Here is a 103144-nt window from a genome sequence, read left to right as displayed (position 1 = left end):
TGTCAGTGGTCTACGCAGCGCCGAGCGCCATCTGTCAGGGGACTGCACAGCGCCGAGCGCTATCTGTCAGGGGGTCTGCACAGCGCCAAGCGCTATCTGTCAGGGGTCTGCACAGCGCCGAGCGCTGTCAGGGATCTGCACAGCGCCGAGCGCTATCTGTCAGGGGGTCTGCACAGCGCCGAGCGCTATCTGTCAGAGGTCTGCACAGCGCCGAGTGCTATCTGTCAGGGGGTCTGCACAGCGCCGAGCGCTACTTATTTTTGCTGTTCCACATACTGCAACTATCATGGTCCATTGAGCATTGGATAAACCAACTTCTCCCTCAGGACAGTCACTTTTCCAGTGCAAATTTATAAATATATATTAAAATATTCAGGATTGAGAGTCCTCAGTAGTTGATACCTTTTAATGGCTAACTGAAAAGATGGTAACACATTGCAAGCTTTCGAGACTACTCAGGTCTCTTCATCAGGCTAGACTAATACAAAATCTGAAGAGTCACATATTTATGCACAATACAGCCTAGAAAAAATGCAATAGATAAGACAAGTGACGTGAAGCAGAACTATCAATATGGGAGAGGGAGAAACATAAATATAAACATTGGACCAGTTCATAGATAAGGAGTCCGGATGTTTTATGGTCCTCTGATTGGGGTCTAGTTCTGTGTTGTGATGCCCCCACACGGTTTTAAAAGGAAATTCCTTAATTGATGTAAAAAGACATAAATCCATGCGACACATTCATTCCAGCACTGAGAGTGTCAAAGTTCGTCATAAATTTGTACTCCCAAACTCGTCTCTCTCTCTGAGAATTGAAGTTACCTTTCAATACCAGTAATTTCATATCCACGCTGCTGTGATCAGGGATACAGAAATGTTTTGCCACAGGTAGATCCATTCTTTTTTCTCTTATTGTGTGACGAATGAAGAATGGATCTACCTGTGGCAAAACATTTCTGTATCCCTGATCACAGCAGCGTGGATATGAAATTACTGGTATTGAAAGGTAACTTCAATTCTCAGAGAGAGAGACGAGTTTGGGAGTACAAATTTATGACGAACTTTGACACTCTCAGTGCTGGAATGAATGTGTCGCATGGATTTATGTCTTTTTACATCAATTAAGGAATTTCCTTTTAAAACCGTGTGGGGGCATCACAACACAGAACTAGACCCCAATCAGAGGACCATAAAACATCCGGACTCCTTATCTATGATCTGGTCCAATGTTTATATTTATGTTTCTCCCTCTCCCATATTGATAGTTCTGCTTCACGTCACTTGTCTTATCTATTGCATTTTTTCTAGGCTGTATTGTGCATAAATATGTGACTCTTCAGATTTTGTATTAGACTAGCCTGATGAAGAGACCTGAGTAGTCTCGAAAGCTTGCAATGTGTTACCATCTTTTCAGTTAGCCATTAAAAGGTATCAACTACTGAGGACTCTCAATCCTGAATATTTTTCTATCTACTGGCTAACACGGTACAAAGATATACATCTTCCCTGTATCTAAATATATATTTTAATTTTTCTTCACTGCTCAATGGTATAAAAGTCTGTGACACACCTGTGGTGTCAATGTAATCACTGCACCCCTAGATGAATTCATTGAGAGGTGTAGTCTGTAAAATGGGGTCACTTAGGGGGGTTGCTCTGCTGTTTTGGCACCTCAGGGGCTCTGCCAGTGAAACCTGGCACCCTCAAACAAGAGCAGCAAAATCTGCAATGTAATCTGGCGCTACTTCCCTTCTGAGCTTTGCACTGTGCCTCAAAAATAGTTTTTGACCACATATGGGGTATAAGTGAACTCGGTAGAAATTGAACAACAAATTTTGGGGTCCTTTTTCTCCTGTTACTCTCCTCCCTGCCTTCATTAACACATGGCCTAGCTCTAATTCTCTGGCCAAATGGTAAAAGTCCTGCTCTGGTGGGAATCCATATGCTTTTCCCAAGGGATGGGGCCACATTTCCAGAGTGGAGGAGAGCTCCTGAATCTATGAGGCCTGAACTGATAAATCGAAAATGGAGTCTCCCTCGTCCCTCACAACTACAATAATGATCATGACTAAAAAACACAATACTAATAACACAAATATTACCACAGGTGACATTATACATAGGAGCTCCGTATATAGTGTGTATAGTGTACAGGTAAATCAGTGATCACCAGTGACATTATACACAGGAGCTCTGTATATAGTGTATAGTGTAATGGTAATACACTGATCACCAGTGACATCATACACAGGAGCTCTGTATATAGTGTCAGTATACAGGTAATACAGGGATCACCGGTGACATTATACACAGGAGATCTGTATATAGTGTCAGTGCACAGGTAATACAGTGATCACCGGTGACATTATACACAGGAGATCTGTATATAGTGTCAGTGCACAGGTAATACAGTGATCACCAGTGACATTATACACAGGAGATCTGTATATAGTGTATAGTGTACAGGTAATACAGGGATCATCGGTGACATTATACACAGGAGATCTGTATATAGTGTACAGGTAATACAGGGATCACCGGTGACATTATACACAGGAGATCTGTATATAGTGTCAGTGTACAGGTAATACAGTGATCACCAGTGACATTATACACAGGAGATCTGTATATAGTGTCAGTGTACAGGTAATACAGTGATCACCAGTGACATTACACTATGTACAAAGCTCCTGTGTATGCGGAAGGTGTTGATCTCTGTATTACCTGTACGCGATAAATCATATACAGAGCTGGTGTCATTGGTGATCATTGGTGATCACCTGTTCACTGACACTATGCACAGAGCTACCGTGTATATAGTACACAGGTAATACAGGGATCACCAGTTACATTATACACAGGATCTCTGTATCTAGTTTATGGTGTACAGGTAATACAGTGATGACCAGTGACATTATACACAAGAGCTCTGTATATAATATAGAGTGTATAGTGTAAGTGTACAGGTAACACACTGACTCACCGTTGACGCCTCTAGTTGAAGTCCTTCATCTTCACTTTTCTTCTTCATCTGGCACAGACCGCCATCACTTTTTCCATCCAGGACTTGTCCCTGGAGAAAATAAGACAGTTATCTATAGCTGATCACTTCTAGAGCATATTCCACACTTTTTCCGCAATTTTTACACTACGTCAGATATGCCAGATGAAGAAAAAAAGCAACACAGTGCCGCCCTACACTGTAAAAGATCCTCCATTTTGTTCCACCATGGAAGACAGTATCCTCAAAAGTAAATTATATTACCACAGTAATAATTTCCCCTAATTGGCCCCCACAGTAATTATGTCCCCACTTGCCACCATAAACTAATAATGTATGTACCTCATTTTGGTCCTCATACTGTAATGGTCACCCCTCCGAGCCCCCTTTATTTAATAATATCCCACATGCTGGGCCCCTATATATCCTCCTATATCCTAGGCCCCTATGTATCCCCTCCATATTCTGGGTCCCTATATACCCCCCATATCCTGGGCCCCTATTTATCCCCCCTTATCCTGGGCCCCTATTTCCATCCCCATCCTAGGCCTCTATGTACCCACAGCCATCCTGGGCCTCTATGCTCCCCACCTCATTATGGGCCCCTATGTCCACTCACTGCCCTGCCCATTCACAAAGGAAAAAAATTCTCACCATCCTGCGCTCCCCAGCAGTGTCATCTTGCAGCTTCATATCAGTGTGGTCTTTAACATGGCCGCCGACCCATCAGAGGCTGCACGCTCACGTCGGTGTGCGGCACATAGCAGTCAGGGCCGGCGTTAGGGGTAGGCAGACCAGGCAGCTGCCTAGGGCCCCCGTTCCCCCAGGGGCCCCCAGTTAGTGGCACATCATGCCGCCGGCCGCTAAGGGGCCCCTGTGAGGCAGGGAGGCCCGCCTGCCCCCAGCGCCGACTCCCCCCTCCGCCGCCTGCCCCCCCAGCGCCGCTTTCCACCGCTGCAATGATGGAGGAGGGAGCGTCAGTCCCTCTCCCATCATTCCCCGCTCTGCCTGTGATACAGCAGGTGCACGAAGACGTCATCGCGCTCTCACTGTGTGCCAGCCAGGCAGAGGAGCAGGAGACAGAAGGTGGGAGCAGCGCGGCCAGGAGGTGAGGATAATGTTTGTTTTTTTTTAATATATCGTTGTGTGTGCTGGACTGTGGGGCCATTCTCGGCAGGGGGGGCTATATACCATGTGGTGCTGGGCACTATTATATATATACCATGTGGTGCTGGGCGCTATATACCATGTGGTGCTGGGCGCTATATATACCATGTGGTGCTGGGCGCTATATACCATGTGGTGCTGGGCGCTATATACCATGTGGTGCTGGGCTATATATACCATGTGGTGCTGTGCTATATATACCATGTGTGGCTGGGCGCTATATACCATGTGGTGCTGTGCTGTATACCATGTGCGGCTGGGCTATATACTATGCGGCTGTTATATACCATGGGGGTACATTTTACATTATATTCTATGGGGGAGGCTGTGTTATATAATATGGGGGGATACATTATATTCTATGGGGAGGTGGGCTGTATTATATTCTATTTGGGCCTACGTTATATTCTATGGGGGACTATTATATTATATTCTATGGGGGTGATTGTATCATACTTTATGAGGGGGCTACATTATACTATATGAGGAGGCTACATTTTATTCTATTGGGGGTTGCATTATATTCTATGGGAGCTAGATTATATTGTATGGGGGCTTCATTATACTTTATGAAGGGGCTACATTGTATTCTATGAAGGGGCTACATTATACTATATAAGGGGCTGCATTATATTCTTTGGGGGGCTGCAATATACTCTGAGGGGGCAGTCATATATTCTATGGAGGGGCTGCATTATACTATATGAGGGGGGCTGCATTATATTCTATAGCGGGGTTACATTACATTCTGCGGAGTGGCTGCATTATACTCTGGGGTAGCTACATTATGCTCTAAGGGGTGGCTGCATTATCCTATAAGAGGGGGGCTGTATTATATTCTATGGGGGTTAAATTATATTGTATGGCGGGGCTGCATTACACTCTATGGGGTGGCTGCATTATACTATATGTGGGCTGCATTATACTGTATTGAGGACTATGGGGAATACATTATATGAAGAACTATGGGGTGCATTATACTATGGGAAGTGAATTGTACTACATGGATGACTATGGCGGTGCATTATACTATATGGAGCACTATGAGGAGTGTATTATACTATATGGAGGACTGGGCAGTGTATTTTAATAAATGGAGGGCTATGAGGATTGTATTATACTATATGGAGGACTATGGGGCACATTATATTATATGGAGGACTATGGGAAGTGTATAATACTACATGGAGGACTGAGGAGTGTATTATACTATATGGAGGACTATGGGGCACATTATATTATATGGAGGACTATGGGGTGTAAACTGTAGATGTGCTGCTGATAACATGGTACTGTATGGGGACAGATTGATCTACTAGTGATTGTTCTGTCCCCATCATTCTTTCTCAGACGGTGGAAAGAGGCCGGGAAACAAGTGTTGAACGACTTCAATATTGTCGATCACACTCATTTAGTGGCCTGAACGCAGTGCATGTAACAACAATCAAAATGCTTCTGTGTGATGTACAGTATGATAGCATTTGGGGCCCCATTTTAAACTTTGCCTAGGGCCCCACTTTGCCTAAAACCGGCTCTGGTTGTACAGCAGGTAAGGCCCCTGCATAGCGCTCAGGCCGAGTGGGCTTCTTACCACACCGGCAGGGCACTGAGGCGCAGAGAACACTGGCTGGGTGGACCTCAAGGACCATCCACAATCAGCAGGGGTCCCCGGACCCGGCTCCTGAAAGAGCACAGTCCTGCATTGTGAGTAGACCAGGCCTCAACCTCCCTCGGCCATCACCCAATGCCCCCACCACGCTACCCAGCATCCTCTGCCAGGACGACGCTCACTCCCGGGGTCCTGCCCTCACCTCACAGGCCGCTTCCTCCCTGTCCGACTCACTTGAGTCCTTGGTGGGCACCATCTTGCAGACATGGCGGCCTTTGATTCACCAGCGGGCTTTAAATGTCACTGCTAAGCTCCACACGATGATGTCAGCGTGCGGTACATAGCAGTGACATTCCCGGTGGCCATCATACAATGACTGCATGGTAAAGCGAGCGGTTTCTGAAAAAATTGTGGTCATTGTAAAAATCATGTTTACCAGCAGGCCCCCACGATATCCAGCATGGGGCCCACCAAGGACCGGGGGCCCACTGGAGGATTGTCCAGTGTCCTGTCAGGCCAGTCTGACTGGCTGTACGTGAGAAGCGGTTGCATACAGAATAAAAATATAAATTCAGTGAACAAACTAACAATGACCGACTGATACAGAGGGGAGAGGGTCCTGCCCTTGTGGGTTTACGTTCAACAGGATAATTGGGAGAGAGTCAGTAGGTTGGGGGGTTTGCGGCACCTTCGGAGCGGGCAATGTGGCAGTGGGAGTGTGGGGAAGGTGACTTGACAGACAGACGTGACTGGCAGTAGGAGGGGACGATTTGTACACCAGAGACGGAGATTGACAGGATAGAAGGGTGACAGCTAGGAAAGGCAGGATAGGAGGGTGTAGTACGGAGAAGTGACCACAAGATGGCAGCGGAGAGTAGTGTAGGACTATACATCAGCTTATGGCTCAGGATATGCTTAGTCATGGGGGGCGGGAAGATAGGAGCCCAGGAGGGGAATTCCCCTGTGAGAGAGGGGATAAATAGAAGTAGGCGGGGCTCGAGTGTTTAGTCCCGGGAGGAGCTCAGAAGAAGACAGGGAAGAGAGAAGAGCTCGGCCAGGGGACGGACAGAGAAGAGACAGTTAGGGGGGTGCCTGACTCGACGGACCGGAGGACAGGCGAGGTGATGTACCGCAGGTCAAGTGAGGCCCCGGGGGTACCGACTGGATGACGACCTCGGACAGGTGAAGCACTGGGGGTAGATTGGTCTAGGACAGCCCCCAGTGAAAGATCCGCGAGGTGCGTTACTGTGACTGGAATGAAGGCGCAGGTACCTGGGCCTGAAGACTGTGAAGAAGCTGCGGTGCGTGTTTGGTGGTCATCAGGACGACGAATAAATCCGGAACTGTTACACGTGAGATCTGTCTCCGCCTCGTCCTTTGAGTCGCCTGGTGTCTGCGGCATCCGAACAGGGTAAGCAGTGGTCCACCCCCCCAATCCCGGCCCCTACCACATTTGGCGCAGTCGGCAGGATGCAGTCTCCGAGTGCAGACGGCGGTGCGCCTGATCAGAGTGGGATTGCGGGCGCTGCTGATGACGGGGGTCCCCGCTCCAGCATCTCCCTGGGGGCTATGCTAAGTAACTTGCCCCGGTTTTCTGGCTCCGATACGCTGTTGTAGAGCTGGACAGAATGGATGCAGGGCCTTTTCCGTATGCACCCCATGACCCCCGATTTAGAGGCTGAGGTAGCCCTTATGGCGCTAGATGGAGAAGCTCGGAAGTCGGTAATGTTGAGACCCCCGGGGCGCCGTAACACCTTTGCCAGGGTCTTGCAGATCCTGGAAGAGACCCACGGGGATCCAACAGACGTGGGGGAGCTAAGAACCCGGTTGTTTAGTCGGATGCAGGGGGAGGGGGAGACCATCACCCAGTATACAGTATGAATGCCCTCCAGCAGTTACACACAGCCATAGTGAGGAAGGACGGAATGGGGGACGGAATGGGGGTAGGGCCCATCGACATTACTCTACGTGACCTGCTAGTGACTGGACTCCGGGACCCGTTAATCAAGCAGGCATTGCGGGAGCAGATCCGAGTGAACCCACGTTTAGCCTTCTCCGAAGTGGGGAGTCAGGCCCGGGTGCAAGAGCAGGAGCAGGGGATGACGGCTCCTGTGGGGAAGGCCCAGAGCATGGAGTCTTCCGTAAGTGTTGTCGAAGAACCTCAATGGATTGCGGAGATGAGACAAGAACTGAAAAGTATCCGGGGCGAGCTGGCCGAAGTAAAGAAGAGAACGGAGCCCGCGCCTGGCCGGCCTGGCTACAATTCCGGGCCCTGGGGGCCTCGCAATGCCCGGGGTGGCCAAGCCTCGCCGCCCCGGTGTTATGAGTGTGGAGAACTGGGCCACTTTGCCCGGGAGTGTCTGCGGAGTGGGAAGCGCCCACCCCAGCGGACATTAAACTAGAGGGCTCCGGGCATGGGGGACGCCGCTCGGAGCCAGAAGCCACAACGAGGGGTGGTGGAAGTCTCAAAGAACTGGTCGCTGAGTGCCCAATAGTATGGGCTGAAGTCGAGGGTCGTGCAGTATGGTGCCTCGTAGATACAGGGTCGCAGGTGACGACCATGTCGGCAACATTTCCCGGAAGCGGCATGGCCCCAGTGGGGGCCGATGATACGACTAGTGGCCGCAAACCAACTGCCGGTACCTGTCGGAGTGGTGTGGCTTCAGATGACATTGTGTGGAAAAGCCCTCGGCCGCCGGGGAGTGGTCCTGACCCAAGGAGAGACTAACGACCGCCACCCGGTCATTTTGGACATGAATATATTTGCGGGAATTCGGAAATCTACTCCTTAACGATTCCACACAGGAGACCCTAAGTCAGTGGGGTTCTCGCACGGCCCAGGGGCAGGTCTTCCAGCGGCTGGTGCGGGAGGCGCGAGTGCTCTAGGAGTGTCAGGAGGGTGAGGCGCTGGGCAAGGTCATTGCGCCGGCGGGCCCCCCGCTTGTGCTTCCTCCAGGGCAGACTGTGGTGGCTCTGCCAGTCTGCGCCCCTATACCACTGGAGGGCATGGAGGTGCAGGTGGAACCTTGTTACTCGGAACGCCTGCACCCTGGCATCCTGGTGGCCCGCCACAGTGCGGGGAGGGACCGTCTTGGTACGGTGCATCAACCTGGAAGATCAAAACATCGCCCTGAAGCCCCGGGCCGAAGTGGCCAAGCTAGTCCGGCCAATGGAGGAGATGTTGCCGGACCCCGCAGTCCAGTTGCAGGTGCAACCCGAAGATCCCTGGGCAGTCACGGTGCGAACCCAACAAGCCGCCGCACCTGTGGCCCAAGAAAAGGGTCGAGTCATCTTGGAGAAAATACGGGCTGAATTCTCCGGTCTAGCGCCAGCCCAGCTTCTCCAAGTGGAGACACTTCTTGGACAATTTTACAGTGTCTTCGCCAGCCACAATGACGACTTCGGATGTACCACGGCCATCACACATGGAATCCCCACGGCTGGAGCAGCCCCCATCCGGGAGCGATATCGGCAAATACCACCGCAGCTATATCAGGAAGTAAAAACTCTATTAGCCCAAATGCTCCGAAAGGGGGTCATACGAGAAAGTCAAAGCCCTTGGACGGCCCCTATCGTCCTGGTTCGGAAGAAAGATGGCAATCTGCGTTTTTGCATGGATTATCGGAAGTTGAACGCCTGCACCATCAAGGATTCGTATCCGCTGCCCCGTATAGAAGAGTCTCTGTCTGCCCTGGGGAACACAACGTACTTTTCCACTCTTGACCTGGCCAGTGGGTACTGGCAGGTGCCGATGTCGGAGGAGGACAGAGCCAAGACGGCATTCATCCTTCCCATGGGACTGTTCGAGTTCAATCGGATGCCGTTTGGGCTGGCCAACGCCCCTGGAACTTTTCAGCGGTTGATGGAGCGGTGTCTGGGGGACCTCAACTTCGAAGTCACGTTGATATACCTGGACGATATTATCATCTATTCCGCCACCTTCGAGGACCACCTGAGGAGGTTGGGGCAGGTGCTTGGCCGGCTGCAGAAGTACGGGTTGAAGGTTAAGCCCCAGAAATGCCAACTATTCCGCACCCAGATCGAGTACCTGGGGCATACCATCTCAGTAGCGGGCTGTTGTGAGTTCATTTTCCCCTTCACCTTTGATGTCTGATGAACTCCCTCTGCTGGTGAAGAGAGGTAGTGAAATTAATTGGGATGGGAAGAACCTGTCATCTGAACAGGCGGAGTGTGATTGGACATCTGGAATTTCTGAGTGGATATAAGGCAGCCGATGCCCTGCAGGGTTTGCTGGTGATCCTTTCTGCTCTGAGCTCTGGCATTCAGTTTTAGTTCCTGTCTACTAAAAGCTAAGTTTTTGCCCTGCTATTATTCCATGAGATTTTGTCTGGTTTCCTTAGTGTTTGTATTCAGCCAGTCCTGGTTGGGACTGGCTGAATTCCATTTTTGTCTCTGATCAGTTGATCTCTTTGCTCTGTTTTCAGAATATACCTGAGTGCTGATATAGTGATTTTGAAGTCTAGCGACTTCAGGACCTTTTTTCCTATCAGACGGTTAGGACATTTTTGTAGGTTTTTTTGCGGATTTCAGCCAGCATCTTTTCTGTCCTGTCCTATCTAGTTAGTTGGGCCCCATCGTTTGCTCAGCCTGTCTTTCTGTCTGTGTTTGTGTTTTCATCTGTTTTTCACCGACAATACATGTTGGGGGCTGTCTATTGCTTTGGGGTCTGCTCTGGGGCAGTTTAGATTTCCCCTTTCTTTCTTTAGGCTTATGTAGTTCTCCGGCTGTGATGAGGGGTCTAGGGCACCGTAGGAACCCCCCACGGCTACTGTTAGTTGTGGTGAATAGGATCAGGGGTCTGCAATCCGATAGCTACCAACCTCTCCGGTTTTCTGGACTTAGCTTGTATTTTTGTTTTCTCCTCCTCCGGTGACTCATTCATAACAGAGGGCATTCGACCATCCCTGGAAAAGGTCGCTGCCATCTAGGGGTGGCCTACCCCCGAGACGGTGAAGGACGTGCGGACCTTCCTGGGGTTGGCCGGCTACTACCGTCGGTTCGTGAAGAATTTTGCACGCTGAGCTCGAGCTCTACAAGACCTGCTGAAGGAGGCTCCCGCCGGGGCGAATTGATGGAAGATCCAGTGGCAGCAACCGCAAGAGGATGCGTTTCAAGACCTCAAAGCTGCTCTCTCGGACGCCCTGGTATTGGCATATGCGGATTTTTCGCAACCGTTCATCCTGCATACCAACGGGAGCCTCCAGGGACTAGGAGCTGTGTTGTCACAGGTGCAGGATGGTCGGGAGAAAGTGATCGCCTATGGTAGCCGGTCGCTGCACGACTCAGAACGCATCCCGGACAATTACAGCTCCTTTAAGCTCGAGCTCCTCACGGTAGTGTCTGCAATGATGGAGCGATTCGCAGAGTATCTGGCGGGCTCCGAAGTAGTAATGCGGACCGATAACAACCCGTTAGCCCATCTGGAGAATGCCAAGCTGGGGGCCCTCGAGCAGCAGTGGGTAGCTCGGATGGCCAAATTCAATTATAAGATCATCTATAAACGGGGAGCTGAAAACGTGCACGCCGACGCGCTCTCCAGAATCCGACACACCACCCCAGGGAGAAACCGAGACGACGAATTAGAAGCAGATGAGACGCTGTTCGCCATCACCTCCGCCGCGCTTGCAGTCAGCACGCAGGAAGTGCCTAGTCCGGGACTCCTAGGGGGGATGCTGAGACAGCCCCGCGACCACTGGATCCAGCAGCAACAAGAAGATGCCGAAATTGGACTCCTGCGCCGATGGGTGGCCATCGGTAAATTGCCCACAGGCTCACAGAGGCAGACTTTGACCCAAGATATGTTACTGATGCTGCGCCAGTGGGAAAAACTGGTCATCAAAAGGGACTCATATCGAAAGACCATGTCACGAGCCACGTCAGCTACGATATGGCAGGTGATCGTGCCCGGAGACCATCTCCACCAACTGGCCCGGGAAGCCCATGAAAAAGGGGCTCACTTTGGTGCTCAAAAGACGTTACAGTGGTTACAGCAGATAGTGTACCACCCACGCTTACGCACTGCTGTAGAAGAAGTTTGTCGGACCTGCCGCCCGTGCGAGCTTGCTAAACCCCTGCGCAACGAGCACCGGTGCAGACTATTGTAACATCAGCCCCCCTGGAGCTTCTTACGGTGGACCACCTGACCATCGGTCCTGCCTATCAGGGGTATGAACATTGTCTCGTAATGGTGGACCATTTCACCAAGTTCGCTGTAGTCACCCCCACCCGAGACCAAACAGCGGAGTCGGCTGCTTACGTGATTTGTAAGAACTTTATTCAAGTGTACGGCTGTCCACAACGAATACATTCAGATCAATGAGCGTGCTTCCTAGGAAAAGTCATGGAAGAGCTTCACCATCTGTACGGAATCGATAAATCGCGGACTACGCCATACCACCCACAGGGAAACGGAGCCTGCAAGCGATTTAATCGTACGTTGATCCAAATGCTGCGCACCCTGGAGAGCGACCGCAAGGCCCGCTGGCCTGAATATGTCCCCGAGCTGATGTGGGTGTATAACGACCGAGTGCATCGAGTAACGGGTTACACCCCCTATTCATTGCTGTTCGGGTGAGAAGGCAAAGGAATTACGGAGGTGGAATTAAACCCGGAAGAGCCTCAACCCTGGACCGGGGTATCCTCATGGGTCCGAAATCATCGGCATCTGCTGCAGACCCTCCACCGGATCGTACATACGAAACTTCGGGAACTAGAACACCAGGGGGGAACACTACCCCCACCAATTGACTTTCAGGCTGGGGATCGGGTACTCGTACTTGATCAACGTCCCCAAAACAAGTTAGAACCACGGTGGGAGGCAAACCCGTACCAAGTGTTGCGTCGGGTAAGCCCCGATGGGCCTGTATACGAAATACAGTCTGATAACACGCCTCTCACTCGGGTTGTGCACCGTAACATGTTACGACCTTGTACGTCTGCTGATCCCCTGCGGCCCGAGCTGACCCTCCAGGTCCCTGACCCTCAGCCCACGGTCTGGGACCTGGATGAAGAGGACTTCCCCGTCACATCTACGGGGTGTCCCAGTAGTAGCAATACAGCAGACCAGGACATCCCATCAGAACCAACTATTCGACCACCCTCCACCACCCCAGAAGATTCCACTACACCCGAGCTTCGACGCTCCGAGCGGTCAACAGCTGGCAAACCTCCTGAACATCAAGAACAGGACCAGTTCGTATGGCAACAAGGACTGTCATCCCAAGGAACTAACACGAGTCTACAGAAACCCTCGCCTGTGGACTGGCGAGCATACAGGGTGGGGGAGTGTGGGAGGAACGGCCCCCGTCGAGTGTCCGGGCCGGAACCAAAGGAGCCGTCATCTGGGTTCCGAGGGAAACTGTTCCCGGGGGACAGGATTCGAGGACGGACTGTTGTGACTGACAGGTGGGCTGGGGGAGGGACTGGTATAAAGGAGGCGGGGAATTCCCCAGACGATGAGTCAGCAGACCAGGACAGACACAGCAGGAGAGCGTGGGAACGACTGCCAGTTAGAGCGACTCACCAGCGCCAGGGAGGACGCCGACTTAGGACTCCAGAGGGACGGTATTCAGAGAGCTGTCCGAGACTTGTTGCCCCTCTCCAGACTGCAGCCACTGCGTCCCCAGCACAGCTCGCGGCCGCTGTCGCCTCCCCTCTGCCCGCGGCTGTGGCCTACCCGCGGTCGCCCGCGGCCGCCTCCCGAGCTCGTGACCGCAGCCTGTTCCCTGCCACCCGCGGCTGCCCTGCTTTCACCAGTGGCCGCGGCCAGCACCGCGCTGTCGGCAGCCACGACTGTCCCGGTCCGCAGCAGGAGCCGGGCCTCTCTTGATCGCGGACTCCCCGTCGCAGCCGTTAGCTGCGCAGGTGGCCAGTCACTCACCACTATACATCGCTGCCGCCGGCCCATGTCCGGCCGCTGCGGCCCATCCGTCCAAGGACTCCGCCGGGGCCTGTGGGTCTCCAGTGTCCTCAGCGCGCCGGAGAGCGCAAAGACTGCGTCAACACCTCAGCAACTGGGCCCAGCAACTATTTCGCCGAAAGATCACCAGCCCGAACGGCGAGGGACATCTGGACGGCTAAGTAGATTCTAGACTTAAGGACCCGTAGTCGGCCAAACCGCGGCCCTATAGTGACCGGCCGTTGCCGGGAGTAGTCGTGTGCTGCGTTACTGTGTTTGCTTGTTTAGAGCCCCTGCGTGGGCAACCTGTGATACTCCTGTTTCGGTGATCAGGCCGTGACTGAGGAAAGTCCCCTCAAGTCCCATAAACGTATTCTTAAAAAGCACCGTAGTTGTCTCGTGACTAGACACTGCATCCTGGGTACCTGCAAGTACCACAGGATCATTGCAGGCAGTAAGCTTTGTTGAACAGATGGGTTTCCAAGTTCAGTCTAAAAGTTCCATGGTGGATAATCAGACGTATTGGGGCCCTAAATTCCACAGTAATGAGGATACTCAGGAGACGTTTTAGAGGCGATTGCATGAGGCGGCGAGGAGAGAGAATGCGGTCTTGAGAGGAACAGAGATTACGTGTTTGAAGATAGCAGATTTGTTTGAAGAAATATGGAGGAGACAGATTACGGACGGTTTTGTAGGTCAATGTTAGTAGTTTGAACAGTATACAGTATACTTTTGGAAACTGGGAGCAAACAAAGGGATTTGCAGAGGGGAGAAACAGAAGAAATGAAGAAATGGACTGGAGAGGTGCGAGAGTGTTTGCAGGGAGGCTACAAAGGACAATATTGAAGTAAAGCCTGAGGAGAATATGGCTGATGGACACTCTGGAAATCTGGACAGCAAAGAGGTGACATCAGGGCCAGAGAGGTAGATCTGCGTGTCATCAGTGTATAGATGGTTCTGGATGCCATGGGACTTGATGAATTGTCCTAGACCAAAGGTATAGATTAAGAGTATGGGTGCCAGGACAGAGCCTTGAGGGACACCATCAGAAAGAGGGTAGGATGAGGTAGAATGGGGTGCCGATGGTTTAACATAACAGCCAGGCATCTGCTGAAGATCCCCGTACCTGTCATGAAGGTACTCCTTATAAAGTTTGACCATGGCTGGCGTTCATAGGAGACCATGATTTTTGCTATATACAGCAATCCTGTAGTACATACGATCGGCTGATAGCTGGTTCATTACCCTGAAAGGACAACAAAATACTGTAAATATTTTTTTTAAAAAAGACATTTGAATTCCCCCTCTTTTCCCCCATTAAAAATAGAAAAAAGAAAAAATTACTCTGATATCTCCACATCCATAAAAGTCTGATTTGTCAAAATATAAAATTGATTAACTTTATCTGTAAATGCCATAATGAGAAAAGAATCAAAACAGCAAAATTTTGATTTTTATTTGGCTCCTGCAACACCGCAACCAAATTGTGACGCTAGTCACTTGTCACGGCCAAGCCGCGAGTCAGAGTGGTCAAGGAGTCCAATGAAGGTACGTCGTAAACACAAGGAAGAGAAAAAAGTGTAGTCAGGTAATGTTCCGAGGTCAGAATACTGGAAGGATAACAGATCAGAGCTGAAGGGGTTAAACAGGTGGATTGTCAGAACGAAGTCCAAGGTCAGGCAATAGATCAAGCATATAGAACTCAAGGCACAGGAAAGCACAAACCTCACAAGATGAATGTACATCTGGCAGTAGTCTGGGTGCAGTCGCTCAGTTAAGTAGGCATGGTAATTACCCGGGATAGTGAACACCTGGAGATGGCCGACGCTTCCCAGTCATGGATTGGCTAGTCGAGCTGTCAATAAACACACTGACAGCTCAGCACGCTCCTGAACCAGACTGGATGGCCATGCTGTCAAAGTACTGACAGCTTCAGCACGCGCCTGTACCGGATTAGATGGCCAAGCTGTCAGTAACTGCATCCCAGACACCCTTAGGGGTGGAACCTTGACACAAATGCCAAGAAGACATCATATTTACTCCAAAATGGTACAATAAAAACATCAACTCAGGGGCAGAAAAACAATCCCCAACACTGCTCCATCAATGTGAAATATGAAACCATTATGGGCCTCAGAAAATGTCAATATCAACCCCACAGCCTCGCACACAAAGTATGATGGTGGCCCACCACAGCAGGAAAGTACCTCCAAAAGCCCCCACACATTGATAACCACACAATTTTTCATTCCAATAATTCCATTTTGCATTTTTTTTATGAAGTACTTAAAGGGTTAACAAACTTCCTGAAATCAGTCTTGTAAACTTTTTGGGGTCTTGTTTTTAAAAAGATATCCCTGCAAGGGAATTTCCAGAACATAGGTGTCATGATCCAAGGTGGATCTGACAGTTTAAATGCACAAATTGAACTTTTTTTCCTTTGGCTTGGTGCCAAAGTGGGTTGATTGCCCCCGGTGGCCATTAGAATTATTACACGTGGTGTCGTTCATTCTAAGTTGCCCCGGTGGTGGTGAGTGGTATCGCACTTTAGTTCTTTGGTTAAATGCACGTGATTAGGTAACAGGTGTGAATGCTCTATAAATGAGTGTCAGGTGTATCATTCACTGTTGGTGATATTGTGTGTTAGTCATTCACAAGGAGGCCTGGGTGAAAGAAGGAGCTGAACATGAGTCCTGCGCAGTCCAGCCAGAGGGGACGAGTGGCAGCTAGGTGGTCTTCAAGAAGGGCTGGCATGGCGTGGTGGAGTCCCAGTATATGGTGTTGGCAGGAAGTGCTTGCATGGCTTGGTGGAGTGACGACTATAGAGAGAGTTGCACTCAGCATGCGGGACTTGGTTGCTGAGAGCTGGACTCAAACATGCTTGACTTTTTGGGCAGGAGCTGAACTCATCTTTGGGACTCTGTTACTGGACTTCTGCAATTGGTGGTGGACTCTGCTCCAAGGCTGCACTATGGTGAAGGATCCAGTTAAGGTGATGGATCCGGGTGGAGGAGGAGATGCACACAGGTGGTGGGCTCTGTTGCTAGGAGCGTACGCAACAGAGCAAAGCTAAGTGGTGTTTCCCCTGTTTTGTCATCTTTCCTCATGTGCGTTTTAGTGCAGTGGTGGGATTAGTTTCCGCACCGACCAATTCCCTAGTGAGGGTTTAGGTCAGGGCAAGCTAGGGTTTTTAGGTTCCTGTTGCGCGCCCGGTGCGGAACCGGCATAGGGAACATTAGGAGTGCAGGGACACTGGCTCAGGGGAGCTCAGGAGGTCTCCACTTCCCTATTCCCTATCGCAGGGCCCACCATTGTTAATGTTTCCCAGGTTTCCCTTATTACTTAAATTCGCCTTACTGGAGGCGGGGTTTCCAGACTACTTTATATATACGTGTAATATCTAAATTTGCCAGTTGGAGGCGGCGTATCCAGCTGCACGTGTTTATTATTTAAATTCGCCCCACTGGAGGCGGTGTATCCAGGGTCACGTGTGTCATATGGGTTCGCCTTGCGGTACTCGCTGCGTCCAGACACACGTGACCGTGACAATAGGACCCTCAAAGTCACTTCAAAACTAAATAGGTCCCTAAGAAAGAGGGAATTAGACTTACTGGTAATTCAGTTTCTAGGAGTCCTTTAGGACAGCAGGAGGCAATCCTTCCTTGACCCAAGACTGGATAGGATCACAAAGAGGTTAAAAGGTTTCTCTCACCTCCACCCTCAGGTGTTTTTTCAACGTACCACCGAATAATGGATGTAAATGGTCTATACGAGCCACTAGAAACTCATATGCAAGATAAACCCGTTAATGGCCCCAGCTCAATCTCAAGCCATGGCGATCCGATGGATGAACGATCTGCAGGAAGATATGGGTGCTGTCCTGAGATACTGCTGGAAATGGAATTACCGGTAGGTCTAATTTCCTCTTTCCAGTAAGTCCTTCAGGGCAGCACACAAGGAGTAGTACCAGAGAAATAGCACCAGGATGGGTACAGAAAGCCTGAAAAACTAGGCTAGATATAGACATGATCTGTAACATCAGAAGAAAATATAGACAGCCATAGAACTCTGCAAAAATAAATCACTGTAGTGTCTGATATATGTCTATAATGCCTAACATTCAGTATAAATGTGGTAACCAAACGGAGACAGTGAGACCCTGCCCTGTTGTATCCCAACACCAATAATGAACCGCAGGGATTGTTGGATAGATTATAAACACTGCAGCCATAGAATAGACCTTAAACACCTCTTATTGCACAGCAATAGTATGGTGATAGCCACTACCACCAACACAATGAGAACTGATGCAGTCCAATAATAAACCTGCATGTGCTTAATAACACAGGAGGCCTGTTCTGTCTCCGTTCCTCCGCGACTCAGACTAAACCTTGGTTACAGACCAGCTTACCATAGCACAAGGAGTCCTGCGGATAAAAACCCTGGATTGACGGAAAATCAAACCAATAACCTTTAGTGTATGGATAAATGGTTGTTAGGGACGGCGGAACGCACTAAATATAAATCATCGGAAGTGCGTTCGACGCCCGGGGTCCACCGTGCAGTAGGTGTAACAACCGCTGCTGAGTAATGGCAGACTCGCTATATGGCGGTATACTGCGCTCGGGTTAAATGTCACCCGAGGGGAGCAGAGCGGACTCTGTTAAACATAGAGGCGCTTTAGTATAAGTAAAGCACAAACGCCGAGCCTGTTAGCTTCACAGGTCTCAGCTGGCTTGCACACACGGTATACGGTCACAGGACACGGCCTAAGGCAGAGGTCGGTGCCCGTCTTGACCTACCGTGCGTGCGGCGTCGCTACCGCGGACGCTTGGTAAATGCTGCTAACTGCAGCGCGGCGGTAACTACTGCCGCTGTATGACAGTGCCGTGAGGCATAACACTATCGGACGCTAGTGTAGCGGTGCGGTATGCACCGTGGCGTATGGCATGCCACTGACTGGTGCTGACTACTAAACTAATTCCCTAACCACATGCGTAATATCAGAGGGAAGGGGTTTCAAATGAGTCAGTCACCACAATCATACATCCGTCACTATTCACACATAGCACATATTGTCTATATTAGTGCATGGCCGAGCGGCCATGCGGGCCTTTTATAGCCATGCGCTTCCGAGACCTTCCAGACCTCTGAGATGGGCCAATCAGATCAAGACAAGGACCTGAGCACGTGACCCCCGATCTCCACTGGGAGATCGTCTCGTGGGCATGCCCAGTAGCGCGGTGAGAGGACTTAGCCTCTGGAGTGGTTTCCTGCAAAGCAGGTTGCGCTACCATTGCTGGTCCAGAGGTGGCAGCAACATAGAGAGCTGGTCTGAGCAGGGCGCCTGGCTCGCTGAGATTGCTGTGCAGGTCCCTGAGCGGTCGGAAAGGAATGGGAGACCGCTGGATGTATGGCTCTGGATTCCTGCTATGCAGCTGCAGGAATCCGACGCCTAACAATGGTCACAGCATTGGGTGATTCTAGATTACACACCCAGGAGCCCATGGACATCTATTCTGAATCTTTAGATCTGATAGAGAATTGTGGATCATCCCTTCTGTGGTGCCAAAGTTAACAACACAGGGTGTCTGGACTGTGGAATTGAGGAAAGGGGTCTAAACAAATGCAGTTACCTTCAGCTGTTCCATATATATATATATATTGTAAGGTAGTGCTGTTATTCAAGTAGGGGATACTTGCTTAGCCGCCACAAAACCAGATCTGGCACAGGTTTTCCATAAAACAATTATAGTCCTTGTGGTTTATTCAGCATCATAAACCCACAGCAGTAACATAAAGTTCATCACATCAGCATAGCGTCCATGACAGAGATCAGCCCTGTAACCCCTGTGGTCACACAGGTAAGGCATATACAGGCTCTTCAGCCTCAGTTATCTCACCCACGTCAGGGTTTCCTCATGACTGCTTAACCTCATCATGCTGCAGATGTCCATTCCCTCCAGGGAATCATCAGGCACATGCAGCCATTCAACACAGCGTTCCTTGCCGTCAGGAAGACAGCCCCCATTTCTCCCAGATGGGGCCTTCCAAAATGGACCAACCAGGTCCCAGCATTCACACGTGACCTACCCTGGCCACCTTATATGGTCTGTAGCCACACCCACCGGGTCACATGGCTATGACCTCATCACAGGTCCTTGAACCATTTTCACACTCTTTACAATATCATTCTTAACCACACCCCTGAGTGGATTTGTAGGTAACTAGTAACAACCGTCTCCCCAGCTACCTGGAGACTTCTCCCGGACACATTGAAACAGCACCTCAGCAGTATCACTGCTGATCAACACACACATAAGTCTCCATCTCAAGGCCACCCACCTTGAGATACACCACGGTCATTCACTCTTCTGCCATTCATCCTCTCTCCTAGGACATCCACGCAGCGCCCCCTAGCGGACACAGTGGTCACTACACCACTATATATATATATATATATATATATATATATATATAAAATCATGAACTGATTTGCTATGTCTGATCTTCTCAGAGATATTTGTACACCCAGGATGAAACTGTGACAGGGAACAGCCTTAAAATCTAGAGGAAGGTTTATTCCAAGCACAGATGGTGATTATCTACTGTGAGGACATTGGTACGTTGGGTTCTTAACTGTAAGTGCCTGGACTCTGGACTCTTTACTGTAAGAGCAGTGGACATGGATTCTCTACTATAAGAGCAGTGGACATGGATTCTTTGCTGTAAAAGTATTGACAGTATGGAACTCTCTGCCACAATGCTGTACTGTTGGTTCACAACAAAAGCATGAGATTCTGATGCTTTCCTTGATAAATATATTACAAATTATGGGACTAGAATCTGTCTTTGATGTGGTTCAAAGAAACGGGTCTGATTGCTTTATGTGGAGTCAGGGAGGATCCTTTCCCATAACATGAGGAAATTAACATCTACCTCGTGGGATTTTTTCTTACTCCCAGTCCGTAGTATGTTATAGGATGAAGTCGATAGATATGTCTTCCTTCAACTATAACTACGAAAGAGTCCTGACTCTAACACCAAGATTAGACAGGACAAAGACAGTAGCTGAATTGAGACTCCTGTTCTGAAAGAGGAGAAATACTAGGCCAATCCAAGCATAGTTGCTTCGTTGGCTAAGCCGAGTTGCAAAACTGAGGCAAAGGAGGCTGGATCGGAGTCCAGAGACATTAGGACTTTCTAACAGGAGTCGAGGCACAAAGCCAAAGGCAGAGTCCCAAAGGTACTGAGCCAGATGCATGAAGACAGAAGCACAAAGCCACAAGGCGCTAAGAGACATGAGGCCAAGAGGTGCTACGAGGCACCATGAAGCACAAAGGCACTATGAGGCGCTTTGAGGCCCATAGGTGCTATGAAGCACAGAGGTGTTAAGAGGCACAGATTAGGGCCGCGCTTACAAAACTAGACTCAAAGTTACATTTAAGAAAGCATCCATCTGAATTCAGGATAAACCTCCGTACTCTGATGCTCCACAGGATAAGATATCTTAACTCTAGGATCAACCTCTCATGTGACAGTCCCCTGTGGAGGCAGAAAAAACACTTGAGGGTGGAGGTGGGAGAGGCCTTTTAACCTCTCTGTGATTCTGTTCTGTCATAGGTCAAGGATGGACTACCTCTTGGTGTGCTGCCCAGAGAGACGTACTGGAAAATAAGTTTTGTAAATTGCCCGAAAATAATGAAAACTTGCTGTTAAACTTTTAACCCTTCTGACAAAATAAAGACATTTGAAAAAATATGGTGACATAATAAAACATAAGAAAATTTTATTTTTTTATGGAGAATAACTATTTGGTTTGCAGCTGTAAACAAAGTTTGAATATTGGAAATCTTTTAATTTTTTTGTCAAATTTCTTAAACTTTAATAAAAGCAAAACATTGAATTAAATTTATTACGAACATAAAATACAATGTGTCAGGAAAAAATGCTTTCTAGGTCACAATAAAGTGACATGTCAGATTTGAAAAATTGGGCTTTGTTACAAAGATTAAAATGGCTTGTTCCCAGTGTGAATTCTCTGATGTCTAACAAGATGCGATTTCGTGGTAAAACATGTTGAACATTCTGAACATGAGAATGGCTTCTCTCCTGTGTGAATTCTCTCATGTGCAACAAGATGAGATTTGTTATTAAAACATTTCCCACATTCTAAACATGAGAATGGCTTTTCACCGGTGTGAATTCTCTTGTGTCTAATAAGATGACATTTATTAGTAAAACATTTCCCACATTCTAAACATGAAAATGGCTTCTCTCCGGTGTGAATTCTCTTGTGTCTAATAAGATAAGATTTATTAGAATAACATTTCCCACATTGTGAGCAAGAAAATGGCTTCTCTCCTGTGTGACATCTGTGATGTGTAACAAGTTTTGACTTTTCTGTGAAACATTTTCCACATTCGAAACATGAAAATGGCTTCTCTCCTGTGTGAAGTCTCTCATGTATAATAAGATAAGATTTCCTATTATAACATTTCCCACATACAGAACATGAATATGGCTTCTCCCCTGTGTGGGATCTCACATGTATAACAAGAAATGATTTATCTTTATAACATTTCCCACATACTAAACATGAAAATGGCTTCTCCCCTGTGTGATTTCTCTGATGTAAAATAAGTTGAGATTTCTTAGTAAAACATTTCCCACATTCTGAGCATGAATACGGCTTCTCTCCTGTGTGATTTTTCTGATGTACAACAAGAGTCGATTTATCTGTAAAACATTTCCCACATTCTGAGCATGAAAATGGCTTCTCTCCTGTGTGATTTCTCTGATGTACAACAAGATTTGATTTATCTGTAAAACATTTTCCACATTCTGGACAGGAAAATGGCTTTTCTCCTGTGTGATTTCTGTTATGTATAACAAGACTTGATTTCTCTGTAAAACATTTCCCACATTCTGAGCATGAATATGGCTTCTCTCCTGTGTGATTTCTCTGATGTACAACAAGATTTGATTTATCTGTAAAACATTTTCCACATTCTGGACAGGAGAATGGCTTCTCTCCTGTGTGAGTTCTCTCATGTACAACAAGACTTGCTTTCTGAGTAAAACATTTCCCACATTCTGAGCAGCAAAATTTCTTCACTGCTGTGTGAGTTCTCCAATGTTTAGTAAATTTTAATTTATCGGTGAAACATTTCCCACATTCTGAGCACGAAATTGGTTTCTTTATGGTGGACGCGCTTTTATTTCCCACAATTCTTTTATTTTTCTTAACACTTTGTGATAAATCAGGAGATGGCTCTTTGCTAGGAAGGGCTGAGGGTATATCTGAGATGTCACCATGCTCTTCATATGTTTCTTGTTTGAAGCTATCATCTTCTGTTTTAAAATACGAAGATATCAGATGTCCTTCGGAGCTGCTATTATACTCATCTGCAGAGAATAAAAGTGATTTGATTATTTTTTTTACAAAACCTTAAAAATCATTTATCTAATTACAAATATTACAGATTTAAAAAGATAAAACTTTCATACTGTAAGGTATGTAGCAACGCATTATTAATAACTGACTAAAGTGTAATTTACATGATGTGATGATTATTCTTAGTGAAAATTGTACTAATGTTCCTTCCGAATCATTGGCCAGTGCAAAGATCAAGCAGTAAACATTTGTGACAATGAATATTATATATATATATATATATATATATATATACATATATATACACACACACACACACACACACATACGTACAGACACACAGATCATCCCTTGTGTACATAGAAAATATTCTGCAATAATAAAAATGCATGAGAGAATGGAAACAAACCATCATTGCTGCATCACAATGAAAGCTAATAAGCCCCAATCGGGAATTCTATTCTTCCTGTAGCCGCTCACTGTCAGTCTTCAGGGGAAGTAGACGGTTGTAGCAGTCATCTCTCTTTCAGCAGTGACTGTTACATCTCCCTTTAGCGCCTCAATGACTAGAAGAAAGCAGCTACATAGAAAATATAACTTCATTTTCTCCCAGTAGCCGATTTTCCAGGAAAACAGCCGAACACGATTTAAATACTATTTAACTCCATATTATTACTATATCTTTACAAAGGCAGATAATGGCCTGTAACAAGCACTGATGGATTGTATGGGAGCATTTTTTTTCTCTCCATAGAGAACATATGAACACTTGGTCGAACGTTCATCTTTACAGAGGATTCTGCGAGACATCGGACAGCAGACTCAGGTTTAATTTTATGTTTATGCTAACATCAATAATTATATGTCTGTGGCCTGGACCGTTCTTGAATAATGAAGAATAATTGGGTTCCATATATTGCATACTCCGATGTGTGTTGTGAATGTTATATCTATTGCTCAGTGACTATCTTAAGTTGACTACTAGCACATCATGTGACAAAGGGCAGGATAAGCTCATATTATTCCATTCCCATTGTGGGAAATGCTCAGGAGTCAGTGCTATCAGGCGGAGTACATCTCACATGCTCCATGACAGCTACGTGCAGAGCGGAGGAGCCGTATGGTCGTGCATTAGGAAGTCATGGCAATGGCGGAAATCTAAGGCTGGAAAAGCCCAGGCATTATTCTGCTTTCTCTTATAATCTACTCCTGGCTGTAACTAGGAGGCAATTATCTGAAAACGAGTATGCTAGAAGCTCTGCTCAGTTCAGTATATCAAATAGCTTACATTTTAATCCCAAAAACGTGATGGATAGCATAAAAAAAGACTAAACGAGGTTTGTTACGAGTCACTGATGATCTATCATCTCAGTCTATTATTAAATCCATATTGTAGATGCACAGCCGGTGTTATCTCACATAGCGCCATCATATTACCAGACATATGTAAACTGTACTTTAGCTGAATGGGGGAATCTATGGCCCAAAACTTCTATTCTCTGATGAATGAGGTGAATGTGACTCTTCTCTTATTTCGTGGTGACTCCTCATCAGGACGGTTACCTGTAAGATCTTCCTCTTTGCACCGCCACTCATCTCCCCGCACATCACTTTCTCTTTTCTCCATTATGGATTGTGGATTATTCATCAGATTTTTGCCTGGTTCCCAAAACTGTGAAAATAATATATAATAAAGTCACAGACAGAAGGAAAACTCACTTGGAATGTTCTAGATGGACGCATCAACTACAAGCTCGTGTGGCCCGAGCTGCCAACCGATGCCAACACCACCCCCTCCTATATCACCAGTGCCGTCCTCAGAGTCAGTGCCTAGTGATAGAAGCCGGGGTCGCTGGAGCAGGGTCCACTGATTTCCTTCATTATTTTGTCTTCACATTTTGGATGCCCTGACATTTTTTATTTTCCATTATATTCGCTTTGCTCTGAAATTTAGTTTTTTTGGGGTACATATTTTTATTTGTGGGGTCGGAAGCAATTTAGCAATTTCTTTTTTAATGGTGTTCACTTGTGATATAAATGTGATGTTAGAGGAATCGTCCTTCCCTTTTTTGAATAATTATATGCAGCTCAGTATGGTCTAAATCAGTGTTTCCCAAACTCCAGTCCTCATGTTCCCCCACGGGTCATGTTTTCAGGATTTCCATAGACTTGCACAGGTGAGAGAATTCCTGATGCCTTGATAATACTTCCACCATCTGTGCAATACTAAGGAAATCCTGAAAACATGACCCACTGGGCCATGAGGACTGGAGTTTGGGAAATACTGGTCAAAACTGAAGAGATAGGTAGATGAAGTTGTGCTATCTGCCCATACTCTTCTCATATGTGCAAGTCCATTGTCATGTCCACACTCGCTGATGTTAGCATAATGTGTGGATGTGACCGAAGGTATGCACTGCAAGACCACTTAGTCTGTCTAATATCATTACAACGCTCTAATGTGTAACTGAAGCTCATGAACAACCACCCAAAACTGCCTCCACTAAGGATTGTGACGGTACCGTTATAGTCACACATATAAAGGTCACATGCAGCAGATCATAAAGACTCCAACATCAAAAACGTGACAAAGACCATACATAAATACAAGCGTGAACAACTTTAGTGAAAAATAGATAAAAACACTATAAAATATAAAGTACAAGGAAGCTATACAAGGTTAAGAACCAGATAAGAGGAAAAATGAGCAGGGCAGTTAGATGTCTTAAAGAATGGCACAATGCAGATGGGCATGTATGAAGGAATGAGGAAATTTATGAAGTACCGTATTTTTCGGTTTAGAACATGAACCGGACCATAAGACACACCCCAAATTTTCAGAAGGAAAAATTAATACGTCAAATGGGGTTCTGTCTTACAGTCCTGAATTCAGCTACCCTGGGAGGATCAGCAGCGCTGGTGGAGCGGAGCCACAGAGGGTGTTTGGTGGTCCGGCAATGATATGACCCAGACTGGTGTGGCAGGTTCGGCGGTGATCCGGTGGTGTGGGGGCTCCACTGACATTTTGTGAAAGCCCGGAGTCCCCGCACATCTATTGCTGCGATGCGGTGGTCTCCGGGAAATCACATTCCAAGACTAGTGCTGCAGGCTCGGTGGTGCGGGGTCTCCGACGACATTTTGTGAAAGCCCGAAGCCCGCGCACTTCCATTGCTTCGATGCTGTGGCCTCAGGGAAAATGGCGGCCAGAGGTGGCACATGCGCAGATTGAGATCTCAGCAACGAGATCTCGTCCCGAGATCTAGGGAGACGAGATGTCGTTGCCAAGATCTCAATCTGCACATGCAACGCCTCCAGAGGCCATTTTCCCGGAGGCCACAGCATTGAGGCAATGGAAGTGCACAGGCTCCGGGCTTTCACAAAATGTCGCCAGAGCCCCCGCACTGCCGAACCAGGATGAGAGGCAGATCATCGCCCTGCAGCGTCGGACAACATGAAGAACCGCTTGACCCCTGCTGCCACCTCACTAATTGTAAGTACGGTATATTCCGACTTTAAGACGCACCCCCGTTTTCCCCAAAAATTTTTGGGGAAAAAACTGCGTCTTAATAGCAGGGCTGTGGAGTCGGAGTCGGAGTCGTGGAGTCGGAGTCGGTGCTCATTTTGGTGGAGTCGGAGTCGGTATAAAATGGACCGACTCCGACTCCTAAAATATATAATAAATTGGGTACAGTAATTCAATGCAGAATGTGCTGAATATTTTTTCATAGGAGTTTGGGAAAGTTATGAAATGTCCTATAAATGGCTGTTATATTCCTGATCTAAGGCTACATTCACACACAGCGTTTTTCCTGTGTTTTTTGAGGATACGTTTTTCAGCTGCAAAAGCTGATCATCTTTTTAAAAAACTGCATCACCTGAAAGGTTTTTGAGCTCATAGATAATGTTTTCAATAGCAAAAGCAGATTAGAAATCTGCTCTGTCTATCCATATCGTATCTGTACCAAAAAGAATGAAAACCGGGTAGTACACCAATATATATTCTGTTCTATATAAATATCTTGATTATTGGATCATAAAAATGATTAAATGTCTGAGGTTCACATTGTACTACAATAAATTTTTCACTTAAATATAAGCAATATGTGTGGGAGTCGGAGTCGTGGAGTCGGAGTCGGTGTAAGGGAAATTGAGGAGTCGGAGTCGGAGTCGCAGGTTTGGCTTACCGACTCCACAGCCCTGCTTAATAGTCCGAAAAATACGGTATATACATAAATAAAACGAGTAACCCACACACTCCCTCCATAGAGTATCACCCTATTATGTGCTGTGTTTCCCTCTTCTAGACTTATTCATGAATCAGACATCGGCTCCTTTATGTTTTACTCTGATGCTGCAGCATTTTAAAGAAAACATACGTTGAAACAAACTGCTCCGGTTGTCTCGTGTTGGAAGGTTGCCTTTTCCAGACGGCATGTTTCAGCTCTTTCCAAAGATGCTCAATAGGATTTAGGTCAGGGCTCATAGAAGGCCACTTCAGAATAGTCCAATGTTTTCCTCTTAGCCATTCTTGGGTGTTTTTAGCTGTGTGTTTTGGGTCATTATCCTGTTGCAAGACCCATGGCCCCAAGCTTTCTGACACTCGGCAGCACATTTCTCTCTAGAATCCCTTGATAGTCTTGAGATTTCATTGTACCCTGCACAGATTCTAGAAAACCCTGTGCCAGATGCAGCCCCAGAACATAACACAGCCTCCTCCATGTTTCACAGTAGGGACAGTGTTCTTTTCTTGATATGCTTATTTTTTCCATTTGTGAACATAGAGCTGATGTGCCTTGCCAAAAAGTTACATTTTTGTCTCATCTGTCCATAGGACATTCTCCCAGAAGCTTTGTGGCTTGTCAATATGTAGCTTGGCAAATTCCAGTCTGGCATTTTTATGATTTTTTTTCAACAATAGTTCCCTTCTTGGTTGTCTCCCATGAAATCCACTTTGGCTCATACAATGACGGATGGTGTGATCTGACACTGATGTTCCTTGAGCTTGAAGTTCACCTTTAATCTGTTTAGAAGTTTTTCTGGGCTCTTTTGTTACCATTCATATTATCCGTCTCTTTGATTTGTCATCAATTTTCCTCCTGCAGCCACGTCCAGAGAGGTTGGCTACAGTCCCATGGCTCTTTTACCTTTAACATGTTTGTTTATAATTTACTTTCTAATCTCCTGAGACAACTCTTTCCTTCGCTTCCTTTGGTCCATGTTGAGTGTGATACCATGTCACCACACAGCACAGTGAGTATCTGTAGCCCTATATACAGGTCCACTCAGTGATTCCAAGATTGTAGACACACCTTGATTTAACATAGTAACATAGTTATTAATTAACATGTCCCTTTTGTCACATTATTTTCAGGGGTACTATCATTTCTGTCCAGTCCTATTTCATGAGTTTTATTTTTTTTTTTTTTAATTACGTGGAAGCATGGTTAAAAAGCAATGTCTGACTTTCATTTGCTTATTTTCGTAGATTTTTTTTAATTATTACTATTGTAAGTGTAACGGGGTCTTCCAATCTCGGGTACCTCTTTCAGTACCACCCTGTGTTTCCGGAGGCCCACTCTGCTTTGGCTGGAGTCTGAATGGGGAATATCGTGTCCCCTCTGCCCAGGGCGCAGCCTGTGGGCTGATGCATTAGGGACATGCATCTCCCATGGAACCTATTATACATACATATAACTGCACAACATATTCTGGGTGCTGAGTGGTTCCGTAACACGGCTCCCCCTTTTCAGCAACGCGATCGGCATACACAGTCTGATCCTTAACGGATCGGTTTGGGGATGACCGAAGTTTATGGGGTTGGTTCAAGTTCCGTTTGTCGACTTAGTCCATCGGCATTACCGTTTTGTTTGCCGGGTCTGTAGTGGATGGTGAAGTCCAGAGGTTGTAGGGCTAAACTCCACCGCAGCAATCTGGTGTTGTCTCTGGAGATCCGATTAAGCCAGACTAGGGGATTATGGTGCGTTAGAAGGGAAAACTGTCGTCCATACAAATATGGTTGCAACTTTTTGAGTGCCCATACTACCGCCAGACACTCCTTCTCGATGGCCGCATAGCTTACTTCACGGGGCAGTAGTTTCCGACTCAGGTAAGCTACCGGGTGTTCTTGGCCGTCCGGCCCGACTTGGCTCAGTACTGCCCCCAATCCAAACATAGAAGCATCTGTGTGAACAAGGAAACGTTTCGTTGGATTGGTGCGGCCAATACAGGGGTATTGGTGAGGGCGTCCTTTAGTTGGCGGAAGGCTTCCTCACACTCTGGGGTCCAGGTTACCTGGCGGGGTTGGTTCTTACGGGTCAAATCAGTGAGGGGCTTGGCTACGCTGCTGTAATTGGGAACGAATTTCCTGTAATACCCCGCTGTCCCTAGAAACGCCATGACCTGGGTTTTAGTGCGTGAGGTGGGACATTTGGCTATGGCTTCAATCTTGGCTGGTTCTGGTCGCTGTTTCCCACTTCCCACCCAATGCCCTAAATACTGAACCTCTGCTTTGCCCACGTGACACTTGTTTGGGTTCAGGGTGATTCCGGCCTGGTGGATCCTGTCCAATACTGTCTCTAGGTGATTTAGATGCTCTTCCCATGTCGCACTGTAGATGGCGATGTCGTCCAGGTAGGCACAAGCATAGTCCTGGAGACCATCCAGAAGCCGGTCAGCCAGCCTTTGGAAGGTCGCCGGAGCATTCTTCATCCCGAATGGCATAACTCGAAACTGGAATAAGCCGAACGGGGTGACAAATGCCGACTTGGGAATAGCGTCAGGACTAAGGGGAATCTGCCAGTAGCCTTTGCATAGATCGATGGTGGTCAAATACTTTGCCCCCGCCAGCCGGTCTAACAACTCATTCACACGCGGCATGGGATATGCATCAGTCACTGTTTTCTCATTGAGCTTACGATAGTCTACACAAAACCGTGTAGTCCCATCCTTCTTGGGCACTAACACTACGGGGGGGATGCCCAGGGACTGACTCTTCAATGACCCCTAAATGCAACATCTCTTGTATCTCGTCGCATCCCCTCTCGTACAGACTCAGGGACGCGGGAGGTGTTTTGTCGCAGGGGGGTCTGATCCTGGGTCTCAACCTTGTGTTGTGCCAGGCGAGTGTACCCTGGTCTCCCCGAAAACATCCTCTGTCGCTGCCTCAACAACTCCTCCACCTGCTGTCTCTCCTGGGGGCCTAGGTCTTCACCCAAGTGTACCTGGTGCCATGTTTTAGTCTGAGTCCTTTCCCCTAAGACATCCGGCAAGGGAAGTCCTGCTAAATCCTCTGCTTCAGGTGCACAGATGGCCACTACCTCTTCAGGGCGCTCCCGATAGGGCTTCAGCATATTCACGTGGAACATGCGGATAACCCTGGGGTCGTCACAATCGGCGACATTATAGGTTGTGGAGGCTATTTTCCCCACTACCTGGTAGGGCCCCTGCCATGCAGCTTGGAACTTGTTCTGCTTAGTGGGCTCTAACACCAGGACCTTCTGTCCTATTTCCAAGGTGCGCTCTCTGGCCCTCTGATCGTACCATACGCGCTGGCGCCGCTGGGTCGCCTGCATGTTCTCACGTACAGCCTGGGTCAGCTCCTGTAGGCGGTCCAGGAATTCCAGCATATAGGGTACAATAGGTACCCCTTCTGAGGCCCTCCCCTTCCCAGTGATCTAGCACTAAGTCTAGGGGTCCCCTTACCCGTCTCCCGTATACCAGCTCGAACGGAGAGAACCCCGTGGATTCTTGGGGCACCTCCCGATAGGCAAACAGGAGGTGTGGCAAGAATTTCTCACAGTCCCTAAAGGTCCTGGTAAAAGTCCCAATGAGCTGTTTTAATGTCCCGTTAAAGCGTTCACACAACCCATTGGTTTGCGGGTGGTACGGGGCGCTTCTAATGGACTTTACGCCGCACAGCTTCCACAGTTGGTTGGTCACCTCTGCTGTAAACTGGGTACCCTGGTCCGAGATAATCTCCCTGGGAAATCCAACTGGATACCGTGTGGCATAATCTACCACTGTCAATATATACCTTTTCCCTGACGGACTGGGTTTGGCTAACGGCCCTATGAGATAGACCGCTAGTCGGCTAAATAGTTCCTCCACAATGGGGAGGGGGCGTAATTTGGCCTTGCATCGATCCCCCCCTCTTGCCAATGCGCTGGCAACTGTCACAGGTCTGGCAGTACTGACGAACATCATAGGTTTCCCCCGGCCAAAAGAAGTTTTGTGTCAGACGATGCCTGGAGCGACTGACGCCGAAGTGCCCGGCCAAGGGTATGTCATGAGAGATTCGCAGTAACTCCTGCCTATACTTCTTGGGAACTACCAGCTGTCATTTTATAGTGGAGCTCGTCCCTGTGTGGTGCTGCTCTGTGATCCGGTAGAGGAGTCCCTGCTTCCATACAAACTGTTCCCCTTCCAGTACCCCTCTCCCCTCCTGTGCCTTCCCACGATATCCTTCCAATGAAGGATCCTCAAGTAACTCCCTCTTAAATTCATCTGGGGTGGCCCAAGAAATGTGTCTGGCTATGGGAATACGTGTAGGGCTGGGATGTCTTACCTGGGCCTCCTCCGAGTGTGATTCCGCCTCCGCAGCTCGAGCTTGTCTCCGGGTGGTCACAGGATATGTCTCAGCCAGAGGGGCAACTGAGAATGCAGACAACATGGACCCCAAGTCATTTCCCACCAAGACGTCTGCTGGCAAATCCTCCATCAAGCCGACCTCAACAAGGCCATCCCCGACTCCCCAGTTCAGGTGAATCCTAGCAGTGGGCAGTCGATGTATAGCTCCCCCTGCTACACGGACTGCCACTGTCTGGTCCGTCTTCTCTTGGTCCCGGACGAGATGAGGCTTCACAAGGGTCAAAGTTGCCCCGGAATCTGAGCCCCTGCATACGTTTCCCCATTAACCCACACGACCTGTCGATGCTGTTGTCGATTATCTGCCCGGGTTGCCTGCACGGGGTCTACTTCATGCAGCACTTCCTCCATCTCTTCCACCCCTTGGTTAGTCGTAGCCCCCAATGCCGAGTCAGCTTCGCCTTGGTAGCAGTGTACAGCAGCCCGGCTGAAGGTAGCTGTTCCCGCCTTTGGCCACTGGGTATGCTGAGTCCGGCTGGGACATTGTCTTTGCAGGTGGCCCAGCTGAAGGCAGGTGTGGCATCGCGCCCCAGGGGGACTGTGGTAGGCCGGGTTTCTAGCTGGTCCCCCCTCCAGGTCCATGGGCGGGACCCTAGTAACCATCTTTGATCCGGACAACTGAGGCCTCCTGGCAACATGATGTTCATCGGCCAGACGAGCGGCTTCCTCAAGAGTCGTTGGCCGCCTGTCCCGAAGCCATTCCTGTGTCTCGGGGGTTAGTCCATTAAAGAATCGTTCTAACAAGAAGAGCTGGAGGAGGTCCTCCTTAGTGGTTGCTTGGCTCCCTTGTACCCACTGTAGCAGTGACCGCCGTAATTTACAGGCCCATTCAGCATGGGTATCGGTTACGCGTTTTATAAGTCCGCGGAACATTTGGCGGTATGCCTCTGGTGTCAGCGCATACCGGGCCAAGATCACTTCTTTGATCCGCTCATAGTCCATACAGTCCTCATCAGGTACCGTGCGATAGGCGTCCGCTGCCCGGCCTGTCAGCTTGCTGGCCAGAATCTGAACCCGTTCCTCCGGCTTTACCTGATGAAGGACACACTGCCGCTCAAAGTCCTGCAGAAAGCTATCAATGTCTTCCTCTGCCTCCCCCAACTGTCGGAAGGCATTATACTGGATCTTTTTGTGGCTTACTGTTGACGGTACCTGGTCGAAGGCCAGAGCTCCCCCTGCTCGCCGACTCTCTTCTCTCCGCTCTGCCATCTCCATCTTGGCCAGCTCCACTTTGGTCCGCTCTGCGATCTCCATCTTGGCTAGCTCTATCCTGGTCCGCTCGGCCATCTTTTCCTTCAGATCAGTACGCACATCAGCCATCACCTCTCGTATGATCTCTACTGCAGGGTTTGGGCCATAGAACGCCAGTCGGTTCTTTACCTCCCTCTAGAATTCAGTCTCGTCCACGTTCACATTGGGGGGCGCTGCACTGTCGTCTTCCATGATGGTTGCTATCAAATCCGCTTTTGTTTTGTTGCTGGCGATCAACCCTCGGGCTTCCACCAGATCTTTTAGTGTAATCCTCTTTAACTTCTGGTAGTTTTTTTCCATTCATTCCTTTCCTCCTGTAGAAGGGGTATCATATCCCGCTGGCTGCCACCAGTGTAACGGGGTCTCCCAATCTTGGGTACCTCTTTCAGTACCACCCCGTGTTTCCGGAGGTCCACACTGCTTTGGCTGGAGTCTGAATGAAGGACGCTGGCTGGAATTCCTTGGTTACATGGGCGCATATAAAAGATCACTGCTTCTCCACGTATTTCCAGTCTGACAACACTTTACTCACAGGACACAGAATATATCACACAGATACAGAGGGCAGGCAAATAGAAAAGCGGCAGGCCAGACATACATTACAATAGCCGCAGGTGGCCGGAGCCTGCCGATATTTACTGTGGCAATTACAAAGGTGGAGGGGAGGACAAAAGGGGAATATCGTGTCCCCTCTGCCCAGGGCGCAGCCTGTGGGCTGATGCATTAGGGACATGCATCTCCCATGGAACCTATTATACATACATATAACTGCACAACATATTCTGGGTGCTGAGTAGTTCCGTAACACGTAACAGTAAGATTCAAGTTATTTCTGTGACCATTGTGGGTTTTTCTGTCATTAAAAGAGGGGTACCAACAATTTTGACCACGTGTGTATCTGGGTCTCTCAATGCAATTCTATTTATAGAAGCCAAGGACGTCTAGTTGGTATGTGACTGCACAGATAACACAGTGATAACTCTCTGAGTACAGATAATGTAGTGGATTTCACCTGCAGTCCCATGTACAAGTTAGTATTGCCAAAGCAAATGGTAAAAATAGGGGGATAAGGTGGTGGGGTAGGGAGGCATATAGAGGTCTAGGATATATCAGGCTCCTTTTAGAGGATAGGGGCATGTTCAGGGTGGGGTATAGGAGTCCATGACATATCAGTCTCTTTAGTCGGGGGATAGGGACGTGTCCAGGGTGGGGTATAGAAGTCCATGACATATCAGTCTCCTCTTAGTCTGTGGCAGGCACTGACATATTCCGCTCCTATGGCCGCTGAACTTTCCTCTTCCCCCGTTTTATCATCAGTTTCTCTTCCTCCTCCATGGAGGTGAAGTCTGGGAAGAGATCAGACAGTCTCTTTAAGTGAGTGTCCCTGACTGCGGAGTGTTTGGAGCACCTCAGCAGGAAGTGGGCCTCATTCTCCACGGCCTCCTGGGGGCACTGCTGACAGAGTCTGGTCTCTCAGGGTTTGTAGTTCTGTCGGTGCCACCTGGATGCAATGAGTAAGCTGTGGACGCTCAGTCTGTACCAGCTCAGGATCTGTCGCTCTTTGGGGTTTTCTAGCTTCACTAGATATGGGGTCAGTTTGTACTTCCTCTTTAGGTTCTGGTATATCGTCAGTTTCTGGGATATGTTTATGTCGTTCCTCCAGATGCTGAGATATTCCTCTTTGAATTTGTGTACCATCTTCTGGATTTCACCTTTTGTCAGGCCATGTAGATTGATGGCTTGGTCAGACTGGCTTTGGGTACTTTGTGTTGGGAGGCTTCCTGGTGTAGGAAGACTTAGTGATGGTAGGAGCTGGGAATACTACTTTGTAGATGAGCCTTAAATGACAGTGCCTTTTTCTGGAATGCGTGGTGTAGTGGGAATCTGCCCAGCTCTGCTCAGAGAAAATGCTTGCAGAACTCTAGGTGGAATATTTCAGTAGGCCGAGCGTCCCACTTTGACAAGTTTGGGTATGAGACTGGGCCCCAGTCCTCACTGTCGTACAGAAGGATTGGGGCAATGATGGAGTCAAAGGTTTTTAGCCAGTTACTGACATCTTCTGATGGCATAGAAGGCTTTGGATGCCTTGTCTTTCAGTAACTCTATGGCTTGCTTGAAGCTCCCTGACTGGCTGAGTTCTAGGCCCAGGTAGGTGTACCTGTTTTGTGTAAGTGGACAGCTATTTTTCTCTTTTACCTCATCTCTCTCTCTTTACTCCTGTTTCTCTTTTTTCCCTCCGGTCTCTCTCTTTTCCTCTTCCCTCTCACCTCCTGTCTCTTTCTTACCTCCTGTGTCTTTCTCTTACCTCCTATCTTACTCTTTCCCCCTGTCTCTCCCTGTCTTACCTCCTGTCTCGCTCAAATTAAAATTCAAATGAGCTTTATTGGCAGGAATAAGTACAGGGGTAGAGAGATAGGAGAGAGACAGGGGTAGGGAGGCATATAGAGGTCCGGGATATATCAGGCTCCTTTCAGAGGATAGGGGCATGTCCAGGGTGGGGTATAGGAGTCCATGAGAGTCCTCTCTCTCCCTTCCCTCCTGTCTCTCAGTCTTACCTCCTCTCCTGTCTCTTTCTTTCCTCCTGCTTCTCACTTTTTCCTCATGTCCCTCTCTATCCACCCTTCTCTCTCTCCCTTCCCTCCTGTCTTTCTCTACCCTCTGTTTCTCTTTTACCTACCGTCTCTCTCTTTCCTCCTATCCCACACCTCCTGTCTCTGTCATGATCCATGCTGGATCAGGACTGATATGAAGCACAGGTAACTTTTTTTTTCCTAAGCTGTGCTTAAGGTGTTTTTGCCCCCGGTGGCCATTAGGATTATTGCACTGTGTGTCGTTTGTTCTAAGTTTTCCCCCAGCTGGTGGTGAGTGTCATTGCACTATAGTCTCTTTTGTTAAGTGCACATGATTATTATGCAGGTGTGACTGCTGGCTCTGCTATAAAAGAGTCACAGTTGGCGATAGTGTTCATTTCAACCATCCTTGATGGAGGAAGGAGCTGGAGAGCAGCTCTGACAGAGCCTGGTGTGAAAGGAGTCATAGGGGATTTCCTTAGCTCTGACAGAGCTTCGTGGCAGCGATTCAGGAATCATAGAATCGTAGAGTTGGAAGGGACCTCCTGGGCCATCTGGTCCAACCCCCTGCTCAAAGCAGGATTCGCTAAATCATCCCAGTCAGATGTCTGTCCAGCCTCTGTTTGAAGACTTCCATTGAAGGAGAACTCACCACTTCTCGTGGCAGCCTGTTCCACTCATTGATCACTCTAACTGTCAAAAAGTTTTTTCTAATATCTAATCTGTGTCTCCTCCCATTCAGTTTCATCCCATTGCTTCTAGTCTTTCCTTGTGCAAATGAGAATAAAGTTGATCCTTCTACAATGTGACAGCCCTTTAGATATTTGTAGACAGCTATTAAGTCTCCTCTCAGTCTTCACTTTTGCAAACTAAACATTCCCAAATCCTGCAACCTTTCCTCATAAGACAGGGTTTCCAGACCGGTCACCATTTTGGTCGCTCTTTTCTGAACTTGCTCCAGTTTGTTGATGTCTTTTTTAAAATGAGGTGCCCAAAACTGGACACAATATTCCAGATGAGGTCTGACCAAAGAGGAGAGGAGGAGAGCTGCATGCTGGTGTTGGTGGACTCTGTTGCCAGGAGCAAGTGCAACAGAGTAAAGCTAAGTTGTGTTTCCCCGTTTGTTTTCTCCTTAGTGTGTATTAGTACAGCGGTGGGACCAGTGCCTGCGCCACCCAGCTCCCTAGCAAGGGATAGGTGTAGGGTGTGCTAGGGCGACAGGTTCCTGATCGGCTCCCGGTGCGGAACCGGCATAGGTAACGTTAGGAGCGTTAGGGACACTGACTCAGGGGAGTGCAGGAGGTCTCCACGTCCCCTTTCCCTATCGCAGGGCCCACCGTTGTAACTGTTTCCCTTCCCTTTGTCTTGTTGTTTTAGTTACCGGCCTGCGAGCCCTGTCACACAGGACAGTATCACGTGCCACTTCCTGTTGATTTAGTTACCAGCCTGCGAGCCGTGTCACACAGGACAGGCAAATGTGACAGTCTCGCTCTCTTTCCTCCTGTCTTTAAGTCTTACTTCCTTGCTCTCTTACCTCCTGTCTCGCTCTCTTTCCTCTCGCTCTCTTCCCTCCTGTCTCTCGCTCTCTTCCCTCCTGTCTCTTGCTCTTTCCTCTCTCTCTCTTCCCTCCTGTCTCTCTCGCTCTCTTCCCTCCTGTCTCTCTCGCTCTCTTCCCTCCTATCTCAATTTCAAATGAGCGTTATTGGCAGGGCTAAGCACATATTAGCATTGCCAAAGCAAATGGTAAAAATAGGGGGACGGGGTAGGGGGCATATAGAGGTCCAGGATACATCAGGCTCCTGTTAGAGGATAGTGGCATGTCCGGGGTGGGGTACAGGAGTCCATGACATATCAGTCTCCTCTTAGTCTGTGGCAGGCACTGACATATTCCGCTGCTATGGCCGCTGCACCTTCCTCTTCCCCAGTATTATCGGCAGGTTCTGTTGCCCCTCCATGGAGGTGAAGTCTGCCTCTCTCTTACCTCCTGTTTCTCTTGCTCCGTCTTCTTTCTTCCCACTTTTCCTTCCTTCTTCCTGGCTGACTCTGGCCCCGCCCCTCCCTGTAGCCCCGCCCCCATCATGTGACCCCGCAGGCTGATAGCTGTGAGGCTGTAGAGGGGAGGGAGCAGCTGTGAGGGTCCTGTCTCCACTGCTGACTGCAGGCTGTGGGGATTCCTGCTACACTACGTCACGACTGCAGCACCGAGCGCTATCTGTCAGGTGTCTGCACGGCGCCGAGCGCTATCTGTCAGGGGTCTGCACGGCGCCGAGCGCTATCTGTCAGGTGTCTGCACGGCGCCGAGCGCTATCTGTCAGGGTTCTGCACAGCGCCGAGCGCTATCTGTCAGGGGTCTGCACAGCGCCGAGCGCTATCTGTCAGGGTTCTGCACAGCACCGAGCGCTATCTGTCAGGGGTCTGCACAGCGCCGAGCGCTATCTGTCAGGGGTCTGCACAGCGCCGAGCGCTATCTGTCAGGGGTCTGCACAGCGCCGAGCGCTATCTGTCAGGGTTCTGCACAGCGCCGAGCGCTATCTGTCAGGGGTCTGCACAGCGCCGAGCGCTATCTGTCAGGGGTCTGCACGGCGCCGAGCGCTATCTGTCAGGTGTCTGCACGGCGCCGAGCGCTATCTGTCAGGGTTCTGCACAGCGCCGAGCGCTATCTGTCAGGGGTCTGCACAGCGCCGAGCGCTATCTGTCAGGGTTCTGCACAGCACCGAGCGCTATCTGTCAGGGGTCTGCACAGCGCCGAGCGCTATCTGTCAGGGGTCTGCACAGCGCCGAGCGCTATCTGTCAGGGGTCTGCACAGCGCCGAGCGCTATCTGTCAGGGTTCTGCACAGCGCCGAGCGCTATCTGTCAGGGGTCTGCACAGCGCCGAGCGCTATCTGTCAGGGGTCTGCACGGCGCCGAGCGCTATCTGTCAGGTGTCTGCACGGCGCCGAGCGCTATCTGTCAGGGTTCTGCACGGCGCCGAGCGCTATCTGTCAGGGGTCTGCACGGCGCCGAGCGCTATCTGTCAGGGTTCTGCACGGCGCCGAGCGCTATCTGTCAGGGGTCTGCACGGCGCCGAGCGCTATCTGTCAGGGGTCTGCATGGCGCCGAGCGCTATCTGTCAGGGGTCTGCATGGCGCCGAGCGCTATCTGTCAGGGGTCTGCATGGCGCCGAGCGCTATCTGTCAGGGGTCTGCACGGCACCGAGCGCTGTCAGGGGTCTGCACGGCGCCGAGCGCTATCTGTCAGGGGTCTGCACGGCGCCGAGCGCTATCTGTCAGGGTTCTGCACGGCGCCGAGCGCTATCTGTCAGGGGTCTGCACGGCGCCGAGCGCTATCTGTCAGGGGTCTGCACGGCGCCGAGCGCTATCTGTCAGGGGTCTGCATGGCGCCGAGCGCTATCTGTCAGGGGTCTGCACGGCACCGAGCGCTGTCTGTCAGGGGTCTGCACGGCGCCGAGCGCTATCTGTCAGGGGTCTGCACGGCGCCGAGCGCTGTCAGGGGTCTGCACGGCGCCGAGCGCTATCTGTCTGGGTTCTGCACGGCGCCGAGCGCTATCTGTCAGGGGTCTGCACGGCGCCGAGCGCTATCTGTCAGGGGTCTGCACGGCGCCGAGCGCTATCTGTCAGGGGTCTGCACGGCGCCGAGCGCTATCTGTCAGGGGTCTGCACGGCGCCGAGCGCTATCTGTCAGGGGTCTGCACGGCGCCGAGCGCTATCTGTCAGGGGTCTGCACGGCGCCGAGCGCTATCTGTCAGGGTTCTGCACGGCGCCGAGCGCTATCTGTCAGGGTTCTGCACGGCGCCGAGCGCTATCTGTCAGGGGGTCTGCACAGCGCCGAGCGCTATCTGTCAGGGGGTCTGCACAGCGCCGAGCGCTATCTGTCAGGGGGTCTGCACAGCGCCGAGCGCTATCTGTCAGGGGGTCTGCACAGCGCCGAGCGCTATCTGTCAGGGGGTCTGCACAGCGCCGAGCGCTATCTGTCAGGGGGTCTGCACAGCGCCGAGCGCTATCTGTCAGGGGGTCTGCACAGCGCCGAGCGCTATCTGTCGGGGGTCTGCACAGCGCCGAGCGCTATCTGTCAGGGGGTCTGCACAGCCCCGAGCGCTATCTGTCGGGGGTCTGCACTCTGCACAGCGCCGAGCGCTATCTGTCGGGGGTCTGCACAGCGCCGAGCGCTATCTGTCGGGGGTCTGCACAGCGCCGAGCGCTATCTGTCGGGGGTCTGCACAGCGCCGAGCGCTATCTGTCAGGGTTCTGCGCAGCACCGAGCGCTATCTGTCAGGGGTGTGCACAGCGCCGAGCGCTGTCAGGGGTCTGCACAGCGCCGAGCGCTATCTGTCAGGGGTGTGCACAGCGCCGAGCGCTGTCAGGGGTCTGCACAGCGCCGAGCGCTGTCAGGGGTCTGCACAGCGCCGAGCGCTATCTGTCAGGATTCTGCACAGCGCCGAGCGCTATCTGTCAGGATTCTGCACTGCGCCGAGCGCTATCTGTCAGGATTCTGCACAGCGCCGAGCGCTATCTGTCAGGGGTCTGCACAGCGCCGAGCACTATCTGTCAGGGGTCTGCACAGCGCCGAGCGCTATCTGTCAGGGGTCTGCACAGCGCCGAGCGCTATCTGTTTTAGGCCTCTTTCACACTTCAGTTTTTTGCATCAGTCAAAATCCGCCAAAAGGACGGATGGCGGATCCGTTTTAGTACTGATGAGAGAGAGAGAATCCGCCACAGAAAAAAACGTTGCAAGCTCCGTTTTGAAATCTTTGAGGATGGTGACGGACAGGAACTTTTGGCGGATCCGCAAAAAAAACGGATGCAACGGACGGCAATCCGTCACAATCCGCCAATAATGGAAGTCAATGGGGAAAAAAAACGGATCCTCAAAAGAAAATTGCGGATCCGTTTTTTTAAAAACCTGGCGGATTGTGACTGATTGTAAAAAACTGAAGTGTGAAAGAGGCCTAACAAATAAAAACATGAGAATTAGTCAGTGTCACAAATAACATTTACATCCAGGTACCTTATAGATGACGTCGTCTCTGCAGTCGTTCTCCTTTTCTTCTAGACCCCATGATGAGTTTTCTCATCCACATCTCGTCTCTGTAGACGTCCATCTTCTCCGGTCTTCTGCAGCAAATCTCCACACGACGCCCTTAAAGATAGAAGTGTCATTATAATGCTCCTAAATAAAAATATCTGCAATATACTGTCGCCTCACACTATTCCCCTCTAGCATCCCACCTGTTCACTATACTGTCTCCTCATATATTTACCCCCTCACTCTCTATACTGTCTGCTCACACATATCCCTGACTCCCCATACTGTGTCCATCCACATACATTAACCCATTCGTTCCCCATACTGTCTGCACCAATCCCCCATACTGTTTCCTCATACATACTCTTTATTTTGTGTCCTCAAATCTCCCCACACATTAAATCCCCCCATCCCCAATCCCCCACATACATTACGTACCCCCATCCCCATTCCAAATCCCCCCCACACATTAAATAACCCCCCATCCCCACTCCAAATCCCCCCACACATTAACCCAATCCCCACTCATTAACCCCCATCAGCACTCCAAATACCCCCACACATTAACCCCAACCCCACTCATTAACGCCCCCATACATTAACCCCCATCCCCATTCATTAACCCCCGCACACATTAACCCAATCCCCACTCATTAACCCCATCACCACTCCAAATCCCCCCACACATTAAATAACCATCTGCACTCCAAATACCCCCACACATTAACCCCCATCCCCATTCATTAACCCCCATCCCCACTCATTAACGCCCCCACACATTAATCCCCATCCCCATTCATTAACCACCGCACACATTAACCCAATCCCCACTCATTAACCCCATCACCACTCCAAATCCCCCCACACATTAAATAACCTTCTGCACTCCAAATACCCCCACACATTAACCCCCATCCCCATTCATTAACCCCCATCCCCACTCATTAACGCCCCCACACATTAATCCCCATCCCCATTCATTAACCCTCGCACACATTAACCCAATCCCCACTCATTAACCCCATCACCACTCCAAATCCCCCCACACATTAAATAACCTTCTGCACTCCAAATACCCCCACACATTAACCCCCATCCCCATTCATTAACCCACACACACATTAACCCCCATCCCCACTCATTAACGCCCCCACACATTAATCCCCATCCCCATTCATTAACCCCCGCACACATTAACCCAATCCCCACTCATTAACCCCATCACATTAAATAACCCCCATCTCCTCTCCAAATCCCCCCACACATTAACCCCATGGCATCCCCACTCATTAACCCCCATCCCCACTCATTAACCTCCATCCCCACTCTAAATACCCCCACACATTAACCGCCATCCCCTCTACAAATCCCCCCCATCTCCACTCATTAACTCCCCCTCATCTCCCATCTTCGGTGGTTCTTCAGCTCCACAGTGGAGCACACTTACCACCAGCGTTTGCTTTGGGCGCCGGGGAGTGACGTCAGCAGCGTGATCACATGACCTGATCACGATGCTGACGTCGCTCTGGCCCGGCGGTCAGAGCTTCAATTGTACAGGCGTCTGTATAGACGCCAGTACAATTGCTCCCTGGGAGCTGGCACAGCCTCCTCCTCTGCGCCGGCTGTCAGCTTGACAGCTGACACAGAGAACCGCCGACTCTCAGGCGGGGGGGGGTGGCAGAACGCAGCCGCCAGGGAGGACACTGCAGACCGCTGCATTAGGCGGCCTGACTGCGCCCCCCTGCTGGCTGCGCCCGGGGCAACTGCCCCGGCTGCCCCCCCCTAGATACGCCACTGGCTTTACTTGTGTCTGCATATATGAGAAGATATGAGCAGGACCAAGTGTCTCTATCTAGCAATTATACATCTCATATTTACCCGCCATGTTTTTGCCTGTATCTATCATCTTTGTGACTGTGGCGCCACCTTGTGGTTTCCCAGTTTTTAAATTTGTCTTTCCTTGAACAGTTTTTTTTGTATTTTTTTTTTTTTTAAATTTTGTGAACAAGAGTAGATGGAGTGAAAGGCTTATGATATTGTCCATATTGCTCAATCAAAGGACTGCAACTCAACTAGTGATGAGCAAAAGTGCTTGGATAACTTGTTATCTCAGTATGCTCAGATGCTATTCGAGGCCCTGCAGCCACAGGGATGCAAACATATTATCAGAGCATGACAAGATACTCAGATAACACCAGAGCATAACACGTTATCCCAGCACGTTCACTCATCACTACTCTCAACAGAAAGAAGAAAAAGATATTGACTACTGTCCAGTATGACCAGGACACATTTCAGGTGGACGGTGATGAACTGGAAGTTGTAAAGGACTTCAACCTACTCGGATCAATAATCACTCAAGATGCATCGACGACATCGGAAATAATAGAAAAATAGCTATGGGAAATCAACAATGAAGTCGCTGGACAAGGTCTTCAAATAAAGGAATATTTCAAAGACGACAAAGACATTACTTGTTCACAGTTTGGTCCTCTCTGTCGTAAAATATGGATGGGACACCTGGAATATAAAGAAACAAGGCAGAAGAATCAACACCTTTTGAAATATGCTGGAGAAAGATGTTATCAATACCAGGGATAGAAGAACAAACAAATCAATTTAGGAACAAATCCAACCAGATATGTCACTCAAAGTAAGGACCACCATGTTGTAGACTTGCCAAGTTTACACACATCTTGAGAGCGATCACTGGAGAAGGACATCATGGTTGGAAGAATAGAAGGAACAAGGTGGAAAGGAAGTCTAACAACATGATGGCTTGATACTGTTGTGAGCAGGTTGTGGGATGCAGTGACGAACAGGAGACAGATTTAAAAGCAATGTACTCCACGCAGGGTGATACAGTTAAGCAGGGATGATAAAGGCAGTGGAGGAACACAGGGTATTTGGATGGGGGGAAACACGGGTAACAGAGGCAGGAGAAGTTCTTAAGGTATAACTTATCCGGTCTGACGAGTTCCAGGCAGTGGGGACCACGAAGCAAGCGATGGCGCCAACAGCAGTCAGCGCAGGGTTGATCCTGTGAAGTCCTGGAGAAAACAACAATCCGGGTCCTTGCAGCAATGGTTAGTCTCTGATACCCTCCGCAGGATCCTTAGTCTAGAAGTTGTGGCGGGAAAGGTACAGGTCACAACAATGTCTGAGCTTAGCATGGCTTGGTAAATATACACCGGGGGGTCAGGGAGAAGTTCACAGTCACACACCCAGTCTTACTTAGGCAGCACACACGCGGTACTCATGAGTCTGAAGCGTTTGGCACCTTGCTTTGCGGGGGCCAATGGGCACACAGCACACCTCTGTTCAGTCTCTGTGGGTGTCAGCGGCAATGCTGGGGCGTGGGCCTGCGCTGCTACGGTGCTCAAGGGACGGAGCACTCACTTCTCCCTGCCGCGCGCTGTCTGTTCCCGCCAAGTCTGACTGCTTTCGCGTGTGCTCAGGCTTCCCAGACTTAGCCACGCCCCCTGCTGCCAAGTGCAAAGGTTGGTCCGGTTCCTTAAGCTTTTCCTCAGACAACAGAGGAGACAGCCTCAACAGTTCTGGACCCGGCGCAAGAAAGATACCCCTAGCCTGGTCCTTCTGCTTACAATCCCCCTCTCATTTTGCTCGCCATTCCACAGGCGAGAGTTCTTGCAGTAACTGCTGACATTTTTCCAGTTCCCGGATGATTTGCTGCCAAATAAATTGGTCTTGATTGTATCTGTTGGGGGGGTGTACCAACTGTTGTCTGTTCGATGCGGCGTAAGTCAGACTGCGTAGAAGTGTCAGGCTGGGTAGTAGAGTCAGATTGCATGGGCGAGGACGGGGACGCTCCCAAGTCTAGCTAGGGGAGCAGCTATTTCAGGAGCTTCAGGAGCCTGTTCCTCTTCTGGGTTGAAACGTGGCGGGTCGAGAAAGTCTTCATAATCAACAGCTGCAGGAGGAAGTGCTTCAGGAACAATTTGCGTCTCTTCCATTCAATCAGGGTCCCTTCACAAGCAAGGATGTAGCATATTCCGATGAATTATTCTGGTGGGAGTGACTTCTTTGCCCTCGTTGGACTTCATAGACGGGACCTTCGGAGCTAATACTCCATTTTACCCGATACAGGGTCTTTTCCCACCGGTACTCCAGCTTGCCTCGGGGATGTTTGTCTCGCACTAAAAACATGGTCTCCGGCCTTGAGAGCTGTCCCTCGCAGGGGAGTCACTTCAGGATGTGCATGTTCCCGAAACATGGTCTGCACGAGCCGGTTTAGCGTTTGCAAACGGTGATGATGCTCTCGGACCCAGGTGGATACTTCCGTCAGCAGGTAGTCCTCCTCTGGATCCAATTCCAGCTCAGTGATTTCTCCTCCCGTTTGGCCAAACAGAAGCGTGTATGGCGTGTATCCAGTGGTGCGATGCAGCATCGGTCTGGCCTGGCGGCTGGCGGGCTACCGAGGATGCCCCCAGTGGGCCCGGGAACATCTACCTGAGTTTAAGAACACTAGATGTTCGAAACGCGTCCAGGTGCTTTGCAGATCAGTTCCAAGTAATCTCTTTGGGGTATACTTTCTATGGACATAGCAGCCTTTTCTTGAAAAATTGTTTTTATTGGATTTTTGCAGTAAAGCTTCATCATTTTTATTCCTTGAGCTGGACTTCTACTTTTTCTTGGATATTTCTGACGTTGGTGGAGACGGGTCTGTGCTCAGATTGAATACATCTCATGGAAAACAGATGGGGGTGAGCTGAAACAATTTTCTTTTCACATATATTACTTGTACACGCACACTATACACTGTGTACAGAGCTCCTGTGTATAATGTCACTGGTGATCACTGTATTACCTGTACACTGACACTATATACAGCGCTCCTGTGTATAATGTCACTAGTGATCACTGTATTACCTGTACACTGACACTATATACAGCGCTCCTGTGTATAATGTCACTAGTGATCACTGTATTAGCTGTACACTGACACCGTATACAGAGATCCTGGGTATAATGTCACTGGTGATCACTGTATTACCTGTGCATTTACACTATATACAGAGCTCCTGTGTATAATGTGACTGGTGGTAATAACAGTGCTGTTAGTATTGTGGTTTGTATTCATAATCAGTATTGTGGTATTCGGTCAGTATGTGGTGGTTTTTTGTGGTCAGGTCATGGTGTGGCAATATTTCTCCTTGTATGTGGTATTATTTGGTCCCTATATGCTGGTAATGTCATATTATTCGGTCACTATGTGGTGGTAGTATGTGGTCTGGTGATGGTGTGGCAGCATTTTTCCTTGTAGGTAGTATTATTCGGTCACTATGTGGTCTGGTCATGGTGTGGCGGGCGGTATTTGTCCCTTGTGTGTAGCATCATTCGGTCACTATGTGGTCTGGTCATGGTGTGGCAGTATTTGTCCCTTGTGTCTAGTATTATTCGGTCACTATGTGGTCTGGTCATGGTGTGGTGGTATTTCTCCCCTGTATATGGTAGTATTGGTCTTGGTATAGGGGATTGTGTTGTGTATGGCAGTCATTTGTTCTATTAATTAGGAGAAGATTTTTTATTTCCATTAGAGATTAAATACTTTGTACACAGCCAGGGGCGCAGCTATAATGAGGCGAGATGAGCCTGTGGCTCAGGCGGCAGACAGCTGCTGTGCACAGGGGGCGGCATTTTGCACTCTGCTACCCGCAGCACCTACAATTTAGCCTCTTCACGCTGGTGCTGCTGGTAGCGTGCAGAGGCTTGTAATTGATGAGGTCACAGGAGGGAAGGAGTCAGGGCCCCCTGATCATGTGACTCCTGACTCCTCCCCTTCTGTGACCTCATCACAGGTCCTGTGCGCATAGCCCCTCGGTATGTCCAGAACTCTGCTGTGCTGGTTGTCATCTTGCTGGATGAGGGAAGTTTATGTGTGGGGTCAGGGGGGGGGTTACAGTGTGGATGTAGCAGAGCCGTGTGTGTAAAAGGTGTACGGAGCAGAGTTACATGTGTACGAGGTGTACGGAGCAGAGCTGCGTGTGTACGAGGTGTACGGAGCGGAGCCGTGTGTGTACGAGGTGTACGGAGCGGAGCCATGTGTACAAGGTGTACAGAGCGTGGCCACATGTGTGAAAGGTGTATGGCAGAGCCGCATGTGTACGAGGTGTACGGAGCGGAGCCGCGTGTGTACGAGGTGTACGGAGCGGAGCCGCGTGTGTACGAGGTGTACGGAGCGGAGCCGCGTGTACGAGGTGTACGGAGTGGAGCCGCGTGTACGAGGTGAGCGGAGCCGAGTGTACGAGGTGTACGGAGCGGAGCCGTGTGTGTACGAGGTGTACGGAGCATGGCCAAATGTGTAAAAGGTGTACGGCGCAGAGCCATGTGTGTACTGAGTGGAGTCATGTGTATGCGAGGTGTACAGAGCGGAGCTGTGTGTGTACAAGGCATTAAAAAAGGGTGGATGTAGCAGAGCCATGTGTATTCAATGTGCACGGAACCGCGTGTGTGCGAGGTGTACGGAGCGGAGCCGCACGTGTGTGAGGTGTACGGAGCGGAGCACGCGTGTACAAGGTGTACGGAGCAGAGCCACGCGTGTACGAAGCAGAGATGTGTGTACGAGGTGTATGGAGAGGAGCCGTGTGTGTGTGTGTACGAGGCGTACGGAGCGGAGTTGCGTGTGTACAAGGTGTACGGAGCGGAGCCATGTGTGTAAAAGGTGTACAGAGCGGAGCTGTGTTTGTGTACAAGGTGTACAGAGCGTGGCCACATGTGTAAAAGGTGTACGGAGCAGAGCCGCATGTGTATGGAGCGGAGCCGTGTGTGTACGAGGTGTACGGAGCGGAGTCGTGTGTACGAGGTGTACGGAGCATGGCCAAATGTGTAAAAACTGTACGGAGCAGAGCCATGTGTGTACTGAGTGGAGTCATGTGTATGCGAGGTGTACAGAGCGGAGCCGTGTGTGTACAAGACATAAAAAATGGTGGATGTAGCAGAGCCATGTGTGTTCAATGTGCACGGAGACGCGCGTGTGCGAGGTGTGCAGAGCCGCACGTGTGCGAGGTGTACGGAGCTGAGCCGGGCATGTGCGAGGTGTACGGAGCGGAGCCGCATGTGTGCGAGATGTACGGAGCGGAGCTGCGCATGTAGAAGGTGTACGGAGCAAAGCCATGCGTGTACGAGGTGTACGGAGCAGAGATGTGTGTGTACGAGGTGTATGGAGAGGAGCCGTTTGTGTGTACAAGGTTTACAGAGTGGAGCCATGTGTGTACAAGGTGTACAGAGCGTGGGCACATGTGTAAAAGGTGTACGGAGCAGAGCCGCATGTGTACGAGGTGTAGGGAGTGAAGCCGTGTGTACGAGATGTGCGGAGCCATGTGTGTAAAAGGTGTACGGAGCAGAGCCACATGTGTACGAGGTGTACGAAGCAGAGCTGCGTGTGTACGAGGTGTACAGAGCGGAGCGTATGTGTACAAGGTGTACAGAGCATGGCCACATGTGTAAAAGGTGTACGGAGCAGAGCCGCATGTGTACGAAGTGTACAGAGCGGAGCCATGTGTGTACGAGGTGTATGGAGCGGAGCCGTGTGTATAAGGTGTACGGAGCAGAGCCGTGTGTATGAGGTGTATGGAGCGGAGCCGTATGTGTACAAGGTGTACGGAGTGGAGCCGCGTGTGTACGAGGTGTATGGAGCAAAGCCGCATGTGTACAAGGTTTACAGAATGGAGCCATGTGTGTACGAGGTGTACGGAGCAGAGTGTACGAGTTGTACGGAGCGGAGCCGTGTGTGTACGAGGTGTATGAAGCGTGGCAACATGTGTAAAAGATGTACGGAGCAAAGCCATGTGTGTACTGAGTGGAGCCTTGTGTAGGCAAGATGTACAGAGCGCAGCCGTGTTTGTACGAGGCATAAAAACCGGTGGGTGTGGCAGAGCCATGTGTGTTCAATGTGCACGGAGTGGAGCAGAGCCGCACATGTACGGAGCGAAGCCGCGCGTGTACGTGGTGTACGGAGCAGAGCCGCGCATGTGCGGGGTGTGCAGAGCGGAGCCGCGCATGTGCGAGGTGTACGGAGTGGCGAGTGGCGGTGGTGTATCGTCCTCCCGGCCCCTCCCATCAGTTCCTGGATCATTTTGCCACTTGGCTTCCACATTTTCTCTCCTGTGACATCCCTACCCTCATCATGGGAGATTTCAACATCCCCATTGCTCTTCCCCTCTCCCCATCTGCTACTCACCTTTTATCTCTAACCTCCTCATTTGGCCTTTCGCAGCTTACTAATTCTCCAACGCATAAAGACGGAAACTCCCTCGACTTGGTCTTCTCTCGGCTTTGTGCAGTGGATGATTTTGCAAACTCCCCTCTCCCGCTGTCTGACCACAATCTTCTTTCATTCTCTATAAAGAACTGCCAGGCTGCTCAGGTCACCCCCACTGTCCAGACTTATAGAAACATACAGGCCATTAACACCCAGAAACTTCTGAAGAACTTGCAGTCTTCATTGGCCCCTATCTCCTCCCTCTCATGTCCTGATTCTGCATTGAAGCATTACAATGAAACACTTCAAAGTGCCCTGGATGAATTTGCACCCCCTATAAATAGAACACCACAACGCAGACGGCGACAACCCTGGCACACGGTGCAAACACGTTTCCTGCAGCGGTGCTCCAGGTGCGCCGAACGTCTGTGGAGAAAATCCAATCTACACGAAGATTTCATCCATTTTAAGTTTATGCTTAGAACATACAACACTGCCCTTCACCTCTCCAAACAAACCTATTTCAACACCCTCATCACCTCACTGTCCAATAACCCGAAACATCTCTTTGACACTTTTCATTCTCTACTCAATCCAAGAGTACAGGCCCCAACCACGGAGCTCCGAGCTGACGATCTGGCCAATTACTTCAAAGAAAAAATTGACCAGATCCGACAGGAAATTATCTCCAAATCCCCTCATACCATGCACTGTCCTCCCTCCCCCACTGCATCTAACTCACTCTTTGATTTTGAACCAGTCACAGAAGAAGAAGTAAGCAGGCTCCTTGCATCTTCTCGCCCAACTACTTGCACCAGTGACCCATTTCCGTCACATCTCCTCCAGTCCCTTTCCCCTGCTGTCACCCCTCATCTAACTAAAATATTTAACCTCTCTCTCTCTTCTGGTATTTTTCCCTCCTCATTTAAGCATGCCATCATACATCCACTACTTAAAAAACCATCCCTCGACCAAAACTGTGCCGCTAACTATAGACCTGTCTCTAATCTTCCCTTCATCTCTAAACTCCTGGAACGCCTGGTCCACTCCCGTCTTATCCGCTATCTCTCAGAAAACTCTGTTCTCGACCCTCTCCAATCCGGTTTCCGCTCTTTACACTCCACTGAAACTGCCCTCACTAAAGTCTCTAATGATCTGCTAACAGCTAAATCAAATGGTCATTACTCCATCCTAATTCTCTTGGATCTCTCTGCAGCATTCGACACTGTGGATCATCAGCTCCTCCTCACTATGCTCCATTCCATTGGCCTCAAGGACACCGTTCTCTCCTGGTTCTCCTCCTATCTCTCCGACCGCTCCTTTACTGTTTCTTTTGCCGGATCCTCCTCCTCTCACCTTCCCCTTACTGTTGGGGTTCCTCAAGGATCGGTTCTAGGCCCCCTCCTCTTCTCCTTGTACACTGCCCCTATTGGTCAAACAATCAGTAGATTTGGTTTCCAGTACCATCTCTATGCTGATGACTCCCAATTATACGCTTCTTCTCCTGACATCACGCCAGCCTTTCTAGAAAACACTGGCGATTGTCTAAACGCTGTGTCTAATATCATGTCCTCACTATATCTGAAACTGAACCTGTCAAAGACTGAACTCCTGGTGTTTCCTCCCACTACTAATGTACCTACACCCGACATTGCCATTTCCGTGTGTGGTTCCACTCTTACTCCCCAGCAACATGCCCGCTGTCTTGGGGTCATACTTGATTCCGAGCTTTCCTTTGCCCCCCACATTCGATCACTGGCTCGCTCTTGTCATCTGCACCTCAAAAACATTTCTAGAATTCGACCTTTTCTTACTTTTGACTCTGCAAAAACTCTTACTGTTTCTCTTATTCATTCTCGTCTCGACTATTGTAACTCTCTTCTAATCGGTCTCCCTCTTACCAAACTCTCCCCTCTCCAATCTGTCTTGAATGCTGCAGCCAGGATCATATTCCTCACCAATCGTTACACCGATGCCTCTACCTTGTGCCAGTCATTACACTGGCTACCCATCCACTCCAGAATTCAGTATAAACTTATTACCCTCACCCACAAAGCCCTCCATGGCTCAGCACCACCCTACATCTCCTCCCTTGTTTCAGTATTCCACCCTACCCGCGCCCTCCGTTCTGCTGATGACCTGAGGTTAGTTTCCTCAATAGTCAGAACCTCCCACTCCCGTCTCCAAGACTTTACACGTGCCGTGCCAATTCTTTGGAATGCACTTCCCAGGTCAATACGATTAGTCCCCAATCCCCACAATTTTAAGCGTGTCCTGAAAACGCATTTATTCAGACTGGCCTATCGCCTCAACACATTAACCTAACCTATCCCTGTGTGGCAGAGCCAAAAGTTTTACCATAACCAGGTTCCCAGCATCATGTTCCCACATGCTTTATGCATCCATTAGCCCTCTGTGTCTGTACTGTTACACACTTAACATTATGGCTGGTCCATACAATCAGAGCAACTGTTACCACCCACCTTTCGTGTCTCCCTCTTTCCTCATAGACTGTAAGCTTGCGAGCAGGGCCCTCACTCCTCTTGGTATTTGTTATAATCTACTGTATGTGATTATTGTTATGCTGTAATGTCTATTGTCTGTACAAATCCCCTCTGAAATGTAAAGTGCTGCGGAATATGTCGGCGCTATAAAAAATAAAATTTATTATTATTACGGAGAGGAGCCGTGTGTGTGTAAATGGTGTAGGGAGCGGAGCCACATGTGTACAAGGCTTACGGAGCAGAGACATGTGTGTACAAGGTGTACAGAGCGTGGCCACATGTGTAAAAGGTGTACGGAGCAGGGCCGCATGTGTACGAGGTTTATGGAGTGGAACCATGTGTGTACTGAGTGGAGCCGTGTGTATGCGAGGTGTACAGAGTGGAGATGTGTGTGTATGAGGTGTGCGGAACCATTCGTGTACAAGGTGTATGGTGGGGAGCATTCATACCTCCTAGTGGGACAGTCCCGATTTTGATAGAGTGCCCCACTGCCTCGGCTGGGAGCTTACTTTTCCCGCGGACACGGGAGTACATGGCGGAGCACCAAAGAGCACTTTAAAATTCACACGTGACATTCCACCGGAAGTGACGTGCTAGAAGTTGACCGGAAATGAGGTAATTTCGGGAGAAGATTGTGACGGAACCATGGAGGCACTTCAGGGAATGTTTCAGAGCCATCACCGTGTTCCCCTCCGACAGCACGGACAGCGGGATCGCCTTGGACTCGGGGATGCCGGCCATGTGAACGGATCTTGATATGTCCTGCATCGGGAGGCTCAGGTGGGCACTACAATGGGAGTCGGGCTGCTATAGTATCTTTATAGAATCTTTCTTTCTCTCTCTGTTTCTTTCTCTCCAAATCTTTTTTTTTTCTTTCTCTCTCTCCCTGTTCTTTCTTTCTTTCCTCTCTTTCTCTCTCTTCTTTCATTCTTTCTCTGTTCTTTCTTTCTTTCTTTCGCTCTCTGTTCTTTTTTTCCCCTCTTTCTTTCGCTCTCTCTGTTCTTTCTTTCTCTCTGTTCTTTCCCATCTTTCTTTCTTTCTCTCTGTTCTTTCTTCCCCTCTTCCTTTCTCTCTCGCTCTGTTCTTTCTTTCGCTCTCTGTTCTCTTTCTTTCCCCTCTTTCTTTCTCGCTCTGTTCTTTTTCTGTCTCTGTTCTTTCTTTCCCATCTTTCTTTCTCTCTCTGTTCTTTCTTTCCCCTCTTTCTTTCTCACTATTTTTTTCTTTCCCCTCTTTCTTTCTTTCTCCCTCTCTGTTCTTTCTTTCTCCTCTTTTTTTTCTTTCTCTCTCTGTTCTTTTTTTCTGTCCACTCTTTCTTTCTCTGTTCTTTTTCTTTCTTTCTCTATGTTCTTTCTTTCCCCTCTTTCATTCTTTCTCTGTTCTTTCTTTCCCCTCGTTCTCCTTTCTCTCTGTTCTTTCTCTTTCTTTCCCCTCTTTCTTTATATCTCTAATCTTTCTTTTTCTCTGTAATCTTTCTTTCTCTCTCTCTCTGTTCTTTCTTTCTTTCTTCCCCTCTTTCCTTCTTTCTATTATTTTTCTTTCTCTCTCTCTGTTCTTTCTTTCTCTTTTCTTTCCCCTTTCTTTCTTGCTTTCTTTCTCTCTGTTGTTTCTTTCTTTCCCCTCTTTCTTTCTCTTTCTCTATGGTCTTTCTTTCCCCTTTCTTTCACTCTGTTCTTTCTTTCCCCTCTTTCTTTCTATCTTTCTTTCTTTCTCTTCTTTCTTTCTCTCTCCCTCTCTGTTCTTTTTTTCTGTCCCCTCTTTCTTTCTCTGCTCTTTCTTTCTCTCTCTGTTTCTTTCCTCTTTCTTTCTCTCTGTTCTTTCTTTCTTTCCCCTCTTTCTTTCTTTCTCTGTTTTCTTTTTTCACTCTCTCTGTTCTTTCTTTTCCTCAGTACCAGTCAGTGCGCCCACAGTACCAGTAGAATAAGAGGGGTAGGAAACTAGGTGGCACTGGTCACATTGAGCCTCTCATACTTTTTACTGGTGTATAATCATATGCCCTGAGCACCCCCATAAAGTGGGCCAGCCCCATACAACAGGGTACAAACAAATCACTTTTACTATCAGTCCAAATGGACAATTATGTACGTAAAGTTATTGATGTCCCTGTGCCAAGCAGTGCGGAGGATCAGAATACACTGAGGAGACCAGAGCAGCGGGGTATGGGGATGTGAGAATCATGTGGGAATAGTGGATGAGGGCAGGTATATCTCGCCCAGATACCTTTCCGATGTGGCCTAGTCTGGTCAGTATCTCACCTGGTTACTAATGAATAATGGGAGGCGGATATAAAAGGATGCCAGGTGGTTGTGTGAGTGTCTCAGCCTGGGAACACAGAGAGCCTGTCTGTGTGAGAGACACATGTGAGTGAAAGCAGTGCCCACTGCAACTGTGGTTTGGCTGGACGGGAGAAGCCCGCCAGTTGGTAGTTAGGTTGTACCTTGTTTAATTAGTGCCGGACAGGCAAGGATTTGTTTTATGTTTTATTTCCTTTATGCATTGCTTTCACCGTTAATAAACCTGACCCAGTGTCAGTTATACCCGAATCCCGGCTGTGCGCCAGTTTCATGCTGAATGCACGTGACCTTTGACCCCAGCAAAGGCGATCCTGGAGTGTTTTATCACAGGGAGAAGAATTATATGGGGCCCATTATGCTGTATGAAGTAATATATGGTGCCCATTATACTGTATGAAGTAATATATGGGGCCCAATATACTGTATGAATATATGGGGCCCATTATACTGTATGAAGTAATATTTGGAGCCCAATATACTGTATGAAGCATTATATGGGGCCCACAATACTGTATGCAGTAATATATGGGGCCCATTATGCTGTATGAAGTAATATATGGTGCCCATTATAATGTGTGAAGTAATATTTGGGGCCCAATATACTGTATGCAGTAATATATGGGGCCCATAATACTGTATGGCGCATTATGTGGGGATAGGGGATGACTTTCTGTTTGTTGTGGATCTGACCGCTGGGACCCGCATGATCTTGGGAAACGTAGCTTTGAAGAGCACTATGTAAATGGAGCTGTAGTCAATCATACGCACTGTGGTGCCATTCAAATGTGGCTCTTCAAATAACTCCTTCAATAGAGTGATGAGGGGACGACAAAGTATAGCAAAAATTCACTGATCGGGGCTGGTGAGTGTTATAGTTTGTGGGCTGGTGAGATGTGAGGCAGGGCTGCTTTTGTTGTCCCAGTCCGACCCTGTGCCAGGCCTACCATTGCCCATTGCCATTAATGACCCTTGTTCTAGATACATCTGTGTTGTTCTTGTATGTGCGTGTGATGGCGCTGACATCCTTGTGTTTGGACACCTTTGTCTTCTATTTATCTAAATCAAAGTGTCCACTATTGTACTCAGTTTTACAGGATAGATATAAAAATTTACTTTGTGTGCGGGGGAGGGGGGCGTCATTTTGCGGTTTGCCTCAGGCAGCAGTGAGGCTAGGTTCACCCCTGTACACAGCTGCAGAGATGCACTTACAGGGATTTCCTGTGGGAAAAAAGTAATCACCTCTCCACAAGATGATAACGTCTTGATTGGTGGGGGTCTGACTGCTGAGACCCATTTGGCAAAATGTGGAACTTTTAATCCCCATTAGACTCGAGTGGCATGTCTGACTTGACCACTGATCCATTCATTCCATCCATGGCTGGACTTGTTTTCTTCTAGAAGCCCCAAAGAGAATGAATGGAGCTGTGGTCAGACATCCCACCTGCCGCTCCATTTTAAAATGGGGATAAGTGTTCTATTAACGATAAAACTCTGCCATTCTTTCAATCGGTGCAGTTTCTAATGGTCGGACCTAAGCGATCACCTATCCTGTGGAGCCCATGGATTGGTGATAACTTGTTTTAACCAAAGAACCCCATTGATGTAAACTACTGTAATTATACATCCCAGTTATGGGGGCGCACAGTATATGTGCAGGAGCTGCCTGTGTTTTACAGCCGAAGCTCCACTATAATGGGGATAACGACTGACAGATATTTGCATATAGCTGTAGGGTTGGCCCCTAGAGTCCATTACCCTGGTGGGCCCCAGTCCGACCCTGGTGCGATGTATTCGGTTATTGTACTCCCAAACTAGTTCAGCCACGAACTCAGGCCAGCAAACTTTTCTGTCTTCCTCTAATGTCCACAGCATCTGGATTCAGGTTCAATTGAACCGTTCACAGGCCCCATTCCCTTGGACATGGTAAGGTGTCGTCTGAGATTTCTCAATCTGATACATGTGATACAGTTCTTCCATCACTCGCCCCTGGAAACAGCCGCCTTGATCAGAGGGAATTCTCTTCGGGCAGCCGTGCACCTGGATGAAGTCTCTGCAAATGGCCTGTGCCGCTGATTCAGCAGTCTGATCCCGGGTAGGAGTCACCACCGCAAATTTGGTGAAGTGGTCAGTCATCACTAGACAGTGTTCGCATCCAAGGTGAGCCATGTCTATAGTCAGATAAACTATTTTCAGCACTTCTAAGGGAGCATGTCACAATGGTTTGCGTAGGAGCTCTTTGTTCGGGAGGCTTACCTAACTCACAGCTTCTACACTGCCAACAGGCTTCCTCTGCTGCAGCTTTTTTGTCGAGGAAGGTAGACTAACTTCTGTAGCCACTGGAACGTCTTTTCTGTGCCAAAGTGGTCCCCTCATTCGTGAGCCTCCGTGGCCACTTTGGAAAGTGTTTCGGGGAGCACCACTTGCCAGATGACTCCCAGTTCTCTCTTTAGCTGGATCTTCCGATGCAACAGACCATCTTTTAGTTGGAGCCTTTCCCACTGTCGAAGGATCTGCAGAGTTCCCGGGACAGGGTGTCTCTCTCTCTGACTTGGAAGTTGTTTTAGAACCACCAAGTGCACACCAAGACTTCGGACCCAGACAGATACTCAGCAAACTTCTCAGTCATGGCCCACACCAATGCCAGCAGCTCTAGCTTGAAAGAACTGTAGTTGTCTGGATTTCACTCAGAATCATGGAGAGACCAACTCGCATAAGCTATCACTTGCTCTTTTTCCGCCCTGTACTTGCGACAGCACAGCCCGTAGTCCATGTAAACTTCCATTGGTGTGAAGAATGAATGGTTGGGAGAAGTCTGCGTAAGCCAGTATGGGTGCCTCACTTAGAGCCAACTTCAAGGCTCGGAACGCTTCTTCCTGGCTGTTTCCCCACTGTATAGTCCTATTCTTTGCACCAAACGGTAACTCCTTTCAACAGCTCCAGCAATGGGTTAATAATGCGAGTAAAGTTCTTCACAAACCGTCGATAGTACCCAGTGAGTCCTAGGAAGGCCCAAACATCTTTCACAGTCTTCGGGGTGGGCTAGTCCTCCACTGCTGCAATTTTTTCACATGATGGTCTCACTCCCTCAGCGGAAACCAGATGTTCCAGGTACTCAATCTGTGTGCGGAAAAGGTGACACTTCCGAGGCTTCACTTTCAGGCCGTGCCTCTGTAAATGACTCAATACTTATTCCAGCCTTTGCAGATGTTCCTCAAAAGTGGCTGCATAAACAATGATGTCGTCCAGGTAGATGAAGGTGGCCTCGAAGTTTAAGTCTCCCAGACAGCTCTCCATCAGTGGCAGGAAGGTCCCAGGGACGTTAGCAAGGCTGAAAGGCATCTGGTTGAATTCGAACAACCCCATAGGCAATATGAATGCTATTTTCGCCTGGTCATGTTCGGACATGGTACTTGCCAATACCCAGTGGCCAAATCCAACGACGAGAAGTATCTCGCGTTTCCCAGAGCAGACAATTCTTCTATCCTTGGCAGTGGATACGAGTCTCGCACAGTGCAGGCGTTCAGTTTCTGACAGAAACGCAGGTTCCTGTCCTTCTTTTGTAGGACTATAATGGGGTCAGTCCATGGGCTTTGACACTCTCAGATAATTCCATTCTGCAGCATATGTGTCAACATCCCCTTCACCTCTGGAACGCTTCCATGGATCCCGGTGATTTTGTTTTCTTGTGACATATTGTACTTCATGTTAGTGGTAAAATTTCATTGATATAACTTGCATTTATTTGTGAAAAAAATGGAAATTTGGCAAAAATTTTGAAAATTTCGCAATTTTCCAACTTTGACTTTTTATGCCCTTAAATCACAGAGATATGGCAAACAAAAAACTTAATAAGTAACATTTCCCACATGTTTACTTTACATCAGCACAATTTTGGAACCAACTTTTTTTATGTTAGGAAGTTATAAGGGTTAAAAGTTGACCACCGATTTCTCATTTTAACAACACCATTTTATTTTTACGGACCACATCACATTTGAAGTCACTTTGAGGGGTCTATATGATAGAAAATACCCAAAAGTGACACCATTCTAAAAACTGCACCCCTCAAGGTGCTCAAAACCACATTCAAGAAGTGTATTAACCCTTCAGATGCTTCACAGGAATTTTTTGAATGTTTAAAAAAAAAATGAATTTTTTTTCACAAAATTGGCTGGAATTCAGATCGGACGCCATGTCACGTTTGGAGAGCCCCTGATGTGCCTAAACAGTGGAAACCCCCCACAAGTGACCCCATTTTGGAAACTAGACCCCCCAAGAAACTTATCTAGATATGTGGTGAGAACTTTGAACCCCCAAGGGCTTAACAGAAGTTTATAACGTACAGCCGTACAATTAAAAAAATAATATTTTTTCCACAAAAATGATCTTTTCACCCCCAATTTTTATTTTCCCAAGGGTAACAGGACCGCAAAGGTTAGGCTAACTCCAACCCTAACTCTAACTCTAACCCTAGCCCTAACCCCAATGGGAAAATGGAAATAAATACTTTTTTAAATTTTATTATTTTTCCCTAACTAAGGTTGTGATAAAGGGGGGTTTACTATTTATGGCGGTTTTTATGTTTGGCAGCTGTCGCACGCTAAAAGACGCATTTTATTGTAAAAATAGTTTTTGCATCACCACATATTGAGAGCTATAATTTTTCCGTATTTTGACCCACCGAGTCATGTGAGGTCTTATTTTTTGCGGGACGAGTTGACGTTTTTATTGGTACCACTTTTGGGCATGTGACATTTTTTGATCGCTTTTTATTCTGATTTTTGGGACGCAGAATGAACAAAAACCAGCATTTCATGAATTTCTTTTGGGGGGGTGCGTTTACACCGCTCCGCGTCCGGTAAAATTGATAAAGCGGTTTTATTCTTCGGGTCAGTACGGTTACAGCGATACCTCATTTATGACTTTTTTTATGTTTTGGTGCTTTTATACAATAACAACAATATTATATTTAAATAATAATTATTTTTGCATCGCTTTATTCTGCGAGCTATAATTTTTTTATTTTTTCGCTGATGATGCTGTATGGCGGCTCATTTTTTGCGGAACAAGATGGCGTTTTCAGCGGTACCATGGATATTTATATTCATCTTTTTGATCACGCGTTGTTGCACTTTTTGTTTGGCGGTATGATGATAAAGCATTGTTTTTTGCGTTGTTTTTTATTTTTTAAGGGGTTCGCTAAAGGGGTTAACTAGTGGGACAGTTTAATAGGGCAGGTCGTTACGGACGCGGTGATACTAAATATGTGTACTTTCATTGTTTTTTTGGTTTTTTTTTATTTCCAAAAAATGAATTTATTAGGGAATACTTTTTTTTTCATTTATTTAGCAATTTTTTTTTTTTTTTATAAATTATTTTTACACTTTTTTTTCACTTTATTACATTGTCCCAGGGGGGACATCACTGTCATCTGTAAGATCGCTGATCTGACACGTCATACAGCGCTGTGTCAGATCAGCGATCTGACAGGCACTGCAGAGGCTTCCTCAATACCTGCTCTCTGCAGGCACTGAGGAAGCCACCTGCCTGCAGGCCCCCGCGGCCATATTGGATCCGGGGACCTGCAGGGAAGGGGGCCCCCAGAGCAGCGCAGCATATTGCGCTGTGCTGGGGGTCTCAGGGAAGCACGGAGGGAGCCCTCTCCCTGCCGATGCTTCCCTAAACCCCGGTACACTGTGATCATGTTTGATCACAGTGTGCCAGGGGTTAACGTGCCAGGGGCGGTCCGTGACCACCCCTGACACATAGTGCCGGGTGTCAACTGTGATAATCAGCTAACACCCGGCTGCGATCAGCGACTCCCCCCCAGGGAGCACCACTGATCGCATAGACGTCCTATCTGTCCCGGGTCATAGGGGCCTGGTTACCGTGGATGGGATAGTACGTCTGATGTCAGAAAGGGGTTAAGGTGCTGCACTGGGCTGTTCTTTCACCGGTCCTCCTGGGCTCAGATTAAACCTTGGTTACAGACCAGCTTACTATAGCACAAGGACACCTGGCAGGACAGAGACCCTGGATTGCCAGATCAAACCAATAACCTTTAATATATGGATAAATGGGCACAGCATTGGATTCTTATACTTTACATACATGGGAGCCTAAGGACGTCTATTCTGAATACTTAGATCTCTAGACCCTCAAATAACGGGCTGGAGGCTATGAAACTAAGGAAATATGCAATCTGTCAGGTAACATCCCCTGCCATTACCAATGCTGGGTTCAGCATCAATCCACCTGATAGAGAAGTGAGGATCATGACTCCTGTGGTGCTAATGTTAATGTTCTGTCCAGCAATATGATTGCTGTCAGAAGATTTAGTCATATTTTTTTATGTCTCCATTATTACAGACATTGCATTTTCGTGTGTATTAATCCCTCCTATATTTTGTATTGTAAGGTAACAGCACCATCTGCTGGCGGTTTAATGTATACATTCTAGTTTAATTTGCAATGTATTATGGGAAGTTCCTAGGGCATTGTGGGATTGTTCCTGTTGCATTGTGATCTTATTATGACACTGTGAAGGGAACAGCAGCCATTGTTCCTCCATACTTCTGAGGAGAAAACACATCGCTCGTTTTCTTCATGCTTCTTAACCCCTTAAGCCCCAAGGGTGGTTTGCACGTTCATGACCGGGCCAATTTTTACAATTCTGACCACTGTCCCTTTATGAGGTCATAACTCTGGAACGCTTCCATGGATCCCAGTGATTCTGACATTGTTTTCTCGTGAGATATTGTACTTCATGTTAGTGGTAAAATTTCATTCAAATAACTTGCGTTTATTTGTGAAAAAAACGGAAATTTGGCGAAAATTTTGCAATTTTCCAACTTTGAATTTTTATGACCTTAAATCACAGAGATACGGCACACAAAAAAACTTGATAAGTAACATTTCCCACATGTTTACTTTACATCAGCACAATTTTGGAACCAAAATTTTTTTTTGTTAGGAAGTTATAAGGGTTAAAAATTGACCAGCGATTTCTCATTTTTGCAACACCATTTTATTTTTATGGACCACATCACATTTGAAGCCACTTTGAGGGGTCTATATGATAGAAAATACCAAAAAGTGACACCATTCTAAAAACTGCACCCCTTAAGGTGCTCAAAACCACATTCAAGAAGTTTATTAACCCTTTAGGCGCGTCACAGGAATTTTTTGAATATTTAAAAAAAATTAACATTTAACTTTTTTCACAAAAAAATACTTCAGGTTCAATTTTTTTTATTTTACCAAGGGTAACAGGAGAAGTTGGACTGCAAAATGTATTGTGCAATTTGTCCTGAGTACGCTGATACCTGATATGTGGGGGGAACCACTGTTTCGGCGCATGGCAGAGCTCAGAAGGGAAGGAGCGCCGCTTGACTTTTTCAATGCAAAATTGGCTGGAATTCAGATCGGACGCCATGTCACGTTTGGAGAGTCCCTGATGTACCTAAACAGTGGAAACCCCCTACAAGTGACCCCATTTTGGAAACTAGACCCCCCAAGGAACTTATCTAGATATGTGTTGAGAACTTTGAACCCACAAGGGCTTCACAGAAGTTTATAACGTACAGCGGTACAATTAAAAAATCATATTTTTTCCACAAAAATGTTCTTTTCACCCTCAATTCTTATTTTTCCACGGGTAACAGGACCCTAAAAGTTATTGTGCAATTTGTCCTGAGTACGCTGATACCCCACATGTGGGGGTAAACCACTATTTGGGCGCATGGCAGAGCTCAGAAGGGAAGCAGCACCATTTGACTTTTTGGCTGGAATTGAGATCGGACACCATGTCGTGTTTGGAGAGCCCCTGATGTACCAAAACAGTGGAAACCCCCAACAAGTGACCCCATTTTGGAAACTAGACCCCCTAGGGAACTTATCTAGTTGTGTGGTGAGCACTTTGAACCCCCCCAGTGCTTCATAGAAGTTTATAACGACCAGGCGTGAAAATAAAAAAAATCGTATTTTTTCCACAAACATGATCTTTTAGTCCCCATTTTTTTTATTGTCCCAAGGGTAACAGGAGAAATTGGACCCCAAAAGTTGTTGTCCAATTTGTCCTGAGTACTCTGATACCCCATATGTGGGAGAAAACTACTGCATGGGCACACGTCGGGTCTCGGAAGGGAAGTAGTGACGTTTTGGAATGCAGACTTTGATGAAATGGTCTGAAGTTGTCATGTGTGTTTGGAGAGCCCCTGATGTACCTAAACTATTGAAACCCCCACAAGTGACCCCATTTTGGAAACTAGACCCCCCACGGAACTTATGTAGATGTGTGGTGATCACTTTGAACCCCCAAGTGCTTCACAGAAGTATATAACGCCCGGGCGTGAGAATAAAAAAATCATTTTTTTCCACAAGAATGATATTTTTGCCCCCAATTTTTTATTTTCCTAAGGGTAACAGGAGAAATTGGACCCCAAAAGTTGTTTCACAATTTGTCCTGAGTAGGCTGATACCCCATATGTGGGGGTAAAACACTGTTTGGGCGCATGGCAGAGCTTGGAAGGGAAGGAGCACCATTTGACTTTTTCAACTCAGAATTGACTGGAATTGAGATCAGACACCATGTTGCATTTGGAGAGCCCCTGATGTGCCCAAACAGTGGAAACCCCCCAATTATAACTCCAACCCTAACCCCAACACACCCCTAACTCTAATCTCAGCCCTAACCCTAGCCCTAATGGGAAAATGGAAATAAATACATTTTTTTAATTTTATTATTTTTCCCTAACTAAGGGGGTGATAACGAGGGGTTTGATTTACTATTTATGGCAGTTTTTATGTTTGGCAGCTGTCGCACGCTAAAAGACGCTTTTTATTGTAAAAATAGTTTTTGCATCACCACATATTGAGAGCTATAATTTTTCCGTATTTTGACCCACCGAGTCATGCGAGGTCTTATTTTTTGCGGGACGAGTTGACGTTTTTATTGGTATCATTTTCGGGCACGTGACATTTTTTGATCGCTTTTTATTCCGATTTTTGGGACGCAGAATAAACAAAAAACAGCGTTTCATGAATTTCTTTTGGGGGGGTGTGTTTACACCATTCCGCGTGCGGTAAAATTGATAAAGCGGCTTTATTCTTCGGGTCAGTACGATTACAGCGATACCTCATTTAGGTCTTTTTTTATGTTTTGTCGGTTTTATGCAATGAAAACTTTTATATAAAAAAATAATTATTTTTGCATCGCTTTATTCTGCGAGCTATAACTTTGCGTTATTGTACTTTTTGTTCGGCGGTATGATAATAAATCATTTTTTTGCTTCGTTTTTTATTTTTATTTTTTAAGGGGTTCACTAAAGGGGTTAACTAATGGGACAGTTTTATAGGGCAGGTCGTTACGGACGCGGCAATACCTAATATGTGTACTTTTATTCTTTTTTTTTTTCCAAAAATATATTTTTTTTTTCTAATTTATTTGGCGATTTTTTTAAATTATTTTAACACTTTTTTTTTTTTTACTTTATTACATTGTCCTAGGTGGGACATCACTGTCCTGTGACAGATCGCTGATCTGTCACATCACAGATCACTGTGACAGATCAGCGATCTGTCACAGGCAGTGCAGCAGGCTTCCTCGTGCCTGCGCTTTGCAGGCACTGAGGAAGCCGGCTCCCTGCAGGCTCCCGAAGGTCCCCGTTGCCATCTTGGATTCGGGGGCCTGCAGGGAAGGAGCCCCCCGCAGCTGCTGTGGGGGGTTCAGGGAAGCACGGAGGGAGCCCCCTCAATGCCAATGCTTCCCTTTAACCCCTGGTACACCGCGATCGTGTTTGATCGTGGTGTGCAAGGGGTTAACTTGTCGGGGGCGGTCTGTGACCGCCCCTGACACATTGTGCCGGGTGTCAGCTGTGATAATCAGCTGACACCCGGCCGCGATCAGCGGCGCTCACCACGTGGGTGCCGCTCATCGCTATGATGTACTATCCCGTCCCTGGGAATTAAGTTCCAGGGCACATGGACGGGATAGTACGTCATATGGGATTAAGGGGTTAAACAGCCTGCTCTAAGCATAGTTGGTAAGCACTATGTGTTACAGAATTGTGTTTATCAATATGTTTGCTGTACTAAGTAGGTAATAATCACCTGTGTATTACTTTCCTATTACTGTGTATTGCAGACTATTTGTGCTTTATGCTCTGTGCAGTTATATATTCTGAAATGCTCCTGTTATTCCATCCTATCGTTTCACCCTTTCCTGTCATATCTACAATCAATAAAAGAAGGTTACAACTTACAGCCTCTTTTTCTTAAAGAAGACAGGGGGTTTAGCTACATGTCTCACTACACACCGTGCTAACATGTATGAGGACAGTATAGTTAATAACACAGTCTGGAATTGCAAAAAGTGGCCTAAACAGTTACCGTAGTTTGTGCCATATACATATACAGTGCCTTGCGAACATATTCGGCCCCCTGGAACTTTTCAACCTTTTCCCACATACAGTTGTGGCCAAAAGTATTGACACACCTGCAATTCTGTCAGATAATACTCAGTTTCTTGCTGAAAATGATTGCAAACACAAATTCTTTGGTATTATTATCTTCATTTAATTTGTCTTAAATGAAAAAACACAAAAGAGAATGAAGCAAAAAGCAAAACATTGATCATTTCACACAAAACTCCAAAAATGGGCCAGACAAAAGTATTGGCACCCTCAGCCTAATACTTGGTTGCACAACCTTTAGCCAAAATAACTGCGACCAACCGCTTCCGGTAACCATCAATGAGTTTCTTACAATGCTCTGCTGGAATTTTAGACCATTCTTCTTTGGCAAACTGCTCCAGGTCCCTGATATTAGAAGGGTGCCTTCTCCAAACTGCCATTTTTAGATCTCTCCACAGGTGTTCTATCGGATTCAGGTCTGGACTCATTGCTGGCCACCTTAGAAGTCTCCAGTGCTTTCTCTCAAACCATTTTCTAGTGAAAATGAAGATAATAATACCAAAGAATTTGTGTTTGCAATCATTTTCAGGAAGAAACTGAGTATTATCTGACAGAATTTCAAGGGTGTCAATACTTTTGGCCACAACTGTATCATGGTTCAAACATAAAGATACCAAATGTAAATTTTTTTTATGTTCAGTATAATTGGCACATTTGGGTTCTGACCCCTGTGCTCATGCATGTGTATTTACTCACTATGTATTGGTTCACCTAGAGATCGACATATGGACCCAGTTGATGGGGGATGGCTCCTGACGAAAGATACAGAGCGAGTGAATATACTGGCTATCTCTCTGAATATTTGTCATAGAAAAATTTTGCTGTTTACCACTATTGGAAAACATATGGCTAATTGCAATATATAAATGTTATCGTGATGATTTTAATATGAATGTCAATATGTCCCTCTATAGTATTTTGAGAGGATGCTTTTATATGTCATTGTACTCCTTATATATGGGAGATCTGATATACTATGGGTGCTGTATACTATGTGCACCACATAGCATCATGGTACATATACATATATGTTTAAGATAATACAATTATTTATATTGATGTGTCTGATATGCACTGATTTACTGATGTATCTGCATATATTTATGGTATATTTCCTCTATGTATATATTTACCACTCTTGAGCCAAATTATTTATTTATCTGCTCAGGTAGCCGTCTCTTATGGTCCTCTTAATTAATGCATTGTGCTAAATATTGAGGGCAGTTAGTCTATATATCATGTATCCTGTTGTCTAATTCCTTACTGGCAGCGATACCTGTGTGTGACAGCTACCCTTTTGTAAGACCACCTATTTTAGGTCTAATTGTGATAGTCTCTGGGATCGCAGGCTTGAGCACACATCACACATGCTCTGTGCTGCGGTGAGGCGGCCGGCGTTCTAGTGGGCGTCGCGTTGCTTGGTTACATGCCTGGTCATGTGACCAGATCATGTGACCCTGTGACGCGCGTCTTGAGCGCCGCCCTCCTCACCGCGTCACAACATGGCGGTGATGCGCCGCACACAGCTACGGGCGTTCAGACACATGCGGGGGCTATTTAAGGGGTCAGATACAACGTTTACATACCTCCTGATGAAGCTGTAGAGGCAGTGAAACGCGCGTCGGGGTGCGTCACGGGTCCAGTACCAGGCGGCAGCATGACTACAGGTACATCTATCATTAATGTATGGTGATTATCTCCATGCTTACATTTCAAGATCTATTTATTTGTCATAGGGTATTTATCCCTTCTCATATGGTGCACAATGAAAACTTATGTTATGTGAGCCATTGCTGCCTATGATCTGGTTGTATTATTTATTTTCATAATGAGCATAATGAGGACTTATGTTATGTGAGCCATTGCTGCCTATGACCTGGCTGGTGTGACCCTATAGAATTCATCTTTTTCACAACTGTTTTTTTGTACATCCAGGTGAGGTATTTACCTCCCTATATGTGCTCTCTATCTCAATATGTACTACTTAGTGTTGCTATGCTATGTTTTTTAATATATTGAAATAAATTTTGTATTTTTTGGATCTTTTGCTCCTTTGTTTTTTCCTTTAGTGTTTAGAATTGATTTTGAAGGGATCATTATTATATCTTCTTCTATGATATGAGGTTATAATCGTTTGGATTGTTGATAGTTAATAACACAGTCTGGAATTGCAAAAAGTGGCTGTATTGTAAGGGTTCCAATGGATTGTGATGAAGAAAATGCTCACACAAGAATTGAATTTACTAAATTGATTTACTATATAAAGTGATAAGATCAAATAATAAACAATATAAAACTATAAATACATATGCATTAATCAGAAACAGGCATTATTCATACATTACATTATTCAGATAGTCTCATCTCCGTGTCCTCTCTGGTCTGTCACATCTCTTTCTCTGTGTCTCTCTCTGCTCATCTACCCTCCTTTTATCCCCCAAATGCATCCAAATGTGTCTTAGTTAAAAAGCGTTGATCTATCCTTGAATGCTAATGAGAAAGTCCCCTGACCAGATAACATCCTTGGGAATGTTTACACACCCAATCTAATTATGGCAATGAAGGTCCTTTGTTGGTAGATAAGTGTAAGCCAGTTATTTGCTCTGCTTGGACAATTTGACCATCTGGTTGAAACAAGTTCCAATGACCTTCTAGGAAGGTTCAAAGAGCTGAATATATATACATATATATATATAGTATAACTGATTGAAACTATATCAATAGTTGGTATTAATTAATTGGAGTGTTGAAACCATTAAAAATAAATCATAGTATACATTCCACCCCTTGGTTTCAATCACTTTAATTAATTAACCTGCCACTAAACTATACCATTTATCATTATTTGCATTGCTCATTTATATATTTATTTATTTGCTACCAATAGAAAACCGCTTGGTAAAAAATAACATCCTGGGCTTAAAACGGAACAAAAACAACATTGGACCAACAGGTACTGAAATATCAAATGTCTGTAGAAATCTTCTTTCTTTGGATCTTCTTGACCGCAATTTTTTAAATGGGTCTCTGTTGCAGGAAAAGCACAGGGATTATTATGCCATCATCACTTTGGGGTGACTTCACTACTTTCCCTGGTTAGCAAAAGAACAGACTCTAAAGAGCAATCTGTCCCTGCCCTTCATGACATTAACCCCTCAGTGCACGTGTCCAATGACTGAGCATGAGTCCTTTCATCTTCTATTGCTGCAGCTGTTCAGGGCCTCACTTTATATGCCATTTGCATCAGCTGGCAGTCATGAGGATTCACCCTGGTGACAGTTCAGCAGCATCTGGACTCAGTCTCAGCGCTCAATTGGACATCTTCAGTCTACACACAAGACACAACCTGCACTGTGGGAAAGTGAAATTCACAACAATCATACTTGAAAGTTCCAAAGTCTTGGCAGAGCTAACTCAGTCCAATGCAACAGTCCAAAATAACGCACTCCATGATATATTCACAGTCCAAGATAGAATAACTTGTTCAATATAACTCAGTCCTGGTGGCTTGTTTTCCACCCCTTGATCAAATGAATCAAACAAAATTACCGTAGGTTTGTTGGTCCAAATTAATTGTGCCCAGAATGACCTTTGAAATTTTCTATGGTAGCAAATATTTCTACTCTAGATAATACTACATAAAATATATATCATATGTGTATGGACTTATACACTGATCAAACACATCAAATTCATGTCAATCACATTTGCATAATAACGATGATCATAATTACCAGTACAGTCATGTTCATGGAGATCACAAAATAATGTTACTACTAATCAGAATCAGTACAATTACATGTTAAGGAAAAACCGAACGCAAACCAATTTGCTATTAACCCAATTCTAGCAAATTATTATTTTTACATAATATAATACACATTACATCAACACACACTCTGGCTAAACCTATTGCGCTCATTCAGTAAGCAGGAGAGATTCTCATTTATATATAGACAAACACACACTTTGGGTACCCACACATTTGCATTGCATGACTCAGGTGTAGGTGAACAAAGCTATATCAAGACATTAACAAACTAGCATTCATTGAAATCATTTAACATATATATTCTTCAAAGCCCAGTTTTGCACGGGAGCTCCCAAAAAAATAAAAAATGTTAAAACTCAAAAATAAGTCATAAAATATAATCTTATATTAGGTAGATGGACTCCTTTTTTACTACTGCAGGAATGAACTTGCACTGTATTTACATGTTAATTAAATGGCCAAGGTTTCACTCCTGCAAACAAACAAAAGGTTAATTACACCCCCCACCCCCCCAATCCAACATGTAGTGGACTGAAAAGAGAAAAAAAAAACAATTCCTTTAAAAACCAAGAATGCTAAACACAGTACAATTACAATTCAGAAAATGAGCTCATAAAAAAAAATGAAAATATACCAAATAAAAAGTAAAAATAAAAATACCACGTGGATTTTTCTTTGGCTGTGAACCAATTTTAATCAAGGGATATCCAGTGACAAAGACAAACACTTAGTACAAATAAGTCATCTATTTATCTTGTCAACCCCCCAGTATATTATCAGTCATCTAACTTTAGGTCAGTCTTAAATTCATTGTCTGTACTGTCACTCCCTCTTTGCCTTGTATGTTTCTCTCACAATGGCTCCCACATACAGAATCATCATATATCTGCTGTGGTCTTTTGCCTTTTAAAACATCAAGGTCTATTACAAACCCTCAGGTGAGGAATGCACATTTATGCATCACCAAGACCAAACCCAATTCATCATATATCAGCCAGCGCATACGTCACAGTATGCTCACAGGAGTATTTCTCTAAGAAACTCTAGAATGAAAACAAACATCACTAGACATCAAAAAATGGCAAAACTGTTCAAACAACAATTTTCAGGGATGTTCCACAACTTTTATCTAAAATCTGCATTTAAAATTAGTCCATGAGGGAATCTTGGCAGGGGGTGTAGTATGCCATGGTATTGGAAGAGTGCAAGGGGCGGTTACAGTGGGGGCTTTGCATGCCTCCATCAGGTGTCCCACCTCTATCTTTCCAACCCCCTATCTCATTTGTCGCCACCCTCTTAAGTCTGGCGAGTTGCAATTTACCTTTTCTCCTCAGATCTTGCCATCTCCTCAACAGGTCACTTGTAGAGATCCCATCTATATCCTGGAAAGGAACTCCACTAGCTATCAGGTCACAAAACAACTCCTTCCTGCTCTAATTTGAGTATCATCCTCTTTTCTCCTTTCTTGATCTATTCTCTTTACTGTACTATTTTTTGATACTTTTGCTCTCTCTAGAGCAGATAGCTAGGAGATTAGATTGCATGCTGTGTAGACAGTAGTGGAATTTCCCTTAAGTGCACTGAACATAGTGAACAATGGGGCTTTGTAAGCAGCTGGGGAACCTTCTATGAACTTATTCATCAATACCGCCAATATTGCAGCATCTGGTCCCTTCCAATCCTCAACAACAGCAAAATGATCATTCAGATCAGGCAAAGGATTGCGAGTTATGCCTCCTATGCATGCGATTTCTCTCAATCTCTGAACTCCATCTGCAAGAGTCTCCCATCATGTCTGTGGTATTAATTCCATGGGAGAGTCACACACTTGTGCCACAGAATCCCTCACCAAATGCAGCAAAGAGAAAGTCTCTGTAGTGTCCCTTGCACGTCTCATTTTTAGACGTACCATAGGATCAGTACAAATACTACAAAGTCCTATTGCCTCAAGACGGTTCAAGATTATAGTATCGGCTCCCTGATCCCATAATCTGAGAATCCATGCTAACAAAGGTTCTCCTGCTTGCTGCCTGTACCTGGTAGCTAATTCTGATAATTCTCCTGCTGTATAATTCCTAGTTTCTTCGGTTATTGAAGCTTCTGCTCCTGTAGCTGCGTTTCCTGCATTCATCCTATCTCCACTACGCTGTGTGACTTCTCTCCTAGTTTTAGTAGTCACAATTGGTCTGGCATGCTTTTCTTCCTCATCTGTCTCACTGTCACAGCCATCCCATTCTAGCAAATCTGACCATTTCTCATGTGCAATCATGGTTCTAATCTGTGCAGTACAAATATCTGACACTGGCCGCTGTCTCCTCCTGCGCCTCTTCTTATTCACATTTTTCATTACATAAGTTTCAAAATTCCTTTGCATATTGTCATGCTGTTTCATTTGGTCTCTCAAGGCTGATTGCAAGCTAATCCTTTGCTCTAAAACTGTATGCAGCTCTAAACGCAAGTTGTCTATCTCCTCCTGTAATCTTTGGGACACTTGCACACAGATCCATCCAATGGCTGCTGCAGCTTTCTGCTCTTTTGCATCATACCTTGAGAGATCAAATTTGCCAGCCACATCCTGAGGATTTGATAACCGCTGTCCCTCTATATATTTGTTACATTCCTGTGCCATTGGGGTCCTCTTTCCTGGTAACACCCATTCTGGCAAGAATCTGACACTACTCTCAACTGCTTTCCTACTCTTAACAAACTTATTCAATTTTGCAAACATTTTTATTCAAAACAATCCCACTTCTGACACCAATTTGTATTGTAAGGGTTCCAATGGATTGTGATGAATAAGAAAATGCTCACACAAGAATTGAATTTACTAAATTGATTTACTATATAAAGTGATAAGATCAAATAATAAACAATATAAAACTATAAATACATATGCATTAATCAGAAACAGGCATTATTCATACATTAAATTATTCAGATAGTCTCACCTCCGTGTCCTCTCTGGTCTGTCACATCTTTCTCTGTGTCTCTCTGCTCATCTACCCTCCTTTTATCCCCCCAAAAGCATCCAAATGTGTCTTAGTTGAAAAGCTTTGATCTATCCTTGAATGCTGAGAAAGTCCCCTGACCAGATAACATCCTTGGGAAATGTTTACACACCCAATCTAATTATGGCAACGAAGGTCCTTTGTTGGTAGATAAGTGTAAGCCAGTTATTTGCTCTGCTTGGACAATTTGACCATCTGGTTGAAACAAGTTTCAATGACCTTCTAGGAAGGTTCAAAGAGCTGAATATATATATATATATATATATATATATTATAACTGATTGAAACTATATCAATAGTTGGTATTAATTAATTGGAGTGTTGAAACCATTAAAAATAAATCATAGTATACAGTGGCCTAAACAGTTACCGTAGTTTGTGCCATATACATATACAGTGCCTTGCGAAAGTATTCGGCCCCCTGGAACTTTTCAACCTTTTCCCACATATCATGGTTCAAACAAAGATACCAAATGTAAATTTTTGGTGAAGAATCATTAACAAGTGGGACACAATTGTGAAGTTGAACAAAATTTATTGGTTATTTTAAATTTTTGTGGAAAGTCAAAAACTGAAAAGTGGGGCGTGCAATATTATTCAGCCCCTTTACTTTCAGTGCATCAAACTCACTCCAGAAGTTCATTGTGGATCTCTGAATGATCCAATGTTGTCCTAAATGACTGATGATAAAATGATAAATATAATCCACCTGTGTGTAATCAAGTCTCCGTATAAATGCACCTGCTCTGTGAGTTTCAGGGTTCTGTTTGGAGCACAGAGAGCATCATGAAGACCAAGGAACACAACAGGCAGGTCCGTGATACTGTTGTGGAGAAGTTTAAAGCCGGATTTGGATACAAAATGATTTCCAAAACTTTAAACATCCCAAGGAGCACTGTGCAAGCGATCATATTGAAATGGAAGGAGTATGATACCACTGCAAATCTACCAAGACCCGGCCGTCCCTCTAAACTTTTATCTGAAACAAGGAGAAGACTGATCAGAGATGCAGCCAAGAGGCCCATGATCACTCTGAATGAACTGCAGAGATCTACAGCTGAGGTGGGACAGTCTGTCCATAGGACAACAATCAGTCGTACACTGCACAAATCTGGCCTTTATGGAAGAGTGGCAAGAAGAAAGCCTTTTCTCAAAGATATCCATAAAAAGTGTCTTTAAAGTTGGCAACAAGCCAGTTGGGAGACACACCAAACATGTTGAAGAAGGTGCTCTGGTCAGATGAAACCAAAATCGAACCTTTTGGCAACAATGCCAAACGATATGTTTGGCGTAAAGGCAACACAGCTCATCACCCTGAACACACCATCCCCACTGTCAAACATGGTGGTGGCAGCATCATGGTTTGGGGCTGCTTTTCTTCAGCAGGGACAGGGAAGATGGTTAAAATTGATGGGAAGATGGACGGAGACAAACACAGGACCATTATTGAAGAAAACCTGTTGGGAGTCTGCAAAAGACCTGAGACTGGGACGGAGATTTGTCTTCCAACAAGACAATGATCCTAAACATAAAGCAAAATCTACAATGGAATGGTTCACAAATAAATGTATCCAGGTGTTAGAATGGCCAAGTCAAAGTCCAGACCTGGATCCAATCGAGAATCTGTGGAAAGAGCTGAAAACTGCTGTTCACAAACTATCTCCATCAAACCTCACTGAGCTCGAGCTGTTTGCCAAGGAAGAATGGGCAAGAATTTCAGTCTCTCAATGTACAAAACCAATAGAGACATACCCCAAGCGACTTGCAGCTGTAATCACAGCAAAAGGTGGCGCATCAAAGTATTAAGTTAAAGGGGCCGAATAATATTGCACACCCCACTTTTCAGTTTTTGAATTTCCACAAAAATTAAAATTAACCAATAAATTTCGTTCAACTTCACAATTGTGTCCCACATGTTGATTCTTCACAAAAATTTACATTTGGTATCTTTATATTTGAAGCATGATATGTGGGAAAAGGTTGAAAAGTTCCAGGGGGCCTAATACTTTCACAAGGCACTGTATATAGGAAGAAAATCAATTACTGATGTGTTATATCCGCGGCTGGCTACTAACACACAACCTTGGTAAAGACTGGTAAGAACCCTTCCCCACAAGAGATAGAATCCTGGTCTGTAGTATGTCGTGTTACAGGATGAATTTGATAGATAGGTCTTCCTTCAGCTGTAACTACGAAAGAGTCCTGATTCTAGCACTTAAGGGCCAAGTCCGAAAACTTACGACTAGATAGATCATGGACAGTAGCTGAATTGAGTTCTGAGTACTGTTCTGAAACAGAAGAAATACTAGACCAACTCGAGCATAGCTGCTCCTCTGGCTAAGCCAAGTTGCAAATGAAGCTGGAACTGAGTCTCGAGACACAAGGACTCTGTAACCGGAGTCGAGGCTAGAAGCACAAAGCGTGAAGGTCAAGGCCGGTAACACGAGGTACGATGCCCGAAGTAAAAGGCATTAAGCCAGAGGCACGAAGTCAGAAGCACAAGGCACAAAGCCGCAAGGCATGAGGGGTGCAGAGGTGCTATGAGGCCCTATGAGAGACAGAGGCACCATGAGGCCGAGAGGTCCTGTGAGCCACTATTAGGCCCAGAGGCGCTATAAGACAGAGAGGCACTATGAAGTCCAGAGGAACTATCAGGCGCAGACTAGGGCCACGCTAGGGACTTAGTTACATTTATGAGCAATCCATCTGAATTCAAGATAAAAATTCACTGTGAGTGGTACATTTTAATTGTCCGATTAGCCACACCTGAAGGAGCCAATTTAATGAGGCTCAGGTGAAGGTCAGTCTTCAGAGATGATGTTCTGTATTAACCCCAGGTGTCCTTCTATGGATGGAGCAGGAATACTGCATTATTGCAGATGTGCACATTATTGCAGATGTGCACAGGCTGGCTGTTGGCTGAGGGACCTCTACCCAGAGAGGTGTTGGCCTCGGACTGCTTAGCAGTGGAAGGGAAGGCCGAGACCAACCAGTTCCCCTGAGTCTATCCTTTGACAATAAACAGGATAACATATTTTCACTCTAGGACCAACCTCTCACGCGATACTCTTGTCGGGACAAGAAAAATACTGGAAGGTGGAGGCGAGTGGGGCCCTTTAACCTCTCTGTGATCCTGTCCCGTCAGAGGTAAAGGAAGGACAACCTCTTGGTGTGTTGTCTGAAGAGATGTACTAGAAAATAAGCTTTATAAAATGCCCTAAAATAATGAAAACTTGCTGCTAAACGTTTAACCCTTCTGACAAAATATAACATTTGATAACATTATAAAACAGAAAGTAAATGTTACTTATTTAATTTTTGGGTAGCATAACTATTTGGTTTATGGGTGTAAACAACGTTTGAATATCGCAAATGTTTCAATTTTTTTTAAATAAAATTTTTAAATTTTAATAAAAGCAAAATATATTGATTTAAATGTATACCATACCTAACATAAAATATAAAGAGTCAGGAACAAAAAAAAAAACCTCTCGGGTAATTAGATAAGTTGAAAAAATCCATTGTTATTACTACAATAAAGATTTGAAAAATTCGGCTTGGTTGCTAAAAGGTCAAAATGGCTTAGTCCCAGTGTGACTTCTCTTCTGATGTCTAACAACATGTGATTTCTTAGTAAAACATTTCCCACATTCAAAACATGAAAATGGCTTCTCTCCTGTGTGAAATCGATCATGTGTAATAAGATGAGATTTCTTAAAAAAATGTTTTCCACATACTGAACATGAAAATTTCTTCTCTCCTGTGTGGTGTCTCTCATGTGTAACAAGAGTTGATTTATGAGAAAAACATTTTCCACATTCTGAACATGAAAATGGCTTCTCTCCTGTGTGGTGTCTCTCATGTGTAACAAGAGTTGATTTAAGAGAAAAACATTTTCCACATTCTGAACATGAAAATGGCTTCTCTCCTGTGTGGTGTCTCTCATGTGCAACAAGCCTTGATTTCTGAGAAAAACATGTCCCACATTCTGAACATGAAAATGGCTTCTCTCCTGTGTGATTTCTCTGATGTGTAACAAGAGTTGATTTATCTGTAAAACATTTCCCACATTCTGAGCATGAAAATGGCTTCTCTCCTGTGTGACGTCTCTCGTGTGCAAGAAGATTTGTTTTCTGAGAAAAACATTTTCCACATTCTGAACATGAGAATGGCTTCTCTCCTGTGTGAATTTTCTCATGTTTAATAAGACGACATTTCTTAGTAAAACATTTCCCACATTCTGAGCATGAATACGGCTTCTCTCCTGTGTGATTTCTCTGATGTACAACAAGAGTTGATTTATCTGTAAAACATTTCCCACATTCTGAACATGAAAATGGCTTCTCTCCTGTGTGATTTCTCTGATGTACAACAAGAGTTGATTTATCTGTAAAACATTTCACACATTCTGAACATGAAAATGACTTCTCTCCTGTGTGACGTCTCTCGTGTGCAAGAAGATTTGTTTTCTGAGAAAAACATTTTCCACATTCTGAACATGAGAATGGCTTCTCTCCTGTGTGAATTCTCTCATGTGCAACAAGAGTTGATTTATCTGTAAAACATTTCCCACATTCTGAGCATGAAAATGGCTTCTCTCCTGTGTGATATCTCTGATGTACAACAAGAGTTGATTTATCTGTAAAACATTTCCCACATTCTGAGCATGAAAATGGCTTCTCTCCTGTGTGATGTCTCTCGTGTGCAAGAAGATTTGTTTTCTCAGAAAAACATTTTCCACATTCTGAACATGAGAATGGCTTCTCTCCTGTGTGAATTTTCTCATGTCTAATAAGAAGATATTTCTTAGTAAAACATTTCCCACATTCGGAACATGAATATGGCTTCTCTCCTGTGTGATGTCTCTCGTGTGCAAGAAGATTTGTTTTCCGAGAAAAACATTTGCCACATTCTGAACATGTAAATGGCTTCTCTCCTGTGTGAATTCTCTCATGTAGAACAAGACGTGATTTGTTAGCAAAACATTTCCCACATTCTGAGCACGAAATTGGCTTCTTTCTTGTGGACGCGCTTTTATTTTCCACACTTTTATTTTGCTTAACAGTCTGTGATGAATTAGGAGATAGTTCTCTGCTAGGAAGGGCTGAGGGTATATCTGAGATGTCGCCATGCTCTTCATATGTTTCTTGTTTGAAGCTATCATCTACTTTAATATACGAAGATATCAGATGTCCTTCGGAGCTGCTATTATACTCATCTGCAAAGAATAAAAGTGATTTGATTTTTGAACAAAACCTTAAAAATCATATTCACATAAATACAAAAATTACAAGTTTAAGAACAAGTTAAAACTTTCATACATTTTCTAAGGTATGTAGTAACGCTTTATCATAAACTGACTAAAGTGTCATTTACATGATGTGAGTAGTGCACAAAGAATCAATTGTACCAATGTTTCTTCTCGATCATTGCCGAGTGCAAAGATCAAACGTCAAAGAATAAAACATTTGTCAATGATCGCATATTTCACTATAATATTATATAGTTGTCGGCAGCACATCCATTGTGTACATAGAAAGTGTTCTGCAATAATAAAACTGCATGAGAATGGAAACAAACCATTGTTGCTCCATCACAATGAAAGCTAATAAGCCCCAATCAACTTCCTATACCATCAGCTATATTCTCCTTCCAGCCGCTCACTTTCCATCTTGAGGGGAAATAGACGGTGGTAGCCGTCATCTCTCTCTGGGCAGTGACTGTTACAGCTCCCTGGACTGCCTCAAAGCGGCTACAGAGAAAATAAAACTTCATTTTCTACCAGTAGCCGCTCTTCCAGTAAAAAATCCTAACATGTTTTAAATACTATTTACCTGTATATTACTACTATATTTTTACATAGGCAGATAATGGCCTGTAATGAGCACGGATGGATCATATGGGAATATTTCTCTTCTCTCTCCATAGAGAACAGATGAACGATTGGAAAATATTCCATATACTGCATACCTCAGTGTGTGCTATGGAACTTTTTTCTATTGCTCAGTGACTACAAATAACTAGCACCTCAATTTAATGTGACAGAGCACAGGACAAGCTCATATTATACCACTCGTCTCGTGGGAAATGCTCAGGAGTCAGTGCAAACAGATGGAGTACATCTCACATGCTGAAAGCTACATGCACAGCACAGAGCGGAGGAGCCGTATGGCCGTGCATTAGAAAGTCATGGCAATGGCGCAAATATAAGGCTGGATAAGCCCAGATATTATTCTGCTTTCTCTTATAATCTATTCCTGGCTCTAATTATGAGGCAATTGTCTTAAAATGAGTATGTTTGAAGGTCTGGTGAATGAGGAGAATGTGACTCTTCTCTTATTTATTTCGTGGTGACTAGAGTTGAGCGAAACGGGTTGGTCAAATTCAAAAGTCGGCGACTTTCGCTGAAGTTGGGTTTCATGAAACGAAACCCGACCACAGCGTGAGGTCGGCCACCAGAGCGCCAAAGTCGCATTTCAAATGATGCTTCCAGCGCCCTTTTTCAGCCAATGATGGAGGACGCACACTGTGGGCAACGTGATGACATAGGCAACGGTCACCACCATCTTTGAGAAGGGCATGCAAGAGATTGACTGGCTTTGTGTGGCGTCACAGGGGCTATAAAAGGGCGTGCGCGCCGACCGCCATCTTACTTCTGCCGATCTTAGCATTAGGGAGAGGTTGTTGCTGCTGATTCAGAATAAGGGAGAGCGTTAGGCAGGGAAGAAGAACAAAAAAATCTGCTTTTGCTGTTAGTGATTTCCACTTACAACACAACAGTTTGTGTGCAGTGACAGGGTAGGCTATATTTTTGTGCATCAGCTCTGTTGGTGATTAGGCTGCCTTATAAAGGCTCCCTGATAGCTGCATTGCTGTTTGCACACTGCTGTGCAAACTGTTTTTTTAAAAGCAAAAATACTTTTCTTCCTCTTTTCTGCACAGTTACCAAGCGTTCATTTTCCACCCTTTTATGTGCAGCAGTCATGCTTATTAGGCTGCCTGCGTCCATACTTGGACTGAGAGCATCATTGTCAGCCTCCTAAAATCTCTAGTGAGATCCAAATTCTCACCAATACTATATACCTCATCTACCTTGTCATACACGATCCAATTTCAGCCTGTTACATTGAGGTGTAATCTATAGTGGGCCTGAGATACTAGTTCAGCATCCTCAAATCTATAGTGAGATTCAAATTCTCACCAATACTATATACACCCTCCACCTTGTCATACACCATCCAATTTCAGAAGAGGGTGCCGCTGCCAATAGATCAGAAGAGGAGGAGGAGGATTCGCAGCAGGCAACGACATCGCAACAGCTGTTATCTGGCAGGACCGTAGCAGTCCAAAAACGTGTTACAAAAACCAAAAGAGTTGCAGGACAGCTTGGCCAGACGGTCAAATTAGCACAGCGTGCAAGGCCTCAAAATGTCTTCCTTAGTAGGAAGAGTGCAGTGTGGCACTTTTTTGAACAAAATCCTAATGATCAGGCAAAAGTAATCTGTAAGAAGTGCGCAAAGACCTTTAGCCGAGGGAAAAATCTGAGAAATTTGAATACCAGTTGCATGCTAAGACATTTAACCACCATGCACTTGCAAGCATGGACGGACTACCAAACCTCGCGTACCACATGTGCACCTGCTCCGAATGAAGGTAGTCAGCAACGCTACATAGCTTCCCCCACTGTAAGCCCACCGGTTAGCACACCACCAGCAGCAAATGTCGAGGTGTCGTCGCAAGGGCAAAGCAGTCATGGAATCACAATGTTATTGCTACTGAATCTAGGCCATCAGCAACACCACCAACACCATCACCAACCCTCTCTCAGTCCGCCATGTCCACCGCTAGTTCCACCATATGCAGCTCTCAAGTTCAGCTCACCCTACCAGAGACTCTGAGTAGGACAAGAAAGTACTCATCCTCTCATCCGCATACACTGGCTTTGAACGCCCACATTGCCAAACTAATCTTGTTAGAGATGATGCCCTACCGATTGGTTGAAAGCAAAGCTTTCCGCGAGCTCATGGCCTACGCAGTACCACACTATGACCTACCCAGTCGGCACTTCTTTTCGCAAAAAGTCATCCCAGTCCTCCACGTGCATGTGAAAGACCGCATTGTCCATGCACACAAGCAATCAGTGAGTGGAAAGGTGCACCTCACAACAGATGCATGGTCCAGTAGGCATGGCCAGGGCCGTTACGTGTCCATCACTGCGCACTGGGTTAATATGGTGGATGCAGGGTCCACAGGGGACAGCCGCAGTAGGACAGTGCTGCCTAGCCCACGGTATAGGAAACAGTTGGCTGTAGGCGTTAGACCCTCCTCCTCCTCCTCCAGAAGCGAAAGCTCATCCACAGAGTGCAGTCGCACGAGCACTCCATCCGCAGCTGCCAGTGTTGCACACGAGGTGTCCCACTATCGAACAGCTAGTGTTAAGCGTCAGCAGGCTGTGTTGAAGATGATGTGTTTGGGCCACAGCAGACACACCACGGAGGTACTGGTCGACTATTTGCAGCGACAAACTGAGTCATGGCTGGGCAGTCTACATCTTGAGGCAGGCAAGGTAGTTAGTGATAACGGCCGGAATTTTGTGGCAGCCATAGCCCTTTCAAAACTCAGACACATACCTTGCTTGGCTCACACCTTGAACCTGGTGGTGCAGTGCTTCCTCAATAATTATCCAGAGTTAACAGCCCTGCTCCCTAAGGTGCGAAGACTGTGCTCGCACATCCGCCGGTCGCCCGTACACTCCATTCGTATGCAGAAGCTTCACCTTCCCAAGCACTGCCTAATTATCGATGTTGCAACAAGGTGGAACTCCACCCTGCACATGGTTCAGAGGCTGTGCAAACAGAGGCAGGCTGTAATTCATTTGTGGGAGGATACACGGGCAGGCAGTTTGCGGGCAGACATGGAATTGTCTGGTGTGCAGTGGTCAAAGCTGAAAGACCTCTGTAAAGTCCTTCAGTGTTTTGAGGAACGCACACGGCTGGTAAGCGCAGACGACGCCATCATAAGCAGGAGCATCCCACTTATGCGTCTGCTCATGCAAACTATGACGCACATTAAGGAGCAGGCATCTGCAGCCGAGGAGAAAGAGGAGGAGGGAAGCCTTGATGACAGTCAGCCATTGTCTGCTCAGGGAAGTCTCGTGGACGAGGTGGAGGAAGAGGAGGAAGAGGAGGATGATAGGGATGATTATTTTGGGGAGGAGGATGCTTCTCAGGGGGCAAGAAAAAATGTTGGCGTGGCAAGGTCAGGTACAGGGTTTGTGCGTGACTGGAGGGATGTTGATTTGCCAGTAAGTGCTCCTCCACCCAGCACTCGCAGTGCATCATTGACACCTGAAACATTGGCCCACATGTCTGATTATGCCTTGCAGATCCTAAAAAGAGACCCCTGCATTGCCAAAATGATGAACAATGATGACTACTGGTTGGCCAGCATCCTGGATCCACGCTATAAAGGCAAATTCCAAAACATCATGCCACAGGAGAACCTAGAGCTAATATTGGCTAGCAAACAAGCAACTCTGGTAAACCGTTTGTTTGAGGCATTCCCAGCACACAGCGGCGGTGATGTTTCTCCCACGAGCCGTAGGCGGCAACATGGAAGAGGTGTTCGTGGTGCACACAGCCGAAGTGGCGTTGGACACAGGGGTTTCATGACCATGTTGTGGACTGATTTTTCAAGTACCGCTCACACGACTGGTAATACTGCATCGATTGAAAGTGACAGGAGACAGCAGTTGTCAACTATGGTAACAAACTACTTCTCCTCCCATATCGATGTTCTCCCTCACCGGTCATTCACCTTTGAATATTGGGCCAGTAAACTTGACACCTGGCCTGAATTGGCACAAAATGCCTTACAGTAGCTCGCTTGCCCTGCTGCTAGTGTGTTATCTGAGTCTTCAGTGCTGCTGGATCAATCCTGACAGAAAAAAGGACCCGTCTGTCGACCCAAAATGTTGATGATCTAACCTTCATTAAAATGAACCATGCATGGGTTTCAAAGGATTTTGTCCCACCCTCCCCTGCTGACACGTAGGTTGCCAGAAAAATGGCTCGCTTTTGTCCTCTTCCGCGGACTTCTCCAATTACTCCATTTGCAGCTGCTGAATGTCCAACATCAACATATGCCATTTTTTCCACCTCCCTAACTGGGCTGCCTCCCCCCAGGGCCAGGGTCACCACCTGGCGCACGCACCCGTGCGGGTGCCGTTGCCCTGGACAGGTGGGTGGGCCCACTCTTGGGCAACGGCACTGGCACAGGGTCCCTCATAGTACAATCAAGTGTCTCTGACGGTGGGGGTGCACACCCGCCATCAGACACACCGGCGTACTATGAGGGGTCCTGTGCCAGTACCGCCGGCCACGAGTGGGCCCCCCCTTGCTTGCTCAGGGCACCAGCACTTGCACTACTTACCGCTCCCTTCTCCACCACTGTGTAGTCTGGCCTGTTAAATACTTCACTGGGACTGCCAATACAAATTTGGTGAAATGATAGATGATGGTTAAGACATAGCTATGCCCTGTCCTGCTGGGCTCTATCTTCAGATGATCAATGGCTTCCATTTGTTATGGACGTCGACTCACAATGAGATGCAGTGGTGGTTTATCATCAGCTTTCACGGTTTTCCGACTCACAGATGTGTGACAATCCTGCCCACATTTTTAAATGTGTCCTCTCATGCCAATCCAATAGAATCGCCTACGGCCTGTAGCTTGTGTCTTTTGCACTCCAAAGTTACCTGACAGATCATGATAGGCAGTGAGGACAATGTCTACATCTCTCCCTGTGATCACAATTTGATGGAGATGAGTAACGGTGATGGGTTCCACGGTACTGCGATACAGCAAACCTTTCTTCACAAGAACTGTATTCGCTGTCTCCACAGACAAAGTAATTGAGGGTCAGCATCGCCTCTGAGAATTCTCCCGGGAGTTTTTCCCGTGATTAGTAATTCCAAAATGTCTGCAATCACTCGACTTTCTGCCTGTACTTGTATCCATCTCGTTTCCTCTTGCGGAGAGTCTGGACTGTTTTACTGAGACTGAAATATATATGAAGATTGAAAAATACCCCAACAGTGTATACTGGTGTACGCTTCGAATACATAACTCTTTTTCTACTTTTAAGATTCTTGTCTAATCCATACTGAGGCTGTGAGTGTCCTTGTCGGACTCCGGAAATATACACGCAGATTTTTAATGTTTAAACTATGCTATATATACCTGCTATCCAGTGATACTGTACCCTTTCACAATTTTCTACAATCACGTTGAATCCATACTGGGCCTGAGACCGTCTGAGTCTGCCTCCTGATATATAGACATAGGTTTTTAATGTGTAAACTATGCTATATATCTGTTATCCTGTGATACTGTACCCTTTCTCAACTTTCTACAATCTTGTTGAATCCATACTGGGCCTGAGAACATCTGAGTCTGCCTCCTGATTAGAGATGAGCGGTGTTCGAGTCGACCTGTTCGCCAAGTTAAAATTCCAGCTGTTTTGGGCGGTGTTCGAGCCGTTCGTCGAACTTGAACACTTTGCTTAAAATTTGGCTGTTCGAGGTTCCGTTCGAGAACGGTTCATTCACCAAAAGCGTAACTTCATTTTCACATTAATAATGGTTTTCAATGTTAATAGACTGTTTCATGGCATAGTAGCGGTGTGTGTTAGCAAGCGGTGTAGTACACCTGTCAAGGAGCTACACCGTTAGTGTTTCTAATAATTTTTTACCGCATCTTGTCCAGAAAATCCTTTAGGGCCTTGTAGCACTGTCTGCTACTCAGCAGAAGAGCCCACCAGTGAACCTAGCTATGCCGCCTGTTTATGAAAGAACCAGTTTTTGACTGCATTTAGCACAGTTAATACTTTGGGCCTAGTAACTGTGTCTGCTACTCATCAGAGGAGCCCACCCGTGAACCAACCTGTGCTGCCTGTTTATGTAAGAACCATTTTTTAACTCCATTTAGCCCAGTGAATACTTTGGGACTAGTACCGGTGTCTACTGCTCAGCAGAGGAGCCCACCTGTGAACCTAGTTATGCAGCCTGTTTATGTAAGCACTGTCTGCTACTCAGCAGAGTTGACTACCCGTGAACAAAGCTATGCCGCCTGTTTATGTAAGAACTGCGTGCTACTCAGCATAGGAGCCCAGCTGTTAAGCAAGCTACAGCACCTGTGGTTTGGACACTTAATTTTTTCATTCTTTCTGGAATGCCAGTTAGGCCTAATTCCGTAATTCCGGTTGACCTGCACTTGCTGGGAAATCCTCGTTCGCGGGAAAGAATTGGAATCCCAGATCCCCATCACTAAAGGTGTTCAGCGGGTTATCTGCACCTGTAAGCGACACATGCTGGTCCTTTCAGTGTAGCACGCATGCAGCCCCGGACATGTAAGGGCATGACAGACCTGTTCTATTGCTCAATCTCGCGTGCCAGAGCCTCGCGTGTCCCTCTAGTAAGCTTGACGCGTACCGCAGGGGCATGCCGGAGTCTCGTTCGTTAACGGAATTAAGCTGACAAATTGCTAGCACAACTAAAAACGGACATCCACCACCACCCACAGAATCGACAAAGCTTGCAATCTGTCCATCTTTTCTGTAGCTGGCATGGTTAAGGTTTCCCAGGTGGAGTCGAATTAAGCCGCAGGCTCCACTCCCGGTGGTGCCCTTCTGGACATTCCTTTAAGGTTCAGTTTTGCAACTATACTGCCCCCGGAAACCAAAGACTTTGCCTTCATGGACGCTGTTCGGAGGTTCGTGGGAATAACGCTGCCCGATCGGCAGTTGGCATAATTTATGGTGGGAAGTCCGACGATATATGATCGTCTTCGATTTCAGATTTTTAGGTTTTTTTTGTATTTTACATTTTTATTCCAGACTTTCTTGACTTCATAAGGGCATGACATGCCTATATCTGTGTCTCCTCCTTTTACTCCTCCACCTCTTTTCTATATGTAGTTGCCCTTTTCCATATGTTATTTTTGTATTCTGAACATTTTGTCTGCTTTGGGACACCTTTTAAGGTGTTTTGTAATTGTTTTCTATGTGTTAGTATGTGTTTGTGTTTGCCTGCCATTGTTTTCAATGGTGTTCGACAGTGTTCGTCGAACGTTCGACGAACTTGCCTCCTGTTCTACGAAACAAAACGAACTCAAACACTAGTGGGGTGGCTCAACACTACTCCTGATATATAGACGTACATTTTTATTGTTTAAACTATGCTATATATACCTGGTATCTGGTGATACTGTACCCTTTCTGCCACGAAGTCCTCCTGCACCCACCACTCTAAGTGTATCACTGACACCTGGAACATTGTCCCACATGTGTGATTATTTCTTGCGGACCTTCTTGTTATATTGTGGTTTGATCCATCCTGAGCGTGTGACAGTCTGTGGGTTACTCCTGCAATTTAGATGTACATTTAAAAATTACCCCAACACTAGTGTATAGAGCTCTACGCTTGTGATACATTACCCATTTACTGCTTTTTATATTCTGGTCTAATCCAAACTGACCAAGTGAGAGTTATTTTCTGACTGTGGAAATAAATACTGAGATTGACAACAATGACCCCTACACTGTGTACAGCTGTACTCTTCAGATCCATTACCGTTTTACAGCTTTTTATATTGTGTTGTAATCCATACTGAGCCTGAGAGCGTCTGTGCCTGCCTCCTGAAATATCTACGGAGATTTGGAATGTTTAAACTATACTATATATACCTGCTATCTGATGATACTGTACACTTTTTCTACTTTTTATATTCTTTTCTAAGCCATACTGAGCCTGTGAGTGTCTCTGTGTGACTGATTGAATATATAGGGAGATTGACAATTATCCTTTGACTGTATAGAGCTGTACTCTTCTGATACAGTACCATATATCTGATGTTATTTTGGGTTCATTTTCTGCAAAATATTGAAGTTTAATGGAAGAGGCCGCGGACGTGGGGGGGCCAGCTGGTGCTGATGGTGGTGGTGCATCTTCTGGTAGTGGCAAAAGTACAATAGCAGCTAAGGCAGGAGGTGTTGAGCCTTCGTCATGGTCTGGCTCCGGAACGCCTGGAAGGCTACCTTTTTTGGGAGTAGGTTAACCGCTTTTAAAGCCGGAGCATCAGGAACTGGTTTTGGCTTACATTGCCGAAACAGACTCCAGCAAATATGCCCTCCTCTTCTGAAGTTTCAAAAAAATGCAAGCACTGAGTCATCAAGTGCTGGCTCCTGGTCAGGAAGAACCCCTTTCCTTGTGTCCTTCACCCCCACCAAAAGTGAATGATGCAGCAGGCCACACTTCACATTAGTCCATGTAGCTCTTTCTATCATACCATGCCTGGGTTATCAAGTCAAATTGTGAATTCCCCAGTCCAAGATGAATCTGACATGGAGTGTGGGTGGCCAGCCAGGGCAGTGGGGTTAATCGGTATCGGGCCAGTGTCTCAGAGGGATGTGTCACGTTGGTGGTGATGACCCGTTCCGTGGCCCTGGGCGTCCATGCAAAGGGGTGAATAACGTTTATAGGTGAATGATACGTGACGCCACCTGTGGTTTCAGATCAGATTGACCCGCGCTGCAGTGTAGCTTCTCTGGGACAGATGTTGTGGTGCAGCTAAGATGTAGAAGCCCTGCACAGGTAGGGCCGTAGTCGCAGGGCAGATGAAAGAGTTGGTAGATGGTGTGCAGTGCAGGATGTAGCAGAGCCATGCGCCAGGCGCAGGAGAAAGATGACACCTGTACTTGGTAAGTGCCGTCCAGGACCCAGAGTACAGATGGAGGAGTTGGTCAGCCTGGAAGCAAATTAGGAATTCTCTCTCTGCAGATAGGTAGTGTGGCCTCCGTTCTAGTGCTTATCTGAGTGAGGTACTCGCAGTACTGAGTTCACTGAATTTCCCCCTGTTGACTCTCTTTTGAAACTTTCTCGTATGGCAGGCAGCCGTAGCCTTTTCCTTCTGGCTCACACAAGTCGCTGCTGGGGCCTCCGAGCCTTAGTTGGGAACAGAGCATTTACAGCTGCTACTTCCTCCGGTTTCTGCTGCAGGACCGTCAGTGTCCCTACAAACGTCTTCCGCATTTCCTGACAGTGACATTCTGGTCAGAGAGCGCGATGGCATCACGTCTGTACGCCCTCTGTCTAAACAGTCCATGTGCAGTGAGATGGAAGATGGGGACGACGAGGAGTCCAGACTAGTACAGGGATTCCCTAGCGAGGAGACTTATTTAACTGTTTTCAATGTTGGGACAGCAATTTTTGGGGAGCACTATAATCTGGAGAATGATATATGAGGCCCACCATACACTGGAGCATTCCAAAGGTGGACATCAGACACTGGAGCAGCAGTTACAGGGCCCATTATACACTGGAGCAATAGAAATGGGGCCCATTATATATGGAGCATTATTTAGGCACATAAGACAGTGGAGCTTCATCCATGGGGACCAACATATACTGTAGCATTATGTGGAGCTCATCATATACTGTATGGAACATTATATGGGACCAATGATTCTGTATGGAGAAATATATGGGCCTCATTACTGTCAAGAACACCGCACTGTACTTGCTCACTGAGCCAGTGCGCGTGTCCTGAGTGTCAGGATCCTGTCAGCACCGGCGTGCAGCCTCCGCTGAGCAGGGACTCACCCGCAATGTAGGGGTACCGGTACAGCCAGAAAGTACCGATGCACAGGACCTGTGGATGCTGAAGTTCAGAAAGCCGGCATAGGACCTATGGTCATGTGAATGGTCATGTGACTGCAAGGGGGCGGGGCTTAGCATCCTGCTTTCAGAGAAGCTAGATAACTCAGAGTCAGGCAAAGCAGAGGTCATGCACAGTACAGACCAGTGAGGTACAGGAGGGATAAACAGACGGGAGGGTCAGACAAAGCCAAAGGTCATACACAAAATATCAGTACAGTACCAGGGAGGAGACAGAACGGATAATCAGGGCCAAGCAGAGATCAAAACCAAACAGACATAGGAGGTACCAGGCAGAATCCAATGCGATATCCAGAGAGCAGACCGAGTCATACACAGAGAATCAAGTAACCAGAACACAGCACAAACACACTCAGGGGTCACCACACAATGCCAAGGGTGAAAGTATAACTGACGGGGGATGGGAGCTTCCTGAGGCTATAAGAAGCCTCCCCAGAACCAATGAGAGGCCACCATGATAGGTCCCAGGTGTGCAGGTGAGAGTCTGCACTGAGATCAGAACATTAACCCCAGAAGTGCCGGTCACCCAGCACTGGTATCATGACAGTACCCCCCTCTCAATGGGGGGCCTCTGGACCCCCAGGCTTGCCCGAGTACCTAGCATGGAAAGCCAGAACCAGACGATCCACATGCATCAACCGGGCCAGCACCCAGGACCTGTCCTCCGGCCCATACCCCTTCCAATGAACTAGGTACTGTACTGACCGCCATACCAACCTAGAATCTATTATGTGACCAATCTCATATTCCACATGTCCCTCAACTGAAACCGGAGGAGCAGCGGACTCGGATTCTCCCCGGACTGCTTCAAACGGCTTCAGTAGAGATCTATGGAAGACGTTAGGGATCTTGAAAGAGGGTGGAAGGCACAGCCTGTATGCTACTGGTTTGATTTTTTCCACAATCTTGTACGGGCCAATGAATTTGGGGCCCAACTTGGCTGACGGAATCTTTAACTTAATGTTTCACGTGGAGAGCCAAACTTTCTCTCCCACCTGAAACATGGGACCAGGTGTTCGTTTCCTGTCCGCGAAAAACTTATACCTGCCTTGAGACCTAGATATACGCCACTGGACTTCTGCCCATGTATCTTTTAACCGCTGAACAGAGTCCTCAGCCCCGGGGCACACCGAATCCAGACGAGAAAACTCACCAAAATGAGGACTGAACCCATAGTTGATCAAGAAAGGGGACATACCAGTGGATTGACTCACCCGACTATTGAAGGCAAATTCAGCCAACGGCAGTATATCACACCAGTCATTCTGTCTAGCAGAAGTCAGACATCTGAGGATCTGTTACAGAGACTGATTAGTGCGTTCCGTCTGACCATTAATCTCAGGATGGTATGCAGACGAAAAAGACAGAGATATCCCTAATTTTTTGCAGAAAGCACGTCAAAACTTAGCCACAAACTGCACACCACGATCAGACACCACATTCAGGGGTACCCCATGCAAGCGGACCACATGCTGCACAAACAATCTGGATAAGATCTCAGCAGAAGGTAATGCGGACAGGGGTACAAAATGAGCCTGCTTAGAAAATCCACCACTACCCATACCACCGTATTACCCCTGGAAGAGGGAAGATTGGTAATAAAATCCATGGACAGATGGGTCCACAGTCTTTCGGGAACTTCCAAGGGCATCAGCTCCCCCGCCGGCCGGCTATGGGAGCTTTTAGAACGAGCGCAGACCCCACAACCAGAAATGAATTTCTTTATATCAGAACCCAGAGTAGGCCACCAGAAGATCCTAGCCACCGCCAGTCGCGTGGCTGATATACCAGGGTGAGCACACAACTTGGATTCGTGGAACTCTTGCAAGAGTTTAAGGCGAAGTTGCTCTGGGACAAACAACTTGCCCCCTGGCTTGGCCGCAGGAGCCAGCGACTGGGCCCCCTCAATTTCCCATTCCAATTCAGACGAGATCCCTGCTAACACCACCCCAGGGTGCAGAATGGAGGACAGTGGCTCAAGGACAGACACAGGGTGAAAACTACGAGATAAGGCGTCAGCCTTGACATTCTTTGACTCTCGACGGAATGTAATAGTAAACTGGAAGCGAGAAAAAAAAAGTGACCAACGGGCCTGTCTGGGCATTAATCTTTTAGCAGACTCGATGTAAGACAAATTTTTGTGATCAGTGATCACAGTAACCGGGTGACTGGCCCCCTCCAAAAAGTGCCTCCATTCTTCAAACGCCAACTTAACCGCAAGAAGCTCTCTATTGCCTACATCATAATTTCTTTCAGCAGCAGAGAACTTCCTGGAAAAGAAGGCACATGGCCTGAGTTTGGGTAGAGTGGCAGGCCCTTGGGACAACACCGCCCCCACCCCCACCTCGGAGGCATCAACCTCCACTACAAATGGCTTGGAAGGATCTGGCTGTACCAAGACAGGAGCAGACATAAAACATTTTTCAGCGTCGCAAAGGCCTCTTTTGCAAGCGAGGACCAATTTCTCACATCCGCACCTTTGCATGTTAGATCCGTGAGAGGTTTGACCACTTGCGAAAACCCCCGGATAAATTTGCGGTAATAATTGGCGAACCCCAAGAAGCGCTGAAGACCCTTAAGATCTCGGGGTTGCACCCAATCCGCAATGGCCTGCACCTTCTTGGGGTCCATGCGAAAACCCTCACCGGATACAATTAACCCCAAAAAAGACAATTCTTGCACACAGAATACACATTTCTCCAATTTGGCATACAGATGATTTTCTCTCAGTCTTTGGAGAACAGTTCGTACATGTTCCAAATGAGAATGCTTGTCGGGGGAGTAAATCAAAATATCATCTAAGTAGATAACGACAAAACGACCAATGAGATCCGAGAATACCACGTTGATGAAATTCTGAAATATGGCGGGGGCGTTGGTAAGACCAAACGGCATGACTAAATTTTCAAATAGTCCCTCGGTCGTGAGGAACGCGGTTTTCCATTCATCCCTCTCTCGGACCCTTATCAAATTATATGCCCCCCGAAGATCCAGTTTAGAAAACCACTTTGCCCCTGTTACGCGGGGCTTAGGTCAATTAAGGCTGAAATACCCGGGGCCCCTGCGGAGTCCCTCCAACTAGGGAAAACCCTGTCTGACCCTCAACCCAGGGTTTTTGCTAATGGTGCAAATGCCTGAGCCTCCAACCTTTCCTTATCTCCTGTTCAGCCCTAAGCTGAACCCTCCACCCTCCACCCAGTGAGGCGTCAAACCACCAAAGCCTACACAGTAATGACAGACAGGGAGAACTTAAACAGCACCGCGCCGCATACACACAGGACAATACTGTAATGTGAACAGGGCAAAGCAAAACACAAATATAGGAAGGCGAAAAGGTGACAACGGATCATACGCCACCAGATACGAATTTCTCTCTCCAACACCTCCTCTCCAGACCGGAACCACTTGGCATAAAATACAAGCTATAATCAGCGACGCCCATAGGCCAGCACGACTATTTAAAGACCGTGGACATGACCAAGCATCCCACCTGATTTCCAGCTAGATTAACCCCCGATAACCTGAGTAAAATCAAGCCGGCGCCACTGAGGCTATAGTGGACGGAGTTGGAACTACCGCTGCCTGCCGGACGCTGTGGTGTGAATAGCGTCCGACAAGACAGTACCCCGTCTTCTACGAGGGACCCCAGGGCCCTCAAGACTCATAGGACCCGGCTTGTCCGGATGACGGCGGTGAAACGAACTGACCAGCCGATCCGCATGTATGTCCGTGGCTGGTACCCAAGACCTCTCCTCCGGACCATACCCCCGCCAGTGTACCAAATACTGAAGAGTACGGAGCAGTACTCGAGAGTCCATCACCTTGGAGACTTCAAACTCTAAATCGCCATCCACCATGACTGGAGGTGGCATCGGCGTCGTGTCCACAGAGCCTACCACCTTTTTCAATAAAGCCCTGTGAAACACGTTGTGTATCTTGTATACCGCAGGAAGTTCCAACCGATAAGCAACTGGGTTAATGATGGCAGCAATCTTAAAAGGGCCAATAAACCTTGGACCCAATTTCAATGATGGAATTTTGAGTTTTATGTTTTTAGTAGCTAACCACACCCAATCACCCACACACAGGTCCGGACCTGGCACGCGTCTAGCGTCAGCCACTCGTTTGTACCTTGCACTCATGCTCAGCAATCGCTGTTTCACACTCCTCCAGACCGATGATAGTTGAGCTCCTAGCTGGTCCTCCTCCGGGATGCCCCCAGAGCCACCCTGACGCAAGGTACAAAACTGAGGATGGTGCCCATAAACACAAAAGAACGGAGACTCTCCCGATGATTCTTGGCGGTGATTATTTAATGCGAACTCGGCCAAGGGAAGGAATGTCGACCACTCCTCTTGGTTGTCAGACACAAAACATCGCAAATACTGCTCCAGATTTTGGTTCATGCGCTCAGTTTGACCATTTGACTGCGGATGAAACGCCGACGAATGAGACAACTTGATCCCCAATCGTGAGCAAAAAGCTTTCCAAAACTTCGCCACAAACTGGGTACCCCTATCAGACACTATGTCCGACGGAACTCCGTGTAGTCTGACCACCTCCTGCACAAAAACCTGAGCCAACGTCTTCGCGTTGGGCAAGGAAGGCAACGACACAAAATGCGCCATCTTCGAAAATCGATCAACCACCACCAGGATGACCGTGTTCCCCGCCGAGGCAGGCAAGTCCGTGATAAAGTCCATGGAGATTTCTGTCCATGGCCTACTAGGTACCCCCCAGAGGCTGTAGAGTGCCAGCAGGACGGGATCTGGGCGACTTGGCCCTAGCGCACGTGATGCAAGCTGCCACGTACGAGACCACGTCCTGCCGGATTTTTGGCCACCAGAAGCGGCGCGATACCAGCTCCAAGGTGCCCCTAACCCCTGGATGACTGGCCAGGACAGAGTCGTGGTGTTCCCCCAACACCTTAAGACGAAGATGAAGGGGTACGAATGACTTGTTAGCGGGAAGTCCTGGCGGTACCTCCTCCTGTGCCTCGGAAATCTCCGCCTCTACCTCAGTCGTGAGAGCCAAAACCACTACACTTTCCTGGAGGATGGGTACCGGATCTTCCCGAGGTTCTCTCCCCGGAAAACACCTGGACAAGGCATCCGCCTTGGTGTTTTTAGCCCCAGGACGGTAAGTCACCAGAAAGTTAAATCGTGTAAAAAAACAATGCCCAGCGAGCCTGCCTGGGAGACAGACGCTTGGCCGACTCCAGATAAAAACCTGCTCTATGGTCGGTGATGACTGTGACCTGGTGGGCCGCCCCCTCCAAGAAGTGTCGCCATTCCTCAAAAGCCAATTTGATGGCCAACAACTCCCTGTTGCCGATATCGTAATTCCGTTCGGCAGGCGACAGCTTCTTGGAGAAGTAGGCGCATGGACGCATATTGCTCAAGGACGAGCCCTGTGACAGTACTGCCCCCACTCCCACCTCAGACGCATCGACCTCCACAGTAAAAGGTTTAGATACGTCCGGTTGCACCAGAATGGGGGCTGAAGCAAAACGGTTTTTCAGAAGCTCAAATGCACGCACCGCAACCTCAGACCAGATAGCGAGATTGGTACCTTTTCTCGTCATGTCCGTGAGCGGTTTGGCTATAGTAGAAAAATTCTTAATAAACTTCCTATAATAGTTGGCAAACCCAAGGAACCGCTGGAGCGCTTTTAGATTATCAGGCCGTTCCCATCGCAGCACCGCTTGCACCTTCGCGGCGTCCATTTTAAACCCTGCGGCGGACACAATATATCCCAAAAAAGGCAACTCCTGAACAAAAAATACGCATTTTTCAAGCTTAGCATAGAGCTTATTCTCACGAAGCAACTGTAACACCTGCCTGACATGCTCTAAATGAGTGTCCCGGTCGCTCGAATAAATGAGGATATCATCCAGGTACACAATCACAAATTTCCCCAGCACATGAGCGAATACATCATTTATGAAATGTTGGAAAACAGCAGGCGCGTTTGTCAACCCAAATGGCATAACTAGGTTTTCAAAATAACCCTCAGGGGTATTAAACGCCGTCTTCCATTCATTGCCCTGACGGACCCTTAAGAGGTTGTACGCCCCCCTGAGGTCAAGTTTGGAAAACCACTTCGCACCAGCAACCTGGTTGAACAAATCAGGGATCAGAGGCATCGGGTAGGGATCACGGACCGTTATCTGGTTTAACTCCCGGAAATCCAGACACGGGCGTAACCCCCCATCTTTCTTCTTAATGAAGAAAAACCCCGCTGCTACAGGCGAGGATGAAGGCCGGATGTGCCCTTCACTTAGGCTCTCCGCGATGTAGTCTTTAAGAGCTTGTCTCTCCGGACCAGAAATACTAAACATCCTAGCCTTTGGCAATTTGGCCCCGGGTTTTAACCTAATCACACAGTCATAGGTTCGATGTGGAGGCAGTTCTGAGCAACCCCTCTCAGAGAACACGTCCGCAAAATCCAGCAATGCCTCCGGAAGGCTGGACTTCACGGCGGACACACATGTGGCCAAGCAATTTTCCTGGCAGAAACCACTCCACTGGACTATGTCCTGGGTTCTCCAGTCAATCACCGGGTTGTGCTTGGACAACCATGGGAAACCCAGGACCATCTGTGCTGGGAGATTATTGAGCACCCTACATGTAACCCACTCAGAATGTAGGACCCCAATGTGGAGTTTAACCTCAGCTACGAACTCAGTAATCTCCCCAGTGGGAGGGGAGCGGCATTAATGGTAACCACCCGAATAGGATGAGGGAGTTTTTCGATCTTAAAACCGGCTGTGCATGCAAACTCCTCATCCATGAGATTGGTGGCGGAGCCACTATCCACAAACACTGATATTGGTAGCTCTCTGCCCGCAATAATAACCCTGGCAGGGAGCATACATTGGGATACCATCATGGAGGATATGCATACGCTCAGTTGGGCCTCCTCCATACCCTCTGAGCTTACCAGTTTTCCGCCGGTGCGACTTTCTTAGGCTGGTTTCACATTTGCGTTTTTTAGCGCTGGAAAAAAACGCTAACCTGCGCATGCGTTTTTTCCCCTATCTTTAACATGGGTGCGCATACTTGCGCGCTTGTAAGCGCATGTATGCGATTTTCATGCGCTGCGTTTTTTTGGGGTGTGCGATTGGATTTTCCAGACGCATCATGTTGCATTTTTTGGCCCTGCAAAAAAGCGCATGCGCACATATGCGCACGTTTTGCGCTAAAAAGGGCCATTATAGCCTATGGATGCGCATATGTGCGCACTGGCATGCTCATGTAAGCGTTTTTTTGCATATGCGTTTTTTTTTTTTAACCATGGAATTTAGGGGTTTGAGTTAGAGTTAGGGTTAGTTAAGGGGGTTTAGGGTTAGGGTTAGGGTCAGGGTCAGGGTTAGGGTTGGGTTTTGGGTCAGGGTTAGGGTTTAGTATGGTTTGGTTAAGGGTTAGGGTCAGGGTTAGGGTCAGGATTAGGGTTAAGTATGGTTTTGTTAAGGGTTAGGGTCAGGGTTAGGGTTAGGGTTAGGGTCAGGGTTAGGGTTAGGGTTAGGGTTAGGGTCAGGGTCAGGGTTAGGGTTAAGTATGGTTTTGTTAAGGGTTAGGGTCAGGGTTAGGGTTAGGGTCAGGGTTAGGGTTAGGGTTAGGGTTAGGGTTAGGGTCAGGGTTAGGGTTAGGGTTAGTTAGGGTTTAGGGTTTGGGTTAGGGTTAAGTATGATTTGGTTAAGGGTTAGGGTCAGGGTTAGGGTTAGGGTTAGGGTCAGGGTTAGGGTTAGGGTTAGGGTCAGGGTTAGGGTTAGTAAAGTCATGGTTTGGGTAGTGTGAGGGGCCACCTAAAAATGTTGGAAAAAAACGCAAACGCGGTAAAAACGCGCTAAAAACGCATACAAACGCATAAAAACGCTGCGTTTTTTTCATGCATGCTCATAAAAATGCTTGAAAAAAACGCAGCAGTTGTATGCTTATGTATGCGTTTTTTCAATGCGTTTTTTTGCGGGAAAAATGCGCTGCAGAAAAAAGCAAGTGTGAAACTAGCCTCAGGTAGCACAGGACAAGCATTTACATAATGATCTCTTTTACCACAGTAAAAACATGCTCCTTGCTTCCTGAACCCAGGAACGCGACGCTTAACATGTGATACCCCAGCGATTTGCATAGGTTCAGTGGGCTCACCTGCAGCAACCACACTTGCACCCCTGCTTTCCCCCAGGGGCAGCGCCTCCTGCGCCCCCTGACGCAAACGGCGATCAATACGAATAACCAAACTCATGGCAGACTCTAACAATGCAGGAGTCTCATACATCAGGAGGGCCTGTTTAACTCTTCCTGAAACCCCATGAATAAACTGACTCCGCAGCGCTGGGTCGTTCCACTGTGTGTCTACTGCCCAACGGCGAAACTCTGAACAATAGTCTTTCGCCATGCGTTCCCCCTGACGGAGGGCGTGGATTTTAGATTCCGCTAGAGCCAATCTGTCGGGATCATCATAAATGAGCCCGAGTGCTGCAAAAACATTCTCAACCGAATGAAACGTAGCAGAGTCAGCTGGTAAGGAAAACGCCCATGCTTGGGGGTCCCCACTCAGTAATGATAACACCAGACCCACCCGCTGAGCCTCATTACCTGAGGAGACAGGGCGCATGCGAAAGTATAGCTTGCAGGCCTCCCGAAAGATGACAAATTTGCTGCGTTCCCCAGCAAATCGTTCAGGCAGCGGAATCTTCGGCTCTGCACCTGCAGAAGCCGCTTGCACATTAGCTACAACCAGGCCCTGCTGCTGAACTGCCCCCTTCAACTCGGTGACCTGTAAGGACAGCGCCGCCAACTGGCAGTTTATGGAAGTCATGGAATCCATGGACCACCAAAATATTGTTGGCCGATTATAATGTTATGCGGGGCTTAGGTCAATTAAGGCTGAAATACCCGGGGCCCCTGCGGAGTCTCTCCAACTAGGGAAAACCCTGTCTGACCCTCAACCCAGGGTTTTTGCTAATGGTGCAAATGCCTGAGCCTCCAACCTTTCCTTATCTCCTGTTCAGCCCTAAGCTGAACCCTCCACCCTCCACCCAGTGAGGCGTCAAACCACCAAAGCCTACACAGTAATGACAGACAGGGAGAACTTAAACCGCACTGCGCCGCATACACACAGGACATACTGTAATGTGAACAGGGCAAAGCAAAACACAAATATAGGAAGGCGAAAAGGTAACAACGGATCATACGCCACCAGATACGAATTTCTCTCTCCAACACCTCCTCTCCAGACCGGAACCACTTGGCATAAAACACAAGCTATAATCGGCGACGCCCATAGGCCAGCACGACTATTTAAAGACCGTGGGCGTGACCAAGCATCCCACCTGATTTCCAGCTAGATTAACCCCCGATAACCTGAGTAAAATCAAGCCGGCGCCACTGAGGCTATAGTGGACGGAGATGGAACTACCGCTGCCTGCCGGACGCTGTGGTGTGAATAGCGTCCGACATGACAGCCCCTGATAGTTGGTTACATAAATCGGGAATCAACGGAAGGGGGTACGTATTCCGTACAGTAATCTGATTAAGCTCCTGGAAGTCGAGACAGGGACGTAACCCGCCATCTTTTTTCTTTACAAAAAAGAAACCTGCTGCCACAGGTGAGACTGAAGGACGTATGTGTCCTTTGCGCAGACTTTCAGCAATGTACTCCTTCATAGCCAAGCGCTCAGGACCGGACAAATTAAACAGATGGGCTTTAGGTAATTTAGCCCCCGGGACCAGCTCAATAGCGCAGTCAAAAGGTCTATGTGGCGGTAACGTCTCGGCCTCGCTTTCGGAGAATACATCTTTGAAGTCCTTCAGGCATTCCGGAATACCTTCCAGCTCGACAGATGATACAGACACAGATTTAACAGGTTCAACCAGCAGTGCGGATTTATCACATAACTCACAAAATCATTAAACCTCCATTGAACAATCTCCCCCGTTTTCCAGTTAATAACTGGGTTATGGCGTTGTAACCAGGGCATGCCCAACACCAACCCTGCAGGTAGATTGTCCAGCACAAAACAACTTAGGTTTTCCACATGAGTAGCGCCCACTCTGAGCGAAAACACGTCAGATATACAGTCATGGCCAAAAGTTTAGAGAATGACACAAATATTATATTTTCACATGATCTACTGGCCTCTGGTTTTTATGTGTGTTTGTCAGATGTTTTCATCACATACAGAAATATAATTGCAATCATATTATGAGTAACAAAAGGTTATATTGACAGTTAGAATGAGTTAATGCAGCAAGTCAATATTTGCAGTGTTGACCCTTCTTCTTCAGGACCTCAGCAATTCTCCCTGGCATGCTCTCAATCAACTTCTGGATCAAATCCTGACTGATAGCAGTCCACTCTTGCAAAATCAATGCTTTTATTTTGTCTGAATTTGAAGGTTTTTGTTTGTCCACCCGTCTCTTGATGATTGACCACAAGTTCTCAATGGGATTAAGATCTGGGGAGTTTCCAGGCCATGGTCCCAAAATCTCTATGTTTTGTTCCCTGAGCCATTTAGTTATCACCTTTGCTTTATGGCAAGGTGCTCCATCATGTTGAAAAAGGCATTGTTGATCGCCAAACTGCTCTTGGACGGTTGGGAGAAGTTGCTCTTGGAGGACATTCTGGTACCATTCTTTATTCATGGCTGTGTTTTTAGGCAAGACTGAGAGAGAGCCCATTCCCTTGGCTGAGAAGCAACCCCACACATGAATGGTTTCAGGATGCTTGACAGTTGACGAGACAAGACTGGTGGTAGCGCTCACCTGGTCTTCTCCGAATAAGGCCTGTTTCACACTTCCGTTTTTGTGTCCGCCAAACGGATCCGTTTCCGTTTTTTTGACGGAAACGGATGCAAACGGATCCGTTTTTAAAAAACCGGATCCGTTTTTTTGACGGATCCGCGGTAACCGTAATGGAAGTCTATGGGACAAAAAAAGGGATCCTGCAAAAAATGGCGGATCCGTTTTTTTACGGAAACCAACGGATTTTGACGGATTTGAAAAAACGGAAGTGTGAAACAGGCCTAAGCCGTTTTCCAGATGTCCCAAACAATCGAAAAGGGGATTCATCAGAGAAAATGACTTTACCCCAGTCCTCAGCAGTCCACTCCCTGTACCTCTTGCAGAATATCAGTCTGTCCATGATGTTTTTCCTGGAGAGAAGTGGCTTCTTTGCTGCCCTCCTTGAGACCAGGCCTTGCTCCTAGAGTCTCCGCCTCACAGTGCGTGCAGATGCACTCACACCTGCCTGCTGCCATTCCTGAGCAAGCTCTGCACTGCTGGTAGCCCGATCCGCAGCTGAAACACTTTTAAGAGACGGTCCTGGCGCTTGCTGGTCTTTCTTGGGCGCCCTGGAGCCTTTTTGGCAACAAGAGAACCTCTCTCCTTGAAGTTCTTGATGATGCGATAGATTGTTGACTGAGGTGCAATCTTTCTAGCTGCAATACTCTTCCCTGTTAGGCCATTTTTGTGCAGTGCAATGATGACTGCACGTGTTTCTTTAGCGATAACCATGGTTAACAGAAGAGAAACAATGATGCCAAGCACCAGCCTCCTTTTAAAGTGTCCAGTGGTGTCATTCTTACTTAATCATGACAGATTGATCTCCAGCCCTGTCCTCATCAACACCCACACCTGTGTTAATGGAGCAATCACTGAAACGATGTTAGCTGGTCCTTTTAAGGCAGGGCTGCAATGATGTTGAAATGTGTTTTGGGGGATAAAGTTAATTTTCTAGGCAAATATTGACTTTGCAAGTAATTGCTGTTAAGCTGATCACTCTTTATAACATTCTGGAGTATATGCAAATTGCCATTAGAAAAAATGAAGCAGTAGACTTTGTAAAAATTAATATTTGTGTCATTCTCAAAACTTTTGGCCATGACTGTACAGAGAATTCCCTCCTTAGTGAGGGGAGAGGAGTCAATGGCCATCACCTTGATCGGAACCTTGAGCCTAACTGTCCCTATCTTGCAGTGTGTGACCAATTGGGAGTCAATGAGGTTAATAGATGATCCGCAGTCCACAAAGGCTGTAGAGGAAAAAGAACTACCGTCCACAAACAGTTCCACAGGCAGTAACACTTTAGAAAACGAGGAAAATGGTACCTGAGGGTCTGAGCAGTCTCCCCGTTGACTACCCAGACCTAGTTGTTTCCCGCCGACCGGGTTTGAAGACGGGCAATCAGGACACTCCCTTTTCCAATGTCCTGTTTTACCGCAGTAAAAGCATAACTGCTTGTCCTTCTGGCGTTTCCTCTCCGTATCCTTCAGGGAGAGGGCGCCTACATCCATGGGCTCAGGGGCAGTCTCTTTTCCACTGGGGAATAATGGAGTTTCCACCTGCATCACCCCACTGGCCCGCAGCCTGCGGTCCATCCGGACGGCCTTGGTCATGGCGTCCTCGAGAGAGTTAGGTGAGGGATGTAATGCCAAGGCATCCTGCAGCCGCTCGGACAAGCCTCTGCGAAAGAGTCCTCGGAGTGCGGTGTCGCTCCAAGAGACCTCTGCGGCCCAGCGGCGGAATTCAGTACAAAACAACTGAGCTGAGTGTTTCCCCTGACAGACACTCATCACCATGTCCTCTGCCAATCGCACTCGGTCCGGCTCATCATAAATGTGCCCGAGGGCCTCAAAGAATACATTCACAGACACTCTCTCAGGGGCAGTGGGAGAAAGGGAGAAAGCCCAAGCTTGTGGTGACCCTCTTAACAGAGACATAACGACCCCAACCTTCTGACTTTCGTCCTCAGAGGAACGTGGTCTCAAATCAAAAAAAGTTTGCACCCCTCCATGAAGACCCTGAACTCCTTTTTGTTTCCAGAAAAAAAGTCAGGCAGTTTAACAGGTGGTTCTGGGGACACCAAAACAACATCACTCGCCCCAGCCCCCAGAGACCCAGCAGCTAAAGCCCCCCGCACTGTCTCAGAAACCTGCTGCTGAGAACGAGCTAGAGCTCGCAGCTCCAGAGATAAACCCTGAAACATCTGACTCAGACTTTTCATCTGGTCAGCCAGAGACTGTATGGGATCCATAACTCTCTGCATAAAAACCCCCCAAAAACTTAATGGTCAGTTATAATGTCAAGAACACCGCACTGTACTTGCTCACTGAGCCAGTGCGCGTGTCCTGAGTGTCAGGATCCTGTCAGTGCCGGCGTGCAGCCTCCGCTGAGCAGGGACTCACCTGCAATGTAGGGGTACCGGGGTCAGGTACAGCCAGAAAGTACCGATGCACAGGACCTGTGGATGCTGAAGTTCAGAAAGCCGGCATAGGACCTATGGTCATGTGAATGGTCATGTGACTGCAAGGGGGCGGGGCTTAGCGTCCTGCTTTCAGAGAAGCTAGAGAACTCAGAGTCAGGCAAAGCAGAGGTCATGCACAGTACAGACCAGCGAGGTACAGGAGGGATAAACAGACAGGAGGTCAGACAAAGCCAAAGGTCATACACAAGATATCAGCACAGTACCAAGGAGGAGACAGAACGGATAATCAGGGCCAAGCAGAGATCAAAACCAAACAGATATAGAAGGTACCAAGCAGAATCCAAAGCGATATCCAGAGAGCAGACCGAGTCATACACAGAGAATCAAGTAACCAGAACACAGCACTAACACACTCAGGGGTCACCACACAATGCCAAGGGCGAAAGTATAACTGACAGGGGATGGGAGCCTCCCCAGAACCAATGAGAGGCCACCATAATAGGTCCCAGGTGTGCAGGTGAGAGTCTGCACTGAGATCAGAACATTAACCCCAGAAGTGCCGGTCACCCAGCACTGGTATCATGACAATTACTCTGTATAGCGCACTATGCGGTGGCCATAATACTGTATGGAGTAATATACTGTCCGTTTTTGGAGCTATTGGAGAATTTAAAATGGATATCAGTCATGTGATGTAAGAAGTGAAGTATTTTTCATTGTACTATACCGCTATTTCTCTGCCGTATCAGCGGATCATGAATTGTGGCACGTGTTAAAGGAGCCCAGTGACACTTTTTGGCCCAGGGCCCACGAAAATCTGGAGCCAGCCCTACCCCCCCCACAACTTTAGCCAAATAACCCCCAGTTTTCAATGCCTAACTATTATTATAAAGTAAATTAAGGTTGACAAGCTTAAGTAATAAGAATTGATGTTTTTCGCATTAAAATGGGCACTGTAGGTGTGTTTCCTGTCCTCCACTCACTTCCGACCTTGGTTCCCCATTGACTTGCTTTGGGTTTCGTGTTTCAGTCGGCCTTCAACTTTTCACGATAATCGGCCGATTTCATTCGACCTGACTTTTGAGAAAGTCGGGTTTCATGAAACCCGACTCGACCCGAAAAAAGGCAAAGTCGCTCATCTCTAGTGGTGACTCGTCATCAGAACGGTTACCTGTAAGAACTTCCTCTTTGCACCGCCACTCATCTCCCCGCACATCGCTTTCTCTTTTCTCCATTATGGATTATTCATCAAATGTTTCCCTGGACTTCAAAACTGTGAAAATAACAATATATAATAAAGTCACAGACAGAAGGAAAACTCACTTGGAAAGTTCTAGATGAATGCTTTTACTACAAGCTCGTGTAGCCCCTGAGCAGCCAACCGATGACGACATCACCACCTCCTTTATCACCAGTGCTGCCCTCAGAGTCAGTATAGCGGTGCCTAGTGATAGAAGCCGGGGTCGCTGGAGTAGGGTCCACTGATTTCCTTCATTATTTTGTCTTCACATTTCGGATGCCCTGACATTTTTATTTTCCATCATAGAAGAATTGTTTTGCTTGGAAATTTTGCATTTTTGGGGAAGATATTTTTAGTGGGATCGGAAGCTATTTTTTTTTTATGGTGTTCACTTGTGATATAAATGTAATGTCTTTTATTTACATGCAGCTCAATATGGTCTAAACCAGTTTTTCCTAAATTTTAGTTCTCACGGCCCCCACGGGTCATGTTTTCAGGATTTCCATAGTATTGCACAGGAGAGAGGATTCCTGATGCCTTGATGATACTTCCACCATCTGTGCAATACTAAGGAAATGCTGAAAATGTGAGCCGTGTGGACTGGTGTTGGGGAAATACTGGTCTAAAATAAAGAGATAGGTAGATGAACATTTGCTATATGCCTGCACTCCTGTCTTATATGCAAGGCCATTGTCATGACCGCACTCGCTGATGCTGGTTATCATAATGTGTGGATGTGACCTGGGGTATCCAATACATGACCACCGAGTCTGTCTAATAGCATTACAACTCTATAATGTGTAACTGAAGCTCACAAATAACAACCCAAAGCTGCCACCACTAAGGCAGTTACCGATAACTGATAAGTGACACAAACATAGTCCCAAATATAAGCAAATTTCACATGCAGCATATCATACAGACCCTCACTTGAGAAGCATGACTAAGACCATACATAAAGGCAACAGCAAACAACTTTTGGACCCTATGGCGGCTCAGTAATTTGCACTATTGCTTTGCAGCGCTGGGGTCCGGGGTTTAAATCCCACCAAGGACAACATCTGCAAGGAGTTTGTATGTTCTCCCCATGTTTGCGTGGGTTTCCTCCGGGTTCTCCCAACTTCATGTCACATTCTGAAGACATACTGATAGGGAATGTAGATTGTGAGGCCCAATGGGGACAGTACCGACAATGTCTGTAAAGCAATGTGGAATAGCGCTATACAAGGGAGTAAAATAAATGTAAAAAATAGCTAAAAACATATAAAAAAAAACAGTACAAGGAAGTCATACAAGGTTAAGAACCAGACAAAAGGAAAAATTAACAGCGCAGTTATAGGCCCCAAGGGAGGCACAATGCAGATGGGCATGTATGAAGGAATGAGGAGAAGACGAAGAAGTATAGCTCATGCTGCTCACATAATTCTGCATCGTGCGGTCAAAAACCATAAATGTAATAGATGTGATATCACAGAGCACAATCCCACCGACATTCAGAGATTTACCTCCCGTCTCTCGTCTTCTGTCTCTCTTGTTCCTTCTTCCTGGCTGACTCTGGCCCCGCCCCTCCCTGTAGCCCCGCCCCTACTATGTGACCCCGCAGGCTGATAGCTGTGAGGCTGTAGAGGGGAGGGAGCAGCTGTGAGGGTCCTGTCTCCACTGCTGACTGCAGGCTGTGCTGATTCCTTCTACACTGTGTCAGAACTGCAGCGCCGAGCGCTATCTGTCAGGTGCAGGGGCGGACACAGACTGCAGAGGGCCCCTGTGCAAGAAATCTTCCCGGCCCCCCCCAATACTGCAACAAATATGAGTAAACATATAGGTTGTATGCACACGGGACTATGGGATGGAGGATAATCATTATAATTTGTTATCACTAACCACAGGTAGTTACTATGCCCGGGCAATGCCAGGCTCTTCAGCTAGTATATTTATAAACAGCATAGAATAAATTGAATTACAATGCAAAGAAGCAGTGTTATCACTCACCAGTCTGCAAATGTTGGCTGTAATCCTGCTGTATGGAGGCAGAATAGGGTTTTAGGCCTGTAGTATAATGATCCCTGGCTTTAACTTATCAGCTTCCGCCTATAAATATATAAAGGGTAAGTAAGA

The 103144-nt window shown here is 47.0% G+C and overlaps 1 protein-coding gene across 1 annotated transcript; it reads right to left on the bottom strand.

Moving 5' to 3' along the window:
* Window positions 1-21456: 21456 nt before the first annotated feature.
* LOC141073046 (uncharacterized) lies at window positions 21457-102645 on the bottom strand. The gene is given in 4 exon segments (XM_073560365.1): window positions 21457-22793; window positions 74500-76068; window positions 100961-101062; window positions 102535-102645. Coding segments are annotated over 3 exon segments (2718 nt in total). The 5' UTR covers window positions 101025-101062; window positions 102535-102645; the 3' UTR covers window positions 21457-21708.
* Between the last annotated feature and the right edge of the window lie 499 nt (window positions 102646-103144).

This window comes from Dendrobates tinctorius, unplaced genomic scaffold (assembly GCF_039654945.1).
Source record: "Dendrobates tinctorius isolate UK_male_01 unplaced genomic scaffold, ASM3965494v1 ptg000295l, whole genome shotgun sequence".
NCBI classification, from domain to species: domain Eukaryota; kingdom Metazoa; phylum Chordata; class Amphibia; order Anura; family Dendrobatidae; genus Dendrobates; species Dendrobates tinctorius.
This window is presented reverse-complemented; position numbering and strand designations above follow the sequence as displayed.